Raw genomic sequence first — 144,179 nt, 5'->3', positions numbered from 1 at the left:
TGTGATCAAGGCTTCAGATCTAACAGCTCCAGTGGAGATGGGGTGCTCAGTCTGGAGAAGTACCTTCCTCGTGGTGCTATTTTGGAAGACATCTCTTTGTCTGAGCCACATGAAAATGGTTTCTGCCCTGAGCATCTACTTTCTGTTTTCAGTCACTGTGCGTCTAAAATGGTCAAATTAGGAGCCGTGCTGGCAGGTTTAGGACGAGCCACGCCATCAGTGGCATTCACGTTTGAGGGTTCGTGCTCTTTGTAGTAAAAATAGTCTGGGATTGGGTGCTTTGGTTTGGGTATAGAGAGAGAGAGAGATAGAGAGAGAGAGAGAGAGAGAGAGAGAGAGCTACAGTAGTAGACATGGGCAGCCCAGAGGCAAGAAAGCACTGCTCATTGGATTTAAAATGGGGGGGGGGGGGGGGCAGTGGGGCGGAATGGGGGAGGGGGGAGAAGAGCTTAGCAAAATACCAATATCTTCTTAGCTAATTTCTGCACTATTCGGTCAGTTAGAGTGGGGGGCTTACAGAAGCATTAAAGTGTACTGTGAGTCATTAAAAGTGTCACAACAAACTTAACTCAAGGTTTTGTGAAGGATGTTCCTTTCCTCTTGAGGCTGTAAGTGTGCCATATTGCATTGGTTATTACTACACAGAAAGAGTAGTATAAACATGGATTTTCTATTTATTCTTAATATGTGTATTTTCTCATGGATGTCATTTGTAGCATTCACTAAGAAACTATGCAGCCTATGAATACCCGCTGAGATCCTAATGATTCTTGTATGGAGGCTTCGGTAAATTCATGGAATGCACTATTTGTCTTTCATCAAAAACTGACTGGAGAAGTGATGTAGTTTAGTATAAAGGCATCATGGATCACCAGTTTCTGCTTCTCACAGGCAGTGTCCTTTCTCCCAGCAACACTAAAGGCATTATTTAACTTTATAAAGGGCCATGGATTAATTCCTCGAGCATTGTGCCCAGTGTACTATAAAATGTACTAAATGCTAAAAACTGAATGCTATCTGCACTTCTTTTAAAACATCTTTGCCTAGAGCATGTCTTGCATTATCTTGAAACAGAGAAATCTGGACGGAGTCTTACAAACTGTAGCATAGTGGCTAAGATTATATAAGAGATTTCTCTTTGTAAAACCTGTGTAAGAATATGACATCAGCCAGCCTTCCTTGCAAATAGACCTATGGTTGATGTGTTTGACAGTGAGAAGCTGTTGGTAAAACCTCGGGTTTGATGACGTTTATGCCATTCAGTAGAGAAAACACACCCCTGTCAGAATGATGTCTTCAGAAAGTTAGCTAAACAGGTAATCTGGGAACACAGGACCACACGTTTGTCTACATTCCACTTCAGCAATACTGTGGTGCATGTCTGACACAGCTGCACTCCCCATGTGTGTGTCTGCTGTGGGCATGAGGGGAGGAGGCGTGGCCTGAGGCCCAGCGGGTGGGGGGGCTGCCCCCCCCCTCACCTTACAGAGGTAATTATCTACAATCAGAGGGACTCAGAAAATCTATAGACCCTTAAAGAGCGGCTCAAATAGGGGAGCGAGCCTCCTCCGTTCAGACACAGTTTGTGACCCCCAATCGCTCAGTTATCACCTTGACCCCCCATCATGGCAACAATTGATGAGGCCAATGTTGCGGACCACTGCTGGGAACCAACGTCACACAGCAGTGAAAGAACTGCTGTGGAGCTGTCTGGATGGAGGAGCGATAGTATTAGTCTGAGCATGAACCAGCAACTCTAACACGTCTGCCATTGTGGTCTACTGAAGCATCACAGTCAGCTGCATCCCTAATAATGTATGTTATGGGACATGCTATTGGGGTACTTGTTTTTAATGTTGTCAGTCCTTCCTTTGTGTCTGTTTCTTGGGCCCTGGAGTATTACGTTTTTATACTGTAATACTGTGTGTCCTGTACTTGCATTATGCATTTTCTGTATGGCAGGCCACCATTTAAAAGGAGACCTTAGTCACATTAAGGCCTTCGTGCCAACAAATATTTTCTCAAGAGTGCAACATGACATAAAACACATATTTGTGAATACACAAACCTTTGATTCTGTCAAAAGGAAAAGGGAAAATGTAGCTTTATCTTAAATGCGCAAGAAACTACCAACATTCTAATGTGGAATACAAATATTTATGGGTTATAGAAAAAAACAGACAAATACTTTAAAATTAAGAACAAAATCAGTAATAAAGGATAGTTTGGAAGACATTTAGGAAGCATTATTCAGAGAGATGTTTGTCAATACAGCATCAGTGGAAACGTTGATCGTTATTTCTTCTCATGTATTCATAGGATATGTGTTTATAGCTCACTTGGGACATTGTAGCTTTATTCACCAATAGCTGATTGTTCTACAGAGCCATACATTCAGTCGATGGCAGACAGCTCTGTTAGGCGCAAGCACATGAAGGGACACCATAACTCATGCCACCATGCAGGCCTAATGGCAGCTGACCACCAGAATGGCTGTGCGTGACCTTTTCTCATGACCCATGATGATACAGATGATTGTGCTTCAACAAAATTACTTTATTTATGAGACATTGTTTACATTATCCTCCCTCCCCCCTCTCTTTTCTCCGAAGGTCCAGCCGACCCACACATGAGGGTTTTAGGAGACCTGACCTAACAGGGGTCACGGACTGTTTGATGTCTGTATTTGTTTTGTTTTGCTGATAATTTATGATTTTGTTGGACACTTTTGTTTCTTTGGACGTAAATTAAATGTCTTACTCTGCATGCAAAGGTACACAAGCACAAATGCTACTTTTGAAAGTTTGAAATGTGAAAGGACAGTTTCGATTTCTCTGTTTGAATTTCATGGAACATCTTGTAAATTACCTTATTGCCTAAAGCCCTATTCTCTGTGAGGCTGAGATAAATAGGAAGTTTTTAACTCCTGATGTGAGAACATATGGTTTCCTGCCCTGTAAAAGCTACATTTGTCAGTGCCACAGAGCTTTCTTCACCAGATAATTGTGCTCTATTGTCTAAGAAGACTGCCTGTAGATATCCTGGAATAGAGGCTTACTGCAAGGAAGGGTTTGTGAATGGAGATAGAAAAATGGCTTGTCTCTTGAAGAGTTTGTCAACCCCACTGTTTGTATGATTAATGATGTCATTAGAGGATATAATGTCTTCACATTATTTGGCTAACTCCCCCAGATAGGGTCTGTAGATGCTAAGACAGACTAGCTGCAACAAACATGCAACTTTGAGTTTCACGACCTGAAACACCAGAGTGAGCCCAGAAAGGTTTCTACTTCATTTCAGTGGTTCATGAGACGTGCAGTGGACTTTAGGATCTTTTCCAAGTGTCTTGGCTGCACATTTCAGTTACACACACGACTAAACTACTAAACTAAGACTGAGAAACATTCGTACACTACTAATCGTCTGTACAGAGCTTATCCTAAACGTTTAAACAGTGCATACACCATGAAATAGCTGCACTCACACCTACAGTGCTGAACCCTGTGTAAAGAGGCTGCATTCTCAGCAATCAGGTGCCCTGCTAATGGCTGTGAGACTAGGCCACTTCTTCAGCTTTGCCCAGGAGCTGAGCGTTCAGTCACCTGCTGGGCTGCACTCTTACCTTACCCAGAAAGAAAGAACTAATCAAGGTTAACAACACTTTGGGAAAGAAATAGTAACCTGCAACTTCAAGCGTGCAACCCTGATGGGTTCAATTCGTGGAAACTTTGCTGTGACATTTTGGCCAATCATGTTCAAAAGGCTTCACAAAAAAAAGCTACTGTAAGAACATCCACTGATTTTACACTGAAGTTGTGCTCTAACCAACCATATGCCCAACGGAAGACCATGTTTAAGGGTCAAGTGAATTTTGCTGAAATGTTCACATGCATTGTAGGACAGTCTGTTTTATTAGCAGCTGTTAGTGTTCAACATCAGTCACAAAGGGTATAAGTAGAATGTATTGAAGGTTTACATTATAGTAGATTGATTCCATCTAACCTTGTTTTGGGAGATCTAATATGCAACTAACTCATATTGAATGAATACAGTATATTGTGAGAATTGCCTCGATGATATTACATGAAAACGAGTTGAAATACACTCGTCAGTAAACCTTTCCTGTGTTCAATGTTCAAGAAACAAATATTTGTCATTTCAATTGGAGGGGAAAAGGAGGGGTAGTGCAGCCAATCTTTGTTGTCACATGTAGTTTTAAAAGACACCTTCCCAAGCCTTCCAGTCATTCAAATGGAGAAGCAACCAGACTTGATCTTAATTCATCCCCTTTAATTAACAGTCAGAACAGCTTTCACCCAACACTCAAGCATGAGTCACTGTTTTCTCTAATTTCCACTAAACAGACAGAGTTTACCATGAGAAAGGAGAGGCAAAGGACTGTTACTGGTTTGAATGCGGCACACTTGTTAAGATAAGCATGTGCCTCCTTTCGGTGGATGGGGTGATGACTGAACATAAATGTGCAAACTAGTAGACTGTTGTTCCAATGTGTCACCTCACTCCTGGGTCCTGCTGCATCCTCATTCACTGACATTTTATGTAATATTTTTTTCAATCAGTAGTCCATCTTCACCACAGAGGAGCCAAGGGGGGAAGTCGAAAGGGACCACACACCCTCAACAAAGGCATAGTAAAGCACATATACTGTATCTTTTGCATACATAAATCTTTGATTGTGTAAATGTGTTTTCCATGGTACACAGAGCATCCACAGAGATGGAGAAACAGTGTAGCACAGTAAGTAGGTCATAAGAATAATACCAGGGGTTAACTATTGTGAGCAAGCTTAAAGCTGAACCTTTTCAAAGCACATCATGGATGGAATTGCAAATCGCAATAAGTGTGTTGGATTATTCTAGAATAAAATTACATCAAGATAGCCGTGTTCTCTTGTCTTCAAGAGTAGCATTGCACGATGGGAAGACACTGGCCACAATATTTGTTCTTAAAAATGGATCATGTCCAGTCATCTTTAATAAATGATCTGCTTAATGTTGCCAGTGTGACTAATAGCACAGCAAATTGCTAAGCGATTGTCTCTTAATCAGCAATCACGTTTGTGTGCTGTCTGACAATTAGGAAAGCTGCCTTTGAACTAGCTTCAATTAGAAATCCAGCACTATCTATCATTATGCAATTGTTCTTCTCCAACAACTACAGTATGGGGGGCAAAATTCCCTTTCAGTATGAAATGCATGTCTGCTCCTGATGAACATCTGTCTTGGACTTGAGGTAACCGTAGGAGACAAACGCCCTCGTCTTGTCAGCGTTATACACCATGTTGAATACGAAACTGCCTCGCATGCCAGCAGTCTAATTACATCCGATTTATCTCAGCGTTCCCCCGCAGCTACGCTCAAATGGAAGCATGAAAGACAATTGCACATTCTGCTCTGGTAGTTTAGGTTAGGGGCAGAGACAGGGGGCTGGGCTCTCTGTTCGCTCTCGTGCAGGTATGGCTGCTGTTTCGAGCACAAGGACTGCTCAGCCCTATTTACTGTAGTTCATCTATGTTCAAACGGAAGCATGTATTTGTGCATTTACCAATGTATGTGGTTTCATCAGCATTGCTTGGCACAGTAGCACTGATAAGCTGTTTCCCATTTGACTGTATATGACACACTGAACTGCCAGATCTGAGAGATTTCAGCACAAAATTCCAATGTTCAGCCTTTAAAGATGTCTCAAATACAGGATCTTCACAAAAAAACGGATAAAATGGATGTGTTGTTGGGTAAATAGCCATTCATATTTTATTTGACAGGTTACAGAATGTGTCCTACAACATGCACTGTGTCCCCCTACAGCATTGTTGGCTATCTTCCTGGCTTATCAATTCAGTAATTAGGAAGGAGACTCTTTCCACCAGTGAACAGTGTGTGACAGCTCAGGGCAGACAGGCATGACATCATAGTCCTTCCTCGGGCACACACACATCACCTGCCTTCCTCTTTCAGCTGCGCCTGTCTGAGCTACCCATTTCCCGCTTGAAACACAGGATGTAGTTCATGTTCATACAGCTTCACACGTTCCCACTGCTGCCCCGAACTCCGACTTTCTTCTATTGTTTGAATGTTTCCAAATGTTATTTATTCGATGTTTGCTTCAAAATTCGTACCATTGCTCTGTCACTTCCGTGTATAACTAAGGTTTCTGGCTTTGTAGGCTCTGTCTCACACCTAATACCAGCTGTCTGACTGGCCTGTCACTGGCAGAATGCCAATCTCCTGTCTCATCAGGGCAGGCAGGTGTGACGCTCCCCAATCCCACAGTATCTCTGTCTCTATGGCCAGTAGCCAGGCTGTTGGGCCTGATAAAGGCTGGGGATTAGCTCTGATGGCCGCAAGCATCTTCAGCAATAAGCTGTGGGAACACAGGCAGCATAAATGGTTGTGGTGGGTCAAACTCATTGTTTGAACCCAGTTGTGATGTATCAGCCTTCAGAGAGATTTTGAGAGAAGTTTTTTTTGTATGGGTAAATTCATTAAATCCTCTGAGGTTTAGCAATGTGTTTCAGTCAGGTTGTCCTACATTTACATGTAGTCATTTAGCAGACGCTCTTATCCAGAGCGACTTACAGTAAGTACAGGGACATTCCCCCCGAGGCAAGTAGGGTGAAGTTCCTTGCTCAAGGAATCGAACCGGCAACCTTCTGATTAATAGCCCGATTCCCTAACCACTCAGCCATCTGACCCCTCAATGAGTACAATATTACTTAATGCCAACCCACCTAAAAAATACATTTAGATTTTAGGCATTTAGGCAGTACTGAGTGCTGTAGAAATATGTGCCATGCGCACACTTCTACTTTGGTGGCTGAATGTTTTACTGGGGAATTAACGGTGTGTAAAGTCACAGCAACTTAAAAATGGGAGTATTACAGTCGATTAATGCTGTTCTCTTTTGTCATGCCAAGAGCAGTTGTCTAACCTTTGGCTAGAGTAAACACTCGTGAATCACTTGTTATGTCATATCGTAACCGGCTCCTGCAATAATGCCTGTGGTGGGATGTGACATGCATATCACAGAAATGCACATGCATCTTCTTCCACTGTGAGTGTGATGTCCCTTCGAAGTTTTGTCACAAGATTATTGATTCAGTGAGAAACAGGTCAGTCCTCATCAAGCTGAGCTGTACATGTTTGAACCTTTGCTGCATGCCCTATTTGCCAAGCAAGTTTCACTAACTTAGCATGGGAATTGGAGTGTAGTAACTAACAGTAATTAAATTAGCATCATTAAGAGCTTGTCTCTTTAACACAGAAGGTCACCATTACCCCCTGGTCAAAAGCCTTGTTATTTATGTTCTTATAGCCAGTGGTGTAAATTAACAAAGTAGAAACACTTAATTTTTGTATTTTGGGGGGAACTGTACTTGAATATTTATATTGGTGCCTACTTTGCACTGTACTTCTTACACAATTATTTAACGAAAATCTATACTTTTAGTTCCTAACATATCCCCAAACTTCTTTATTTCTCATTAGGAAATTAACAAAATGTTTCATGTTGAGGGGGAAATGTGCAATGAGTGCTCTACCTTATGTTGTATAGTAGGTCTATAGGGCCTGTTTCAACACAAAATATTTGGATCTGAAGAGATCAACTGTAGCATTCCACATAATCACAAGGCAGACAGTGAGGGGTTGTGGGTTTGACAAATAAACTGGTTAATTAGTGTGAGGAATGGACAACCAGCTGCATACATACGTCAGTTGTCTTCTCTCCATAGTAAACATACACCTCATCCTTTCAGATGGGTCTAACGTCTGTAAACACTGACTAGATATGTACAATTCCTCTTCCTGTGATAATCACTTTGAAAGGAAGTGGCCTCATCCATAATGGCGATGGTGAAACAGAAGGATGGAATGGAAATTGTCACTGGTATTCTTTAGCCTGCTCTCCCTTCATGTGTCTCTGGTTCCGTATACACGAAGAAAAAAAGAAGAAACAAGCTGCTTTAGAGTATTGAGATGCCCCCTGCACTCCTGGTACATTTGGTGATAAATGTGGCATGGCAAAAGCCCTGGGAGTCTGGGAGCTGGCTGAATGGCTGGGATCCTGGCATGGCAATCACTCACTCGACCGTGTAGGGAGGCAGTCGAGGAGAGGACAGGAGAGGAGAAGCGAGGCGAGGCAAGGGCTGAGCGCTGCTTGGGGCTCCTTATTCTTCCTGCCATGAGAGAAAGGAGACACTTCCAGCTGGAAGTCACGGTCCCTGGCTGACATAGAAGGCTCCCTTGTCTTCATCTATCAAAGGGAAATAGGTTCCAGAGAAAACGCATGTTTCACACCACCCTACCAGACAAGTGGCTCTATATGTTTCATGGGTTAATCCCATTATTATACTTCATCACATTCTTATGACTGCTATTATCTTTGCCACAAATACCCAATGCCCTTTTGTCTTGAGGAAACGGTTGCACTTGAGCTCTGTGAAACTTGAATAACAAGGGTTCTTATTCGCATCAATTTTGCATCATTAGATTTGTGACTGGGAGAGAACATCCTCTCCTGTAATCACGTCTTGAAATATCTCAAACAAATAGTTCAGGACTGGTTCTTGCATCACTTCCACTTTCTAATCATCCACCTTAGCACTCATTAATGTATATCAGCCCAACTAACCTGAAAAAAGGGATGGGGTAGAGTAACACATTATTCCAGTCAATTTACCCTGATGCCTTTCCCCACTAGGTGACAGGAAAACAATGTACGTGAAAGACAACTTGCCACCAGGAACGCAGGAACACCGGCTATTCTGATTGGCTGTGAGCACTGGAATCATTATTGGGTCTTGAAGCAATTATCTGCCTACAGAGAAGCAACATATGTGTCATTAACCTATAGCTTTAATACTGAAACTGAAACACATGTCTGCCTGGTAGAATCCTCTGGTGCCCATCACTTTCAATTTTCCTAATGCATATTGAAATGAGTCATCTGGAGAAAAATACACAGGGGAACATTTACAGACACGAAACACTGGTTTCAAAACAAAACAACAATACTGGCAATGAGAGATATTAGGAAATACAGCTTGGGATAAATATTGTGTTCATCATACCTGTATTAACCTAATACATCCTTACATCGCAATCTCAGCTCTATGATCCTTGTGGTCCATTGAAGTTGTGACACTAACACAGTGGATGAACATACAATTCCTACCAAATGGCTGATTGTGGCAGCAGCAGTGTCTCTGTACCCGTGAAATATCCATTCTGTGTGTTTTGGCAGTGTCGGCAGTACAGGCAATTAAAACTGTTCATTACGAAGCTTTGTTAGACAACAAAACCTCTAATCCCGTCATGTCTGCCTTTGATAAGGGTATTTGCCTCTCTTTCAACCTGCCTGTTTGGGGAAAACTGATAGTGATCTCTCCCCTGGGCAGAGAACAGACTACCTCTGCTCTGACAAAACGGATGTGGATTTGACCTGCAAACAGCCATTATGCTCCGTTGAACAAACAGTCGATGAATATTCACCATGGGTCAGATGCATGCACAGCCAAACCGTGTTCAAATGTGCATTCACCAATCCAAACTAACAAGAGAGGCTGTGGGTAAGATAACAGTGAAGGTTCAACAAATCAATAAACACAGATAATCCAACTCATGCGCTTCGATCCTGGACTTGAAGAGGAGGTATATTATATATCTTAGGTATATTTTCCCTGCACATGTCCGAGTCTCCCTCCGAAAATTGTTATGCAGTAGGAGAACGTGCGTGCTACTGTTGGCCGCTCGGCCAAGCTAGCAGGGAAACAGATTTACAATTACACAGTGTGCGAGCCCCCGGAGCAGGCAGCTACCTCTGCTACACTGGAGATGTCACTGCCACTACACTGATGACTGCTGAGAGGGGCAGGGGGGGCTGCATCATCACCCCGGCTTTGCATGTCTCCTACCCCATCAGCGCATCGTTTCAAAGCTACCATCACGGGGGAAGGGGGGTGGGGTGGGGGATTTCTTAGCCATAACGTACGTTGATAAGTACCACTGCATAACTGACATTTGAGATGTGCGTTCTAGTGACTGGGAGCCATGCAACCTTTTCTGTGGCGTTTAGTTCATAAAAGCGTTGCCAATTTATCTCCTTTACCCTGGGAAGCCCCCTTTGAAGATTTACTATAATAGGCTTGAGCTCCTGCACAATAGGGTGGTGGTCAGTGGTAGACAGTTGAGAACATAAAAGGGATGGGCCTAAACAGAGAGGTTGAATCCTGGATGTTTCCAAGCAGCTATACCATGGCAAACTACTTTTTTCAATATTCGATTGAATAATCTACAGAACCTCCATGCAAAAATAGGGAGTCAGGTGGCTGAGCGTTGAGGGAATCGGGCTAGTCATCCAAAGGTTGCCAGTTCGATTCCCGGTCATGCCAACTGACGTTGTGTCCTTGGGCAAGGCACTTCACCCTGCTTGCCTCGGGGGAATGTCCCTGTATTTACTGTAAGTCGCTCTGGATAAGAGCGTCTGCTAAATGACTAAATGTAAATATCATTGATTGGTTCACTTTATTGTGTAGGCTGTGCACTAGGTCAGATTATTGTGTAGACTGTGCATTAGTTCACAGCACCGTAGGTGTGTGTCAACTTATGTATTTAAGTATGCATCGCGGTAACGTGTTGAAAAGAAAATGTTGCTTTCCATACACATAATATTTTCTAATTAAAAGGATTATTTGGCATCAATCCTCTTCATTGTGAAATACAATGAATTACACTTGTCTTAGACACTACAAAACAGCAGACATTATAATCTATAGTTCTTTATTTACTTTTGCAGATAACATATATGGCAATCATGCTTTTCATATAACACCATCTAAAGACATTTATTATATTTTTTACATAGAATATTTTACATTAGGCCCATGAAACAGTTAGAAATATACAAAACAATTTTCTTTAACTAGACAGTGAATCTATTATTGTATTATTACTCTATTATTGTTATTGTAAGTAGCATTTCACATTTCTGAAAGATATGTGCTTTAGTTTCTGAGATAATCATATTATTGCAGAAAACAGCAAATAATATCAGATTTATCAACATTAAGACAAAAACGTCAGGTCATACAGACATTCACAGTTACATTTATTACACAGTACAGTTTTACAACATCATTGAAGAGAGAAAACTGCAGTATGGTAACTTTATACAAAATTCATGGAACCGTTATTCATTGCACATTTTAGTCATATCTTTGCAGTGTAATAGAACTAATTTGACCAGTTCCCTGTCACATGTAGCTGCCATAGCAAACTAGCATTATCCTTAAAGAAATAGATCATTGGCCAATATTTATCAATCCATCTGTATACAGTACTACATACTTAATAATACTTTTCCTTTATCAAATAAAACAAAAACGAAGGAATACTGTCAGTGGCATTGACCCTTTCAGTGTAGAACAGATTTTTGGGTCTATTAAAAGTTTCTCTCTCATAGGCTGCCATTGGAACCTGCACATCATGAAAACACACTATGGCTTCTACTTAGAGGACTGATTATTGGTTGAAGGTCTTCACAGCTCTTATCTCAGTGTAGTTTCAGCAGAGAATTTGGTCACTTCCACCATAGTTCCTGAGGAGTGGGATGCTAATATAGGTCAACTGATTCAGCAGGTGTGTCACCATGGGGTGTCCATTGTCACTGCTCACATGTTGTTTTGAGGATGCAACTTGTACCCTATTTCTTGCAGTGACAACTGGGATGCGTCATTTCCAATAGTTTAAAATATAAGTGTTACGTGTTCTCCATTAATTCCTTTTACATGAGTATGATTTTGGTCCTTTTCACTCTTACATAGAAAACATCCTAAAAATGATTCTAAAAAAAGTTTCAGACACATACAAACTTGTTGTTCTTTAGAAAACAAAGATACAATTGTAACAGTCTCTCGCTATAGGTTAATCTGTTTTTGTAAAGTACTCAATGTCATGAAAGGGTTTGATGATTTGAAATTCATACTGGCTTTGTGCTTTCAAAGGTCGCCCCAGGGCTGTGGTAAACTTTAGTGGCAAACTGCAGGATCATGGAAATAGTGTGATAGTCTGGCTGAGGGATGTCATGTAGAAGGTGATTTGGCCCTTTGCACATTCCCATGTGGTCATTGCTTATAATTGGTCAATACTTCGTTCCCATTATGCAATTTTCTTATTGCATTTATTCGCCTACAACATTGCATTCACTTATTTGTATTTCTTAAAAATACAAACAAACTTAATTTAATCTATATTTTTCTTTGTACAATAATAGTATTTTAATGGATTAATTACTTGTAAATATCTGAAATTAGCACAATACTGTTGAATCACATTGGGCCTTCAAATTTTAAATTATATTTCAAATTACAGTAATTCTAGGTCACATTTTAGAAAGACTAACATTTTTGCATATGAAATACAAACTATCACAAGAACATTGCTGGGTAGTTTGTCTTTCCTCTTCCTCTTTTTTACAAACATAACTAAACAAAAAAATGTAATCAGGTTGGTCACATTTTTCCCCTGGAGGTAGGTGATTATATTTCAGACATGGAAGTCCTTGGTTGTGCTCAACCTTGATTACGTTTTCTGCGTGACAGTAGACCTTTGAGATGGGGTTTAGATATAAGCTTCCTCATTGGGTGGGTTAACGCTTTCTGTCTGCTGTTCAGGCCCATTCTCTTGGGCTTTGGGTACCAATACCACTGGTTTGATCATTGACCGCAGACGCTGCAATGAAAAACATCTGAGTCAGATAACTGACACAGGTAAGGACACATACAGTACATCAAGACTTAATAATGAGCACATGACAACCTTCAAAGTTAATGTTCATGGATAATATTAGTTCATCGTTTGCCTCTTCATTGAAAAAGAACTGCCAAAAGAACCTAGAAGCTAGCTGTGGTGCTACACATGGCTTCCATACTCGACATGGCTCGATAACTCTAATATACTTTTGTCTACTCTTTAACTAGTCTTGCATGTCGAACTCATGTCTGCACCCTAAGGTATCAAATACAAATATAATTTATTCTAATCACATCGACCCAAGGCAGTGGACCCTAGGCAGTCAGGCACCGGCTTGTTAAGTGTTTTGTAAGAGCGAAGCGCAGTATGGCTGGCACACACTAATCAAGTGACTGATTGCTACAATCAGGCGATCTGGATAAGCTGATGTTAAAAGGCTGACACCTGCTCATCGTCAGCGACAACCAACCGTGGCCTCCGTCAGCAATTACTGCTCATTTGACTGGAGACGGAGCGGCTCTAAACAGGCTTCCGCATCTGTCATGTCTCCAGCTCAGTCGACCGAAACCACAGTGAAACGCACACAATATGAAGTACACGGTGTACTGTCAAGAGTACAAAAGAGCGATGGACTTGAGCTAACCGCTGAACCCCTGTGTGTGAGGGAGAGTGGAGAGGTGTACCTCTTTGTATGTGCCCTTCAGAGAGAGGAACATGTAGACCATGTAGCCGGGTATGAGGAGCATTGAAGACAAGGCCATACACCAGCCCACACCCTGGCCCCACTTTGGGAACACATAGTTGTTCAACTTGAGAGGAACCATCTGGACAGCACTGAAGATGAACACTCCCTGGGAGACAAGGATGAAGAACACACAGTCGTACCACTAACGGACAACAACCAGCCTAGGAGTCAACACCAGACAGTTGGATATAGATGAACTAAGTCCCACCCGTGATGGATCTCCGACGAATACAAACAGTCCCGAAGCATGCAGCGACCGACGTGACGAGCTCATTTCGTGTGTGTTTCTGTATGTGTGTTTGTGTGTGCGTGTGTGTGTGCGCGCGCGCAATTTGTACGAGAGAAAAAGGACAACTTACAGCCACGATAAGAGGAGTGAACACAACCCAGCAGGCCTTCCACCACAGACAGGGTCTGTAGCCAATCATCTCCTGGATGTTGTCATAGAACTTGTCCACACCTATCACACAATGACACGTGTCGGTGACAGAGGTCGTCCATTGTCACGCCAAATATGGCGCGCCTCTTTGTTCTTCTTCTCGTAAAACTCACCATAGAACCAGGAAATGGAGACACACTCGAAGAACACCAGGAAGAGCAGACACATTCCACTGGCCGAGTAGTAGTCAAACAGTTTGAACACGTAGAGGCCACCCTGTAGGGGAGAGAGAGAGAAGACGAGCGATGAGGACGAGGAGTATCAAATCGTTCGCATGGAATAATCGGCGAGGCGAGCGCACCAGTGGTGAGGGTTGTTGACCTATACCCAGAAGGTGTGATGCAGCAGGGGACTCCTAGTGAGATGTGGAGAGCTAGATGCTCAGTGCTCAGCTGTAATGAGGCCCGCAATTTCACCTCGTCAGGGCTGACGACATGACATCCAGCCCTTCACGATGATGTTGAATCATCCAGAACCATGGAGCTACGTAAGCATGCAGTAGACTCTATAGAATCTTATGACAGTTTGAGACATTATGAACTGGTATGATAGCAGAATAGATGATCTGTCCAGTTCACTAGTGGGGGGGGAAGTGCCCTTTACGAGCCAAAGTTTAGGACTTTGGGGTTTTGAAGGCTGGCCTCATTTTAAGGTCGAGAGAGATGACAACAATCTTCCTATATACTGTATATGTCTGTTTCGGGAGTCATTCAGATGTGGCCAAAGTGATTTAAAGATTGTGGACTGGAATCCTGCATTTTCTTAGTCATCAACTTGATGTGTAATTATCTGCTAGAATGGCACACTGAATCCTAGGGGGTTCCTTGAAATCTGAACTGTGACTTGCTTAATTGTCGTTGTATTGTAGTTGAGGGATGGTGTGGCTGGCTGACATAATGATATAATAAAACATGTCAGCCAGGCTGTTCCTGTCAGGACAGCGATATCTCAGGGGAAAGAGGGAAGATTCCACCCGGGGCTTTCAAATAAGCAATTCTTCACAATCCACCAGTGTAGCATGCCCTTATCCTCACGTGAACCTGGCAGGTTCTTTTACAGAGCACTTTCCTAGCTAAGTCACTTTGCACTATCACAGAGATTAAGATACAATGTGGGGATTGAAAACACAACAGAGGCAGAAGCAAGAGTCTTTGTGCACCTGTGTGATGTTGGACAGGCCGATGATGTACGAGATGAAACAGACGCCAGCGATGAAGAGCTCTCGTCTTCCCCTGAGAACCCGTGGGAACTCGTCCACCAAGGCAGTAATGAAGCCCTCCACGGTGCAGAACTGGAAAAGCAAGAGCAACCATCACAGCTAAATCAGCACATGGGAGTTACCACAACCCACACCTCAAATTTGGAACAACACTATGACAGTCTCTGAAATGGCAGTATTCGTTCCATAGAGCCTTCCAACAGAGTGCTGGTTTTGGGATTGAGGGGTGGGTGTTTGATTTGTGGCAAATAACTATAATTCACATTTCTCTGACATATTTCACGTTTTTGATACAACAGGAAGCTTGGCAGGTGTTTTTCTCCCTCACCTGACTGTCAATTCCAAGCATGAGGAGCATGGAGAAGAACAAGATAGCCCACAGTGGGGAGATAGGAAGCTGAGTCACTGCCTCGGGATACGCCAAGAAGGCTAGTCCTGGACCTGAGGGGGGCACACCAGAACACTCAGGGACAAGACTGACGCACGCTGATTTGTGCCTATGTAGCGCCACATCATGTCCCTTCTTGGCTGATAATGTACATAATGTATGCATGAATGGAAGCGTTTTGTGTGCGAGAGTTACTGTCAGTCTTATCGAGATTGATACTGATTACAATTACCTGACGCAGCCACATCAGCAATAGGCCTCTTTGTCACGTTTGCCATGAAGCCGACAATAGAGAAAATGACTAAGCCGGCGAACATGCTGGTAAAGGAGTTGATGCAGCACACAATGACTGAATCCCTGTGGGGGAGAGACAAAGCAGGGGCCGTGTATTGTTACGGCCGTATCCATTCCTTATCAAGCCTTCCCACATTTTTTGGGGGGGAGGGAAGTCAATTTGCATTCTACTGCCACGCTACAATGCAATGCTTAAATACTGACCCATTCATTTCACCAAAAAGCACTGCCAGTTTCCGAATGAGAGAAAACAGAGATCTACTCCGATTGTTTTGGGCAGCTGACAGATGTGTTTACTATCTCTGTTTCACACAGGCGATATCCAGCCTACACCGTCAGCTGAGAGCGCTAGTACAGGGGTTTGCATAGAGTGGGATTGAGCTGCTGTAATTTCAACAAACCTGTAAACATTGTTATTGAATGGATTGTAACTTCCAAGTGCAATCAGTGACCCGAGGCCCAGTCCGTAGGAGAAGAAGATCTGAGTGGCGGCATCCAACCACACCTGACAAAACAGAATGAATGGGGTTCAAAAGAGCTGCAAATGAAAGCAAGCTGCACTCGTCTTCTAGTGCTGTACCCTTCTCCCCTGAGAGGGACGTGGGCACTCCCACATGCATGTGTAAACATAGCGGAGCTGGACTGTCAACGGGTGTTTCAGGGCAAGTGGGTGTTTCTCCTATACACATTGAAGCAGTGACATCATTCCTGCACGTCGCCTTGTTTACAAAAAATCCTGCAATACCTCCGATTCCTTCAGCTTGCTGAACTCAGGGGTGATGTAGAAGAGGATTCCATCTATGGCTCCAGGTAAAGTGATCCCGCGGCAGAAGAGTATGAAGAGCATGAAGTAGGGGTAGGTGGCAGAGAAGTACACCACCTGCGGGAGAGACAAGACGAGATAGAGGCGCTCTTCAATCCTTGGAGGAAGATACTCACTAAACGTCTGCATTCCAAATCAAATGGACCAATCGAAAACAAACGAAACTGGGGATAGAAGTGTTGACGGGGTTGCGGGTTGAGGAGGATCATTCTAATAATCTCTTTTGAGAACTGAAATGATTTGGAGTAGCTTTTAAATGTGTGTCGGAAAGGAAACATAAAATGGACGATTACCACTTGCAGGATCCTACTGCAACAAATTGAAAAAGAGATACATTCTTGGGACACAAACAGGGCCAGATTGTTACTTGAATGGCGTTGATAAATCCTTACCTTTCCAGTCCAGCCGACACCTTTCCAGATACAGAAGTAGACCAGGACCCAGGCTATGGCCAGCGTTATTGCAAGAGGTATTCTAATCTCACCTGGCTTGTCAAGCCCATCAGTCATCTGATGCATATTACGTCTACAAGGCAACAACAGGGTCTTGATTACCACACGTGTTCACCAGCAGTACTGATCACCAAATCACAGCCACGGAACGTTTGATTCACTCAAACAAATGAATGAACAGTGCATCGTCTTACTCCCAAAACTCCACCACTGCGCTAGTCAGGTTGGTGGCATCTGCGATGCTGTAGTTGGTGTAACACCGATCTGTATTCCATGAGTTGCCACAGGATTTCCATGGTAGCTCCTGAAATAACAAAGGCAGCTCTCCTCACTGTTGTCATGTTGCCAGACCCTCACCCTCCATCTCCCTAGCATCCTGCCACTCAACACAGATTCATTCAGGACACTTTGATTGATTTATTCTTAAAAATCTTGACAGATGCATGCAGGCTATGCTCTCATATGGACCCTCCATCCCCTCCCTCTATATTCCCCCACATGAACACACACACACACACACACACACATGGGGCTCAGTCTGTCTGGAACAGTGATAAAAAGCATACTCACAGTTGTAAAGGAGCTGTACAAATAGTAAATGGCCCAGGCAATGATTACAATGTAATAGATGTTTAGCCAGAAAGAAAGCACTGCAGCGGCCAGGCCCACACCTAAAGGGATAGCAGGAATACTATTTTACGAAGCTATTTATACATACAATAAAATAGGATGTTTAAACAATGTATAAAATGCATGTTAACAGAACAAGGAAATATAATGATTTTCTTTGCCTTTATGCAAGATCAATCTGCAGTGAAACTCAGGTTTTGACTGTGGGACTAATATATGAATTATTTACCTTTGAACATTGGGGCAAGTTTCCATACCCCAAGCCCTCCAATCGACGTGTACTGACCGAGGGCCGTTTCGAGCAGAAACAGGGGCATACCAGCAAATATGAGGGTCAAAAAGTATGGGATCAAGAAGGCGCCTAGATGAAAGATGAAAATCAAGGCAAAACATCTGTGAATATAAGTGTGCCATTGCATACATCATAACATTTCATATAATCCACGGCTAAAACATTTTAGTTTTTCATAATGCGCCCGATGCATCTCGGCAACGCGTGTGCGCACAATTACGCACAACGACACGGAAAAAATTACTTGACCATTTGAGATTACGTAATTGAACGCCCAGAACAAATTGGTTGACTGAGGAGTAGTGATTTTTGCCTCCGTGAAACTCGGACAAATGCCAACATTTCTTGATTACCTCCTCCGTTTTTCCCACAAAGATAAGGAAATCTCCAGACATTTCCAAGTCCAATTGCGTATCCAACACATGACAGAAGGAAGTCAAATTTCCCAGCCCATGTTTCTCTTTCGGGGAGTTCCTTTTTCGTCTTCTGGACTTTAACAACCAGGGTTTTGGGTTTGTCATTGGTAGTGGGCGCCTCATTCACCTCAGTCAGGACGTGTCCATCCGAGGCTTTAGTACCATTAGTCGCCATGTCTCTGCTTTTTACAAAGGTCCTGACAGGTGGACGGGAGATTTCAGCACCAGTCCACGTAGACAGCAGTTTCGCGGTTCGTTACCCAGTCCTTGGACCGTAGATTTGGTAGCAAATCAAGAGAAGTAGGGACAGCGTGCCAGTAGTGAATAGACAGCCTAAAAGGGAAAGAGGATTATGTTAATTGTAGTGGAAGACGAGAATACTTAATTTTACATGAGGTTGCCTACTTTATACGTTTTCTTCAATCATGGTTGGGAAATGTAATTTTGGAAATCAAATCACCCCCGAAAATAAACGAGTAGTTTAATGTGTTAAGTTTTGTCACTGACCCATTTACTGTGCATTTCATTTCGAAACCCGTAAATAACCCTTGAGCACCAAGGGGGAGGTAATTAAAGAATTTCAAAGACGGAGCCATTGTCCTATCCATCTAAACAGAAGGCATCTAAATAAAGCTAACTTACATTTACAGCCAAGAAAACCAACCCACATTATTTATTTAATCTAATTGAGAAAGGGAGAACAATTTATCGTTAATTAATAAATTACGTAAATTAATGTAGCACTAATAAACGGCATGGATTGCTCAAATTATGCAAACCTTTTCACATAAATTTTACATTGCGAATACAAGTTAAAAAACTGTGTCTGGAATTAAGCGCTCCAACTCATTGAAGATAATGTAACGTGCGTAATTCTGGTATGCACAGTTTGTCCTCCTTCTCATTTATAATGTTACAAGTTGTTCCATGAAAACAGAGCCACATTTTTGTCTACAGTCATGGAATGCAATATCGACTTTTGTTGAACTCCGTTGAGTAAGAGAAGACTCAAACAAAGGAATGTTGAGGCTGCCCAGATTTACGCGCGAAGCCTTTTTATGCATTTCTGCATAGGCTACTGACAAATGTAATGCTTTTCATTCACGGTGGAAGCACAACTTAAACATAACACTGTTTTTGTGGTGTAAATATTCAATTGTAATTTGACTGCTTCTGCAGCCTATTACGCGCAGCACACGTACAACCAAATTTAACTCCACAGTGGCGCAACTATCCAAAACAACTCCACACGGTTCTGTGCAGTGCCATCAAAAAGTCTCTTTTTTAAACACCAATTCAAGTAAAATACTTCACTTACAGAATAATTGTATTTTCAGCCAGTATTTTGTCGGTGGTAATATCCGTGCGTTGCTGGATTCCCAAAGTAGTTTTCTTGAAATTCTACAGGATCAAACCAAAGACAAACTTTTCCATTTGAAAAAATGAAATCAAAACTATTATCCTGAGAGGTAAACGTGAGCAAATTACGTCTAGTGAGGTGCTGTCCAAAAGAGTGGTGCTGAAGGAGAGGGGTAAAGAAGACAGAAAAGGGAGCAGCTTCGCCTTGCGCCACCGTCTAACTTCAGAGACCAGGGACGTTACATGGAGCACAGATCCCCGCTCTCATCTACATAGCGTCAATGTCATCTGAAAGTCGACCCTCCCCGTATCCAACATTTCCACCACTGAGATCGCAGCGGGTTTGAGGCTGGAGCATCCTCTTGTCTCAAGGTTTTATATGGTTTGTGTTTTTCATTACGCTATTTTTTCTTCTGACTGGGCAACGCCAGTCAGTTGATACGTAATACAATATGACCCAACGATTTGAGTGATGTGTGACCATTCCGATTATAATGAGTTACCCCACTAACCTAAGCTGAACAAACGTGGTCGACGTACTTGTCCAGTGATCACAGTTCTTGTCGAAATTGATAACTTCTGTCACAAAATGTTAGCGTGGCATAACAATAACAGTAGTTTGAATAGTAGCAATCGGGTGGGAGTAATGGTGTCGGTAGGCCTAACGTACCACTTTAGTCTTCATACTGTATAATGTCCATTTAATGTTTATACCCAGTATCATGCAAACGGTTACCCTATGTGACCTCCACTCATCCAAATTATTTAGAGGAATGTCGTGTCATGGTAGCACATCAGTGGTAAAATGTTATGGGAGATAGGCTAACCATTAAATAAGTTAGGCTGCTTAAATGAACGCCAAAACTCTATAGTGGCAGATACTGATGATGCCAATCTATCACTGGTGCCTGACTAAATGCGATAAAGAATTATGTCAATAGTCGTCGAGTCTAGCATGTGCGATAAATTGAAAACTGCGTTAATAATCCTTAGCACACTGTCTGCTGAAACGAAATGCTCATTGTGAAACAACCTAAATGAATACATTTAATGCAGAATTTAACTTGTACAGAGATAGTCATGGCATGCATCGAGACAGGAGATTATTATTCATGGGAATAGCAGTAGCCTAAATCAGAGTGTTGGCAAATAATGAGACATGACATGTCTCATGTTAACTCCTTGTCAGAATGATGTGTCCTTTCTCATTTCCAATTAAGTATGGTAAAACTAAATTGGATATAATAAAAGTATATTTGCTTTACGAGAATGTCAGGTCTGTCCAATGCCTACATTCATGATCCAAAATATGGAATAGGTGTTTGGAACATAGTGACTGGATACAAACACGAGCCTTGTAAAGCTGCTAACCGTACAATATTCAAAGGAACACAGCGACTGATTGTGAAAGCCATCCAACCACACACTCCTCAGTCAAGCCTACAATACAGTATAGATCCATGGGTATAGATCAGTGGCCCAGCATCTGATTACAGATCAAGAGGTTGCAGGTTCATATCCAACCCTTGTAATGAATGTCGCTAAACAAATACATTATTATTTCTCCTGACGTGAGAAAGACACAGCAGATGTAAGTCCCGTCGTGCACAAACACCGTTTTGTGCATCCATGGCAAATTCTAGCATAATACCATTATTATGACATAAGCCACAATGCAGAATATTTCATGTGCACTGTGCTCCTAAACAAAAAAAATTACAAAGTCGTTGGTCTAGACTGGAGGAGTCAGTCAGTTAGTCAGTTAGTTAGTTCAGAGACCAGGGACGTTACATAATAGCCAGTTGATCAACTAGTAATTCGGTCTGTCTGTCTGTCTGTGCGTGACCAACACACATTCTCTCTCCCTGTCCCTTTCCTTCTGCCATCTCACTTTACCTCTCTGACAATGGGAAATGTGTTCATCTGTATGATCTGCGACACCAGCAAAGGCAAGTTGAGAAACTCAAATGCCGGCAGATGGTGAGCCAATGAGGGGTGAGCTAACCTACTGATGATACAAAATGAAATTTAGCATTTCCAATGCCATCTGGTTGCTTTGCCTTGGGGGAATGTGGGAGATCAGGCGAGTCAAACGTTCTGACAACACACACGGAGAACTGTAACGCTTGGCAGTGGCTGGTGCCACACCTCACTGTAGGCCTGTGCAGTGACCCTCGTAATTGCAGAGGGTGTCGAGGCTGCAGCTTCCGCTGATTTTATTGTTACCGTTACAGCCTTTTGACAACTCAACACCAGCAAAGTTACTTATCACATGGTTGATACACATACCAAAGACGGTCTGCGATGTCAGTCAATGGGCACCGAGTCAGTAGAGCACTAAACCTCATGTTCACATTCACACACTTCCCAGAAATTAACTATGAACTAGGAATATAAAATCTCATTAGATAAAGCATACTCAATAAGATATATACTGTATGTATGGTATGTTTAGCTCATTTATTCCACCAAAATTGGGCTGTGACCTGACCTTAAGGCCAATTCTCTTCACCCCTCTGTTCCTAAAAAGCACTATATGTGACATTTGATGTGTGAGATGTAAAAAAACATGACAAGAGAAGCTGTTTTTTAAGCATCAGGGCAACAAACAGGCACCTCATTACTAGACTGCTCCACACCACACTTGAAGGTTTCTTTTTATTATAGCCATTTGGGTTTTACAATGGTTCCTTCAAAGAGCCATTTAACAATAAAATATTTACTGAGAGAGACAGTAAAAGCCAATTAAAAGCTACGCTCGGCCTATTTTACACCCTTTAAACAATGCTCCCCAGAAATTCCACACACATAATCATTTAAATGTATGTCCTTTCCTTTGAAACCTTGGTTTTCACAGTAGCTTGTTTACAGACACACTGTGAGAGAAGCAGCGATTCCAAAAAGCATCCATTAATTCTCCCATGGTAGAGCAAAGGAGGGATTGGTGTCAGAACTAGTTATGTGTGACACTAGGCCAGCATAGAATGTGGTTGGCTCTTCATTGGTAAGGCAGTCAGGTAGGCTGCAACGAGCCCTCCAGAAGAGGCTCAATGCTCTGTTTCCGTTCCCTGTGAATGGCTGGAGACAGACTGGCGTGTCTGTTGCCGGGCGATAAACCAAAAGAACTCAGGATCCACTTCTATAGAGGGGGGACACAGAGGAGCGGGGAAAACAAACAGGTGCCTCCCTCAAACTCTCAGCATTGGAGAATCTCACTGATAAGAGAAAACTCATTTCAACATAAATCAGACGATAACCTTTCAGACTCCAGATACTGTGCGCAAGATAAGCCACTGACTGTCTTTTGAGACATGGTAACATTAATATTCACCATACAATGTGAAACTGAATAAGAAACAATGGGTTAATGGGACAGTATAGTATTCTTGGTTTCAACTAACTGAATATAATAGCATATCAGAGATGCAAATAATATTTTGGTTATAGTAGCCTATAACCTTAACATTAATAACATCAAAACAACATCCAAAGATCTAACAAGTTATTAACTGGAAATGTTTGTCACAACGGTGCCATGCTTGTTTTTCTGTTGTTAATGTACGGACGCTGGTATGATTCATGGTGTGGTGTGTTTTTATTGGTTAATCATTGCCTTTGAACACTACAAAGCAGCTACCTGACTCAGATACAGACAGAAAGAAAGGCTTTGAATGAACCTAGTCCCTTCAATGCGTCTTTACTTACAATAATGAAAAACACAACAAAGACATAAATGAGCGATTAATATGCAAACGTCGAATGATTTACATAATGTATTCAAAGTATTATTTTTTCCAAAAGTAAAAAGTAGCTCATGCCAAATTGCACCTGGACTACATCCTGTGTGTTTTCTCTACTGCTTTCATCTACTATTACTACTTCTACAGTCCTGTCTCACAGTGTCCTCTAAAGAAATCTCAAGGGGGGGGGGGGTTCTCATTTAACAGGTGAAGGTGTCCTCATTCCTGCTAACCACAACTGACACAACTTACAGTACCTGAAAAAGGAACATGACAGCCACTGACATGTGTTCCTTCCTGTAACCGTGGGGGGGGGGGGGGGGGGGGGCCTCGGGCGGGGCGGGGCCCTTGCAGCACTTGAGCGTGGCATACCTGTTTAACATGTACCTTGTGACATCTTAGGTGCACAGTTGTTCCTGCATTTCAAAGGGGAACATGTCAACAGGTATGGATTGATTTGAGCTTCTAACATCAATGTCACATTTCCATCACAGCAGAAATAAATCTGTAAAAAAAAAAAGAAATTGGATGCAGGCTTATTTTAGACTTACAGAACACTGATATTACCTTAAACGATAATTCATTGCAGTAGAAAAGAATCAGATGTATAACTGTCCAACATCTATCTGCCTTCCTGTTCAGTGTCAGGGGGCTTGGGCTTGTGGTTGAGTGGACTTGATGGGCTGGGTTGTCCCTCTCTGGGTGAGCTCTGATTTCCCCGTTCACAGTAATGGAGGTAGACAGAATTGGAGCCACCAGTCAAGGCTAATATTCAAAGTTAATGGCTTTCTGTGGATCTGAATTCATGGCCACCTGCCCTCAATGCCGACTGAATAATCGAGAAATCGAAAAATGAAAGATCTTTTTCTTCTCTCTCTCTCTCTCTCTCTCTCTCTCTCTCTCTCTCTCTCTCTCTCTCTCTCTCTCTCTCTCTCTCTCTCTCTCTCTCTCTCTCTCTCTCTCTCTCTCTCTCTCTCTCTCAGACTCTGTCACACCATTTACTGTGCATTTTACCGACTGTGTCAAAGTGTGGCAGCAATCTGTTTTTGGTGATTACAGCCTTGGATGTCATGACCGACAACTCAATTAAATTGCATCATTTGCAAGAAACAACTGAGCCTTTCGCCTCACTAACCAAAGAGATGATCAAGAAAGTCTAAACTAAAACAAACAAAGAAGAAACTAGAGGCTCTCTCGTAGTTCATGGCCACCTCAAGGCAGATGTCTATACAAGACTCTGCTGTAGTAGCAATATTTGCAGATGTGTTGCTAGGCAACAGTGCAGTTGGCTTCGGTCGGTGCTCTCCTGTGGGTTGCCTCTGTGGCAGATGCTGGGAATAGGCTTCATTAAGTTTTATAGAATCTCCATTAAGTCTTCAGATTAGGGTTCTGGGGTTAATTTGAATTTGGTTAAGTATTTAAAATGCTTTACATTGTTTAGCATCAAAGCTGGTGTGGGCTACATGGCATGGGCAGGATGTTGTGTAAGAGTGCCACACTTTTTGTCACCGAGCTTTAGCTCAGATTTATCACATGGAGCATCAACTAATATCTGATTTCCAATCTGCACTGGCCTCCGTTCACGATTTGCACCTGCAGATCTTAACCACAGGTCTCTGTACTTGACCTCTTTATTGGTTACCTTAATGAGAACCACAGAGAAAGAATGTTTCTCTCAAAGAATGTTCTCTGAAGTACTGCTTTGTCGTGTCTTTCCCATTTGTCACTGTCTCATTACCTGAACAGGTGTTTCTGGTTCCTCTACTCTACCTTCACTCAGGATAATTGGGCGTAACGATCCAATCGGACCTCCTCCATACTGGGAGACCAGAGACACAGCTTGTGGCCAGGCTGTGGTTTGTCAAGTTGTGATTGGTCAAGCGGTGGTCGGCCAGGCTGTGGTTGGTCAGGCTGTGGTCAAGCTGTGATTGTGCTGTGATCTGGGCTGCTACATGGTTCTGCAGTCATTTCAACTATGGTGGAGTGTAGGTACAGATGGATGTAGTGTGGTCATGGACGATGTGTAGGTCTTCTGGGTATAGTTCCGATTCAATACACACACTTGCATACACCACACACTTGCTTGTGGATTTAATTGGCAGATTATTGTCTCTAAACATCTTAAAATTACAACCAGGGCTTGCTAAATGCATGATGTATGTGTATAAATGTAAAGATGTGCGTGTATGTCTTTGTGATAGATGTAATAATGTTTGTGCTTAGTGTGTGTATCTGGTGTGTACTGTTTATGTGCGTGTGTAGGGGGTTGCATGTGTGTGTGAGCAGGTGTCAGCAATCTCTGTCTGCAATGCTTCTCCATTTATCCCCTATTCACCCCATCCGTCACTATGGTAACGGGCCGGATGGCTTTCTACAGTAGGTGATTGGTGCCATTCCACCAGTAAGTGTCTTCATAATGGCTGCAAATTAACGTGAGAGAAAGAGCACAGAGTTTGATAATGACCGCGGAAAACGGTTTGATATTTATAGCACCACATGAGGATGAATAATTTCTAAAGTGTTCTCAAAATGTAAAGCAACTACAGTAGATTGACAGCAGCCAAAGTGACATTGCTGTTGTTGCACATCAAGTTGGGCAACAGGGTCTGCAAAGCATTTTTTGCTTTGTTGACATGTTGACGTTGGAACATTCTCTGGCAGAACACAGGATTGTTCACTCGATACATCTTCTTACAGCCAGTTAGAGATTCTTTTTTCTGTTTTATTAACTTAATTATCTCTGGTAAGGGTGAAGGTACACATTGAACTTTAACTGGTAGGGTTTCGTTTAGGATTGGTGTTACGTAATGTAGATAAACAAAACACTTGAGGTGATAGTGATAGTCTCCATTCCGATAGCGTCAATTTTCAACCTGGGTAGCTGGTTTAGATTGCTTATTCATTGACGACCTTCCCCACCCCACTGCACCACATTCATACATTACTCATCTGAAGGGTTTTTTCACAAATATAATGACTTGCATGATTTGTTTCATAGATATCACATATTTTACCAGATGTTTTGCATTTTAGGCGTTTATATGACCACAGGGACTGACCTGTTCAACACACTATTGTAGATTGAAACATTTGTGTTAGCGTTTGCCAGAAGATTGTCTGTGTTGCTGGGACTACAATGTAGTTGCCACCAGCAGCATTAACTTTTCCTTTATTTTGCACATTGTCTTGTTTTGTAACTCTATCCTTTTTAGAAATGGAAACACTTTGAGGCCCACGCTGTAGATGTCAACATAGTGTTCTACAGTCGGTTAAGTGGTTACATAATGCACCTCAGCTCTTTGCAAGTGCAAGGCAAGGGCATGCAGAGATTACCATGATCGACCACTTCTCCTTTCTAATTATAGTTGTCTAACACTTTGCCTGAGACAATTGCAGACCTCATCTTGACAATCTGTCCTTCAGGAGAAGAACCAGGAAGAGACTAGATGCACATCGTCCAAGCTAATGAGTGAGTTTGGTGACACAGGAACATACAATCATCATCATTCATCAACATTACTGTGTGTGTAACTGTACGCATCCCTAACACAACCTGCATGGCTGCTTGGACCAGAAGATAGGATGTGGTTGGCCATCTGGTCTTACTTTGTTGGTTGCACAAGGTCATGAACAGAGAGATCCTGATCTTGCTGTGTCTTCTGTCAAACCAGCGTAAAAGGAAGATATTTTACTAATGAGTATAATACTCATTCTGAAGGGAAATGGAGCTTCTCATTTGGAAAACTATTTTGCATGTGTTAAACACAGTATTGATTTTGGCCGAATCAATGTGTCTCTTGGTGTTTGTATAGTAGTGTGTGTAGTACATTAAAAGGCTTTTTTTATACAATGCAATGCGTGAATATGAATATGTGAATATACAGTGCTACACAGTTTGTTTTACCTATGTTGTGAGTGGAAAACACTTTATCTATGGGTCACTGTTGCAAAGCCAGCCATGTGCAGTATCTTCTGTTTTACGAATGTATTTTTTTCCAAGTTATTGGCCGAAGGTACGCTTGATACGACAGCAGATGCGGCACCCCCATCAGCTCAGGTGACAGGGGTTTGGGTTGAGTGGTTCGCTGTTCGTACGGGGTTAAAACGTGTACGTTTATGGTCCGGGTTGATGGGAGGCGTTAGTAAGACGATCCCTATCCATTGAAGTTCAGAGCTTCACAATTTGGGAAATACGTTTGTTCTGTGATTCATATCTAACTGTCAAGATTTAGGCTTAAACCCAGTGATAAAGTGAAATTTTAGCAAAAATGTGACAAGATGTTTTTATATTCAAAATCTTCAAAGTCTGTTTTGATGATGAATATAAAGTAAACTGCTTTTTTTGTGTGTAGTATATTATAGTTAAAATATGAGTTTGATCTAATCTTATCAGTGATTTAACGGTTGGCTTTCTTTGATCAAAGATGATCACGTGTAATAGGCAAGAGAGATCACAAAGATACAGAATCATTTCCATAGCTTTGGTCCTTTGAAATTTTAATTGTCCATACACTGATTGTAAAGTGCGTCTTTGGGAAATGGGGACGCGCAATTGCTACTACTGGTCACAAAATCTATGTAAAATAGCCTAGACATCAATCAGAGGGAATGGCAGTTAATTACACTTCTACCATTCTCCACCATGGTTTGAAAAGTGAATGTCGTCTCCTGCCTGTGATCTATACTGCTACAATTTTATGATCTTTCAGTGCACATTTGCACACAACCCTGAAAGTCATGTGTTGGAAGACTGGCCATGAGGCTCACAGTTTATCTATATTACCCACCGATCCAGAACCGGACATCCCACATCCGATTGCACCAAAGACTTAAGAGCTTTGACACTCAGCTATGATGGATGACACTGACATTCAGAAGTGTATTGGAAATGTCATAAAGCCCCACACTGTGGTCTGAGCTGGGGACACACACAGGGGAGTGGCCAGGTCCAGGATGACCTGGGTCTTGACCTCACATCGTCATTGCATGCCATAAATAAAGAACATGCATATGAATAATCAAGGAGGGCTTGATTACTGGAAATAGACCAAGCAAACCCAGAGACATCGAACCGCGATAAGCGACAATGGGGGCCGTTACGCATGGCTGGTGCTTCTGATACAATGCGCTTGCTTATTGGTCCTGCAGCAGTGCTCTGAGACAGACATTGATTATCAGATGTGCTCTGGTGTCGCTCTCGGGGGGACCTCGTCTGTCTCGCCGGGATGCAAAATGTCACTTCTAAGGGGAGTGTCTGTGTGTTTAGTACACCAAGCACCCGGAGCAGGTGCTGGTACACACAGGGGATCCATCTGAGCGCAGAGGGAACGAAAGTCTCTGAGACCTGGAGGCTGGCTGAGAGCTCTGACAGGCACAGAGTCCTCTGTTGGGTGGAGAATACTGGGGAAGTACAAGCACTCGTTATGTCACTGCTAACCGGGGACACATTGAATTGTTGTGAAACGGTTAATGATTTGTGAAACGGTCATTTAATGCGAAGTGCACATTGGAACTTGGCTCATGTTTAGTCAGGTCACATGCCGTTGATGGAGACGATAGACGAAAAGGATCCAGTGGGGTCGATTCAGCTAATCCTCATCGCTGCAAACATGTTCTGCCATCCACTTTTCATACTGTACCTTCCAGACAGCCAGAATATCTTTCTTCTTCTTGTGTGGGTGCGGGCCGTCTGAGGGACGAGTGTCATTCGAGAAGTTCCTGTTCCCAGGACGTGCTTCCTGTGCTCTCCCATATTCATGATTGGCCCACATGGTAACTTCCCTGACTCATTTCAATAATGTCGCTTTAATGAGCGTAGGGTATACTGGCACACTCTGTACAGGAGGGGGGATCACCCCCACCGCACTCCTTCTCTCCAGCTCTCAGGTCAATTTACAGGAGCGTGTAATCTGGAGAAGGCTCACTAGATGCCCAGCGAGGTGTCTCTCATACGCCAGAGAGCAGCGTGCCTCTAGCCAGCACCGAGGGAGAAATGGGGGGTGAAGATGCAGAGAGGGATGGAAGGAGGAATGAACCGAGGGATGTTGTGAGGAATGGGGAATTAAGGCGAGGAGTGGTGGAAGACGGGAGAAAATGAAGGGACAAGGGGGGGGGGGGGGAGGTTTGAAGGGACAGTAGAAGTAGAAGGGGAGGTGGTGGAGGAGGGATGGAGGGATGACAGAGAGGAGTGAGGAAGGAGGGATAGGAGAGGATGACAGAGAGGAGTGAGGAAGGAGGGATGGAGGGATGACAGAGAGGAGTGTGGAAGGAGGGATAGGAGAGGATGACAGAGAGGAGTGTGGAAGGAGGGATAGGAGAGGATGACAGAGAGGAGTGTGGAAGGAGGGATAGGAGAGGATGACAGAGAGGAGTGTGGAAGGAGGGATAGGAGAGGATGACAGAGAGGAGTGTGGAAGGAGGGATAGGAGAGGATGACAGAGAGGAGTGAGGAAGGAGGGATAGGAGAGGATGACAGAGAGGAGTGAGGAAGGAGGGATAGGAGAGGATGACAGAGAGGAGTGTGGAAGGAGGGATAGGAGAGGATGACAGAGAGGAGTGAGGAAGGAGGGATAGGAGAGGATGACAGAGAGGAGTGTGGAAGGAGGGATAGGAGGGATGACAGAGAGGAGTGAGGAAGGAGGGATAGGAGAGGATGACAGAGAGGAGTGTGGAAGGAGGGATAGGAGAGGATGACAGAGAGGAGTGTGGAAGGAGGGATAGGAGAGGATGACAGAGAGGAGTGTGGAAGGAGGGATAGGAGAGGATGACAGAGAGGAGTGTGGAAGGAGGGATAGGAGAGGATGACAGAGAGGAGTGAGGAAGGAGGGATAGGAGAGGATGACAGAGAGGAGTGTGGAAGGAGGGATAGGAGAGGATGACAGAGAGGAGTGTGGAAGGAGGGATAGGAGAGGATGACAGGGAGGCAGCGCTGCTGGCCTAGCCATGGCATGTCTACATCAGTGAAAGGTTACCATGACCAGTTCTGACAAGCCTGCCTGACGGCTGTGTGCATGCTTTACTCACAAACAGGGGGAGGAGGAGCTGGCGACGATAAGAGGGACGAGCAGAGCTATTCGTTTTAACAGCTGACTGCATCTGCAAAGTCATTAGTCGAAGTGTTCAGCACTCCATCATTTAGAAAAGGGAAAACTGGATGCAGAGTTGGAGGATGATAAAGCCTTTTTTGTCTAGTGTTTTATCTACCTTTTGCTGTACATATATTCCATGACTGGGATAGATTTTCTAATAGATCCCTCTGAAAGTTAATCAGTTTCTCAGTGCAATCATTTGTTTCAATCCGTCATGCTTGACAGTACAGCTTCTGGAGAACAATAAGGAATTGTTTTTCTGCAGTGAACTTTAAATTCATTATTTAACAATCAAAAATCTATTTGAATGTTGGCTTGGTGTGGGATTTATGCTTTATTGAAATACAAAATTACTTCATGTAACTTTTAACATGATACGGGAAAGACCTGACTATAGTACATAGCACCATTAACATCTCAGCATGGATTTGTGACCTTAACCAAAGTTACATTTTCAATGTAATTAATTCAGCAACATGGAAAGGTCTGTGTTTCTGATAATGAACCCAAGAATAATGTGCTAGAAGAACAATCTAAGCCAATGCTTTTATGGTTGTTGCTTAAGGTTTCTCATGATGCAGTGTTGTTGTCACTGATTGGCTTTGCCTGATTGTCTGATTGACTGATTGTCTATTGCACGTGGATTTACACCTGCAATAGACAGTATTCTGGTCTACATCTACAACTTACTAAAGTAAGTTGTCAAGTACTGTATGAAGGCCACACATTCATATTAGTATGTTTCCCAAACCGTCTTTTACCCCAACCCTCTCATCAAGCCAGCCAGTGTACAGCGCATTCCTTTTCTCCCTCTAGATACAAGATGTGGCAGTAAACACAAGGAGGATGTAAGTCTTTAAGCCACATGGAAGCAGCTGCCTGTCTGGATTTCTCTGTGATCAATGACAAAAGAGGCCTCATCTTTCATCTCTCTCAATGATGGCAGCATGAACAATACACTAGCTGAATGATCAATACAGCAAGGTTCAGTGACTCCCTATAATAGTGGCTAATGTGTGAGGGACTCATTATAGAAGCTCCTCCTAAGCCTGTCTGCTGGGGCAGACCACGGTGAACACAATAAAGGAAGGAGCTTTCTCGCTTGGACTTGAACTGTAATATTAACAGAAAGTTTCACTTTTGTACTGATTTGTCACGGGAGTCACAACATCCCATCGTGCTGCATTCATAAGGTCGGAAATAGATGTGTCCCTAAAGCTCACAGAGGAGAAAAGAACCCCATCAAACAAGCAAAGCAAAATGGACAAGATCGCCCGCGGCATTCAGCCAGGACCAAATTATCTAGCTCTATATTATCTAGATTTAGTTGCCCATGTCGTACTAAGCCAAATAATCCAATCATTATCGCTGGGCACATCGTTATGTTAATGGTCTATTGCTGTTGATACACTATTAAGCATAAGGAACTTGGGTAATGTATTTGCACAGTATGTAGATTCATAGATTTCAGTGATATATTAACCGTGCACAGCCACAGGGAGAGGCAGAAAGAGAGAGAGAGAGAGAAAAAAAAGAAAAATCCATAAAATGCAATAATAAAAGCCATCTTGAGGCCTCCGAGGATCAGCTAATAACCTTCATTATTTTGATTTGATGGTGATAGGTGACTTCTGACATGACATAACCACTGATGTAGCACAGACGCCCCACGAGTCCCTCACTCTGTGATTCACTGTTTTGGAGAGGAGAGGGACAAAGAGAGAGAGAGAGAGAGAGAGAGAGAGAGAGAGAGAGAGAGAGACGGAGGAGGAGGAAAAAGAGAGACAGGGAAACGGGAGAGGGGAAAAGATGGGAAATGAGGTGGAAAATGAATCATTGGGGGAAGTAACGTTCCTTTCTCTCCGCGCTGTCATCCTGTGTCCTCTCATCACGGATCTAAAAACACGGGCAGTCCAACACACTGAAGGCCAGGAGGCCTCCAGCCTGACCTGGAGGCCAGGTGTCGGCGGAAGACACAGATCCCTTTCAATAGGATTGCTGTCGCCATAATTAGATAACGTCAACAGGGTTGTCACATTTCATATCGGTCTTCAGAGTGAGCCGATTCTCTCCACCGAATTATAGGCTTTAGTTGTTTCACTGAGCTTACCGGCTCACGTGAAGTCAGGCTCCCGATCAGAGCAGCATCAGACACCACTGACTGTATAACGTTCTTAGGCATCAGAAGGATGCAGAACTTTAATGTCCTTATGTCTCCACGTTAGATAGCGGTGGGAGGCTCTTGAGAACGCCACCTCACACCAGACCAGATAACACAGGGATTACAGACAGTGTGGGTGGACAATAGAAGCTGCAAATTCAGGTTTAGATCATCTTCCATATCCCAAAAGACAAGATTAATATTCGGAAGGAAAAAAATCCCTTTAAAAGTTTATTGGGGGTATTGACGTAATGTAACTTCATAATCGCATTAAGTTTCCAAGCCCACCATCAGGAAAGGACGACTTTACATGTACACTACTACAATGTGTGGCACATTCTAAAGAACTAGTTGGTTGGTCTACAGTGTTATGTAAGGGGTTAGAGTGACCTACAGTAGTATGTGGCTAAAACGCTACTGGAAGGTCAAACAAAGGGTATGGTTCCTGTGATCAATACAGTTCAACTTCTATTTCCTAAAAATCTTCCATTTCATATAGTTGTTCATCTTCCCGCCTCTGGTACTGAAACTCTGAGATACTAATCTGATTTCACACGTGAAAAAGGGAATGTGATGGAGTTAATCACTCAGTGAGATTATGCACAGCAAGTGGTTTTCAATACTGTCTGCAGGACTTAGAAAACACATTTCCGCAGATAGATTTTGGGTGGACTTTTAAGATCTTCAAAAAAAATGGATCATGTCATGCCTGACACTTTCTTACTTTCGTTGTTGAAGATGGGCTTATGATGTTGTGATAAATTGTGAACATTCACAGAGGGTGCGGCTCTATAAACTTGTATGGAACGTTCTGGTCACAACCATAAAATCCAAATCTCTTTGAAAATCCTAGCAAGCAAAGGAACATTAAAATGCTGACGGTGCCTTCCTTTAGTAGTAAAAACTTACGATGTTGTTATGATATGTAAAACACAAAGGGCTTGGTGTACTATAACTGTACAGTAGGTTCCTGTCCAAACCATAAAATCAAAATTCCTTTAAAAATTCTACTGAGTGAGGACAATCTAACTTTAAATAGCAGACACTTGTGTGCTATTTGTAAAAAAAAAAAAGAACTTGTAAAAAAAGAACTGATTACATTGTGAAGATCTTTCGAACATGACGAAGCACTGTACATGCTCTACACCAGCTCTGTGCTCTTGTTCTGTAGGTTATGGTTTCATAAAAATCAATTCTAGATCCCTTTAAACCCTCCAAGAGCAGTAAAACATTAAAATGCTAATGGTTTTCTTGCTGTTGATTTGATTGTAACCTTTCATCGGTTCCCTGATACTACACTACTGTGACAAAACTGGAGGTGTGCTAGTTTGGGGAGTCTCTCATCAACATGCGTGTCCAATCCCAGGAGCGGGCTGGGGTGTTTAACGCCCAGGGCCACTAAGCTGATATTGGTCTCCAGGGGCCTGGAGACTTGATCATATTGTTCACGGCCTCCTGCCTTCCACTGCTGCAGCCCTTTGGCATTCAGCTCTTGTGGCTGAAATGTGTAATATGGACATAGCCTCATTATCTACAGTAGATATTTTGTTTGTGTGAGAGACAGAAATAGAAGAGGGAGAGAGAGAGAGAGAGAGGGAGGGAGGGAGGGAGGGAGGGAGGGAGGGAGGGAGGGAGGGAGGGAGGGAGGGAGGGAGGGAGGGAGGGAGGGAGGGAGGGAGGGAGGGAGGGAGAGAGAGAGAGAGAGAGGGAGGGAGGGAGGGAGGGAGGGAGGGAGGGAGGGAGGGAGGGAGGGAGGGAGAGAGAGAGAGAGAGAGAGAGAGAGAGAGAGAGAGAGAGAGAGAGAGAGAGAGAGAGAGAGAGAGAGAGAGAGAGAGAGAGAGAGATGTGTAGTCCTTTCGGTTTGTGAAGTTCCATTTCGTATATAATTTAAGCGAATCGTCACATTTACATGCCCCGTCAAACAGCAACCTTTTCAGAGCACAAGATAAGAATAGTAAAAAATACCATGGCAATTTTTACTTATCAAGAGGAAACACACTCAAAGGTCACGTTTGACTGTTAACCTCAATTACCCCTTTTTTACAAGGTGCCCAAGAGGTCGTTGGCATGATGAAAAATGCAGTTTTTACATAGCAGTGGACCCTCTGGTGGTCAGGCAACATGAGTCATTGCTACCACCCCCACCCCCCCCCCTCTGTCACTCTTTCTAATCCTCTCTTTTTTGCATCTCTCCCAGGAGATTTTTAGAAAAGTCTTTCCCAGTCCTGTCGCATTTTCACTGCTCTTTGCTCCTTCCCACCTGACCTGACAAGACTGATGTCTGCAAACAAAATAATCAATTCCTCTCTTCCTGGGTGGTTGATGTGTAAATAGCCCTGGAGCACAATAATGCCACGCAGGAACAACGAATGAGACAACTGCAGCCCATCAGCTCCCAGGCTTCCCTAAGTTCTCACAGCTCCCTCCACACGAAGCCAGGGGCTGGAGAGGTAGCATAAGGCACCTTTCAACCACAGATAAGCATCTGAGTGGCAGAGACAATCAATCATGTGGTGAAATATCATTAAAGGATGGGTTCTAGATATAAAGGCCCGGGATAGGGGAGAGTTACTGCAACATCATCGTATTCCTCTCCGTTGCGGTGGCTTTAGCCCTGGCACCTGAATGGGACCATAAAGTCCATTAGAGCGAAGAGAGGTGCGATATGAGATAAATACAGGGTTGTCAAACGCGTGAACGTATTGAGTGCTGTGCGTCTCAGTCACAAAGGGTGTCAATCTGTTTTTGTGAGAAACACAAAGGGAAAAAAAAATCGAGATAAAAAGCTAAAATAATGAAATTCTAGGAATCAGGCTAGTAAAGGAGGATGAATAGTGAACACATCATTTGACAGTGAAAGTGTGACCGTATGGTAAGCCTGTTTTTCACACTGGCTGTGTGGTCCATAGATTACAGAGCAAAGAGAGTTCTCCTGTCTTTCATTTCAAGTGCCTTTGAAATGCTTATTATCAACCCGTATCAAGAACTAAGAACTGGCTCAACTTGACAGTGAAGGCAGCAGTTCTAATGGAGCTTTGTGAAATGCCAGCCTAAAAATACATTAGGTAACAATGATTTCTCGTGGAAGTCTGTGCTGTCAGCCCCTCGCGTGTGTGAGTGTGTACGTGTGTGTGTGTACGTGTGTGTGTTATAGCTGCTCCTCTGGGTGTGGTCTTATGGGTTGTGACAGGCCGAGCCTAAGCGAGGCGCTCCATTATGATAAGGAGGTGGAGGGGTCTCGCCCATGGCGCTGACAGTGTTGTGGCCACCACCGTTACAGAGCCATCCTGGGTGAGGACCGGACTCCGGGTCACACCAGGGCCCAAGACTTTTTGCTATTTATCTGAAGAAAAGGGGGGGGGGGCACTTGAATAATCTGGTCAGACAGAGAGAAATGAAATGGACGGCTTAAAGATGTCGCCAGGAAGCAAATGGAGCGTGTCTTGGGTGTTTTCGATTCTCCCAGGATGATTTTGGGTGTCTACCACAGCGACGTCAGTGTGGGTGTAGGACAGCGAGGCACCTGCCCTTCTGAATAAGAGGCATCCAAGGTCAGCACTGAATCAACAGAAATTACACAGCTGCCAAAGCCCATTACTCCACCTCGACAGTAAACAACCGTGCCTATCACCGTCAGTCACACATTCACACACGCATACTCACACACACACACACACACACATTTATATACACACGGACACACATACAAACGCATACACACACACACCCACACAAAGTGCCAAGAAGAAAACTCCCAAAAAATCAAACACGTTTTATAAATAGTGGATTAAATCCTTGACATTGCTTATTACAGAGCTGCTATCTTCCAACCAGGCTGAGTGTATAACCCCAACAGGGCATCTATTTGATAATCTGGCCAATGGATTATTATTGTATGATTACCGTAGACACCATACATCTGGTAGAGGGCAGTTTTCTTCTCTATGTTACGTAAGAGCAGACCTTCTATAATGAAAAAGGGATAACCGTGTATTTTTCTGCATTGGCAGCACAGGTCTATGTCAAATTTCATCATACTTATTTTAGCCTTCTGAATTTGACAGGCTTATCGAAAATCACACACCCACGACCTCAGTGAGATCAACAACCTACTCCTGAAGCCAAAAACACACATTGTCACAGTCTCTACCAGAGTGAGAGGATTCGAGGGCTTCTATTTTTAGGAGACAAAACGACCTTCCTTAGAATACCGTTTCCCCACTGAAAAGAGAAGGAATGTCATCCCTTCTATGGAATCCGAAGGTCTCTGCCCTTTGGCCAATTCCACAGAGTGGTGGTGGTCTCTGGGGAGTATCGGAGGCACTCAAGAGTGGCTAATATTATTACAATCATGGTTGTGGTGTTGTTCAGCTCCATTAAGGTCAGGACACGGGACTGGAGAGAAGCCTCGTGTATCCGGTGTGACTGGCTGATCATTGGATGCCTTGGCGATCATTCACATGTCCATGATTTTACAAAAATAATAATAAAAATTGAGTTTCCATTGACATAAAGCAATGTCGTATCTCATTTCATAAACAGGGCCAGCACACATCCTTTCTTTCATAATGGTTCCTATTTGTCATGATAATGCACTGCAGTGGAGGGCATAGAGAAATCCTGAGGGCCTTTTGCCTCTCTGACCCATGAACTAAGTACTCTGAGAGGGTGGCCAAGTCCCCAACCTCCCCACACTCCCTACCCCCACACCAGAGAGGCAGCTGGTCACCACTGGTGTCTAATGGGCCAATACATTCAGTCTTCCTCATATGCCACAGTGCTGACACGAGGACCGAGGGTTCAGATGAATGCATAATAGCTTTCGTTAACTGAAAATGAAAGGCAAAATAAACAGGCGACCAGAGAATTGACACAAAAGGCAATGCTGTAGACATACTGTAATTCAGTGTATACAAGCAGATGTGGGGGGGGAAGTGCTGAATTATATTCAGTCGGATGTCTCTTTTTTTTCGGGAATGTTATTAGACAAGTACGGTGCAAACCACTTTTTGAAAAGAGGCTTTCCATCCATTTCCAGTCTCGCAGGAACAATGGCGGCCCTCTTGACCTTCATATTCCTCTCCAGGTGCTCTCTCGCTAGTTCTCGAAACTATTTTCTTTCTTTAACCTCTTTCCATTACACCGTAGATTGCCTCCTCTGTCCCCCCTCTCCGGCATTCTACTGTTACTATAGAAACCAGACCAAGGAGAACATATGATAAGCTCCAGGCCAGCAGGAACCACACTGGAATGAGACGACAGCTAATCCCAGCCGTGTTTCACAGCATCCAAACATACATGCTCCTTAGATAGAACAATCCTGTGCAAATCCTACATAGAAACCATCGCTGATACCTTGAAACTGAGAGCTTGAATGCTGAGATATAGAGTGATATTGTCTACTTCAACAGACACATTGGATATAGGAGAATGAGTCGGCCAGTCCCTTGTAGAAGGCTAGATTAGATCAATTCAGGACTGAAGTGTTTTCGAACCATTTACTACCTATAACAACAGAGAGTGGTTTCTATAGCAACCTTGTGGGCCAGGTTCCACATTTCGCATGGCGGTGTGCGGTGTCTCATATTAGCGGTGTGCTGTATGTCCAGACGCTCTTTCATGCCAAACAGAATACATACAGGGAGTGTCACATGGCAACAGCATGGAAATTGGATTCTTTGATGTTGCCTTTTCCAGGCTCCTTCAGCCTCTTGTGTGGAATCTCCTTATCTCCTCTTCCTGCAGAAATGGTCGTTTTGATTCTGCTGCCCTCTGCTGCTATATTCAATAACTTAGATGGCACATTGGCTACTTGCAAACATGTATTGTGATGACATGTATGTCTCCAATATACTACGTACATTCAGTGTGAGATGTGAAATATCAATAATCGTTTTTGCTGTAACGTGACAGAGTAGAAGACTGTCTGTCATGATAAGATTAGAGCTGAATAATGATGATGTTAAATAGTAATTCTTCTGAAACAAGAAGGACGCCGTTTTTTTATTTTTTTCACAGAGCAAAAAACACTTTCTTCATCTGTCGATCTGGCCTGCGCTGAGTAACTGGAACCTCTATCTCCAAAGGCACTATCTCTGCAAATCCTGGCTTCCAACTCACTACACCTCATCTTTTTCTTTATCTCTCTGTCTCTATCTGTCTGTGTCTGTCTCTATCTACTGTCTATCTCGTTCTTTCTCTATCTCTCGTTCTCCCTTCCCAGTCTCTTTACTCGGGCTGGAGGGCTATCACACAACTCGGAGCCACGTCGGCCTGTGTGCGAGTCCACGACAGCCAGCGAGCCCCTCCTCCCTGGCCCCGAGCTGCCTCAGGCTCTCCTTATCAGCTATGCTAGCTGTCATTTGCGTTCTATTAGAGTTCATCCTAGCTGTGCCATCTCGCCAGCCTGAGTGCCCTGGCCAGTGCCCGTGCCTTCTCATTCTGCTTGCAAATGCCCGCCTCGCCCGCAGAGACTGGAGGCATGCATACATACATACGTTCCGCACAGACACGCACACAGACACACGCACACTGTCAAAAAGAGAAAAAAAGACTGAAATATATTTCTTCTGAATTGAGTTTCATTGTGCTGTTGGCATGCTGTAGTACAGTGTACCTCTAAAGCCAAAATAGGACCAAACCTTACCAGGGACCACAAGTCTGCACCCGTTTGATAGTAACAAGCAATACCATGGCTTTCATTTACCTCTGCCAAACTGCCAACGAGCGAGCATCTCTCTGCCACCATCTATACAGTTACATGAAGTCATGCAATCTGTATATTCTGTTTCCCTTGTGGAAAAAAAAGATCAGGTTTCAAAATCTAGGTTGCAATGGTCTTTGGGCCAATCCGAGATTTGGGGTGGCCTCATGTTGTGTGTGTCTATATTAGTTCTGTCCTGAAGCGCAGCTCACTTGCATGTGATTCCCTAACTATGCTGTGCCTTCCTTTTTTTCTACCCCAGGGTAGAGGCTGCTTCGGCTGGAAATGTTGAGGGCAGCGGCAGCCAGCGGCGTTGATAATAGCTGATGCAACTACAAAGCAGATTTATTTTATGTCATCTATTGGATCAGCGCGAGATTCTGCCTCCGAGCCAAGAAACGAGCTTTTTTGGAGCGTGACAGAGAAAAGTGTTACACACTTTGTCCAAGTAATGTCCATGAAAAGTCAGAGGCTTCGCTTCTTCAATTTCCAATATTTTATTTTTAAAAATGAGTAAGCAGACGGTTCTTGTGCTCCGTGAATACCAACATCAGTGTAAAACAGTTCATAATAGTTCCACACTTTCCTAATACGTCTAGCACGATTGGATGAGCGGTATATCAAAATTCTTCAATGATACAAGAATCTTTAAAAAAAAGCATTTTTAACACTTTTGTTTTCATCTCATGAAATAGACCAAAAAAAATCTCTAAAAAGGGATGTCAAAATATACATCAATTTCGAAATGTTAAACAGGCTATTTAAATGCACAGATTTACTGGCACAAACTGGAGAGTGGCAGTGAGGAGATCGAGAGCTGGAGGGGACCGTGCGCGTGTGTGGTGACGGCTTCACTCTGTAAAAGACAGGGCCATGATGCCTGCTGATTGGATGAGCCGCTAGGGGTGGAGATAGTTAGGATGAGACCAGCTCACTCTGCCCAGACCACAGCCACCTGACTCCAAGCACCCAGCTCCTGGCATCCTCCTCACAGGCGACCCATCACTGGCCCCCCGCTACCCCGGGAGGGGCAGCATGGACCACAGGCCAGAAAACAAGCCTAATCAGAACTAGCATCCGGGAACGCTGGTCACAGCTGCACGAGCCCTTGGTTAGTGACAGAACGCTAGTGTATTCTGACAAGAAACCAGGACGGAGGAAGGAGAGACGGACCAGAAGTAAAGGCTGAGGAGGATAAGGGACACGGAGGATTCAGAGGCGCTCGTTGGGAGGTCCACCTCTCCTCACAGCTGAAGCAGATGAGAAAACGGACGTCGTCACATCTGTCACTCCGGATCAGACTCTGAGTCATTGCTGTGAAATGACGCAGATCCACATCTTCCAAGAGGACTCTGAGGAGGCAGGGTGAAGCTTTGAAACTCGGCCCGCAAGTTCAAGTTATTTGTAGGAGCACTGAGCCTGTGACCAGGCATGCAACAACACACTGCCCTCCAGCCTCCTCAAGGGTCCTCTCTCAGCACACAGTCCTACTCCAGGTCACCCCCAAACTGCTACAGATTAGATAGATATACAGTGCGTACCTAGTACCTAAAATGTAGAGTACAGCACATTGCCAAGCCAAGTACAGAATCGATGTTTACAGCACATGACACATTGGCATTGTTCTAGAGGTACAGCAAACACTAGCATAACACTTATCGACGTGATAACACAGCTTCTTCAGTCATCAGTATAGAGTTTTAAATATTAATGCAGAGAATGAACAGTTTTAGTCACAAGGTTAACATAAAAATGAAGGTGTTATCATAGTTTGTGCAAACCAAAGCAACACTACAATCAGGTGATAGCTTTTCCTTTTTTTTTTACAAGAAACACTGGAGTCATTTATCTTCCATTTTGTGGTGGTGGTTTGTAGACCGTGACGGCTCGCTCAGTGCCTGATTAAAAATGTGTCTCCTTTTCCGTGACGGTTGATATCTTCCCATCAGCCTTCAGTTTTGCGTCGTTGATGGCGTAGGGGCTGGTGACTCCTGCTAGCTTGCCTCGCATCTTCAGGTCAGGGCTGGGGGTGGTCAGCTTCTTTATCCTCTGTTGGGGCAGAGACAGGCGGTCGCAACAACATAACAACGCAACGTATGTTGTCCTTTCTACATGCACTATTCGCGTGTCATACTAATAATGACATGAAAGCATTTGCTGAATGAATACAGTACAATGTGTGATGTTTCGGCAACGAAGCAAAGCGTCTCCTGAGCTACAGAGCACGGGAGCAGTGCAGGTGGGCAGTGATGTCGTCTCCCTGGTCGTACCTCAGTGAAGGTGCCTTCGGTCTTCCAGACCTGCACGATGATGCCCAGTGGGATGCAGACCATGGATGACATGGCCATCATCCACCCGATACCGTAGCCCCAGTCTGGGTAGGTGTACACGTTGTTGTACTTCAGGGGCTTGTACTTGATCAGGAAGAAGAGGAAGGTCGCCTACAGACAAACAGGAAGGGTTAGGGTTACACTTGGGAAGGTCGCCTACAGACAAACAGGAAGGGTTAGGGTTACACTTGGGAAGGTCGCCTACAGACAAACAGGAAGGGTTAGGGTTACACTTGGGGGTTGGATTGCTGCATGGTAGTGTCGGGAGGACACTTCAGAGTAATACGATAAAAACAAAACATGATGACATTGAAACAACAGTTTGTATCAATGCATCTTTCTCTCATGCGGTCATCTGTGCTAGATGTTGTTCCCGTTGTGGTAGTTGTTATTCATGGTCCACTCACAGCACAGATGCCTGGGGTCAGAATCATCCAGCACCACTTAATGAAGAACACAGGCTTGTAGCCAATCATATCCTCAATGTTCATGTAGAACCTGTCACTTCCTGAAACGAAACATGCCAGGTGGTCAAACACATGATATCAGTGGGTTAGTCATTCCCACCCTTAAACATGAAAGCAAGGTAAATATCACAATGCCGCAGAAGCCCAAATGTACCATGTGACCGAGCGAATGATGACACCGTGTGCTAGCTACTCCAAGGCCTGCCTATGACACAGCAGTGTGTACTGTACCTACAGTGTGTACTGTACCTACAGTGTGTACTATACCTACAGTGTGTACTGTACCTACAGTGTGTACTATACCTACAGTGTGTACTGTACCTACAGTGTGGGACTGTAAGTGTGTGCTGGAGGTGCATCTCCAGCAGGGGGCACAGGTGTAATAATAATTTGTCAGGAGTTATTAGTAGACAGGGTAAGGTACTGCAAATCCATGGCTGATGCAGCTCCCACACTATAGTACAGGGGGATAGCAGTGGGAGAAGTGTAGGATTTTCTATGTGCTAACGCTAACGCTAATCACAATCAGTAGATCAACTATTGCCCTATCCTTTGTTCATGTATTCTATCTTGTTCACTCCTATATGCTGTACGTGTTCTTTTTGTAGCCTACAGTATATTGTATACTGATGACGGTCATGGGTCGGCCTGAGAATACTACTGAACATCTGTTGGCTGTCTGTTATCTTTGTTTTGCTCCAGGGACTGCGATTTCCATTTCCATCCCTCTGAGAGAGAAACGTCGCTACGACCTCCGAGTGTATTAACGGGTCATCGTTCTCGTCGAGGCGCGCGTCAAATCTCTCTCCAGTCAGCTGGTTGTTCAATACTTCCAACCCCATACCCTGAACCGACCGCCCCTTCGTCCCAGTGGAGATGGACGACCCTTCCTCCCACATAGCTCATTAGAACAACCCATTCTAAGATAACGAGCTGCTCGATAGATATTTACTTACCGTAGACCCAGCCAATACATATGCACTCAAAGATGGCCACAAACAGCAAGCACATCCCGCTGGCCGCGTAGGAGTCAAACAGCTGGAAGACATACATACCACCCTGGCAAGACATGAGAGGGGATCCTGGTTACTGTGACTAGACATCAGCCAACACATCCACATCAACCCCTTCATCCCCCCTCCATCATCCCCAGGGCTGGCTAACACAAAGCTCTACGAGGAGCCCCGCCTGGCCAGTTGACTGAAGGGTTTAATCACGGGTGAGACGTGTAATTAGGAAATCCAAGGTCAGCTAAATCGGTCTGTCTGCCCGGTTGCTGGGTTATAATACCTTCCTGGGAATGGTAGGACTTCCATAGGTGGACCAGCCTTAGTTACGGGCTGCTGAACCAAAGGAAGCCTCTGGAAGTCTCAAATCTGAACACTGGGATTCAGGAAGCGGTTTGCTCCATGACAACATTTCACCGTCAGCTCCGTGGGAGATTTATTCATGATGGACCATTCCGTGGAGAAATTCCACCGGAACAAGCTTTCAGAGGGTTCAGCAGGGAGACAGCCTTTTCGGCCGATGTGAAGCAGCATCCTGTCCTATTAATACACCTTCCTGATAGGACTTAAAAGCCCACTCTGCAAGAGCACCAAGCGGGGCACCGGTAGTCCTACTGTACTTCTACAGTGGCAAGTGTGGTTGTTTCAGGAAGTATGGAATAACCAGTCCATGTGTAAAGAACGAAGCATTAGACGTGCTTCATAGGGTCCAGGTTAGCCACTCCAATACCACTCAGTAGTGTTTACTACTAGCAGAGCAGTATGATGACCCCTTTCGCGTTCCTTTTAGGAAACTTTGGCATGGCTTTTTTACATTTACATTTACATTTAGTCATTTAGCAGACGCTCTTATCCAGAGCGACTTACAGTCAGTACAGGGACATTCCCCCGAGGCATGTAGGGTGAAGTGCCTTGCCCAAGGACACAACGTCAGTTGGCACGGCCGGGAATCGAACTGGCAACCTTCGGATTACTAGTCCGATTCCCTCACCGCTCAGCCACCTGACTTTTTATGACAGAGTGTCAATATTTGGCTCAAAAAACAGACTATGACTATGACTATGGACCCTAAGCAGATGTTGACCGATGCTACACGATAGGGTTAGTGTCAGATGGAGAGATACAGTCGATAGATGGTAAGGAATCCCGGAGGTACCTCTGTAAGCATGATGAGTCCGACGAAGAAGGAAGCGATAGACATGCCCAGGATGAGCAGCTCTCGGCGGTAGCCCCTCCTGAAGGTTTCGGGGTACATGTCCACGACCGCAGTCACCAGGCTCTCCACGCACACAAACTACAGCAACACACACACAGCTTGTTGAAAAATCGACAGAAATCACAATATCCTTTCCCATTATGTGCTGAGTTAGGTCAAGAAGTCGGAACAAACCATCTTGTTAACCCCTCAGTCTCAACCCCGTCTTATAACTTTGTATTAACTTAGCACATACTTTTATCCAATGAAGAGTACAGGAAAGGGATCTGAACCTGCAGCTTCCTGATCTGTGGTCAAATGCTCTACCACTGAGCCGATCCCATTCCATCCCTCCCTGAGTGGCGGGACTGTCCTTACCTGGCTGTCCAGGAGGGACTGTCCTTACCTGGCTGTCCAGGAGGGACTGTCCTTACCTGGCTGTCCAGGAGGGACTGTCCTTACCTGGCTGTCCAGGAGGGACTGTCCTTACCTGGCTGTCCAGGAGGGACTGTCCTTACCTGGCTGTCCAGGAGGGACTGTCCTTACCTGGCTGTCCAGGCCCAGGAAGATAAGCATCATGAAGAAGAGACAGGCCCACAGAGGAGACAACGGCATCATGGTCACAGCCTTAGGATAGGCTATGAAGGCCAGGCCTGGGCCTGTTGGACACACACAAAGCTTAACCTAGCGAAGGCTCTGTTTCACCAGCTTACATCACAGCAATCAACATTTGATATGTAGGGGGTGCTTGGTGTTGCTTAGACAAGGCTTCACGCAAAGACATATCGAGGGGGAAAGGTCGGAAACAGACACACTTCGACTCGACACAATCAGAATTCTCTTCAGCACAAAAACAGCAGGCTGAATATCAGCAGGCATATCCTGTCTGCAATGTCAGCAGGCATATCCTGTCTGCAATATCAGTAGGCGTGTCCTGTGTGAAACAAAGTATTCAACTCTTAACTCTGCCATGCATAGCCCTGCTACATTATGCATGTCCCAGGTGAATAAGTGATACGGTGGAGTTGTAGCCGGCTAAGAGCTTCAACGCGGGAAGTTACGTAACAGTCATTCTATTGGGTTCTCCCGTCTAATGGATGGAAGGGCTGCGATTCTCACCCGATTCTGCCACCGCCTCAATGGGCACCCCCTGTTCATAGGCCATGAAGCCCAGGACAGAGAAGATGGCAAAGCCGGCCACGAAGCTGGTCCCGCTGTTCAGACAGCACAGCATCAAACAGTCCCTGAGGGAGTAGAGAGAGGAGGCCGAGTTACCGGCTAAGGTCTGTCATTGATCGCTTCACCCCTGCTAGTTTGTACAGCTCATAATGATGATGATTTAGTGGACTCTTTTATCCAAAGGGATGTCCAGAGGGGGATTTGAACCTGAGACCTCTAGCTCTGTATTCAGATGCTCTACCACTGAGCTTAGTTACACAGCTTTTTTGTTTTTTTGTTTCTCCACTCAGAGAAAGAAAATGTGGGGTCACTGTGATGAAGTGTCATCGGCAGCTGGATATGGACTCTGGCGTCCAGCAGGATTAGCACAAGCCCAAACCCACAAGCTAGGCTACATGGGAGAGGTTCTGCAGCTCACCGGTAGCAGTTGTTGTTGTAGGCGTTGTAGCTCCCCAGGGCAGTCAGACAGCCCAGACAGATGGCATAGGAGAAGAAGATCTGGGTCCCGGCATCCACCCAGACCTGCAGGATACACCACAAACACACACACACACACACACATACACAGGCATACACACACACACACACACACACATACACACGCATCGATGAGACGAGTCACGTTCACACTGGGCCAAAGGACAAAGTTCTAGGTCTGAGATGCTTGAGATGTTCTTGGTTCAGCTTCTCCCTAGCAGCGTTTTTCCTGGTTTCAGCTCGACCATCGGACCCCATCCCAGATCTACTCATGCAGACAGCTAAATCATGCATGCCTTTACATCATCTTGACAGTAGAATGGCTTCCAATCTGTAAATTGTGCACAGAAGAATCAACTCTGCGTGACCCGGCTTCCCACGTGGTACTCAAGGGACTGTTCCAGACTATTTGGACTGCATATCAAATTGATTATACTGTATTACGCAAGTACAGTAACACATCCGGCAACGCTTTACATCAAGATTACATTTACTACCACATAAGTACATAGCAACACATATAGTAAAAACATATGGGGTACATCATATTATGGTTGTGGAGTGCTCTCTCCAAACAAACTTCGGGCTCAAAGCTCACCTCCTCTTCCCTCTCTCAGAGGATACACTATTCAATCTGTAGGTACACAGTAATTGCTATGTGATTGAAGTGTTGGCGGTATAGGTTATAACAACAGTGTAAGAAGTGTAAGTATGGGGGAGGGGTGGAAGGGGGATAAGCGTCATTTGTGAAACCCCCAAAATGTGCACACCCAACATCTCCCAAGTTACAATTGTGTAGTAATTTAAACTGCAAAAATGTATTGACGACGTATCCGTTCCTATGTAACTACAGTGTCGTTACAGTAGGTATTAATATGTGATTACACCGTAGTTAATGTAACCTTAATGTAAAGTGTTGCCACACAACTTACAGTAACTGTAGTGTTACATTTGAATCACTCTGGTAACACACTACATTCCCAAACTGTCAGCTGACAGGAGGGGATGCAGTACTGTCCAGCACACATTTTAATATCAGTGACAAAACATTTTATAACAAGTGCGAAGAAAGCCCTGGAGCAGGATCTAGCGAGCAGGCACAAAGGTGAATTTGTGTTTAATGCAGCGTACTTTTTAGAAAACACTCCCACATAACCATTGAGGCACTAATCTCATTTACTTGGGAAACAATCGACAACTCACGGTTTTCTCTCCCCTCAGAGAGTTTCCAGGGAAACTCCTGTGACCGCACAAACACAAACCCATCTCCCTCTCCAAGAACATCCTTTCTATGGCGATGTGCCTTAATGTTCCTTTCATTTCACACACGACTGCAGCCGATGCCTTTCGCTTGGCTCGGAGTGAACGTTAGCGAAGAAGAAGGCCCAGGTCCAGACATCGCCTGTTGATGTTGTGTCTAATTTGGATGGCCTGTTTGGTCATGTTGAGACAGCAGGATGCAACCTCAATCCAACTTCTTTCTTTGAAATATAAAACATGTATTCTTTCATTTAACTGTCTTCGGCCCCCACACAATCTACAAGGTCTCGCGTTTGTTCTTTTTTCTTCCTCCGTAGTCAGGCCCAGAGTACCAGGGATATACGTTCACACCCGCCAATAGAGGCCTACAGTAAGGTAGGGGAGGAGAGGTCTGAGGTGGAGAGTCCAGCCCCAGCAGTGGGGGAGGAGGGCAGGGTTGCGGGTCGGAGGGCACAGGGACCAGGAATGCACGAAGAGAAAGAAGGTGGCGGAGGAAGAGGACGGGGCGAGGAAGGGCGAGCAAGGAGCCAATAGTTTGTAAAGGAGGGAGGGATGGAGGGAGGGAATAGTGATGGAGGGAGAGCTGGATGGAGTGAGGGAGGGCGAGGGAAGCAGGCCAGAGGCAGTGGTGGATGAGGTTGGGAGGGGGGGGGGGGGGGTTGATGAAAGGAGGTAGAGTGAGAGAGGGTGGGTGGGTGACACACAACAGTCCACAGAAGCTGGGGAACAGACCCCTGATTGTCTCCCCAACAGCTTATTCCACATTGGTGTCAGAGCAATGTCTCCCTCTGCCTAACAGTCACTCTTTATCTCTCTCTCTCTTTTGTTCTCTTTCTCTCACTTTTCACTCTGTTTCCTCCTATCTGTCTCTCTCTCCGCTTTTCTTGGCACTGTTTTTGAAAACTTTCTCCATTACCTCTCCATTTATCCTCTCCTTCAGTCAAGCTTGGAGGTGCCTTTTTAAGCAGAATATTATGCCATTTTTTAAGAAAAGAAAAACACAGACTTCCACTAGCACGTAATCGATAATGAATCAAAAATTGTCAAGGTGTCAGCATGGAGCCTGGTTTGATTTGTCTACGACACACACAGTAATCCGTCCACTCGGCGCATCTCATTGCTTGGATATTTAATACCAGCTAAGCGTGCCAAACAGCCAGATTTTTGTACATCAGTAACAGACCGCCTGAACGTGTGACATCATCCTTTCCATGGCGGCATGACACCTCCAAATGCTGGCATCGGATCAACGGTGTTGCCTAGCGACCTCGGAGGTCTGCTGCCTCGGGATCAGTTGGATGACAGCGCACGCTCTTTCAAGACCAGGCCTGCTTGCTCATCTCTCACACGGGCGTCATCCCCGCCTCATCCCCACCTCATCCCCGCCTCAACCCCGCCTCATCCTCTGCACCCCCTGCCCTCCGCCAGCCAACCATCTGCTCCTTCTGTCAGCCAACGGGCTTCCTCACACCCATCTACAAACCTGGCCAGTCTGGTCACCATCCTCCTCCTCCCACTCTGAGGGTCTACTAGGACAGACAGGCAGGCCGAGCCAACGGGCCCCTCAAGGTCATCCCAGCGCTCCGCACGGCAGCTTACCTGGGGGTCGGAGAGGCGGGAGATGTCGGGGTAGAGGTAGAACTTGATCCCTTCAGACGCGCCTGGCAGCGTCACCCCTCGGATGAGCAGGATGAGCAGCATGGCGTAGGGGAAGGTAGCGGTCACGTACACCACCTGCACACAGGGAGAACACGTCACTGTACCTTTACCTGTACCTCTACCTGGATCGCTGCTCTGACAATTGTACTAACACACCACTATGTATTTGTATTTCAACTACCGATGGTCAAACTGTCGTATGAAATGTGAAAACTCCTCTTGGCATCTGGATCCAGGCTACAGTATGCATTTTTTGGACCGCAGCCATTTTCTTGGGCTTACATGTTGCTGGTTTGACCTACTGGAACTTGAGAGTGATGCTGACATGAATTTGCCAGGAAATGATTTTTATTAAGACACGTTTAGTAGTGGTGGCCTGGGGGCCTGTCTTTGTTCATAAGAAGCACGGAAGGGGTTACAGGAGTGATCAGTCTGAATCGCTGACAAGTGGCCAGGTTTCAGTTCTGAAAAGCCTAATTGAAAGCAGATTGAATCGTTTACTCTCTCGGGGAAGGAAGAAGTAGTGAGCTGTAAGCCAGAGGTTTGTCTGGAGAGAGCGCTCTTGCAGAACACAACCATGTCACCAAGAGAGAGGACTAAAATAGAATTGTGTGGCTGTTCCTGTGTCCAGGCTTGTCAGCATGATGTTCACTGTCTGGATCATCAGCAGTCCTCCACACACCAGTCTGCCAGACCAGAATCCTCTGGGATATGGGGGAAATGTTTCTCTCAAACACAGAATTAGTCAGAAGCCCAGACTAGCTGTCTGAATGCAGTAGTAAAACGCTTGCTCTTTAAATACTGTCAGAATGACTCCTTCACACAGTGGTATATGGCCCACTTCAGCTATCTCTCACAGCAGCTAAAACATTCTGATTGAGCTATGAAAGGTCCTCATAAATTAGCATTTTGAGGTCCTTTCAGTCCCAAGAACAAAACGTCTCTTGGGGGTAGTGGCTGTAAGTCCCTGTTGCATTGGCATCAAGTCAAGACCAATTGAGGACAAGACAGAGTCTGGATTGAACAGGCTTCAGGCCAGGGCTCCCCCAAGGCGGGCGGAGCCCAGTTGAGTGACGTTGGCAGTGTGGGAAAATGTGCAGCACACCACCATCCAATTACTAGGAGCCTCTCAGGTGACCCTTCTCATTCTACTGTACTTTCAACAGCAGCTCCATGAATGAAGTAAAAAAAAAAAAGAGGCCTGGCTTGTCGTACAACAAATACCTGGTGTCCGCTCAAGTACTTTCAAGATGGTGAAAGCTTGTTAATTGAACCACCCCAATACAATTGATACTAACGACTATGGTGAAGAACCTGTCAGGCTTTTTAAAAGGGTACTGTTGCCAAGGTAGTAAACAGTCCATTTTTGTCCACAGAATATTCTGTTTCATTTGACTCAGTTCACCGACCATAACAAGAAACCAACACAATCGACTTCCGGGAAAAAACTTTTTCAAGTCAACACTGACAAGAGTAACTGAAATTGAATAAACCCTAAACTAAGCTCCTTTAATCCTACCATGGCCTACAGTGTGAGAGTGGGAACCATTGCTTTCTCTTTGATTCAGATATCCCTCAATTAGTCTAATAAAACGATTACACATCCAAGGCTATGGTTATCCCTCTCGCACCCCAACAGCCCAGACTCCGGCTTTCCCCTCAGTTGCATGCACAAGGTTTCAGGACAAGGAAAAGGCCGACGATTCATCTCCCCATGCAACTCGCAACACTCGCAAACTCCCCTCCAGCTCACCACAGGACAAAGTTGAACCCTCCTGAATTTGACTGATCAAACTCCCCGACCATAAATCTCACGCCAGCTTATGAGAATCTCTTGCAAACAGGCCCACAAAAGCAAACAGCTTAGCAAATGGCCTGAATGCTCTGTGCTGTGTATAGGGGTGAGACGGAGAAGAAAAGCATCTGGCTAACAGCAGTAATTCCTCCTAGCGGGGTAGAGAGAGAGGCTGGAGTGGGAACTCTGCATGCTCCTCATGATCGCTCTGCTTTCCTCCAGTGAATGCAGAAATCAATCTTGGACTGGCTGCTAAAGCCTTGCCATGAAGGAGCATTCTTCCCTGTTGCTTCATGTCCGAACAAAAGCCACTTCAGGAGATATAGGCATCTCTGCCTAATTCTTTTCGCCCGGATCTGTACAATGTGAGCCCATTAATTTTTCTTCACACATCTCTCTTCCTTTCTCTCCCTGCTCATTCTGGCTCATTGAATCTGTAAGACGTTCTTAAAGACTGCTAAGCGAGAAGCATCCAGAGGGGAAGACTAGCGACAGAGCACTGGCTGCTGGCAGAGGGTCCGGGGACACTCGAAAGAGAAGGATTCTGGGTAGAAAGCAGATGGAGAGGATAACCAGGGGCCCCTTTTGTGTTCCTGAACACAGAAAGAACACACCGAGCTCGCTTTAAGGTTGTTTGGAGAATAAGAAGTGTTTGAACTGAAACACTGTCAATGTCGCGTTGGTTTTGTCCCCTACGCTACGCTTTGTCTTTACACATATACACACACACTTCCCCTCAGCATCGTACCCAACGTGGCTGTAAAACATATCAGAGCCACCTATGTTACCAGAGAGACACCTAGGTATGTAGATACAAAATTAGCTTTTTAACATTTCCTATACATTTTTGAGCCAGAAGAGTAGTACATATTTTTATAGAGCTAGCTTGGCAGTTGGCTTTAAAAAGTTTGCAAAAAAAAGGGATTATTGTGATGACTTTTATTGAACTGGATGAGTAATCAGGTGCATGTAATATCCAAATAAATTGTGTTATTACCTTTCCTGTTGATTTTGGGCCTTTCCATATGCAGAAGTAGCATATAAACCAGGCCAGAGCCAGGCATAGGGCAAGTTCCCAGCGCAACTTCCCAATGTGCTCAATCCCACTAGATATGTTGAGAACTCTGCGCCTGTTGGGCGAAACATGTCATATCAAAACACCATTACTTCCCCCATGACAACAGAGTCTTCACAGGGAAACGCTTGAACCTAATTAGCTTCCATGACTTCTCACTAATCGAAGGACCAGGCAACAGCATGAGACGAGACGAGAACCCAGAACAACTTGCCACAAAAGTCCCCCCAATGCTCCATACTCCATTGATAATTTATGACATGTTCTTGGGTGTGTTCCTCAGTCTGGGCAAGGCCAGCTATTCCTTTTACTAGTGGACAGCGTAGAGAGGAAGAGCTATTATCCAGGCCAGTGCTGCTGGGGCTCTGCCTTGAAGCAGCTGAGTCTGGGCCAGAACCACACATCCTCACAGAATATCAAGCACCGGTGTACGGCCCTAAGGGACGTTAATAATATTCCAGACTTGTTATTCCAGAACCTGTCAACTTGTCGTACCAGTGCGTACTTAGGTTAGGGTTGGCCTTGCAGTTTTGTACTACGCTAGGGAAATCTGAGAAGGTAGGGCAAATCGACATGAACGCTGGCTCAAGTAAACCGGGCCAGAGACACTGGTTGATGTGAAGGAACCCATATTTACTCTTCTGCAGTAGGGTGAATTTGGGTAATCTGGGACATTGGGTAATGTGGGACACCTAAACTCCAGAGCGTTTTCTTACCTGCTATGACAATGTCTAGTCCACAGAACTTTGACTCTAGGTTTAGCATGGATGTTATGTGACTGAAATCACAAAACGTGATTGGTGTGGTGACACAGAAAGGGTCAGGGCACTAGTTAATCAGGAAGCTCCGAATTCACCCTACATCAAGTCTACTGAAAGATCAAAACACTGCCATGTAAGCAATAGCTTGTTATTGTACAGTTTGTAAACTGTATTGATGGATACTACGATATAAAATGAATTCCGCCTTCGTTATCTAATTTGATAGCCTATTTATAGATACTGTACAGTAGTAGCATGAATAAGATACAGTACAGCAAATGAGTGTTTGGCATCAATTTTAGGACTGGTCAGTTATTGTTGCCAGAATCATGGTGATGCTCTAGTAGGCATTTCCTTCATGCCTGTCTTTGGCAGTGATACAGGATCTGCACAACATAACACGCTGACTTCACCACATTTGTGTCCACTACATCTCTGGCTGTGCAACTGCCCTTCTGCAGCATGTAGACACAGATCACTGAAAAGGGACGACAAATTGTCCGGGTTGGTTTATTAGCAGGGTTAAGGTTGGGCAAAGCGCTTTTCAGTAAGGTGGGCTGGTTTGACCACAAACTTTTGCCGAGCCAGTAAGACAACCGTACACCATAGATTTGCTCAGTCATAGAGACTTGTTCGGTCATACAGTAACTACAGTTTACAAGAAATATGCACTTACTCCCAGAACTCAATCACTGGTGATGTAGCATTGGGGTTGGTGAAGTTGGTGCTATTTGCTCCATGGAAATCAACACAGTTTTCTATGTAAACAAAGGTGGACAAACGTTATCAAGAGGATATACCGAAGAATAATTTGCCCATGGGACCATGTTCACTAACACTACCAGCTATTACCAAGATCAGATAGTGTCATTGAAGTGTGTTTCAAATGGTACAGTAAGACTGCACCTTTAAAGTGAAACCATGCCACTCACCTGTGTTCCACTCATGGCCACATGCTGCCCAAGGCAGCTCGGTTGTAAAGCAGTTGAAAAGGTAGAAGATAGCCCACGCCAATATGACCACATAATACACATTTAGATGTGCTTCAATGACTTGAGTTGCGTATCCAATACCTGAGAAAACGGATGTGAGATGGTGAAATGGGGGGTGATGCTTGGACAGCACCTCTAATCATGCACTCATTCAACAAGGAGAATCAAAGCGTGCGGCGTTACCCTCAAAAAGTGGACACACTTTCCTCCAGCATGTGATGCCTCCTTCGCTGGTGAACTGACCCAGCGCCGTCTCCAAGAAGAATACGGGAATGCCACAGCACACGAAGAAGATGACATAGGGCACGAAGAAAGCACCTGGCAAAGAGACAGAAACAACCAGTTGAATCCTCACTTCCCCGTCTGAGTCCCACTCAGTTGAGCATTCGTTCAGTCTAAGTTCCACTTATTAGAGTTCAGTCTCCTTAAATCTTTTTTTTTTTAATGGAGAATTCAAATTCATTCTGTGTGAGATCCTGCACTCCATTGGCATTCTCCTACTCTGCTACTTCTGTGATAGTACAAGGTTTGATAGTCTGGAGCTGTATTACAGGAGACAGGTAGAAAAGGTTGCAAGGTTGATAAAGCTACCGTCCAACCAGTGTTACTGTAGCCATGGTGCTGTGGTGGTAGTTGGTGGTGTTGGAGGTGGTTTTGGAGTGGCTGTGCTGTAGTACACAGTTACCAAGGAAGTGTTGGAAATACAGCAGGTGAGGTGTTGCTGCACCCCATGATATCAAAATCGAATTCTGTCAGAACATCTTACCTCCTCCATTTTTATAACACAGGTAGGGAAACCTCCACACATTTCCAAGTCCAATGATCTCTCCAGCGACAGACAGGAAAAACTCGATCTTGTTATTCCAGTGACCTCTCTCGTTCACCTCCGACTTGCTGCTCACCACGGCGGAAGCCTCTGGATCCAGGGCGTCCTCCGGTTTTCCATTTATAATGGGAATTGTCTTTTCGGCTGTCATGACGTTTTAACAGCCTGAAACAAATGGATCACACACCTCTGGTTAAGATTATAGCCAAAGCCAATACCATGCAGAATGCTCATTAGCATTTCTTGAATAGCAGGGTGTTTCATTCATCATTAAACCTCTAAAGATTGGAACTGAGAGACCATCTCAGGCAGTTGATTAAAGGAAATGCAAATGGTTGTATTGTTATTAGACAGTAAGAGAAAAAAAGAGTCCAGAGTAGACAGATTCTGTCAACAAACATGTTAGTGTTACTGCTTGTTAACTCAAGTCTACAGTAGATGTCATAGACACACACTATGGTAGACAAATGCACTTGTTGATCATGAAAGTGCTCACTTACAAAGTCAACTAGCAGAGCACCTCTAGAAACACCTGAGGTGCTAGACCTAAAACTAAACTATTCTGATGAAGAGAAACACAACATCTAGTAGAAATCTAGATTCTAGTCCAACACAGTGAAAATGTGATTAAGACCTACTCACCAATGTGGTTGTACTGTAAACCTGTTTGGCTCACGCGATGATTATCCGCACTTGGCTTTACAAGACAAGGGATGATTAAGCCTAACCCGGCGCGAGAGAAGAAAAAAAGACAATTCTATTCGCCGTTGAATGTGGTTGTTTTGTTTGTCTCTCGCTATATAAAGGAAGCTCCCAGAGGAGGTGATGCTATCTCGCACAAGGCAATAGATAACATGCAACTGACTGCCCTGCCACAGTCTCCGCAATCTGATCACAACCACCTCTCATTGGAAAACAGCCATGTGGTAGCCAACTACCTCGCATCTTGCAATGTCATTTACCATACGCTACACAGTACAGAAGACGGAGACGCAGAAAGAGTGAACGAGGTGGCCAATACTGTAGATCTGATAAAGCTCATATCAAAACTGCATCAAATATTTTAGACTCGCTAGATTCTGTGAGTCTTTTGCCACATTTATTAACCCAGGGTATAGTTTTACATCTGCCACACCCGCAATTAAAATAATATTGAAAACATGCCGAATAACAAATAATAAATAAAATAAAAAGACACATTTAAAATCTAAAGAACAACCCAGATATATAACTGCACGACATACTAGTCTATGATGTCGTAAGCAGCTGTATTTCTCACATAAAGAACAGTAAGTTAAAACTTAGGTTAGGCTACCATACTTTTCTAAAAATTTGCTGAAGTCTCGTAGCATAATGAAGACTGCAACTATACTCACCTGTAAATAAATGCTTTATGAATCAGATTTCCTTAACACATTTTGAAGTTGAAATAGTATTTGTGTTTTACCTTATGCCAGGGGTCTGTAGAAGGTCCGGCTTAATCTTCAAAGAACAGAACTGGACCGTTGATTTATGAATTGATGTCACTGGTCTCGTTTCTTTTGTGGTCTCTTTGTAGGCACTTGGGCTCTGGGGGTTCTGCATACAGCATACCAAAACAAACCTTTCATGCCTTTGAAAAGTCACACTACACTCATTGGAGTGACTGATATCTCAAACTCCTAACAACTTTTTTTCACAGAGATGATGTATGAGCAACTTAATCATAATGTCTAATAACTTCATGCTGTTGCTGTACAAAGGTGTGTTATGACTTAATGACTTTTTACAATTGTTCATAGAGTAGTTAATCATGCAGTTTCCTAACTGGGCAGACTGAATGCAATGGGAACTCCCAGGGGTGGTGAATGAGTGTCCTGCTCTGTAAACATCTCCTCACATAAGGGTCAGTAGTCATTAGAAGTTAAAGGAAGTGTTCTGCATGAGAAGTATGGCCACCAGAGTCGCTGGCAGGCACTCACTGAACCTCTGTCACTAACACAAGCCTCTATTATTTCTTATAGTAACATTTTACACTCCTACAAATCTTAACTATTTCCATCCTATAATACCGTAGTTTAGGGGTTAACATTTCTTTCTTTAATGCACCTTAAGTGTCATTGTGTCATTAAGGTGAAAATATATGATTTTGTATCATTTAAGTTCCTGCAATAAGTCAACTTTGTATTTTGTCAAAGACAAACCTGGATAAAATCGATGCAAATCTACCAATGGCAGGTACACGTTGTTGCTTTGTTGTCAAGCTGGTGTTTTGGGCTCATGACACATTCCAAGCAGACACGGGTGGTGTTCTGAGAATCTACAACACCTGTTAGCATGACAGTAAAGGTCTTCTTCCTCTTCCGCTGTGTTCCCATTGGCTGCTGGATGCCTGAGGGAGAGAGCCTCATCGCTGTCCAGTCAGGATGCTAGACTGAAGCGTTGCTAGGATACCTGTCATCACTCTTTTACGAGGTACTCGAGAAGGAGGTTTTGGGGCAGAGTGTGTTGTCTCTGCATGTCTTCACAGATTATCACTCATTTATAAATATTACAGCTCACAACATTTCTGTACCAGATTTGAAGTTAAACAGCATATCAGTGTTTGATGTATTACTGCATAAAAGGCATTCATCACTGATTTCTGTTAGTTATGGGATTGTAGGTTAAAACCATGTTTATAGTGCTTCACCTTTTTCAAGTTAAAGTTATCACATGACAATTACAATCCACTTGCAGTGAGAATTAAAACAATACCCCTTTTCGTATGAAACTCATGTTATCAATTATTATCAACATAGAGCCCAGGAAAGAAGAGGAAAGAGTTGTTGTAAACAGATTCAATAATTCTCACCCCGCATTCTCTTATGCATAGTGTATGAAACCAGCAGCTGAACTTGATGAAGATGTCAGTCAACTGGCTGACACGACTTTCAATTTGTCCCTCTAAATCAACGAGACATCTTCCAGAACAATCAAGCATCGGCCACTTCACAAAGATGCTTTAGGCCTGAATTAATTCAGAAATCTATGTAAAAAAGCAAATGTGGAGACAAAGAGAGAGAGGAAACGGGGGACAAAGACAGTGGCGATACAAGCCCAAACCCAGCTTCAACAAACAGCAGAGGCCAGCCTGGTGAACCGCCTCTCATGAAGTATTCACCAAGTGTCACACACGGACCCCACCTTCCCGTTTCCATCTGCAGAGGAGCCAATGGCATCCCTCTGCCAAAGAGAGTGTTGAGTGGATAGCAAACAGACCACCCACAAGTAAGTGCAGCCATGCCAAGTTAGGGTGGAAGATGCCAAGGGAACCGTGAACACTAGTGGGATAGGGCTGCATATTAAAATGGCCCCCTCTGCCCAGCCTCGGGGCAGAGACAGCCAAACACTCTCACCTCATTTAAAGGTGGATATCCTCACGTCACTGAACCACGGAATATCAGAATATGTCAGCTGTCAGAGAACCGGGCATTAGTGAAGATGGAAAAAGATTCCCAAAACGTTTTGGAAGTTTTTGGAGTTATTTTGTTCTTGTGTTATGTTGTCTGCGCTTTAGAAAATGTACTATTCTGACTTTCTATAGAATGAATTGAGGGGGTCAAACAAGTGAGACTGTGCCCCCCCCGACATATCTGTGTCTGAAGGAAAGTCAAACCGCACATACATCACCATAGACTGTGACACATAAAAGGTGGCCCCTTGCTAAGCATGCAAAGCAGCTTTTCGAAATGGTTGGAAAGATACAAAGTTGAAAACAAGGTTAAGCAATACAAACAGCAGGAGACTCTATGGTAATGTTAGTTCCAGGGAGGGGAATATAACTGGCCCTTGTGTAAGCTCATTCTTCACCGTTGTGTGGGAGAAGGAGAAAGAAGAAAGAGAGAGAGAGAGAGAGAGAGAGAGAGAGAGAAAGTGAGAGAGTGTTGGGGAGGAAAGAGAGAAATAAATGGAGTGTAAAGGGTGCAAAGGGAAAGCTCGATAGTAATGCGTGGATATATGATTTTGGGGGGGAATTGGGAAATATTGTAATTCAGAAATTATTTGCCACAGATATAACATGACAATAAGGTTCAACTTATAAATCAAGAATGATGCATATTTGTAGCAAAAACATTTGCCAACAAACAGTGTGACTTAGTGTACATGAGCATAAGTATGGTTAGGATAGGCTTTTTGAAGTGATTGGGATGTTGAGAGTACCTCGAAAGCCAGTAACAGATGATTGAGGAATATGCTTTGATGTTGGTGGTTAGCAGATCTCACAAGTCAATCATCAGTGGTCGGATGGGTTGGCCATGGTAGCCAAGTCCTTGTGATGAACTGTTGATGAAGTCTCATTAGCCAATATTATGTGAGGGCAACTTTTGAGGACATTAGAGTCTCCAAATATACCGGTAGTTACTAAGTGACTTACGAATGGTTTTCAATGGATTTATTGAAATCATGCCATTGCTGCCAGTATCATATTTCAATGATACTGGCAGCAAGGCATTCTGAGTGTTTTAATTAGAAATTCTGTCAGTATTCCACCTTGGGAATACTTCACAAGTGGGATAACTGATGTGCAATTATGCAGTTAAACATTCATAGATCTCAATCTCCGAGCTGAGCTGTCAAATGTATTTTGATGCATGAGCTATTAGTGGTTCCTGGAAGCGTTGGACAAGACTAATGAAGATAAACAGGAAGTGCTGCTTGGGTGGTTGGTGGTCTGCTGTCTCTGGACTGAGGGGCCTGTTGCAATCGATCAAATTTCCCCTTCTCATCTCTGCCTCTCTGTAGATTGGCACTTTATTAAGGCAGGAAATGTGGCCCTGTGTCTTCCTCTTCTGAGTCTGTCATTTCGTTTATGAGGTTGACACTTCCCAATTCACAAAGTGAAATGAGAGGGCTAAAAGCACACTCAGTGGTAAGAAAGCCATTACCATTGTGGTGGAAGGTGTGACAGCAATCAAAAACCTGTCTCCCTTACCGGTCATGTGGGGATAGCTTGTGTGTGTGCGTGGGTGTGTGTGTGTGTGTGTGTGTGCATGCATGCAGGAGTGTGTTTGTGCGTCCGTGTGTGGGGGTGGTTGCTGGCAAATGATTTTTCTGTGGCACCATTACCCACATTACCCAGTGTTATCTCTTTAGGACACATCTTGTTACCGGGGAAGGAACAAGACATTCACTTCTTTATTACCTGGGAGATGACCTCAAATACATGAAGGAGGATTTGCCAGGGCAGAGAAAGGAGAATGAAGTTTCTTATAAATGAATGAAGTGGCTTGGAAACACTGACTGCAATACAGTCAATTTCGCCTCAGTGACCAGTAACCCGTAATTCGTAGGGCCCTCAGTCCTCATACCAAAAAATGATGTAGGCCCGACCCTACTCTGTTAGGCAGCCATTCAGCAAACGACAAGATGTCCAGTTTCCAGTATCTCCTGCTGCCAACAGTGAGTAGTCATTGTTCGGCCGTAGCCAGAGGGAAGACAAGATGAACGTATTGGCCGTCGTCCAGTGTTGTCCGAGGGGACATGCTGAGACAAGCCCTGAGTGGGTAGCTCATTATAGAGTCAGGGAAGCAGCCTGTCCACTGGAGGAACGCCTGGACATCAGCTGTCTAGACCGTTCCATGCGAGGAATCTACTGACCTTCCCAAAAGCAGGTTCTGTCAACTGGCAACAGACAACAAGAGATGGTCCTTTATGTACTGCGGGACGGAATTTATGTACACTCAGATTATGTACATTTAATTAATAATTCAAATAAACCCATTAATATACTGCTCTTCTTCTGGTAATATTGGATAGACATGCAGCTTCAATAGGTGTCATAGAGATAATCTGTTATCATGGTGGTATTCATCGTGATGTAGGCAGTAGCTAACTGATTAATATGTTCCAGTGGTCTTTTCTATGTTTAAATGCATTTTTTTATGGCTGAAAGTTTGTCTGATAATGATGCATAATACTCTTTCTTCTCAAGCAATTCTTCATTGGTTTAAGGTTATTTTAGAATTACATTGTACCCTACAGTGCATTATGTGCCTGTCAAAAGAAATATGTTTTCACTGTGGGAACAGTGGTATGTCTTGGTTTATCAATAAAAAGTCTACCATGGCATGATGCTTGTTATTAGATATGGTTTGTATGACCCTTCCTGGCATGTACAAGGAAATAAAATCTAAGTATTACAAGTAATAGCATGTCAATAAATAGGGTTAGAGTCCATGTTTGAAAGGAGAAGACCACACCATTACTGTCACCTATCTTCTCTGGACAACACACCAGATCACCAGTCAGTCACATCCATGACACACCTGAGTCCCTCATTCATTCGATCTTCCGTTTATCCAGTCTCGTTATTCCTACAGGTGAAACTACTAACCGTATTCAGCTGGCATGGTTTCGTGAACGGATAGAAAATAATTCAATCTTTTCCTATTTCTCAGGAAAGTAATATTTCATGGTGCCCAAAGGACCAGAGGCTCATTGACTCATTAGTCATGTAGAGGAGCAGCTGAATGTTGTTTGTAGAGGCAGAAGAAAAGCAGGATTTATCATGGAGCTGCTGCCAATGGGAGCTTTTTGCGGCAACAGGAAGTGGAAAGCAAAAACAAATAGTATGGCATCCTTGTACAAATGAGCAGACACAGCTGTGAGTGAATAGTCAAGCCTAACCAGCTTCATTTGATCTCCCCCTCTTGCTGTCCTGTGCATGAGAGGAGAACTGCACATCTTTGATGTCTATAGTACAGAGGTATTGTAAGGGCGTGCAAGTGAACTTTGCATTATAAAGAAATATGTAGATTGACCCCTTGCCCTTTGATATTTTGACTCCAAACCAAGACTTCAATGTCAAGGTCTAAAAGTAACATGTAAATACTGTATTGGAATGCACAGAATGCTCTAGATTTTGTCGTCGTAAACTGATGTGATCGGCTTCAACAACCGTTTCAGAGACAGGCTGCCCAGCATAACACATCTGAACCCCACATCACATTTGTACATAGAACCGTACGAGTTTGAACTTAATCCCACTAACGGTGACAAATGGAAAGAGGTCATCTTACTCACCCTTCAGCGACACACTTTGTCACAGAATTAGATGACAAAAAGGTGTGTTTATGTTGCGGTGGCGTTCTGTGACCTCGGTATTCCACATTCAAAGCCCTCCCTATGTGTGGGTTTGACCTCTACAACAGTTAAGTGACAGTGTTAGTCAGAGAGTTTCACCCCGAGGCCCGCTACTGAGGTTATCCTCATACTAACATGGGAAGGGAAAACCACATGGGGGCCCTTTGACCACTTACCATAATCTATATCATTCATCAAATGTTTTTGAGTGAGTTAAAATGAGAACTCATGTGTGTGTCTGTGTGTGTGTGTGGTTTTCTCCCTAAGATTCCCATGTCATTCCCAAACCCATTCTCTCCCAACAGAAACCATAGGTACTCTGATCCCATTAGAACAATTACTAAAGACTGCTTTTCTTCTACCATCTTTAAGGACCCAGGGGCAAAGTAATTTCAAAATCAATCCTTAAAAAAATAAAAACTCCACCAGTGTTGGCTGTTTCTAAAGGACTGTCAATTACCTCCACCTCTATTCCCTGAAAGGAAAGCAGCATGATTCAACTGGGTCCCAATAGAGGGCCATTCTTTGGGGAAATCAGCCGGCGCATGGACCTGAATTCATTCTGGATTAATCTGAGCAGGGCTGTGGGAGCCCACTCAATATTCATCAGCCGTACCAGGCACATCACCGCATGCTAATGCCACATTCCTGACGTCGGCAAGCCTTTATCTGCCAATGCTCTCTGTGCCACTTCTTCAATTTCAATTCAACTGTCTCAAATTGTATTAGGTGTCAGTTAAACGTGAAAACACTTGTCTTGGTAACTCATCCTTCTTGTCCTTTTATTTTGTATGGATCGTCTGAAAGTCAGGGATGCTAGTTTGTTTGAGAGGACATTCTCAACTGCAACACCTTCCCCAGCCTTCCTCATGGTCCCTTTGTACAAAGACAACAGCTTTATTGACATACATTTGGTTGCGAGCTAATTTTCACCTCTCAAAGTCAACAAAACGTGTTGACACCCAGTAAATCCCTGGAGCAGAGAGAATCCACTTTCCCACAGAAACTAAAGAGCAAACTGTGAGCACAAGCAGAATCATCCCAATGAAACACTCTCACACCGTAGAGATGGACGTTGTTGAACATTTAGGGTTATTCTTATTATCCAGTCAGGTTCCTTCCAAATACACCTGTTTGGGACTGTGCTTTTCTCACAACTCGTTGTTTTGTCTGTCATTTATGACCAGGACACAGTGTTACTGAAGGTCGACGCTCGAAGCCAAGTCAGATACTATCATCAGCCCATCTGTTTGTTTGTCTATCTGCCTGCCTTTCTGTCTGCACATCTCATCCTGACTCTGCTGGAGGGGAAAACATGCTCAACCACCTCATTAGCTATCATGTGGCTTCATCTACTACTGCAATTTGAAAAACACACATTGGAACTGTTGATTGTTGTGAGACGATCATGCTGAAATCCACACTGAACTGGAAACATTATGACTCCTCTGCAGCTACATGATAGGACCAGTGGTCTAATCAAGGGCAGGTTTACATGGGAGGAGGTTACCTTCTCATACGTGTCTGACATTAGCTCTGACGGAACCAGTATCTGTGGAAAACGAAATCATAGCATCTCAGGGGCACTGTGGCCTAATAGTGTTTCATTTTCAGAGTACAGCTTTGAAAGAATTTGCTACAATAAAAATCTTTGTTGGCCTTTAACACCGTCATTGCCTATTTCACAAACCAGTGTACTGATGATCTGAACATTGCAAATGGCTCCAAATATCATCATATAGCTCCCCCTGGTGTCTGTTATAGAGAACTACTACAATGTAGATACTCCAAATCAACACCAAATCCCTTGTTAATCACTGCACATGGACAGGCTGGGGTTTAAATGTACAGGGCATAACCAAGCTGATAGCATGGATCCTTAAAAGGAAATGGGACTGACTGTGTGGTCACCAGAGGAAAGAACAGTAGCTGTGTGTTCTCCAGACATCTTTTCCTGAAAAGTAGGAACGAATGGATGGATATACGAGGCGAGGTGTATCCATCCATTGCCGTGGACCTCCCTCGCTTTGCAGTGATATTGTAGCACATGTGCATAGTGGTACAGTTAGCAGAGGACAGGTCTCTCTGCTCAGAGACTGGTGCTGAAGACCAAAGGAAACACAGACGCCACACGGGTCAATAGACACCATTCTGGGTCATGCTGCTCTGGGAAATTTATTTAGTGCTTTTTCATTTTTTGTTTATTATGTTTTTCACTTGCGCTCCTGTCTGGAGTTTGGGTAATGGGACAGTTAAGCAGCAAGAGTCACAGTTCATCATATAACGTTCGTCAAGCTAGAAAATAATTTACATCACATTGTTAACTGACTTTTGAGACCACAAACATTCCGGCAACACACTCTAGGAGGAATGGGTAACAATCAGAAAGCATGACTTTTTGCATAGTATTAAATGAACAAAGACATTGAGTTCTTTATTTACAATTATTGTATAGATAAAAAAATTCATAAAAACAAGATGGATGAACACATCATTTACCCATAGATGGCTCGAATGCCACATTTTCTGTTGGCATCTCTCATTTTCTTTGTTCCACAAAAAAATGCATGCTGCTAAGTACAGTACATAGAAGCAGGTGATATATTGCAAGAAGTATCATTATTAATATCGTCATCATCATCATTTTCATCATCATCGTTATTTATTTGTTTGTTTCCATTTTGTAGTCGTTTCGATGGAACAGCGATGCGAGTGCCCGAGACTGGACAGACAAGTGAGCTGGCAGTAAAACCTGTGGTGATGATGAGGCTGACATGACCACTGAACTATGACCTCCGGGATGAGAGCTTGGAGTCTAGAGGAGTCACGAGAGTTTCTGTTTCACACAGGACTTGCATGGAGGACTGTTCCTCTATTTACAAAGAATACTCTACTGGTTCACTGGTTATCGTCTTAAAGTTGAATGTTGTGTGAATGTGAAAATGCTATGAGAATGTTGGCTGAAGTCGTTTGGAAAAAAAGAAAACAATGCTTACAGAACACAACGCCAAGGTAAAACGTCAAGGGAAAAGAATCTAAGCAACGGCAGGATCCAGATCATTTCAGCATTAAATAAAGAGATACCTAAAATGGTCCATTAGCTTTTACACAGGCCTAAGCTAACTGCTGACGCTCGTGCACCCTCTCGTGATGAAAGATCTGCTCAATAAATGACACGAGAAAAAGAGAAAACAAATTTGAGATATAGGATTTAGAGTAGAAAACTGGATTGGTTTCACTTGCATATTGAGCATTTTACATCATGCTTTTCAAGGTTCCCAATTGGTTATAGAAATAACAATACTAGTACAGTAGGATTTCAGGGACATTGCTATCCATGTGTCTTTAGAGTGTGGACGTGCCTTCCATATCCGCTTCTCTGATAACCTCTCATTTTCAAAGCACAATAAATAGTTAACAACTAGTGAATACTGTTGAGATGCGTGAGTATATTGAGTGACAGCAGGAAGACAAGCTTGGTTAAAACACACAAAAGCACATCTAAAATTACACCACAGAGTTTTTCATTCATATCCGGATAGTGCAGAAAAGGATCATCTTTTTTATATAGAAAAAGAGTCAAAGCAACATTCCATTTTGTTGTTTTTTTTTTTTTTTAGTTGTTCAAAATGCCAACAGCTTTTGGGGCTGAAAGTTCTTTCTTTTAAGGAAAAACAAAATCAAGAAATAAAAAAATAATCAACACAATATATCACAAGATTTCAACACAACTTTTTGATTTCCATACAGATAAGCCAAATATAACTTAGTTTGCAATTTCTAATATAAATCCATCGCAGCCTTTGATGGTCACACATAATTTAAAACATTTTCCTTTAAACAAGCAGTTTTATATAGAAGACAGTTCATCATAGAAGTCCTGAACGGCCCTCTCAGTTTGGAGACTGACCTCAAGTCAATTTCAAGCATTGAATAAAAAAAAAGAGAAAGAGTAATTAAAGAAATAAAACCCCTTCTTCTTAAGATCTCTGTTTGGAAACAAAGGAAGCCGTTCAGAGTTGATCCCAACAATCGTATAATACTAAGATGCCACATTTATTATATATCCCATTATATTTTGGTTTCTTTTTGTTATCCTCTAAAAATATCTACAATATTTGACATGATAGCAGGCAAGTTCCAGCACACAGTCTGTAATAAAACACCGACGGGAGATGTTCCATCTACCCACATCTGCTGTGTGGTTTTGAACCCTACAAATAAACCAGGAAGAATCTACGGGATTTGTAAACAAATTACATTCTCTTTAGGACATAAATAAGTTAAAGTAGATAGAGCCATTGAAGCAGAAACAAGGCAACATGCCAACAAACAAAGATAAACTCTCTCTATACTGTATATATTTATATGTATTTATATATAATATATTTATTAAATTCTATAATTTATGGGTTCCTCTTTTCCAACAGGTGCAATCTACTGTGCAAGTTGAGCCCTACAACCTTGTTACACTTTTCATTTATTAATCAAACAAATCTTTACAGTTAATTACATGCCACACAGGACACTCACAAACCAGTGAATCGGATAAGCTTGTCTTAAAATAGCAGTCCACCGCATTTCTCCACCAAATCAAATCAAATAATTCCAATAAAAGTAAAACAATTTAAATAAAAACTTGGGTAATGTACATTCATGCAGGAGCAATAATAATAATAATAATAATAATAATAATGCTTTCAATTTAATTTAAACTATTATCAATATAGTCATTGTTATTCTGAAGAGAGGGGAGCAGAGGGGGTGGTGGTTTATGTACGTTGTCCTGTTTGCCAAGTCACTCATCAGAGATCTTCCTCCTCCTTCTCCTCCTCCACCTCCTCCACCTCTCGATTCTAAAGGTACAGTTCAGAACACGTTATGCCCAGTTGGCAGGACAAATACCACACACACGCACCACACACACACACGGTCATGTGCGTTGGCATTGTAGCGCTTTTTGATTGTATAGTTTTCATTATGTATTATTTTCTCCATCCAGGTGCCAGCTGGGGGGGGGGGGGGGGGGGGGGCTACTGTAGGGGTTGAGGGCTGGGGGCTCGAGGGAGACTTTCACTGTGCAGAGGACCTCCAGGTATCAGATGGGGAGGGGGGGGGCTACTATAGGGGCTAGAGGGCTGTGGCTAGAGGGAGGCTCCGGGTAAAAGATGAGGGGCGGGAGGGGGGGGTACTCTAGGGGCTAGAGGGAGGTCTCCAGACTGTGCAGGGGGCTTCCAGGACTGGAGGAGGCAGCGGATTTACTGGTGTCGGTGGTCAGGTTGATGCCACTATCGATGGCGTTGTTGTTCTTGTTGGGCGAGGACGGCTGGCTGGAGTTCTTCCGGCGCGCCGCGTCCTCCTCCATGTCCGTATCGTCGATGAGGGGGATGTGGGGCGTGGAGTCCTCTATCCTAAACTCAGGGTGCGTCATGAAGTTGTGAATGGAGGTTCTGGATTCAGGTTTTTCCAATCCTTCATAAAGGGAGCTGCGGAATGCATTCACGACACGGATCTGGGACAAGAAGACAAAATGGAGGACAAAGTAAGAGGCTCTGTCAGGCTGGTCGACGTCAGGGCGTGAGGGGCCCCTCTGAGTTGGAGAGAGAGAGAGAGAGAGAGAGAGAGAGAGAGAGAGAGAGAGAGAGAGAGAGAGAGAGAGAGAGAGAGAGAGAGAGAGAGAGAGGCAGAGGGATGGAGGGACACAGGAGTTTCAACCGCAGTCTGTGGTCTGCTTCACGAGACAAGTACAGTACACTACTCACTCAACTAGCGTGCATTGAAACATTGTGGGGAAACACAATTATACGCACGCACACACACACACAAAGGTCAACCAAAATGGTTCAAAAGCAACTCAAGAAAAAGGCAACGCTCGTTGTAAGTATACGGTAGGGTCCAATCTGCTGTATACCTAGAAACAAGCCACGTTAATAACCAAATGCACTCACACCAAAATAAGACATGCAGGTTGGAGAGGTCTCGTGGTAGATAGGTAGGTAGGTCAGTATAGGAGGAAGATATTATATCGGAGAACCAATGAGGGTGGATGGGGAGGACAGACAGACAGAGTCTGCTGTAGCAGACTGGACACCCACAGAGACTGTGTATGGGCACAGAGAGCACAGGGCGGGAGCTGGGATGGTCCAAACAGGACGATGGGGGAAAAGGGGTGTTTGGTGCTGCCACACGGCACAGTGTTTTCCACAACCCAATGGAGGCAGACCAAAAGCTTGACACAGCCAACCGGACAACGGTAACCACAACATGGAACATGCAACAAAGACAACACCATGTACGGAATGCTGCAGTGATGAGCACAGGCACACAGACAGCTAGACAACAGAACAAGATTTTTGGCAAAAGTCTGTTCCTTGGAGCAAGCTCAACTCCATGCACATCTAGGTAAACACTCAAGTATAGGCCTCCAAAGAGCTGTGACCCTTTATTGATTTGTTCATCAGTTCAAGGTATCAAAGGACTGTCAAATACACTGTACGGTTAAAAGCGGCCGGTTAAAAACAGGTTTAGATTAATTGATTCATATTGATTCAAATTAAATCCTGATGCTTTTTTTCCCAAGATGTTTTCCTCAACATTATTTATGTAATTTATGTTTGTTTTTTTTATTGTCGGTTGTTGATGCTTCCAGTACTATCCTCAAGGTGGATAGTACATTAATGTCTCAAACTTGAACCTATTCTAGTCTTTGTAATCTAATAAGGTAAGTTTCATGAAAGAGAAGGAGAATTTCATGTGCTGTTAAAATCTGCATCTCTTATCAGTGACAATATACTGTATAGTATAATGTGGAATCTGTATAAGTTTGTTATGAACCCAGTGATTATGTGACATGTCGATTACCAGTGGTCTAACTACCATCCGTACAGTAATCAGCTACTGTACATTCAGGAAAGTAAATATAATTTTTAACGCAATGTTTAAGGCCGGCAAATAAAGTATTTTATCTGAATATTACTGTAAAAAGTACAGAACACTAACACAATTTTTTTGGAATTCCTATCTTTGACCTGCTTATTTATCATTTCAGTAAGAATATCAGCACAGGGAAAAAAAACTAAAAAACATAGATAAAATAATGTTGGACTGGGCAGAATGACGAATGAGACAAGATGTCTGAACGAGTAACATCGATGGGGGGGGGCGGGGCAAGGCGGGGGTCAGGGGGCTGGCCGGGCAGCCACAGTCGGTCGCCACGACGCTGAGTCAGCGACTTCATTGCTATCGTGGCCGACAGCAAAGAGAGCCGGGACAGGACGGGTGGCCCCAGCACAGCCCCCCGGGGGCCCCGAATACACCTGACAGACAACAGATAACACACAGACTGATGAGGGAGAGCGAGGGGGGGACGACGTCTCTCCACTGCTTTCTTCACCGCTGAGCAGAGAGAGAATTCCCCCCGCCCCCCCCCCCCCCCCCCGCCCCCCCCCCCCGGAAGAGTTGCACTAGGTTTCTGTAGCCATGGGAGGCATCGGCGTGTAGCAGAGGCAGTACACACTCTGTGGTACAGTCAGAGATGCGAGTGATTGGCTTATACTTGAATGTTTACCCAGCCTGGTGAGTTGGTTGTATTAGTTCACATCAATGTTGTCAGACAAATGACAGAGGACTCACAACCTGAAATGTCACGCCGTGTGTTGCACCCTTTGTCCAGGGCTCTTAGCACTCTGAGAAAAACAAACACATTGAACAATGAGACAACGGTCCTCTCCCCGGAGCGGTGACCACAATGTGTAAACTGACACGTGTAAGAGGAAACTAATGAGGCGGAAAGCAAGAAAAAGAAACTTCAGAAATGCCACCCCCTGAACGTGGCCACGGCGCTCTGCAGAATCGACGGAGCTGGAATAAGGATGGTATCACAAGCATCACAAAGAGAACGAGACCCAAGCTTTGCTTGGTGGAACCCCTGTTGTATGTTATATATACCCCAGCATGTTTAAGTTTAGTGGCCCATATACATACTGTCTCTACTAAATTGAACACACTCGAATCGTAATTAGATGTATGTGTTTAAAGCGTTTTGAAACATGTGCACGTCCTTACTTGGGTGTTACTGTGTACAATGTGTGTGTGTGTGTGTGTGTGTGTGTGGGGGGGGGGGAGGCATCTCTGAAGGGAACTGACAGACGGACAGAGTAGACAGACAGAGATCTGACTCACGGCCAGTAGGAGCAGCAGTACTGGTAGGAGAAGAAAGGGCATTGGACAAGGACACGTGACTAGGACTAGAAACATTGGTTACATCCTGGTTCTGGCTGGTGGTGGACGACTGGCGCCTCAGAGCCCCCGCCCCCTGAAAGGAGGTGCCGCTCTTGAACGTGTTCACCACATCGATCTGCGGAGAGGAGGGAGAGAACAGGACAGGGGGGGAGGGGGGGGAGAGCTCAGAAAGACATCGGGCTGGTAGGGACACTCCACCAGGCTAGACGACAGTAAGGAGGACCCGCCTCTTCACGGTCCACCCGGCCCAGATACAGAGACATAGCCCCCCCCCCACCCCACCCTCACCCCCAATCCCAGTGCAGGGTGAACGGGCCCCTAGGTCAGCTTCTCTCAGGGTACCCGTCGAACAGCGGGAGCCCGCGGCCTGGTTCGCTGAGGGAGAACCTACAGGAAGTCTGTCACAGTGGTCACGGTCTGTGTGGAGGGGGGGGGGGGAACAGGCCGTGGGTCGACAGAGAAGGCCAGAGAAGAAGAACCATGTTGGGGTGCAGCCTGCCTCCCAGGGCCCCTGCAGAGCCCCTGGAGGTGGGGTGGAGTTGGGTCGCTGCTAGAGCCTCAGAGCACGTCTCCCTCTGGAGACAGGATGCGCAGGACAGCCTAGCCTGGAGCGCTCCTCCCCGCACCTTGTTGCACAGTCCTCAATGTCTACAAACCAGAGGGGCTGTGGAAGTCTGTACACATGCAATTACCACAACCCATTTTTCCACGATAATCCATTTCCTTCATTTTTTCTTTACCATTAGGAGGGGGAAACGATAATGACTGTTAAAGCGTTCAGTACATTCACATGCAAAATATGGACCGTATGAAAAGTCAGTCGGTCAGCCGGTTTTGTCAACGGTCAGTCTGTTAGCTGGCCCTGGAGGGGGTCTCTTTGCCTGTATGTCCCTCCCTGCTCCCTGTAGGAATCAGCCCGGGGGGATTCACCTGGGTCTGGATCCGGTTGAGGCCACGGAACCAGAGGATCTGTCCGCGACGCAGCTCTCTCTCCGCGTGGTCGATTTCCTCGTTGTCCTCGTTCACGTCCTCCTCGGGCATCTCGTCCTTACGGGTCAGACGGCCCGCCCCCCTCAGGAATCGCAGCTTGCTATTGGGTACACTGGCTATCACCTGACAAGCGGAAAGAGACAGGGGGGAAGGGATTTGGTATGTTTTCTTTGCCATTGTCTTCCTGTGTGTAGTTGATGTGTAAATGGATAGGACACACAGTGTCGTTACTGCTGTGTGTGGGGGGCCAGGTGTGATGAGGTTGTGTTACCTGTCCCCAGACAAGCTCTCCCAGGCCGAGGAACACACACCACAACCACTTCTCCGCGTTCAGGGGGGAGCAGCTGAACGGTTTTCCTCCAAACTGCACAATGACAATCTGGAAACGCGGTCGGGAGACAAACGGAGCAGTCAAGTCACTCGCTCACCTGTCCCAACGGCATCAGACCTTTCATTTTCGTCTCATTTTTGGTCTGTTTGTTTTCAAATCCCTGCTCGCTGAGCCGTTATCGTAAATAAGAAGGTCAGAAAAGTCGTAGACGCAGGGAGACCCGGAACACACATGACCAGAGAGAAAACACAAATCACGTTTGGTGACTGCCCGTCTAAACCGCTCGTGGCTCCGCGGACTCGCGTCCTCTTTTGCGGTCCTACCTGGATGGCGAACGTTCCGAACACGATGGAACAGAAGATGGGGTTCCGGAAGATGCCGTCGAAGACGTTCCTCTCGCCGTGGATCTTCCGGGCGTTGATCTCGTTGAACAGCTGCATCATGACAAAGGTGTTGAAGATGATGGTGTAGTGCTCCGACGGAGGGGAGTGGAGGGGGGCGTTCCTGCCGCTGTCGATGTCAAAGATCACCTCGCCTGCGGAGGTGGACGGCAACAGCAAGCCAATCAGTGTCTTTGTCCTGATGAATTCCCATCATCATAGGTTGGTCTAGTCCCATGTTTCTCAACACTGGTCCTCAGGGCCCACTAGTCCTGTATATGCAATTTCCCTGCTCCAATATACCTGATTCAAATGAACGGATTGTCATCCAGCTCTGTAGAAGTCTAAACATCTGAACCACCTAGCCCTGAGGACAGTAGGTTGGGAAACACTGGTCTAGTCCCTATGGACCAAAAAAATATTGATTTGAAAGTCCGGTAGCGGTGTGGTACTGTACTATACATACCCGCGAAGAGTAGGGTGAAGATGATAATGAGCTGGTAGATACCGTGGCCCAGAATGTTCTTGGTCATGGTGCTGGAGATGAGGGCCTTGTTGCGGCCGTAGGGCTTCCTCATTAGGAGGGACTCTGTGGGGGGCTCTGTGGCCAGGGCCAGAGAGGCGAAGGTATCCATGATCAGGTTCACCCACAACATCTGCACTGCCTTCAGAGGAGAGTCCTGCAGGCCCACACAACGTCGTACTGTTAGAGCGCCAGGAAACCCTTCCAATGGGTTCACTCACTGCCAGTTGTCTTCTTGAGCGCAACTCTGCCTATGGTTGTCAACTAAGTCTGCTGAGCTAGTGAATACAACATACTGCATTCAATCAATCGAACACACACCACGTACAAACACGCACGCACCCCATACAAACACCGCATTAAAACACACACACCACATACAAACACACACACACTAAATTCAAACACAGCCCCTTCTTTACCTGTGTGATGCAGGCCTCAGTGAAGGCTATACCTGTGTGATGAAGGCCCCAGTGAAGGCTATACCTGTGTGATGCAGGCCCCAGTGAAGGCTATACCTGTGTGATGCAGGCCCCAGTGAAGGCTATACCTGTGTGATGCAGGCCTCAGTGAAGGCTATACCTGTGTGATGCAGGCCTCAGTGAAGGCTATACCTGTGTGATGCAGGACTCAGTGAAGGCTATACCTGTGTGATGCAGGCCCCAGTGAAGGCTATACCTGTGTGATGCAGGCCCCAGTGAAGGCCACGATGACGGCCACCACGTTGACGGTGAGCTGGAACTGCAGGAACTTGGAGATGCTGTCGTACACGTTCCTCCCCCACATCACGGCCTTGACGATGCTGGAGAAGTTGTCGTCCGTCAGGATGATGTCTGAGGCCTCCTTGGCCACGTCTGTCCCAGCGATTCCCTATTGGTAGGAAGGTCAAACAGACCCTTGCTCAGTGGACAAAGCTAGGACCTATGTCTTCGGTGAGTGTTTGTGCAAGCCAATCCCCAGGGCTTCTCTATTAATAACAAAGACTCGCCTTTGAGATTTCATTCCCCTGCGGTATCGCTTGCTTGTCTGCCACTTGCCTGCTTGTCCACCTTTCTTACTGTTTTCCTGCCTGCCTGCCTGCCTGCCTGCCTGCTGCCTGCTTGCCTGCCTGGCTGGCTGCAAGCTTGTCAACATACCGCTCTGCTCACGAGAGGAGCTTCAGGCAAAGCAAGGTGTGTTTGAAGTGCAGAAAAAAACAGCTATCTTTAATGAAGGTTCAGTGCAGGCTTGTAAAAATAGAACATAGAAGAGTACTGTGTGAAGTGTCAGAATAAAGCTAAATCCAGACTTGTGACTAAGTATGTGTTAATGTATGCGTTAACACAACCAGTTTAATTCAAATGAATGAACAATTGCTATCTAGTGGAGCGGGGGAATCATAAAAGCGTCTGCTAAATGAATACAATGCAAATGTTACCCTTTCTATGCACTGATAAATGGGTTTTAGTTCATTTACGCTAACTCGCTGACTCAGTGTAAGAGATTTTGGAAACCATTTTTGAGCGTTAGGGGGCGACCTTGTTCCATTGAAGGTTGCCGTGGTGACTGAACAGCAGTCAAGTTGGACGGGTTAGTTACTGTCATACTACAGCACACCTATAGTGTTGTGTTACTGCAAAACATTTTTACAATCGACAATAACGGCAGCATGTTGCTAAACCGACATCACATGCAAGGAATGGCAACCCAAGCATTGCAGTGTTCAAGAAGTGTTTTTTCCCATTTCAACCTTATCCCTCCGACATTGAAGATGTGCCAGGTGATAGGCGAAGTGCCCATGTGGTCGTGAAGTTCCTACCATAGCGAAGCCCACGTCCGCTTTCTTCAGAGCGGGCCCGTCGTTGGTCCCATCTCCTGTCACAGCCACGACCTGCCTCTGGTCTCCCAGACAGCTGTCAATTATACCTGACACAAACACGCACACATCCCGACATTCAAGTTTGTGTGACATGAGAGAGAAGACTGGCTCTCAGTTCACTGTGTGGAACAGGTCATGTATGTGCTGTGTTTACCGTAGCACAAGCCTACAACACACCAAACATATCCATATATAGTAGTAAAAAAATCGGGAAACGGAACAGGGAGTAGATATACTGTAGTCCTGAGAGACTACTCTGTCCGGGCTCACCTTTGACCAGTGTGTGTTTGTCAGTAGGAGAGGACCGGGCCAGGACTCGCAGCTTGGGCCACACCTTGTCAATACGCTCCTGCTCAACCTGCAGAGGACGGTGAGAGAACGTTTTAATCCCGCCCGCCCGCCCGCGACCTTTCAACAGCCCGCGTCCGTTAGGTTTGAATGGAGTCCACGGGGACGGGCACGTCTCGCTCTCCGTCGGTTCCCCTACCTCTCCTTTCTCGTTGCGGATCCTCCTGTTGAACTCTTTCCCGTCGATGCACAGGAAGTCCTCTCCCGGGTGGATGATGCCACACTTGATGGCGATGGCGCGGGCCGTGTTGATGTTGTCGCCGGTCACCATGCGCACTGTGATCCCCGCGCGCTGGCACCTCTTGATGGCGTCGGGCACCTGCGGGGGGGGGCACACGAACGCCACACACACACACGCGTGCAAACACACACACACACGCATAGGACCATTGTTAACTTGAATGGCAGCGTTAAAACGCACCCGATGACTCCGTAGCAGTTTCCGAGAAGAAACTTTCTGAAAGCGTTTGAGGAACATGGATCTGGGACGGCCATTGTTTCTGCTGCAGCGTAGCGTCATGGCTCCAGATGGATCCATAGGAGAGACTGAGCAGGGCATTAATTCTGAGCACTGTGTCGCTCCTCTGAATGCGAAGGTCAACGTGGGCGAGCTTGCTCTCCAAACCCACGCACCCTGCTACTCGCCGGGCCGATCACAGGATCCACCGCTAAATGAGTACACCACCGCAATGCGTATGCATACATAACACATCCAACAGGCTAGATGTCCTACACGCACACACTCATTTACACGTTGAGAGACAGAACGAGGGGGCGGTTTACACAATGAGATCCATAAAGTTGAGGGTTGGGCGGGCTTCGACTACCTTAGCATGAAAACAAAGTTAATGAATCTACAAAGTAAACAATCATTTAGAGATGCCGTCGCCGGGGGGGAATCTGGAACCAGCCAAGCAACACGAGGAGAAGTCCACATTGAGAAGGCTTGACTCGGAACACGTTCAACAACAAGTGGAAGCAGGGAGCTGACTGACGTTTACCCCGCTTTCGGTGTAATAATATGTATAATTTATTCCATGGAGACCAGGAATGTGTTTCATGCAAATATCAGCTGAATCTCACTCCTGCACATTGGAGGTTTTGAAGTGAAAATTAAATGAGAAGGAGCTAGGGGAGGTGGAAGGAAATCTTTGGATAGTTCAGTAGACCGTCTCCCAGGCGGTATCGGAGATGTTTATCCACAAGATCAGAGATAGCCAAAGGGAGAAAAAAGTTTACTTCATGAAATACACAAGGAGGGAGAGGGAGAGTCTCCTTTTATGGTCAACTTTGGGGTTCGGGGCCAGAGGTTAAAGGTGAGTCAGTAACAGTATTTATCTCTCTCTCTCTCTCTCTCTCTCTCTCTCTCTCTCTCTCTCTCTCTCTCTCTCTCTCTCTCTCGCCTCCTCTCTCTCTCTCTCATCCCTCTATCTCCTCTCTCTCTCTTTATCTGTCCCTGCCAATCTGTATCTTTGTCAGTCGTCTTGGTATTTCCCTCTGCTTTAAAAAGTACTCTATCCAACTCCATCTATGCAAATGTGTTGTTGCAAAGTTAAATCAACTAGTGGTATTTGGTACAAGACTTTTAGAAACAGGATTACTTTGCCTGTGTAAAGGTCACCGATTGGTAAACATGATAGGTACTTTATTTTCTTGTATTTCATGCTCAGGAGATGTTTTCTGGATATGCCTTTCACAAACTGTCAGTTTTACAATGTTGCCCCAGAGAGAGAGAGAGAGAAAAACCGAGAGAGAGAGAAAGAGAGAGGGAGAGAGAAAGAGAGGTAAGGGAAATGGAAAAAGATAAAATGAGCTGGTTGAATTATGCAGGAGGTTGGGGTTTTTTCTGTCTTCCTTGCTGGGTGCAAAATAACTGCCAGTTAAGGACACCTCTTCCTGTATACACTATCTCCTGCACCAGAGACTTTTATGGATATGTAAAAAACACATTTTGAATCAATTTCCAAAATCTATTTATAACATTACCTACACTGCTGCTCTCTCTCTTTCATCACGTGACCGGACTGAAGCAGCTCAATTTAGCAAATTCCCACTGTCGCATCGTTTTTGACACGAAGCATCTAATTGAGCTCCGTGTCTGTCAAGGCGATGCCAATTCTCAGTCTCCCTCCCGAATTCGACGCGAAGGCCGTGCTGTAGTGCGTGACACCATTCTGCGTGGGGGTTGTGCTACCGGACTTTGTCTTACCTCTGGTCTGACCGGGTCCTCGATCCCCACGACGCACACGGCCGTCAGCTCGTTCAGGATGCCGTTCTCGTCGTCCCAGTTGGGCTCGGGCTCGGCGGGGAAGTCGCGGTAGCCGACGCAGATGGTCCTCAGGCCGTCGCACGCCATCGGCTCGATCACCTTCTTCACCATCTCGTCCTTGTCCCTGGGGCGGAACACGCGGGGCTCGCCGACCTCGTTCAGGATCCAGGTGCACCTGGAAAGGGGGGGGGGGGCAGAGGAGTGGAGGAGGGACTTAGTGACGTCTACCACGGGGGGGGGGAGGGTCACGGACGCAGGACGTGGACACACGCAGGGTCGACTCACTTCTTGAGGACGATCTCGGAGGCTCCCTTGCTGTACATGCGGAAGCTCCCGTTGGGCAGCTTGATGACGGTGCTCATGGACTTCCGGACGGAGTTGAAGGTGTAGACCTTGTAGAGCTTCTCCTCAGGGATCTGGTTCCTGATGGGCTGGTAGTCCCTCTTCAGGTCCATGATCAGGCCCAGCAGGCCGCACTCCGTCTTGTTGCCCACCTGCTTGGGGAGACCTCCCTCCTTGTCGGGAGGCTGTGGACACACAAGGGCGTTCGACAAGGTGTCAATGAATCGATATGGGCGAGGTTTGAGGAGCAGCGGGGAGAGTGGGGGCAAGTGGGAGGAGGAAGAGGAACTCTGAGCTGGAAAATGTGGTGTCTCCTTGAAGTAAAAAAGAAACGGTTGTGGTCATTTAATTCATTTCACTCATACGGTTCTTGCACTGTTCGGCGCGCCGTCATCGAAGCGGAACACAGCCATCTATCTCCAGTACGTCCACACGTTCAAACTGAGCGTCTGCCGGGACGGGGAGCCGATCAGGAGGCGGGGGCGGGGGGGGGGGGGGGGGGGGGCGAGGCTGGAGGTGGAGAATGTGACTCCAGTTTCTCCTGGGCTGTTCCACGAGGCCAGCCTGCGGAACGGCGCTCTGACTCCGCCGTTGCCGTGGAAACGCCGGGCCGACCGCAGAGTGACGTGGAGAAGAGAGGGGGCTCTCCAGTGAGAGAGGGTTTCTCTCTCTCTCTCCCGCTCTCTCTCTCACTCCTCTCGCCTTCTCTTTTTTTTATCTGTCCTCCCTCTGTCCTCTTTCTCTCATCTCTCTCTCTCTTGCCCCTTTATGCCACTCACCTATTCCACTGAATCTCTACTCCTCTATCACGTATACTCTTATAAGATATAAGATCGTCTCATAAGATACTCTTATATCTTTCTTATCCCATCATAATATTGCATGGTAGCATTGTAATACTGCAGAGCCATACTACCTTTCTATTATCGGGGGGGATATCATATTATGTAGACCATGCGACATTCTGTCATGAAAAATCGTTACAGGCATGTTCGATGCATTTGTACCGATGTAAGTGGTTTGCGGATATGGGATTCCTTATTCCTTCCCTTCCCATGTTTTTCTCCATACCATTCTACTGCAGACTCTCGACAAAATTGCCTGTGTCTTTCACCTGTGTTTAAAGCACAGCCTGTCAGCTCTGCGAGCCGTGTGGTTCTGACGTACTGCTAGCTAACAGGACAACCCCGCTGTTGTGGGCCTTAAAATAGATGTTCAGGGCTGTAGGACCCACGATCATGCTACCAGGCAAACCACAAACCTCAAAAGGAATCTGCGCAAACCAACCTCAGTCTGCACTACATGCTGCGGACGTAAAAAAAGATACATATTTTTGAATTGGCATGTTTCAAATAATCCTGTAAATGTTTGGTGGTTGACAGAAAGTGAGAAGTAAAGAGATCCCACTCTGAGCGGTTGGAACAGAGCTCATTGGGTGCTCACTGTACTTTCTCTAAGGCGCTCCAGCAAATATTGAGGTTTATTGGAGGAACTTCGAAAGACTATCTCATAAACATCTTCGTGGCTCTCTGGTTGCTGATAAACACGAGGGGGAACTCAATCACATGTACGCACTTACACAGGAACACACACACCACAGGTACTTCTGAGAAACAACAGCACCTAGCAACTGATTAGAAGAAGTATCACACGAACCCCAGAAATATCGACAGAAAGTTTGTACTCTGAACATCTGAGATTAGTTCATTTCCTTGATTTCAAAAGAGCATTTCCTCAGGAAGCAGCCACAGCCCGACTGGAATTGATATCAAATGAATAACAACAGCTTGGAGATCTCTAAGCCTACATGCAGGTCGCTGGTGTTAAAACAAGTTATTCTTCGAGGCTGCTGGGTCCGGCTCAAGAAGGTAGAGGAGTTGTTTAAAATGTCATTAATCATTCAAATCAAATCATCTGTGGACTGGTCTTATAATGAGACGTGTCTGGATAGTGTTAGAATGTACGTACGTAACAGACCGGCAGGATTACACATCCTTAACGACATGTTTGCGGCAGCAAATAGAATAAGCAGTCTTTTTCTTAATGAGCGCATTACATTAAGACATTACCTGTCTTTCCTTAATGAGAGTATCGTATTAATGGCCTCATCTGAACGCCTCCTAAATGGTTCCCAGTAGGCAGGATCTCCTAGCAACAGCCGGCGTTCAAAACATCCCCTTCCAGAGGACCTGCAAGACACTGTGGGTACGGACGAGGGCTCTACCTGACAGAGATGGAGAAATGCCCTCCAGTCTGAATCCTGGCATCAGTCCAATAATTAAACAAATGGAAACGCAGAGCCAATCCTGGGCCGCGACCAATGAGAAGTCAGAGGGTTATTTTTAGCCGAGGGATAATGCATAATCTAAGTCCAGGAAGCAGACTCTAAAAATATGTTTTTCTCCTGTCTGCTGTCATTACCCCTCCATTTCCAGATGTGATTTCTTGGACCATTGGGTCCATGGTTATTTCATTAGTGGGCCCGTATCGGTCCCTGAAGGGATGCATAGACAGATTAAAACGTGCCCTGGTGGCTTCACTGGCTGCAGTGTGCACTACCTGAATAATCAGGATTATTCTCAGGCTAAGGTCAAATACACAGCTATGTGTCATGTGTCCTCTTTGGCTGCTTTGGTATAAGTCTGTTACCAAAGAGTGTACACGGTAAGGTGATAAGGTGATAATGTTGTTAGTAGTAGGTCATGTAAACTACTGGTCCAAATGCTTTGTTTTCCTCACGGAAAAAGGTCTAACTGCAACTTTAATACCTTAGGGAAGCCTGACAAGTCCCCGTCATAATATTTTGACAGTGTTGGAAGTATTCAGGCTTACCCACACCACAGGGTGAGCTTAGCACTGGAAGGTTTACGTGGTGTTCTGTAGTTCAAGATCAAGTTCAAGTCCTCCGGAGGCCCCTCTGGTCGGAGTGTTGACGTGGACGTGGCGTACTAGCGGCAGAGCTGGCCCACTCTGGCGTGGGTGAGGCGGGGAAACAGCTGCCGTCTCCCTGGTCATTGGGCACTCCCACGGGCAGGGACATATGCCGAGGGGAGATCTGGCATCCGCACTTCCTCTTAAGCCTGGGGTCTCTCCCTCTCCCCCGCCTGCTCTCTCTCGGCAGGGTGACAAAGCGCTATCCTACACACCGCAAGACTGCGCTAGCCTGCTGATCTTAAGCCTGGCCATTGGCACACGGAGCCTCACTAAGTCTTCCGGTCTGAGACGGGCTAGGTGCGCACTGAGGAGCCTCTGTCCAGCCTCTCCTGCCTCCAGTCTCTCCTCCCTCCAGCCTCTCCTGCCTCCAGTCTCTCCTGCCTCCAGTCTCTCCTGCCTCCAGCCTCTCCTGCCTCTCCTCTCTCTCCTGCCTCCTGTCTCGCCTGCCTCTCCTGCCCCCTGTCTCTCCTGCGTCACCTGCCTCCCCGTCTCTTATCTCCCTGAGCTTGGAGGCAGGCACACTGAACCAAACCTGAGCCACCACTCAGGTAACAGCACAAAAACAAGCCTTCCCTACCAAAGTGCAGTGATCGTGTCAAACAGCACTAATGCAACGTGGCTCCTTGTTACCACATGCTCTCAGTGGCACTGGCCCTCCTGATGTCACGAGTCAGTCATAGGGTCCGGGGCAGCATGCCGCCGGTGTCAGAAGCAATGACCTTTCCGGCCTGTGACCACGGAGGTCAGTAGAGCAGGTGGCGGAGGCAACATGAGAGTGGCCCTGGAGGAAGAGAGAGCACAGATCTGGATAGCATCTCCTATGGTATCGGTGATGTCTGACAACACGACACGCGGTGGCTGGCTTAGCTACATCCACACCATCTCTCCGTCTCAGAACCGGGATCAGGTTCCAGTGTCGGGTTCGAGGTCACGAGTTATGTTAGACAGGAAATGGGCATTGAGATGAGAAAGAAAATGCTAGCGGCGCAGTCGGTTGAAAAGAAGACCAATTATGTGGGGGGGAAACGTAGGTGTATTTTTGGGAAGCGCAAGAAAGAAATGTTTGTGTCATTTCCATCATCCCAGTTAGCGTAGTCATGTACAGCTCATCGCGCAGGCCAGTCAGGAGACAGGTGAGGCTAACTGAGGTAGCACTACCTACCATGGGGCTCATGCAGAGCTGTGTGTGAGCAGAGGTTCACAGAGTAATTAGAGACAGACACGGAGAGAATGTGTGTGTGTGTGTGTATGTGTGGTTGGGGGGAGGGGTGTGGGATTGAAGACTGTGTGTGTGTGTGTGTGTGTGTGTGTGTGTGTGTGTGTGTGTGTGTGTGTGTGTGTGGTGGAGGGAGGGGTGTGGGATTGAAGACTGTGTGTGTGTGTGTGTGTGTGTGTGTGTGTGTGTGTGTGTGTGTGTGTGTGTGTGGTGGAGGGAGGGGTGTGGGATCGCATGTGGTGCAATCCCACACGTGGGGTTCACGTGCCCAGAAATGGTCCGGCTCCATTAACCATGAGAGGGAAACTGAAATTAGATAGATATCAAAGCCTTTCTTTGTTTGCTGGTTATCAAAGGCTTCTGTGGCGGTCCCAGGAGAACCAGCGGTGTTACGTAATCCCAGCCCAGCGATCCTGGGGGGATGGGAAGGGGGGGGGGGGGGGGGGGGGGGTGAGTGTTAAGGAGGCCACTGTTGACTTCTTAAGCCAAAACGGATCAATGCAGCGGGATGGAGAGAGGGGGAGATGGGAAGAGAGAGACAGACAAAGGGGGAGAGAGAGAGAGAAAGAGAGAGAGAGAGAGAGAGAGAGAGAGAGAGAGAGAGAGAGAGAGAGAGAGAGAGAGAGAGAGAGAGAGAGAGAGAGAGAGGAAGACAGAAGATGACAGAGGATGCGAAAGGGAGAGGAGGAGGAGAGAGAGTAATGGAGAAGGGGGGGGAGGACTCAGAGGGAGAGAGGGGGGAGAGGCAGAGAAATGGAGAGAGAGGGAGAGAGAGAGAGCCGGGGCTTGTAGAGTAGAGGACACCTTAAGGAGATTCTCCATTTCGTCTGTTCTCTGATGGATGATGCTCGAGTCTACACACGTACAACACAGCTAAGATGTGCGACACCAAAACAGTGAACAGATTCATTCTGCATGGAGAGGGTGGCGATTTCTCCCAGTTGGCTTCATCACTCCAAACAATCCAGTTAACACGCATACCAAGCATTTGAAGGTATTTTAAAGGCTCACATTCTTCCTTGTGGCAAACCTTATGTAGCGCATGCACAAGTTTCTATATGTTATAACCATGAGGTTGTGCCTTGCATACCTCTACTGTAGGACTGGCTAGACCACTCAGCTTCATGATGCAACATCTTTTTGTATGTACAGTATAAGGAGATTAAAATTACAAATCCTTTCATTAAACCCACTTGCATTTTTCCCTCTCTCGGACCTAAGCTGCTTTCTTTACTGCCACTCTGATCCTAGCCAATTGTTTCCATCCAGTTCAGCAGTTACAAGTCCCGTGTCATGATATAACAGACATTTCCTAGAATGTTTTTGTGACTTTACAACACTGAATATCTTGTTTTCCTTTTTAGAATTCCCCCAGAAACATAAATACGAGGTCGAGTAAAGTGAATCCATTTGATCTAGAAGAGTACACTCAATCGCTGGTGTCACTCTAAACCAATTTACAGTACGGAACGTGCAAGCAGGTACTGTTCACCCAGGTATGGTAGAGCAGGTAAGGTAGGGCAGGTGCCAGTTCGGCAGATGGTGTGTGTTTCATTTGGGTAGTGCCAGTAAGAGGATTATTCTGACTACGTGTGAACTGTGAGGGTCTTCATTCTGGCAAGCCAGTTCGCTGGTCAGCCTGGGCTTACCTGTCTGAGACCAGCTGGACAAGTCAGACTGAGGCTCCGCCAACCTGCAGGCCTCCACACACACCTTCTGTTGTCTTCTACCACAACACATTCCATTCTCTGTCAAGCTTCCCTTCGCTTGGGTTTAATCTCTGTCTATTTGAACTCATATTTAATTGAATGGATCATGACTGCAAAACACCTGTTCCCCACTGGGAGAAGATCAAGTAATTGCATCTGGCATAAGTGACGTTTCTATTCAAAAGCGTCAACATGAGCCTACAGCAAGTCTCAAGACATACATTCACACTAAGGTAACTGAATGAACGGCGGATGCATGTGTTTGAGCACTCATGGAACTCGCAGACTATTTAGGACGATGGGTTTTTAATGATTTCTGCCTCCCCAGTATATGACTTGACACTCTAAATTGGGAGGCAGATGGCGAGGAAACCATCACTCCAATTAGCACCATTTTGTGCCGGCTGCTAAATGTAGGCCAGCTTCCATTTTGTGGCTCGTTGCGGTGCATCGTGGCTAGCGCTAAACCTTCATCTACTGTCTGTTCTAACGTTCTAAAGCTCTGGGGACTAATCGCATTAGCATCTGCACATACATTTGACTTTCTAATGGGGTTTTGAGAGAGCCATGTTTAATTAAGGAGTGACTCTTATATTAAAACGAAGTGAAGGACTTGTGGTTGGTAGAAGTTGTGTGGTGGTACAGAGGCTCCGTCCATGCCCTACGGTAGTCAAACAAGGTTTATTTCATTAAGACGATGCTGGAGTGCCCCAGCTGGGACCCTGTTTAAGATATTCCTGCTCCTACCCCAGCTGAAACACACAGCACTACTAACCACATCAAGTGGATCTAGATCTTCTTCGTAGGATCTATATACACCTTAAAGATAAGGGCCCAGTTTCCCCAGACCTGGATTAAGCCTAGTCCTAGATTCCAAACCTTTTCAAAGGAGATCATTCACTGAAATGTGCTCTTACTTCAGGACCAGGTTTACATTTTACATTTACATTTAGTCATTTAGCAGACGCTCTTATCCAGAGCGACTTACAGTAAGTACAGGGACATCCCCCCGAGGCAAGTAGGGTGAAGTGCCTTGCCCAAGGACACAAAGTCAGTTGGCATGACCGGGAATCGAACTGGCAACCTTCGAATTACTAGCCCGATTCCCTCACCGCTCAGCCACCTGACTCCCCAATAATGGTTTATTGGGGAGTCAGGTGGCTTAAGGGAGTAAGGTTTAATCCATGTCTGAGAAACTGGGGCCGAGAAGTCAAAATCAGTCCAAATGGATCCACAGCACGCACAGTAATGAAGGGACCATTCAACTGACCAGTATCTTGGTGGTGTAGGCGCTGTTCAGGGCTATGGCGTTGATCAGAATCTCCAGTGTCTTGGGCGGCAGGCTGCTGGGGTCAGGGACCGCCTTGTGGTGGACGTCGCCTACGTACGCCTGGACTACCGTCATGCGGTTGGTGGTCAGGGTGCCCGTCTTGTCGGAGCAGATCGCCGTGGCGTTGCCCATCGTCTCGCAAGCGTCCAGATGGCGTACCAAGTTGTTATCCTTCATCATTTTCTGGGGATGAAATGAGAAGGACGGAAACACAAATTAATTTGAAGCGATGGCGTGAACGCGAAGGAGTTGGCCGTCCTGCCCTGCCTCCTTCGATTGCTGGAGGCAGGATGGCAAAAGGAGGCCGGCTGTGTGTATCGTAGGCGAAACCGGACAATAGACTTGTGAATGCATCAAATGTGATCCTTTGAGAAAGTTCAACGTCAAAAGTGAAGCCAGTTACTTGCCAGCTAATGCAAATAAAAATCGAAAAAGGCCAAAAAGGATTATCGGCGTAATTACGGTCACATGTGTATGCTGAAAGAGGCTAAAGGCGCTGCACCTTGACTGAGTAGGCCAGGGAGATGGTGACAGCCAGTGGCAGGCCTTCAGGTACAGCCACCACCAGCACGGTGACACCGATGATGAAGAACTTGACAAAGTACTGGATGTAGACCGGCGTGCACTCGGGCATCCACGGTCTCTTCTGGAGCACAAAGTTGTCGACGGCAAAGTACAGCACCAGGATGATGACCGTGATGGCTGACATCACCAGACCTGCCAGGACCAATCAGGGAGGGTTTAGCTTGTAGCTTAGAGGGAAAATGGTGCATATATGACCTCGGAAAAAAATTACGTCATACAGTCTCAGAAGAGCGTCATGAATGATGAACCCAAGTCCCATACTAGAAAGTTCTCTCTCTCTCTCTCTCTCTCAAAGACATGCGTAATAATTAGAACTCCATAACACCACCCTTTACCTGCTTTGCCGATCTGGACGGCCAGCTTGGTGAGCTTCCCCTGCAGGACCGACTTCTCTTTCTTGGAGACGTTGGCTTTCTTCTTCTCCTTCTCCTCCGTCTCTCCGCCCTCGGCGCTCTTCAGGGGCTGCATCTCCATGGCGGCGGCGCCGTCCTGCTTTTTGACTGCAACAAGGAGAAGACACACACCCTGGCTCTGTGAATGGCTCCGGAGTATCGTACCGGGGAGGACCGAGGGGGGTCGGGATCACAGGGAAAGAGGAAGAACCGGACATGTCATTGGATCCTGATTGGCTGATCCTGTCAGACATTAACATAACATCCCAACTTCCCAAAGCCTGTACCTTTTTTGGATACTTTATCAAAATGTTATTTCCGATTATCTCAAGGACATATAAAACAGTCTTAAGGGGCAGTAACACGCTACTATATACGTTTGTGCTTAGCGTTACAGTCTGGGAGAGGGATGGTATATTACAAGAGATGAGTCCTGTGCAGAAAAGTGGAAATCCATCAAACAGCTCTAGATCTCACAGTCCAGTGGTCAAGTTAACAGTCAATTTCAGCATTCAGCCAGAAAACAATTCCCCACAACTGTAATGAACTGTAATAAAGATATGTGCACCACATCTGACAGCTATAGATCTTCACATCACTGAGCCCTCTACTGAACATTACTATACATACTGGAGTCTGTTCTGGGATTGACAATTCTACAGGTTGTATTGCTAAACTCTTAACATTTTAATGACCCTGCTTCAATTGTCGTATCTAAATTTCGATGTTCGTTCAGTTACTTTCAGGGAGTTCACAAATGCACAACAGTCACAAATCATTTTGCCCTCGCTTACTCTTAAACAATACAAACCTACATCACTTTAACACTTTAGACACACAGTGCTTCATGACTGCAATCCATTATCAACAGTAATTCTCCCTGTTTTGGATCAACGCAATGAAGGTAGTGTCAGCCTTTTACTTTTTTTTTACCATTTCACCGATAAACACTTCCAACCCCACAACATAAATGGTTTCCACGCCAAGGCTGTGGTGTACTGCGTTACCACTGGAACACAAGTGAAGATCAGGGGAGATCAGGGGGGTGGGGGAGGGGCCTGAGAGGCAGCTAGCTGAGGGACTGAGACAAGCTAGCAGTGAACAGGACACAGCCACAACACAATAGTGACGACACTGTAGACAGACAGGCAGTCAGGCCGGATGGTGGGACTGTGGTCTGAGCTAGCCTACGGGCCGGACCAGAGAGGAGGAGGAAGAGGAGGAGGAGGAACCAGAGGGGGGAAGAGTGAAAGTGGGTTGGTTACCTTTGGTCTGGTTGTTCTCCATATTGCCATCCTGCATTTTACCTATGATGGAGACATACAAGACACATAACAAAAATAAACAAAGCAGACAAAAAAACATTCATGACAAGGACATTTACAGTCAAATCAAAAATAAAAAGGAAGACAGAAAAATGAGTTTTATTCAACATCTCTGTGACAGTCACATAACAGAGAAGCTGCACATACTGGTACTCTGTTTGTAGGAATGCAGTGTTATAATATGTGTAGGAGTACTCTGTACTTGTGGTTCTGACCACTAGAAAACGATAACAACTCACAAACTGAGTAAATATAGTCATGTGATTGGCAAATGTTTAGAGAAACATTAAACATAAGATTAGTGGAAGTCATATTTCCAATGTCATAGACTGTATACAGTTAGACTGCAGTGAGACATTGTGTTATGCCGGAATCTACTCTCTCCCTGTGTGTGTGTGTGTGTGTGTGTGTGTGTGTGTGTGTGTGTGTGTTCGTTTGTGTGCTTGTGTGTGCAGTTTTGTGCGTCAGAAGTCCTCTACAGTTATTGTAATAATGTACGGTTGTATTTGAATGTGTTCTACATGTGGGCGTGCTCTTTTGGAAAGGATGTCAGTGACATACTCACATGAATGGTTACAGGAAAATTCCACATATCAACAGTACACAAAAACCCACTGAAAATTGTCACGGGGGTATCAAGACACAGGTACAGCAGTATCACAAAGTCAACACACCAACAATGAGCGCTAGAGCCACGCAGACACACACGGTAACGACACGCAGCATGCAGAGGGACACGCACGTCAGAATGAGCATGCGAGGGACACACAGGGTTAGGGAGGAAGGCTGGAATGTAAACGTTGTCAGGGGGAAAGCCAGAGGGACGATAGTTGGATGGAACGCAGGGACCAGACAGGCCTGAGTTTCGAGGTGGGACGACTGGGATTCTGACTGAGCATGTGTCGACGCTCGTAACCAAGCTCGCGCAATGCGAGCGTTTTTTTTTCTTCTTCTTCATCCGCCCATTCACGTGGCCACGTTTAGCACATCACTGTCGCCAGCACATTGCCGGTAAACAGTCGGAACACAGCGCTAGGTGTTCTGAGCAAAACAACGACCCGTCACTGACCCTCTAAAGTGCTTTATAAGATTACTCCCTGGGCTTACAAAAGCCTGCTGAACAGGCCACAATGGGCGAGCGCAGCGGACGATTCCCCTTTAGTTATCAGTCACGAAACACTGTAATGGACCATGGATCTGCTGGATTAACCCCCGCTGACCCTACACTCACATGACCCCAGCGCCCAGCGCACTCCCACACACAGCACACAGGTGTCAGATCAACAGAGAGTCTCCGTAAGAGCAAGCCAATCCCCACTCACGGCGAGGTAAACTGTAACTTTATGGACACGTCCATAAACACTCCACATGTAGGGGAAAAGATCGCGTGTGAGCAAACGTACTACGTCACGGGAATGATAGCAAACCCTGGCTGTCACAAACACAATCTGTGGAGAACACGTTAGCCGCGTTTCGTGGAGCCCGATTTCACGAGAATGCGGTTTCAGGTCACCCGACGAGCATCGGTGGAGGCCTCATGAACAATGTGTACACACACGCTTCACAAAGCCTGTGACGCTGTACAACAGAGGATCAGTTCTGGTTCCCCACTACAACATCCCTCACTCGGTGATTCAGACTTAAGAAAAAGAAGGAAAATAAGACAGGGAACAGGACAGGAAACAGGAAGCGGATCGTTCACAACCTGAGGGAGTCATGCATTTAGGTGAGGTTTATAGAGTTGGCAGATAGGGAGGTCAAGACAGTCGGAGAGGGAAGTGGGTACCCATGGAGAAGGTGACAACGGAGCTCAGGTCGTCATGTCAACCTACCATTGACTAGGCTGGCATTACCAGGGGCATTTGCGCCTGCTGCACCATCAGTAGTTATAGTGGCGATGGGGTTGGTAGAGGGATGGGAGTCTAGCAAAGTCATAATGGGTAAAAAAAATCATAATATTCACAACAGTGAATAAATAACATGGTTATAACATGGTTCAGTGAGACCACAGTTAATGTTTTTGTAGCATCCTTCTTCCTGCTGTATGGGCATGAGGGATGCAAGGTACTGGATTATGTTGTAACATTCAATATGCAACAATAAAAAGGTTTATGATCAAAACGTTAACTAAAATCCCCATACCCCAAATAACACAATGATCAATAGGTCAGAAAGATAATGAATACCAATTTTCCCCCCCAAAAAAACTAAAACAGGAAATTTAGCTGGAGATTGATTAAAGTGAAAAGGTTTAAATTAAGACAACAACTCCATGTCATAATGGGAGTATATTTGACGCATTCAAAGTACTACCAAGAGATATCAACAAAGTACATCGATTAGGTTCGTTTATCTCAACCATGTTATTCATATCATGTCATTCAGCATTAGAAAATCATAACCGAGGTATTGTAATTCGAACAGAAATCAGCATTGTGGTTATCCGCTTGTTTAGTTGGCAATTAACATACGCATACACTTCACACAAGTTAGCTGTAAAGTGTACTTGATCGTCCTGTTTCATGGTTCCCAGATGAAGCCCACAGCTGACAAGCATCATCAGATCCTATACTTAAAGACCTGGTCTAGTCCTCGGCCTGATCTGTGTCCGTGAAACCAACCTAGTATGGTATGACAGGCCAAAAGAACCAGTGCGGTTCGAAAAAGCCTCAAACGACTGCATACACTGTTTAGACTGCTGTCGGGTCTGTTATCCATAATGCAGCACCCTGGAGGAGGCTGTCTGGTCTAGCAGCATCTTAAAAGTGCTGTTCAAAGAGCTTGAACTGGGATAGGCAGTACACAGATGCTCAGTTAAGGTGGGAATACACAATTCCGCGAGCTGTCTTCACATCGACTGCTATCCTTTGGGTAAACCCTACTCTTCTATGAAGATGGCGTAGCCTTTTCGGCAGTCTCAGCCCCACTCAGCATGTCTATGTAAGGGTCGGATATGGATAAAAAGATGTGTCATTCAATACTTAAAAAGATGCGTTGGTGCTCAAGCTCCTCTTTTTAAGTGAATCGGCGTTGCGGCCCGAGGGCCCTGGCAGAGCCTGGGGTGCAGGGTCAAGGAGGAGGGGTGTGGGGTGCAGGGTGCGGGGTGCGGCGGGGGAGGAGGAGGGATTTAGTAGGGTCAGTAGAGGGGTCACAGAGCCGTTCCCGGTGAAACGAGGAGCTGCTTCTGGAGGGACCGAGAGCGTCATACTCTACCTGCGTTCAGGTGGCCATCCTCCACTGTCTGACCTGCATAGTGATCGTCAGAATGAGGAGACAGTAAGGAGAAGAAGCCACCTGTCGGCCGCGTGGCCTCGTCCCCCACAGCCCCCACACCCCACAGCCCCCACACCCCACAGCCCCCACACCCCACAGCCCCCACACCCCACAGCCCCCACACCCCACAGCCCCCACACCCCACAGCCCCCACACCCCACAGCCCCCACACCCCACAGCCCCCACACCCCACAGCCCCCACACCCCACAGCCCCCACACCCCACAGCCCCCACAGCCCACAGCCCCCACACCCCACAGCCCCCACACCCCACAGCCCCCACACCCCACAGCCCCCACACCCCACAGCCCCCACACCCCACAGCCCCCACACCCCACAGTGGTACACTGGAGCAAAGGGAACGGGCTCAGGCGTGCGGTTCTCGCGATACGACGACGACCTTCTGGAAACACTATTCCGTGGCGAAGGTCGATGTCTATAATGACGGTTGGTGAATTTACACGTCATCTTTTCAGATTCATATAGGGTGGTATGGAGAAAATGCTATGGTTAAAATCTCCGTTAGAAATACAGCATTATAGATACGACACAGCACCCTTTGAGAAACACACTTTTAGAACCCACATAAGTAGTTTGTTGTGTCTTTCTGTGTGTGTGTGTGCGTGCGCGTGAGTGTGTGTGTTAGTGTACACGTTCCTGCTTGTGAAGACGTATGTGTGTGTGTGTGTGTGTACAGTCTTAACAGCAGGTCATGTTGGAGCACAGCACACACACACCTTTCTTCTCTTTCTTCTCCTCCTCCCCTATCTCTCCTGCGCCCAGCAGAGTGAAAATGATGCCGGTCTGAGAGTTGACCCCGACGGCTGTCACGACCATGCGGCCTGACCCCTCCATCACATGGGTACCTGGGCGGTGGGAAGAGGGGATGGGGGGGGGGGGGGGGCGGAGGGGGGGGGGGGGGGGGGGGGGAGGGGCAGATGGGAAGAGAAAACCGGTCAAAACACTGACACAAGTCTAATAGGATAAAACCACAGCATTTTCAGCCTGAATAATGCAAACCCAACAAACACTGAAGATACAATGAATTGGAAGGCTAAACGATGTAAGATTAAAAATAGAAAAAAAATTGCAATTAGAGCACATGGCAGATAGGAAAATTATCCCCCGGAATAAAATAACTGGTGACAGATGTCAAATAAAATTGCCCTGAATCCTACGGCATACATTAATTATCTGGCTGTATATGGGAAAGCGACAAAGCGAGAGAAAAAAATTAATAGAACACAGAAATTCAAGATGAATCATGTTTCTCTTTGCATTGATATTCAAATCAAAATTAAGAACCTTCTTTACCCTGAAAATGACAGGCTGGAATAATAGACTTCATCGAGCATTAGAAACACTGACTTCCCCTCTACTGACCTCCTTTCCTCATGCCTGTACTGTCCAGTGTGTCTCAAGAGAAAATCAAATCCCTTTCTTCTGCAGCCCAGAAGGGCAGGAACCTACCAGACAGCAGCATGGGGTCCTTGTCCGCAGCCTTCTTGACGTGGTCCGACTCTCCGGTCAGAGAGCTCTCGTCAATCTTCACATCGTTCCCTTGTATCAAGATCCCGTCAGCGGGGAGCAGGTCACCTGGGGAACAAGAGAGGAAGAGCTGCCCCTGACATGCCTGGCATCTGTTCAGGAACGCATGAAGGACATCCTCACATGAAAGTACAATTCTTCCGTTTCTAGAACATTCCACAGTTCTACTGCAGCATTAAACTGACTGAATCTTCCATTTGGGAATCATCCACCAGCCATTTGGAGCTCCCGGACACACGTACCATACTTGATCTGGGCGATGTCCCCGACCACTATGTCAGCTACGGGTAGCTGTATGATCTGCGCGCCGCGCACCACCTGGAACTTCTGCTCCTGCTCGATGCGGTTCTGTAAACCCCTGAACTGCTTCTCCTTGCTCCAGTCGTTGAAGGCCGTCACCAGCACCACGCACACGACCGACAGCAAGATGGCGGCGCCCTCGATCCAGCCGGCCTCCGCCTCGCCCTCGTCTTCCGCCCCGGCTTCGGCACTGCCGCAGACTGCGGGACGGAGAGGACACACGGGGGGGTCACACGCGTACAGGGGGACCCCTGGGAGAGGGCTGGGGTGCGGGTCTTTCGGTACACACAGAGACACGCGGGCACCCACAGTCTGCTCTGCATGGCTACGAGAGGAATGATTGAACGTGTATTTTCCCCCCAATGACATACTGCAAAACTGGTCCCAAACATTTTGACGTTGCCCGGCAGAGGAATGACCTTCAGGATTGTATTCTTCCCCTAACCCTTCCCAGTCCTTTGTGACAGATTGCAGTCTATTTCGTAATGGATAAACATTAATTACAGGCTAATATTGCTCCATCTATTTCTCTGGAAGGCGTTCTGCCTTCACACAGGCAGAACAGGCTCTACAGCCCTCAGTAGAGACATTACGTCTCAGTAGAAAAGCACTAACTCCAATGGAACGCCGCTGCAATCAGCCAGATCGACCACGTGTCGGTCCCTGCAGGCCTGTTCTGGAGGGTCTAGCAGGCCTCAGCAGGGCGGGGAACCACTGAGGGGAAGGAGAGGCTCGTTAGGATCCAGGCCTGGTGTTGGTTGAGCAGGGGGAACCCCTGGGTTTAACCGGTCCTGGTTCTCTATGCTGGCTGCTGGCTGCAGGGACATGGTGGATTGCTGCATGTTGTAAATGTAATTGTCTTGAGATGGAGCTGGTGGCCAAACCATTTACCGATCCACTGAGCAGTGAGGCTGGTGTGCTGCCGGTCCTAGAGTGGAGTGGATGCACACTGTGACTTTCAGTAAAGCAGCAACTCTCTGAGGAGAGAGGAGGGAGCTGTTATTCTGCCAAAGTCGATACACAAACTATGCCACCTGATGTACATCGATTGAGCAAATCTTCCTGAGATATACTTCAAACGGCTTGATTCTCGGTTGAATCGAATTCAAATGGATGCGGTTTTCGGTTTCGTCACCTGCGGCACATGGGCAGTGTGTAACGCCATGCAGATGATTTGAAGCTGTCCGTGGTCCTGAACTGCCAACGCTAACCGCTTCGATGTTTTATAGCAGCGCACTCAAGCAACTGAAACGCACTAAATACTGCTGCTCATTTGGATGAAATACAGCTTGTCACACAGAGGCAGGCGTTCGCTCTATAAAACAGAACAAGCCAGAGCAACTGACGCTGTATATCTGAAGTAAGTAACAAAATGTATTAGGCTGGCAGCCATTTGGCTCACTGAAATGCAAATATGACAGGGGAGACTTGTTTTAGCTTTCATCAACATCACAGTTATTCGGCTATTTGGCTGTGCAGGGTTTCATCCCTGCGTTGTTTGATATGAAAACAGTTAAAAACGCTCTCCTTCACCACTGCCAGTCCTTTCATGTGCAAATTGGAATCAATCCGACCCCGCCCCTCCATCCTCCTCTCGCTCACTCTCATAGGCTTTTGACCTATAAATACAATTTGAAAGCGTGCGGTTGGAGGCTGCCCCACACGTCGCCCCTCCCCCGCTGGCCTCGTGCGGAGAGAGCGTTCAGCTGGGGTTCCTGGTGATGGTGCAGGGGTGCTGGGCTCGCTTATCTGGCCCGCCGGGGAGGCAGGCTTGGAGGCCTGGAGACCTGGAGGGCTCTAATTCAATCTCGACAACATTGGGGTTGTCTGGAAACACAGACAGACACTGTCATTAATCTGTCTCTGGAGACACAGACAATGCCACTCGTAGCGAGGGCCTCAGACACCCTGCGTCAGCACTGGCAGCGACCACAATGCGACAACAAAAACGCTGGTACGCCCTGTCGCGTTTCTAGATGGTTTGGACGTTTACTGTGCCCAAGGCTCGCAAGTTCCAAGAACTGTTCACGTTGACGATAAAACGTGATGTATTCCAAATGTGATGTTCACGCCTGTGGCGCCGGAAGAACTCAACTCTTGTTCATCATTGGACGATTCGAACGTGTTCCCGTTTGTGAGTGAAGCCTTGAGAAAATCTCCGGCGTTAAAATATGGGGGATTTCGATTCCGACGTGAGGAGTACGGACTCGGCGCGTTAGTCTCGCTTCACTAAAATGGAACTGTGATTATCTATCCGCAGATGGACGCAGCGATTTGCATAATAACGATTCCATTGGCATTTGGCTCTTTTATTTAGGTGGCCCGTGGAGCTAATTCATGCCATTCGCTGCAGGATTCAGCTGTGCTGGAGAGACACGCAGAGTGAGAGGGGAGAGCCGGAGGAGAAGACTCTCCCCCGAGCTTGGGGGCCAACCTGAAAGTGCTCCCCTCTAAATATGTTGAGATCTAAAGATCATTTTCCATCGGATGTGTAATTGAATTCCCGACGCTTATGATGATGGATACGACTTACTCAGAATCTTCTCTACCACCATGCTTAATGGCTGTGTCTTCATTTCACGTTTTACAGCCGAGCAGCTTGATGTATGGCCTTCCCCTAAAGGTTATTCCTCTGTGGCACACTTCATTAAACCCCCCCCCTCGGAAACCACTCCCTTCGCTGGGTACCCCCGCTGCCCCGCCTCGTTTGAGGCGGCTCAGACTGCACCGTCATTCTTGTTAACAAGACCCTAAGTGAGGCTGTTTAGCTCCTACGAGGCGGATGTCTACACGCACGCACTCATTATGGCCACAGCTGAATAAGTCACGTCTTCAAAGAGGCAGCGGTGGGATGGCGAGGGATGTGACTCGTCACCTCTGCCGTTTGAAGGACTCGATTTTGCCTGGTCAATTCTCCGTCTGGGATGACCAAGGCAAAAAAAAATAAGATCATTGTACAGGCCCTCTATGATATGGTATAGGCCAATGGCATCTTATTGAAGATCGATAACATGTTAGCATATTTACCAGCATTTACCGTGTTGGAACCATGACAGGAAGTGGAGGGGCTGGGTAAAAGGAAGTGATGTCAGTGGTACTCACACTCGCTGCCCTCTCCAGGAGGCTGGTAGAAGGACAGCCCCAGGGAGATCATGGCTGCAATCTCCAGGATGATGAGGGTCACATCTTGTAGGGCTTCCCATACTAACTGTAAGAATGTTTTTGGCTTCTTTGGAGGTATAAGGTTTTGCCCGTAGAGTTCTATTCTTTTTTCTAAGTCGGCCGGATCTCCTGCCAAACCTGCGGAAAACAATGACAGAAGAGACAATTGTCATTCACTTGTTCAATCCTTCGTTCACGAGGGAGCGGGGGGGGGGGGGGGATTTTAACCATAAAAAGGAAAAGATGAACTGAAAATGGCATCCTCTATTCCCGGTAAACAGGCCTCGCACGTTCTAGCGTTCTACGTTCTACTGCGGGAGAAGAGGCGGAGAAAGGAGCGTCACCACAACAGAACGACCCGGAACATCTCTCTCGGAGACTCAGACCCCCCCCCCCCTCCCCCCCCCCCCCTCCCCCACGGCCTCCAATGACTCTGCCCGAGTCACCGACAGCCTTTTCTTCCAACTTACGTAAGGCAGTTTGAGAGAGAAGCGGGCCTCGGGCCTCCACTCCTCCTCACGCACCACGCACCACACACCGTGCAAATGATTCTGACATGAGCTCTCCCGCTCCGGCAGCAGACTGCAGCCACAGCTCCTGTGCCGGGGCTGCCGCACAGACGCATCGCACCGACGCGGCCCTCGCTGCCAGCCACAGATCCAGCTGGCTACTCCACTGATGACGTGCCAATGCGATGGCAGAGTAATCCCTCAAAGACAGAGGCAGAGCCTCCGAAGGGAGGCGTTATATATTTAGGCTGACCTTTTGCATCAAAAAAACACTCCTACGTCAAATAAATGGCCTTGTCGATGGGATCAAAATGGCCGAGAAATGTCAGAATATAAACGGTTGCGTGCGAACAAAGTGTTTTTTTGGTTGTTGCTTCTTCTCATATCGTGTGGGCCTTCTACAAAGACAGTTTGCCTGTATATTCATAGGTTGATATTCCTTTTTTCCACACTTCCCCCATCTCCAGCCGATTTAGATGTAGATAGCTCGAGTTTATCATCCAAACATCAACAAATGGACAAAGCCAGCTGAGGCGGTAGAACTTCAAAGCACACAGATGACAGTCAGCTGCAGGCATCGTTATAGCGCCAGTGACACACATTGTGCCTGACTGGCAATCTAATTAAAATACTGGAAATCTTCACACGCTGATTTGACAGCATAGGTGACAAGCATCACCTCGGCACGCTGTCTGCTGCTGCGTTCTCGCCTTCAGATGGTCAGAACCAACTCTGTTCTTGTTGTACGACCGTTCTGCGTTTGTTTCTGCCTCCCACTGTGGTTGCGTTACGGTCTATCTTCCAGGGGGGATGATGGCTATTACGCAAATGTTGTTTCATCTTAAAAAGGCATCGAAAATTAAAGCGTCCGTCAATATTGAGACATTTATCCGAACGTAAGATCGGCTCTGTTTGCCGCGGGACCACACAGCGTGGCATAAATCATTGTCTTGTTTCCGGCATGCTTTGCATTCCACACTTTGCTTTTTCAAATATTTGTTTAGCAATAAACCAGGATTACTCCTCCTGGAAGGAAGATGAATGAGCCGACGTAAACAAGCAGCAACATGGTGAGTGTCTTCCTGACGCATGGAAGAAAACATCCGTTCATTAGCTTTAACCGTAACATCTAGAAGGTTCTGTATTGTACTCTTACCCTGGGACTTCATCACTGCCAGTTTCCTTACAGAACATAACAGAACCCAGGGAGCAATGTTCCTTTTAGGAACACTGCAGCAATGCTACAGTAAGATGCTGTCCTGACAGCAAGTACGATTAAACTGACTAATTTACTACTGAACAGTACAGCATTTACAGTACAGCCAGCAGCATAAGCAAATGTTCTCACTTTCACGAGCAGCACCCGTGGAGGAGAGACACTCACAAATCTGGGAATTGTCTATAATAACTTGTTAAAATTTTTATATTTCTATGTGTGAATGTCATTTCCTGTAATTGGAGACCAGGGTGCACATTGTTGTCCACACAAATGTAATACAATGATGCCAGTGGTTTGCCACTTGTTGATGAAAACAGCAGTGACACGGCCCAGTAGCCTCCCATATTGGGACAGATCTCAAGATCTGCTGCCAGACCTTTATACGAGCCACCTGCTGGGTAAACAGGATTGGCAGGATTTCTAAATATTGTGTGCGTGTGTGTTTGCGTGTATGTGTGTGTGCACTTTGTACAGTACCAGTCAAAAGTTTGGACACATGGCCAAACTTTTGACTGGTACTGTACATGTATTTGCACCCGTGTGTGTGCAGGCATGTGCAATATGTATGTATGGGTGTCTACCGTGTGTACATGGGTTTGGGAGTGTGTGTTCTGTTTGGGTGGTTTCATCCTATCAGCTACTGATCTGGGGCCAGATCCTGGATGCCAGAGGCAGGAAGCAGGCCCAGTTCAGATCCATGTCAGCTGCTAACTTCCACACAGCTCAGGGATCAGGGGTGTTAGTTTGGTAACGTTTGTGTTTACTGCATACCATCAGACATAAGAGAGACAGACACGCTCTCGTCCCTGGCCAATTTGTCACTCGAAAAAAAAAAGACGCAAGTTCAGCAGTACTTCAACATTAGAGGGGAAAGCACGACAACAATTGTCATCGACGGTACATCCATGATAACATTTGTTCGTGTCTAAGAAATGAATTATCATAATCATGAAAACCTTTTTTTCAGATCTCAGATTACAGCCTTTTCCTTAACTGGTATGTCACTATATTCTGCATGGCGAGTCACTGGAAGGATTTTCCCCCTGATTTGCTTCCTAAACTGATGATAAGAAGGAATGCTGCGGGTGTGTTACTGTGGTGACAGATAATGCTTAACATTATGACAGCAGACACACAGCTAGCCCAGCGGGAAGTGAGATGGCTACAGATGGGGGGAAGAGAGAGATAGAGACAGAGAAAGAAGAGAGAGAGAGAGAGAGAGAGAGAGAGAGACAGAGGGAGAAGACAGAGAGAGAGAGAGAGAGAGAGAGAGAGAGAGAGAGAGAGAGAGAGAGAGAGAGAGAGTGCAAGATAGAGAAGGAGAGAGAGAGAGATGGGGCAGATAGAGAGAGGGGAGGAGAGATACACTGTAGAGAGGAAAACAGAGATAGATAGAGAAGAGAGAGAGCGGGGAAAAAAGAGAAAGAGAGCGAGCTAGGGAGAAGCACACTGGTGCTGGGGAGTAGGAGGACAGAGGGGGCCACAGAGAAACCGTCCCCGCGTGTCGTATGAGAATGCCCCGGGTTGCAAATAAAAACAGACGGGCTATAAATAGACTCATTAAAAATTCCCTTTTAATTGTCTCTGTGTGAGGATCGAGCCGGCTCTCCCATTGATCTCCTCAGCACAGCGTCAGATCCCGCGTAGCGTGTCTCCCCGGCCCTCGCCTCGGGGAACCGTCCTCTCTCGCCATTGGTGGAGGCTGAGCGCAGCATCGCAGGATGCTGCCCCGCTTGTGTAATCAGGCTTGTGCTTGGCCAGCCGAGCAGCGAGCTAGCTAGCAGCCCTCGACGTCAGGTCCCCACCAGCATCACTCACCAGCTAACACAGCTAGCAGCCCTCGACGTCAGGTCCCCACCAGCATCACTCACCAGCTAACACAGGCACAGGTCACAAGCAGGGGCTTCCTACCCCCTTTTGGCATTAGCATTCATTTCTTCATTGTTTTTCCTCTTTCCAAAACGACGCTTACTATAGACAGTGGCGGTAAACATGAAGATGTTCCAAACCAATTTCTATTCAAATCTGCCCATTGATGCCTGCAGAATGTTAGTTTTAGAATGCAAATTACCCTGTGCAAGAATAAACATTTCATATTGCGAACAACATGTTGTTTTTCCCAGCCTTCCTCTTCGTATGAAAAAGCATATGGGAGAGTGTTTATCGCAGGTCCTTTAACCTATGAAATATATTGTGCTTTTTAATAGCTTCGGGATATATATTCTGCTCTCATCAATCCTCAAAATCATTGCATATTACATTCATTACTTACTGCACTGTATGGCTATGCCACAGTGGAATTAAACAAGACACTCTTCAAACAATGTCATGTACCAAGCATTATAGCATGCAATATAATTTGGAAAGCACAATAATTTACAAGGAATGCATTGCAGTATACCACATGAGCTACAACACTAAGAATTAGTCTTCTTACGACACATCAAGAACATGAGATTTCAAGGACTGCAAACTGTGTTGTGTATAAGCTGGAGCCAACTCCTTGGACTGGCTGTTGTCCCACATCCCATAACCACAACAGAGCAGTTGGCTCAAGTACACAGAGATGGGTTGGAGGACCAACAGAACAAACACTGTACTATAAAAGGACGGGACGTTTTCTGCATTCCAGTTCATGTCCCTCTTCAGCCCAGCCAATCCCCTCAGCCCTCTCCAGTCAGCAGAAGAGGAGAGCGAACAGGGAAGTGAGGATTGGTAGGCCAGAGTGCTGGTTTGCGCCTCACTCTCAAATGAACAGGGAAGGAATTGAGCAGACCTCATTACTGAGCGGGAGAGCGTGTGGGTCTTTAGACTTGAGGGAGTGAAACTACAACAGAATCCCCTCATTGATCTGGCTGTAATAATACCAGGACACTCATCCGCTGGTAATGAGAGAAGTCGTCACACAGATGTAGAGAGAACTGGGGAACTGGGTGGCAGTATTTAGGAAGGATCAAAGACCCGACATCTCTGACCATTTGAAGCAATTTGAATATTTAAAACCAAACCGGAATCCAATAACTTTTTTGCTCGATTATATCTATGTGCAATAATACTGTATGCAAATCGGTCACGTAACTGTCACAGACACTCCAGCAAAAATGCTAACGAACAGTGTACTTAAAACCCCGCAGTTGTCTTTCTTGACAGCTGCGGAGAGATTCTATTCAATGTGAGAGTGAACAATGTTGCATATTTTAGCGGTTGTGCTTTTTTTTCTGGGCTAAAAATGGATTGCTATGGAAACCCTATATATCCTGCTGGCTGGATTGAAAGACTTGTCAGTTGCCGTGAACCTGACAACGTGAGGGGCAGCTTAGCTCAGAGAGACAGCTATACGAGCTTCTGACTACTGGGGGGGAACGAGCCTGGAATTTGTTAGGGAACGCGAAGGGGAGAGAGAGAGGTGACCTTCAGATGTCCTTTGTCAAAACACAATAAAACCATCTGGAACTGCGATGTAACTGTACAGTAGACAATGGCGTCAAATGACCACAGGTATTCCTGTGACACAGGGTTTTCATGTTAGAACAGGTATGGTGGTGGGGTTAACCTAGTCCTGGGGGATGCTGGGAGGAAACGGAGGGTGCATTGAGTAAGGGTCTCTTCCTCTCTACTGGCAGTGCTCTTGAATATTTAACTCGATGATGGCGTAAACCGTAGCTCCTTCACTGTACAGTGGACGAGTCACAAACACAGCATTGATGACACCACAGTGGGCTGTCTCCGGAACAAAATGTCAGATTTACAGATTCACATTTTTCACTATGCGGCGCCATGTCCAAAACTAGTTTCCATGGAAACAGGGAAGTGATGATACAAAATATTGACGTTGTTTTTTCCGAATCAATACTTGCACTGTGAAGCCCACGTCGTTTCGGAAAAGAGCACAGGATAGGTAGAACATGGAATCCTCCTCGCAACTCAAGAAATACTAATCTCACACTTGATAGGTCACTAATTACAGGAGTTTCTATAATGGCTCTCTGAGGCTGCCGAGAAATGTCTGACTGTCTCCTTGAGAATGTCCTTTGGAAACCATTTCTATTCCTCCACCATCTCGGGGTAGCGAGGTGGGGGGAGCTGTCTGCTTGCTGGGGATGATTATTTAGGACAGCCCTTGACAGCTTGAGGTACACTAGTCATTGTGATGCACTAAATTACCCACAATGCATCTTCGGCTAATTCAGTGTGCGGCCATGATCTGTCTCATGGAGCCAGATGTGGAAATCTCCTCCTCGTTCTGCTCACACTGTCAAGAGAAGCCTGGAAGTGGGAGGGCTAGGGCACAATTACCCCTTCAACCAGCCAGCCAGTCAGCTCGAGAGGAGTGATGTGGCCGTCGGCCCACGCCAGTCCCGAGCGCTGCGCCACATCGCGCCGACCCCGCGCCCCCCCTGGCTCATCGTTCTCCTCCGAGTGAGGAGGGCCACGGTGTAATTGATCCCTCAGGCGGGCAGGGCAGTGCGGGCGGAGACATCCACCACCCCACCCCCCCCACCCCCACCCCCACCCCCCCCAAGGGCCCCAGCACCGTCCTGGAGGCAATGGGCTGGAAAGTGACACTAAGCGATTTCCGGTGCGATCACAGGGGAAGAGCCTCGCACGTGCTCACCAGAGCCCGCGGTGCCGGGACTGGGTCAGTGGTCGCCGTGGTTACAAACAAATGACAGTTGACACAAATTAATATGGCAGCTTTGCTTTGCCCGCACTCGAGCAGATGATGATGATGATGATGACATGGTCCTCCAGCTCCATTGAGCGAGTGGAGGTGATTGGCACGAAGGTCTCCCATCAGGAGGTGTCGGCGGCGGCAGCGGAGAGATGAGCAGCGAAACGTCCAGGAGATGTTGGAGGGAGGAAGCGGCCCAAGAAAGAGCAAGCAGAGCCACCCGTGCACGAGCTTGGGGAAGGAGAGAGAGAGAGAGAGAGAGAGAGAGAGAGAGAGAGAGAGAGAGAGAGAGAGAGAGAGAGAGAGAGAGAGAGAGGAGTGAGCAAAAGATACAGTGAGAGAGAAAGAGAGAGAGCAAAAGGTACAGTGAGAGAGAAAGAGAGAGAGCAAAAGATACAGTGAGAGAGAAAGAGAGAGCAAAAGATACAGTGATAGAGAAAGAGAGAGAGCAAAAGATACAGTGATAGAGAAAGAGAGAAAGCAAAAGAGAGAAAGCAAGAGAGAGGTGGGAGAGCGAGAGAGAGAGAGAGAGAGAGAGAGAGAGAGAGAGAGAGAGAGAGAGAGAGAGAGAGAGAGAGAGAGAGGCTGTGTGGGGGTTGATGGATGAGTGGGTGAGCTGCAGTGTTTGCTTTAGGTGCTGTAGAGTCTGAATCATGTGAGAAATATCTCAGTAAAGGTGAGAGAAACGTTGCTCAGAGCGTAGGCTAATGAGCTATTATTCAATAGCTCTACCGTCAAGAGTTGAGGAGTTGAAAGTTCAGGTTGAGATATTCAGATATATATTTACTGAGACATATACTGTGTTCTGCATATATATACGTATATATATACTGGATATAAGGTTAAAGAAATGACAATATCGTTATGTTACTCAGATGTTAAATATGTATACCATGTAGGATTTGTAAGTTATTCTGTACTGTTCTGTATGAGGCCCTCATTTCTTTTCTTGCCAGAATGTCGTTCCTCTTAACAAAAACAAAGGTCAGTGAGGAGAACAGAGTTTTAATGACTCGTTAGACATCCTACATCTGTTTCATTCCTGATGCTTGAAACCCAGTAGTGCTGTTGATGTCCACACTGCAGCTTAATGAGACATCTGTCGTCAGTGTGTTAGTGTTGAGTACGTGTGTGTGTGTGTGTGTGTGTGTGTGTGTGTGTGTGTGTGTGTGTAAGTGTGTGTGTGTGTGTGTGTAGACATGGTTGTCGAGCTGTCAAGTTGAAGTATCCTCGGTAACTTCAGCCGGTAACCTCAGCCTGGTCCACCCCTCAGTCAGTCACGCAATCAATCCATCACGTTTTGCAATGACCAATGAACAAATAATCATTTGTCCTGAAAGTGCTCGCCGTTTTCCTAACTAACCTGTCATCAGGTCCACTCATGTGAATCCTGGTGGGGCCCCGCCACTGCGACATAGAGGAAGGCCGTTGTGGACTGAAACTGTGTCTCGCGCCGGCCCCCCACCAACCCACACTCCAGGGACTGGGAGGAAAGCCAGCGGGCTGAAAGGGAGAGTGACTGTGGCCCTGTGCTGTCGTCCCATATGGGTGTCACGATCATGTTTCCCCGCACACAATGGAGATGGGCATTTCAATGCAAACTACCTGAGAGGCTCATGAAAAAATCATGACAGGTAAGGGAAATATACATGCAGGGTAATGGTCTCCATTGTTTGGCTGCCCGCGTCTGAGTGCAGGCCACGAGGTCGTATTTTCGCCAGCTTTGAAAGACGCAAGTGCTGGCCTGAAGGGGGCGGGACTTGTTGCGTTAGACAGGGGTCGTTTCGGTGGACAGGGGTAGTCAGCCTGATCCACAGTATTGCCAGAGGTCAATCAGACTACTGCTGAGAGGAGGAAACGGAATTTTGCATATCAGCTAAAATGCCAACGCAAGTTGTCAGGTCAACATAGCCCCTCTCATTTAACGGTCACCTTCAATTCATCATCGTCGGAAAGACATCCCTAGAATAAACGTTTTATCTTATCTTTCGACGCACTAGAGTAATGTCTAGAGTCTGGGCATTACGCTTTCTGTATAAGCATATGAATATATACAGTGAGGCCAGGCATTGCACTTGTATTTGATGTACTGGGATCATCCATGGAGAAAGCGGTTTACATGACATTAACACTGACCAGATAAGTGAGTGGGTGGTCACCTGGACACACTGCAGCCACAGGTATGGTACGGGGACAGGCTGCTAATGCTAATGATGTGTTCTTTCCTGTCTCTACTCACTAACAGGAAGTAACCTGTTGGTCAACCGCAATGCTGATCCAACAACAACAGGATTAGCAACCCTCTATATACTGCCCCAGTCCCACTTCTGCTAGTTCTGACCGGCAGCAGCAGGTACCATGGTGGATTCAGCCATGCAGTGCAGGGAGAATCAGCTGTCATTCCTCACAGGGACTGTGCATGCTTCTGTCCAGACTGCTTCCCGGAGCCCCACCAGAGCCTCCATCTCTGGGGAGCGTGGCCGGTTCCCACCCCTGGGGAGAGACCCCTCCACCATGACTAAAAGGGATCCAGCCAGGACGACTGGGGAGAGATGACTGATGGGAACATGAACAGGAAGTGCGGCACAGTTCATCAGCAGTATTGAGGTCGCCCATTAAGTTGATTAGGTGCCGCTGACTAACAAATTGCTAAACGCCTTTATTTTCGCAATCGTTTTAATAATAATGACTCTATAATTGAAGAGTGGGACAATAACTCGATAACATGAGGTTCGCTCGCTTTAATGGGTGTGTGTAACCATGAAATCGGAACGATATTGTTTTCTGAGTATTGTTCACTGGGCTGAACTCAACACTTCAATTACAATGACTGTACTCGCATCCAAGGAACATGTATCCACCCATCTCTCCAGCTAGGCTGTGGACACGCGCGCGCCTCATGTTTTCGCTTTTCATCGGATCAACCCTTGACCTTGTCCAGCGTTTCCCAAATCCGCCGTATGACACAGCAGTGTGTCTGCTCCTATCCACGAGCGCCGACGCCCAGGTCGCAGGGCGCTCTGTGTCAGGGAAGGAACACGGTACCCCCCCCGCCCCCCGAAACCCTCAAGGTCATCTCTGCATGAGAGCGTCATCTCTCTCCGTCGAAAATTGGCCCCATATCCTTTGTAATCTGTCCTCCGAGAGCCACCCCCACCCCCACTGCTCCCTCCCCGCTCTCCTTTTTAAGAATCGCTGGCGGAACGAGGACAGCGTAAGTTGCGAGCGGGAGAAATTGTCCTTATTAAAAGAGATTGTGCTCCACCCGAGCAATTCCTCGTGGGGCTGGGATGAAATAGGATGTGTCAGGGGGGAACGAGAGATGCACGGGCTGAGGACTAGATTAGTATGAGAGTGGGGTGGGGGGGGGGGGGAGTGGAGAGCCAATAAGAGTGAGGGATGAGTCTTTAAGAGGACAATGTTCCAACGACACGCGGTGGGCCTCGCAACAGGAAATGGAGTCAACCGGTGTGCGGAGCTGTAGCCACACGTCCCTCGCTCTTTTGTAGCCACACATCGGTTTTCTACCCCTCTCTTCCTCCTCCTCCTCCTCCTCCACCTTCTTTCAACTGCCCCCCTTCTCTTCAGAATCAGAATTCGGTTTATTCGCCATGTATGTTATACAAACACGGAATTTACTTTGGTAGGGAGGTGCAAAACACTAAACATATACGAATCTTATATTAAGTAAAAGTACAAAAGTTTAACTATTACTAAGAACTAAACTATCTAAGAATACAACAATTTAAATATAAAATACAATTGTTGTATTCTTAGATAGATGTTGTATTCGTAGCTCCTCCTGTTCCATGCACCGAGGAGAGCCGAAGAGAAACGCTGTCGTTGACAACAATGTCAAAAAGGATCAAAACAGTTTGTGACGAAAATGGATCCAAGCATCAAAATCACCGGTTCCGGACCACATACTGGATTTAGAAGAAATCCTTTATGCGTCACGTGATTTGACGTCATGCTGAGAGCGGCGACACACACACACACACACACTCGAATGTCCACCGATGACATTTTTCCTGTGCATCCTCCAGTCCTTACTCCGAGGGCAGTAATCAACCATATCGATTTGAGGCCAAGTCCAAGTGCCCACTCATGCTGGGCCAGGGACATGGGCACGACAGTTATCTGTTCTGCATGTTTTGGGAAATTGAGGTTATTTGTGGAGGAAACCCTTGTGAGCACTGGGAGAACTACTACTACAGAAAAACGGTCTGATGTGGATCGTTGTGGTTGACTCATTGAAGCACAGTATTTTGGATTGTTCTCCGTGGCAATCAAACCGATAACCTTGTTCCAGACGCTGAATGCAACCGGTATCTCAGACTGTTCCCGGTCGAAAAGAAAAGTGTGCACCGCGAGAATGAAGGTTATACATGTAGAGCAGGTCCATTTAGGCTAGGCCGTGTGCTCCACTGAGACATAATGGGTCATCAAACGGAAATAGAAATGGGAGCAGAGGGTGTCTGGGAGGGGGAGGGGCAAGCCGAGGAGAGGAGAGGGGATGTAGGAGAGGGGAGGTAGGAGAGGGGAGGAGAGGAGAGGAGAGGAGAGGGGAGGAGAGGAGAGAGGAGGAAAGGGGATGCAGGAGAGGGGAGAAGAGGAGAGGGGAGGAGAGGGGAGGAGAGGACAGGGGATGCAGGAGAGGGGAGGACAGGACAGGGGAGGAGAGGAGAGGGGATGCAGGAGAGGGGAGGAGAGGGGAGGAGAGGAGAGGGGAGGAAAGGAGAAGAGAGGAGAGGAGAGGGTATGTAGGACAGGGGAGGAGAGGAGAGGGGAGAAGAGGAGAGGGGATGCAGGAGAGGGGAGGGCAGGGGATGCAGGAGAGGGGAGGACAGGACAGGGGAGGAGAGGGGAGGAGAAAGGGATGTAGGAGAGGAGAGGGGAGGAGAGGGGAGGAGAGGGGAGGAGAGGGGATGTAGGAGAGGAGAGGGGAGGAGAGGGTGTCAGACAGGTTTGGAGGGTGGAGAGGTGTGAGGAAGGAGGAAGCAGGAGGAGGGGAGGGGAGCATGACACGAGAGAAATTCAGGAAGATGAGTGGGGGGGGGGGGATGGGAGGGGGGATGACAGGGGAGCATAACAAGAGAACACAGGGTGACGGGCAGAGTATTGGAAAAGGGTTAGGTGGAGCTCTGCCTTTGTTCTATATGACTCATGTTGAAAAAGGTGCAGGTTATTTTAGTGTTGCGTGTGCAGATGGGAAAAGAATAAAAAGATTGTGTTCCCCCCCCCCCCGCCAGCATTGGAATATGTCCAACCTCCCTCCATGTGGACTGTGTCCTGCCCAAGGCTCCTAGCTACCCCCAGAATGACTCCTGGTGCCTCTGGGAAACATAAGCTGTTTCACCCTGCAGTCACCTACAGAACAGGAGAGAGGTAACTACATCCGTACATGACCCCGAGGCATACTTTACACACAGGGATGCAAACATACATGTGTGGCGGGGTATTCATAGGTTCTGGATATTTCAAAGGACCAAACTCTTGGTTTACAACACAGGTCCCTTGAAAACTTCTGTTTTCAGTTCATTGAGAATGTGGTTTAGGAATTCAGTCCCAAATGAGGAATTTTACATAATATAAATCATATATTATATTTAATATAATATGCATATATATCTTTTTATGTTTTAATTCAACAAATAAATAGGGTGTCTTCCGCAGGCAAGGCAGAGCCTGTGAAAAGCAGTCACCATACAGCAGGTGAGAGAAAAGGGAGAAAGTGGAGGAAAGTCAAAGGGAGAATGATTGGATAGAAATAAACTGAGAACATGGTGAAGGGGAAGAGAGGGGTGGGGGGGTTGAGAAACAGAGAGATAATGAGTGAGAGAGAGAGAGAGAGAGACAAAGAGAGAGACAAAGAGAGAGACAAAGAGAGAGACAAAGAGAGAGAGGGAGAGAGCACGTAGATCCAACCACCCAGCGTATTAACACCACTAGATGTGCCCGTTTGTCTTCATTAAGGCCTAGCACTTCTTGTGTCATCCCCCACACTTCACCCTCACCACACAGCTAGGCCGTCTAAACCGCCCTATTACCATGGCCGGGCCTAAACCCTGGTCATCTCAGGGCCTGGTCTAACCCTAATGTGTTACTGCCATGGGGCTAGGAGCTAGGAGAGAGAGTTAATTGGACTTACTGTTAAAGGGCTTTCACTTGAGAGGCAGGGCCCATGGGGCTTATTCACATCATACAGACCCGGTGTGTTGACAAGCTCTGCGAATGTCAGCGATCGTATTTCGGTGGTCACATATGTTGTATGGAGTGACTGAGCCAGTCGCAGACCTTCTGACTGTAGCAATAAACCAAAGAGACCACTCATGCTAATATGCCCACGACATCCAATTTCTCTACAGACACAAAAATGAAGCGCATAAACCGTCACAATGCAAAAAAAGGATTCAATAATATCTCTCTTAGTCGCCTTCCAGTGCAGAGAGTCTCTGTGGGACAGATAAGGATATGCAGGAGGTGATAAAAGGAAAGGATTGAGGTTTATTTCAGTTTCATGCCGTGTTTGTCTTATAATGGAGTGTATATTCAGTTTTATGTGTCATACTTTATACTATTTGACTTCTCTACTGTGTGTGGTACAGTCTCACTAAGAAACATAGCAGCTGTGTCAGCTGGAGTGGCGTATAGACTGGGAGGAGCAGGATATACAATCGTCAGTCGCTGTTGTCCTATCACATTACAGAAAACCAAGAGGGCAGTGACAGGGAGCAAGCCCATAAATACTGAAAAGGGATTCAAATGTCCAGAAGGGCACAGGAAATAGATCCATCTTGAACATTTTTAAAGGGAAATGTGTCACAGAGAGCATTTGGGAAGTATTTAAACATTAATTCCTGGCAAGACTCTTTTCTTGAAAATCTGTCCTCAAACATTCATTGTATACTCGCTCCGTTGCCTCACAGCTCTTTAGTGACAAAGTAGAGCATGTACTGTCGCACCTGCATACATGCTCTCTCTACTAACGCCACCGCTGGTCATAAATATATTCTATTTTCAAGTTGTTTTTTTATACGAGAAAAAAAAACACCTGATGTGTGCTTTCCATGCTACCTCTGGGTTCAGTAAACCATACCCCCCCCACACATTTACATTTACATTTAGTCATTTAGCAGACGCTCTTATCCAGAGCGACTTACAGTAAGTACAGGGACATTCCCCCGAGGCAAGTAGGGTGAAGTGCCTTGCCCAAGGACACAGCGTCAGTAAGCATGACCGGGAATCGAACTGGCAACCTTCGGATTACTAGCCCGATTCCCTCACCGCTCAGCCACCTGACTCCCCACACACACACACACACACACACACACAAATGAACAGGAGGAGGAGGTGAAGAGGGGGGTGAAGAGGGGACATGGACTCACCTTCCGTGGGAGAGGTCTTCAGCCTGGCGCAGAGCCCCTCCGTGTCCCCGTAGTCCTCCTGGATCTTGACCACCCCCTCTGGGCCCCGGAGCTCCATGAGGGCGCGCAGCTCCAGGACGGAGCACCCGAAGCCTGCCGCATGGTTGCCCTCGTTTCTTTGGTTCTTGGCGTAAAAATCACTGTTTGTCATTTCCCCCATGGCGAACGGCGGGTGGGTCGTATTGCTCAGAGCGTCGATCGAAAGCCGGGTCGAAGATTCGTTCTTTCTCGGGGTGGAAAATGCAAAATCGAGAGGGGAAAAACAGACAAGGGTGCCACTGTGGTGGCCGGTGAGGGAAACACAGACGGAAAAAGACTAATCTCTGGGTCCGAGGAGTGCTCCTCCAGTCCAGGATGTGGCGAAATCGATGCGCAGATCAGTCGGGGAGGACAGGAGAAGAGAGACCATCCAGGTCACGGTTAGGACAGCCCCGCGGAAAAGGTCCCGGCAAGTAGGATCCCCGTTCTCACGGCTGCAGTACAGAGCCGCTCCATGTGGAGTTTCCCATTCTGCGTTCCTTAGTCCTCGCTGCCGCTCTCTACATGGTGGTTCTCCCCGTTACTCCTTCAGAGACAGAGAAGAGAGAGAGGGAGAGAGAGAGAGAGGGATGAGAGAGAAGGGGGGGAGGAGAGAGAGAGATAAGGATGAGAATGCGGACTCAGAGACGGAGAAGCAGAGGAGAGGGACCTGATAGAGGACAGCCCGGGCTGCCTGCTGCTGCTTCTGCTGCTGTGGCCAGCCTCATTGTGAGGCGAGGACGAGGAGGAGGAGGAGGAGGATGCGTCTGTCTGTCTGCAGGGGAGCTGAGCCTGAGCTGAGGGGGGCGAGGACGCGCTAACGGCCAGGCAGGCAGCTCTCCGGGGCTCTGACGCCAGCGACAGCAGCGCAGCGTAGCACCGGGAGGATTTCTCTCTTCCTTCCTCTCTCCCTTTTCTCTCTCTTCCTCTTTCTTTCTGCTCTCTTTCCGCTCTCTCGCTCTCTCTCTCTCGAGCACTCTCTCTCCCTTTCTCTCTCTGACGCTCTTTCTCGCTATCTCTCGGTTGTGTCACATGTGCACAGTCACAAGTGCCAGTGTCACAGTGCTGAAGCAAGGACCATAGTCACAGTCGGAATACAGGCGCTAGAATTGACAGAGGCTCAAGAAATGGAGAGAACCAAGGGGCTGAGGTTAGGGACAGGGTAAGATATAGAGATTGTTTTGGAGATGGGGTTAGGAATGGGGATGTGGTTGGAAATCGATTTGGGGGCCTCATCTTCAGCACCAGCCTCAGCCCCAGCCTCAGCACCAGCCTCAACACCAGCCTCAGCACCAGCCTCAGCACCAGCCTCAGCCTCATCTTCAGCACCAGCCTCAGCACCAGCCTCAACCTCATCCTCAGCCTCATCTTCAGCACTAACCCCAGCCTCATCCCCTGCCCCAGCATGCCACACTTTGATCACTCCCAGAAGCCTGGGCTATATACAGCTCCTCATGAATATTAAAGGGCAGAGCAAGCTCTCCTGGCTGTCAGCTGTAAGCTGTGCTGGCTGGGCCTCCTCACTGTGGGTGTGTTCAGGATGCACAGCCCCCACGCACTCTATCCCAGTCTGCCCAACCTCCAAATGGGCTAAATCCCTCACATCAAACATGGGAGGTTATGCAGCAGAGCAACAGTAGTACAGTCATCATGGCAACCACATCAATACAGTATTGATTAGTTGCTGCTTTTAACCAGCAAGAAAACGGCGAAGCTCCACATGTTCAACACGCAAGTCCGACACGCCATTCGTTCCCCAGACTGTCGTTTCCTGTCCAGGAGTTGACAGAGCAGCGCTGGACAGGCTCGGACGACAGGTGGTGGGTGGGAAGGGGGGGCGATCTCCTACAGTCTCAGTACGTGGGCCATCAGGACGAATCAATGTCTGCCCCGCTCCCTGAACCCCAGCAGCTGTCACACGGTAGCCGACGCACGGCCCCCGTTGGGACAGAGAGGGGCGAGGAGAGGGGCGAGGAGAGGGGCGGGGAGGGACAGAGAGGGGCGAGGAGAGGGGCGGGACAGGGAGGGGCGAGGAGTGGGGCGGGGAGAGAAACGGGCCTCACACGGGTCATTCGTCGGACAACGCCTCGCCGACGACACGCGAAAGCTCAACCGATTTGATCGTCGAATGGCCGATAGGCTGATGATGAAGTGGACCTGCACAGGGCCAGGTGTTTGACACGTCTTTGCGCTCGGTCCAAGAGCAGGGCTACTCAGGTTTCTAGGACGCTTTTGATGCATCCTAGTGTGTTTATGGTACATAGAATCTAATATGGAGGCCATCTACAGCCACGGCGCTCTGTGAGGGTGGGAGAATCAAGGTGAGGGAGAGATGGAGGGGAGAGAGGAGAGGAGGAGGGGTGTGGGGACAGACTGGGGAGGAGATGGGGGAGAGGTAGAGGGGGGGGGGAGAGAGGGGGAGAAAGGGGGAGAAAGGGGAGGTGGGATTGAGAAAAGAGGGAGAGTGGGACAGAGACAGGAATGGGTGAGTCAGTGGGTTTTGAGAAATATCCTCACTGTTCTTTTGTTCAACCTGCGACAAATGGCTGCTGCTGTCACGGATGTTACGCAATCACAGAGGCTCATCCAGCACAAGAGGCTGAGTCCTCTACCAAGAGCCATGTGTTTTTTCCCATCTTTCCCATAATGCACCACAAGCGTATCAAGTGCAGATTGGTCTGCACTAGTTCAGCTTTAATGGTGATGGAGAGCTCTGGAAAGAAACAGAGAGCGAGAGAGAGACCATGAGAGGTTGTGTGTGAGAGAGAGAGAGAGAACAGAGGGGGAGAGAGAGAGGAGGAGAGGGGAGAGAGACTACACGGGAGAAACTACACGATGAACCTACCTGCCTTTTCCGAAAACAGTTCAAACTACTACTACGTCTAACTACAGCGGTCATTATAGAGCTCATGGCACCCAAAAATCTCCCAGACACAACAGTAAACGGAGAATAACTTCAGAATAAGCCAAACTCCGAGCAGAGATGTGCCATCGCTCTGGCCCACCCATCTGTCCCTCCCGTGGTCCTGGCCAGCGCTGCACATGAGCAAGGGAATAGTCGTCAGCGTATGGCCCCACAATTAGCACATTAAGTAAATCATTAACTCCAAAGGCAAGCTGGTAAACACGCCGTGTTAAATAATGCGGTAGGTTACGTGAGCGAGCGATCCGAGTTTGAATTATGAAAGAAGGGCTTTGAATCTTTTAAAAAGGGGGCACTTTAATGGATTTAATGAGCGCCAAACGTAAACAAACGAAGCCGCGCACGTTGGAATCGTGTTAATGACAAACGGAGCCGTTACGATGCCAGGCCTCCTTGCCGTTCTTTCTGATCCTCACACACCGTGGGCGAGGTCCGGCTCGTGAGCGGAGCCACGGCCAGGGGCGCCAGGGGGCCAGGGGGACCAGGGGGCCAGGGGGCCCAGGGGGCCTTCTGCTGCTTCTTTTGACGCTCCGCTCGAAGGTTCAAAGCCAGTTTTAACACAATTCAAAGAGAGCCCAAGTCAATAGATGAGTCACTGCAGAACCATTTAGAGTGGGCTTCTGCTCTCTCTCTCTCTCTCTCTCTGTGTGCATGTGTGCAAGTGTGCGCATGTGTGTGTGTGTGTGTGTCCGTCCAACGGAGAGCGAAAAAAAAAACGGGTGGATATACAGTGACAGGGCGCGGGGAACATCTTAATGTGACACCCTGGAGAGACCCAGTTAGGAGGGGTAGCACTCCAGGAAGTGGCCTGGCTCTTCAGACGGCAGCGGGGCACAGAAACCTTCATCATCCATCCCGTTCCAAAATAATTGCTACTTGCTCCGAGATTAAGGCAGCCTGATCTCAAGCGGTCTGGCAGATGTGGGGGGTCCGTGGTGTCCGTGGCGGGGGCAAAATCGGGGTTCTCTCCTCTCTCTGTCGCTCTCTTTCTTCCGGTCTCTCCTGTTGAGCCTACTCACCGCGTCCGTGAGAGCACCGTGCCCACTGCGCCGAGCACTGCTAGCCAGCGCCTCCTAGCAGACATAAACGGAACTGCAGAGCCATCGAACGGTATGAAGTCACACGTGTCGGTAGACTTACTAAGTGTCCCGTACCCCACGGAGAGCCCAGGCTTTGGGTCGCCGCGTCCACAAACGGGCAACAGGATTACTGTGAACACATGATGCGATTAACGACGTCAATTGACGTTTTGACAGGTCGCCCTCTCTCACTCGTCTCTAATACGATTCATGGGCACGGTGACCGAGAGGACGGGTTTGAAGTAACAAGATGAAGAACTGAGAAAACTTCAGGCAGTCCAAACAAAATGGCTGCTTGACTGCTAAGGCAGATGGGATGGAGGCGGGAGGACATTGGGAATTCCCCCCGTACTCCACGGACCCCAGCTGCTTCGAACGGCACGGTCTTTGAAGGAGCCGGGTGTTAAGTGGATAGAATGGCCTCGCAGAGCTCATTTCCTAATAGATAGAAAACGCCAGAGGTCCGGGAGGCGCAAAGGCTTCAGGATGAAAACCAAAGAGCTCCGCCGCAGCAACCGGAGGAAGGAACGTGAAAAGATACAAAGACGAGGAGGCCCCCGAACGCCTCGCCGGGGGTCGATGAGAGACGCGCCAACGTTCGGACGGAGAGGGTTGAAAGGTTTCACGGCGTTCTTGATTTCCTGAAAAAACGCTTGTGTCCTGACGTAAAATGTCTGGCTTTAGCATAAGTCTCGAACTCACAGACGAGATGCTTCCATCCGACAGTGAAAATAAGTACACGAACGGGCATGGGGTTTCCCCCCGGGCTTTACAGGGGTCTCCATCTCACGGATACAGTAGGCTTGGAACCAGGTCCGGGGTGAGGTCTTGCGTAAGTCGGCTGAGAGCTTCTTCGGTGACGAGCCGTCGTTTTTTTTTCTAATTGCGATGAAAGCGGCTGTCAAGCTCGGGCACAAATGCACGACGTCAAACCCCCGACAAAAGGCGTCTATTTTGGAAACAAGCACCGGAGGACGGAGGAGTAGAGCTCGCGGTCAGTTCGGCGTTCGGTGGCTGAAGAGAAGAGCGTGCGGCGCCTCCCTGCAGAAAAGCCTTTTGTTTGCACGGGAGATAGCGGGGCTTTCGAAGAAAGGCGAGCGAGAATTGCTCCAGGGTTGCCGGGCCTTTACAGAGAGTGCTGCAGATTACACGCCACGTCTCTCTCACATCGCTGACCGGGGGACCAGGACTTGAGTGATCTGCCTTTGTTACAGAGAGGGAACCTTTAATGGATCTTGTCTTTCGGTGACAACGCCTATGAAAGAGCCCCTCCATGTAGAAGGAAGGAGAGCCTAAACAACATGTCAGGGTGGCTGACCTAACACGGCTCTGCCTGAATGCTGATGCCACCTTATCTCTCTCTCGCTCTCTCTCTCTCTGTCTCTCTGTGTCTCTCTTTCTCCCTCTATCGTGGTATCCCCTTGTTGAGAGACCTACTGTACTATGGATATGAATACAATATCGTCCAAGTATCTTTTGTCAGGTGGAATTGTTTTGGCTACCTCAGGCCAACAGAAACAAGCAGGGTCAAGACAAAAGGCATTGGCGGACACGTGCCGAGCTCTGGGGTGCTGTACTTTGCTGTGCGGCGTTGTGTGGTGCTGTGTGCTGTGGTGCTGTACTTTGCTGTGCTGTGTCGTGTGGTGTTGTGTGGCGCTGTGTGCTGTGGTGTGGTGCTGTACTTTGCTGTGCTGTGTGGTGTTGCGTGTTGTGTTGTGCTGGCCCATGTGCTGGATGCTGTGCTCCATTTCTAAATGAGGAGTCTCTCAGTCCCCTACAACCCTGGGAAAGGACGTCGCTGCTCTGCCTAAGGAGGGACAGGAACTCGGGGCTAATCATTAGACGCATCATCACAGACATGCTACTGATGTCCATGCAGCTACTCTTGACAAATGGCGTTGTTAAAGATTCCATGACCCAAGTGTTCTGTGTCGTGAGGCTTGGAGCCGTGATGCAAGAGCCCAGCAGGAAGCTCTTCTTCCTGACCCGGATGTGTGACCTCCTGAAGGGGGTCAGCAGGTCATGACACGTAAACAGCCTGAAGCAAAGCCAGGTGGTCTCCCTTTGCAACTCACCAACTAAGCAGGTGCATTTAAAGGGAGCTGGTGTGTGTGTGTGTGTTTACAAAGGTCCCAAGTAAATAGGATGGCTTAAATAGAGGTTAAGGATACGAGGGAAAGTATTAGGCATAAGGGGATCAGACAGGAAACGATTTCGTTCATTAGGTCCATTGTTTGCGATCCATTGACCCGGGAATAGAACATACCAGAAGATAAAGATAGAAACAAATATCAGATAATCACACAGGTTGAGCTGAACGGGTGATCCAGCAATTCGATGAGATAATACGTCGGGCTGGCTTGGCGCTCATGACATCACGCTGGCGCGTGTTGGGAGGAGGGAGGGGGGTGGGGCTATTTGTTAACAATCTGTCACCCCCCCCCCCCCCCGCCCCCCCATCACTTTTCCTCGGAGGCCCAACATCTGTCATATAACAATGCCGAGCCCAGCATCTGGCTCCCCTAATACCCCCCCCCCACCCCCCCTCCTGCTCCGGGCCTGGGAGGGCTGAGGCTAGTCACAGATGCTGGTACGCTGACGGGCAGGGCTGGGTACGAACACGTACCAACGTCCCTGTTTGATTTGACTATCTGGCAAGGAGATAGACATCAAATTACCGCAAGACGACGACATAAGGGGGCCTCTTCGGTCGTCTGATTTCAATATTTCACCATCGCCCATGAAACTGAATTATGCCGTGGCTGGAATTGTTCTCGTTTTCACAACGCGGCCAGATGGTTATATGCTGGTTCGTGAATAGGACAAGAATAATTGTTTTCATTTGAAAGAAGACTTTGTAAACAATGTATTAAATGTGTCTTCTTATGAAGTAGGACCGACCGACTTAACATGTAACAAACGCACACAGGACGCACAGACAATCCTACACTAACAACATTAAGTATGTAGCGGTCTGTGTGCGCGTGCACACAGACCGCTCCAGTGGCTAACATCCGCAAGGTCATTAGAAGACAGAGAAGAGTGTGTGCCCTCTTCTTGTTACAGATCAGTGAGTAAAACTCATTGGGGAGCGATTGTTCTAATTAAATTCAGCACACAGTCTAAGTATGATAGAGAAGTAATGGAGATAAATCTAGAGCGGCTGTTGCGCTGATGCAGCCAGACAGACAGCCAGTCAGTCACCCAGACAGCCAGTCGGTCAGTCAGCCAGACAGCCAGTCAGTCAGACAGCCACCTTAGTCTCCCTACAAGAGGAGGAAGAGATTAACCCTGGGATGGGAAATCATCATGCCGGACTAATAACATAAGCTAAGGAAATCATTGTGTTGTCAAATCCATTGGTTTCAGCCAATGGGAATTCCATGGCATCATCTCTGAATGGGAGCACAATTTGCAGAGACAGAGTGCGCTAAAGCCTCTATCCCTGTTATGAATACCATAGTATTTCTGCTGTAGAGGCTATGTGACAACAAGCACTCCCAGGGGTGTAACATGCCATGGTAGATAGCACTTTCCCTGTTCCTGGAGTTCCTATATCAGATGCTGAGCATTACTGTCCACTACTGTACACTGTGCTGTACACAACATTTAAGTATTTAGCACCAACACCGGAACCAGCAACAGAACCAGAACCTGTACCAGAACCAGTTCTACAACCAGTACCAGAATCACTGACTCCTGTGGTGTCAGTCAGGTGAAACAGCTGCACGAGTCAGCCAGTCTGCCTTCCACCAAGGGGCCGCTCACACTTGGTTGAAAGTGACAATGTGGGTGTGGTCTCGAAGTGACTCGGTCTTCCACTTCCACATCTATCACTCTATATTTACAGACTTCACTTTGGGATTATTAGTATTGTCAGTGACGTTATTGCCATGAGCAGATACAGATGGAGGCCCTGGCAACATTCCTGCCAACATCCTGACCTGTGCTGACATGATGATGAGTCATACTGGAATGGGATGAAGATAACAATGATGATGATGAAGATAAAGCACCGAGGATTGACTTAACTCGTAGGCCCGACAGTCCAAGTCTGGTTTTTGGCTTGTCTTGGTGGTACAGACAATGTTCAGTTTAGTTCTGACAAAGGTCAAAGTCCCCCCCCCCCCCCCCCCCAAAAAAAAAAGCACAAAGTATTTGTGGTACAAACCGCACTGCTCAACTCAACTCAAAAACTCAACAGAGACATCCGGAAGGTGAGTGTAGAGGGCAGACACACACACACACTACAAGCCGTGTATCAGTGTACGCTAATTCTTCAAGGAGTTTCTCCCCCCCAGACTTGCTGCCCCGTTGTGTTGGCCAGACACTAGCTAGCTGTAGGCACTTTAGGGAGCTAATGAATGGCAACATGTAGACAGCTAGGAGCTGGACTGCATGGCCGGTAGTGATTAAGCGTCTCTGATGGGTACTGCTCACTGAGGAAGCACTGCAGTCACCCAGTTCCACCTCAGTTAGAGTCCACTGCGCTGAGTGTCTTCTCAACAGCTCCTGCTTTAATATGGAAATATATGCACCAGTAGCAGCTACCGGGCAGAGGCAAACAGGCAGACTTGCAACTGATTCATTTGAGCAACTGATTCACGGGAGTCAGGTGGCTGAGTGGTGAGGGAATCGGGCTAGTAATCCAAAGGTTGCCAGTTCGATTCCCAGTCAAGCCAACTGACATTGTGTCCTTGGGCAAGGCACTTCACCCTACTTGCCTCGGGGGAATGTCCCTGTACTTACTGTAAGTCGCTCTGGATAAGAGCGTCTGCTAAATGACTAAATGTAAATGTAAATTTGTTGTTGTTGATATGGCTTCAAAGTAAAGACACGCTGCAGAATGCACCAAACGATTTAGCTGTGGTGTTCCATATGAGGGGGTCAGTCATAAAGCTTCTACTGTAAAGTACAGTCTGATGTCAGGGCTTGTTATCAGACATAAACATGCCCAGCTGCTACTAGAAGTACTTCACCAAGATAATTGGTGGGCTTCCTGCTGACGGGAGGAATAGGGGGGTTGTATGGCCACACAATGGAGGATAGAGGATGTGTTGCGTGGAGTTATGGATGCTCGATAAGAACACTGGAGGGAAGACACGTCCATAACACAGGGTACAGTATACTTGCTGGACAGACAGAGTGAACCCGGGGGACAGTATACTTGCTGGACAGACAGAGTGAACCCGGGGGACAGTATACTTGCTGGACAGACAGAGTGAACCCGGGGGACAGTATACTTGCTGGACAGACAGAGTGAAGTAAAAACAATGCCTAATGACTGTCAAGGTTTTGGAAATGAATCAATGCGCTGTTGCTGCTGTGTCGTTTTTAAGAGGGAGCCACTATTACATAAGAGCAAACATTTCCCAGGGCTTAGAGCACATTGTAAGACACATAAATTGCAGGGCCTATAAATCTTGTCAACGCCACACTGCAAACTCAGGTCTTCTGGAGACGGCTATTTAAAGAAGGGGCCGCTTACTTGCAGCGACTCTCCGATTACGAGCACAAAGTCTAACGTGGAAAAAGCTCCTGAGTGAAAAACAAATGTCATAAAATGTTTGTTTGAGGTCTGACATGTCATAGCGACTTGGATTCGCAAACTCTGTTATTTCTTGTTTGAAGCGGTTGGACTTGCAGATAGCCCACATTCATATTATGGGATGTCTGGGATAAACTGTAGTTTAATACGCTGGGTGGCAACTAGTGTGGGTGTAAACAGATGCGAATTCAAATATCCCAAATTCCCCATCATTCAATATCACTGAGTCCCAAGCCTAATCTGCACAGTAATAAACAAAGTGAAAACAACTGAAAACTCTGATCTGTTTATCTAGAGCGCGAGGCCTTATGTCTCCATGTCACTTCAGGTGAAGAGAGTCAAAAAACAGAACATCTGTTGCCAGGCAGAGAGTGGAGGAGTTACATGACAGCTTACAGGGCACAACTTGCTCAGGATCAAGTCTGATAAATCCAGTAGTGAAGACCTTCCTGCGTGAGGACAAATAAACAAATATAGAATCCTCAGCTTGTCTATTGTCGTCTGCATCTCTCCAACTTTACCCAATTCTAAGCCAGCCTTCAATCTGGAATGTTTAGCACGGCTTTGTTACGGTACTTTACACAAAACAATGGCCCCTTTGTCTTCATCAATCCATCACCGCTGTCTAAGATAAAGAGGGCCTATCTGTTCCTCTCCAACAATTATGTGTAAGAAAACATTTAAGCGCCAAATCCAATTTCATGTATGGGAGCCTGCATGCAGTGAGTATGACACAGCAAAGTGTGCTGCAGGATGTGACAAGAATGGAACCCCTGAACTCTGTCTGACTGAGGTCTATCCACCGAGACCAGCAAGGATTAGGATGTTTATTGATGTTTCCAACCTTTCAACATCCTCCATGTCCATATTCTCGGCATTTAAATATTTGTATGTCATTTGTACTCAAATGTGTATTCTTTAACAGGACACCATGCTCCAAGGTAATGTATTTTCCACTACCTATTTTGAACGCAAAGTGACCTTATTGGGGGGGGAAAAAGCAGCGACTGAAACAGTGACAAGTGCTCTCCGCTACGCCCCAGATGAATGGAGAGAAGGTCAAGCTGCAGCTCGGCTGCATTGTGACACCGCCAGCTCCATGTCTTCTCCTTGTCTGCCTCCCGTACACCATTCATGGTTCAAAACGCCAATGCTGAGGTGTAAGTGCAAGCGACGGCCCTGGAGAAGTGGCTCTCAGAAACACCTGCTGTCCAACCCTGCCCACCGGCCTGACGGAAAGGGGACTGCGCCTGTTACGCGGAGACCTTGTTCTTTCCGTTCCTACTGTAACGCTCTGTGGGCGCTTCTCCCTACCCGTCCCACGCCACGGGAACCGCGACGCAAACCGGCGTCGGGGTCGGCTTGGACGGTACCCGCGTTCGGTCGGGCGCGACGGCGGACCGGGATGAAGAGCGAGGCCGGTGCGTTCCGTCTCCGGCCGCTCGGCGAGAAGCGGAGCGGCGTCGCGTGCAGACGAGCGAGCGTCGGCGCCGCTCCCGATCCTCTCCCGCCACTGGGATCAGAACGCATGGAGGTGCGGAGAGAGGATGACTCAGACTTAGGTGGCTCCTGCAGCCCCCTGATCCGTGTCTGACGGCCAGCCGCCGTGACCACGGAGATGCCACTAACCTCTCACCCATGACACGCCAGGTCCACTCCCGGCCCCGAAAACCTGGCAACCGCCAGCGGACTGAAGGGAATCCGACACGTACGGGGTTTTTAACAGCGGAACATCAGACCTGAGTCATTCTTTCCCAGCTGCGTCCTTCACCCGGGGAAACGGCATACTGAGATAAGACCAGTACGGTCCAACCAGGAGCACTGGCATTCGGACGTTCTAAGGAGCGAGCAATTCCAACACAACACTCCCGCTGCTAATTTCCCTTTCCCTTACAACCTCCTCCTCCTCCTCCTCCTGCTTGTCAGCTGTTGCTGCCTCACAGCTCTCTTGACGCAGTGAAGCTCCCCACTCTAGAGGTCACCGCCATCCATCCCCCCCCCCCCCCCCCCTTCGGGGAGGAGAATCAATCTGCCACGGGGGAAGAAAAGACCCGTACTCCCCGGGGAAAACTCACGCCGGGAACCCGACCCCCACCCACCCACACGAGCACACAAGCACAGTACGGTACACACCTCCAGACCCCGAGGCCGCCGCCACATAGAAAGCAACAGTCAGACGGAGAGGTTTAGGCTCCCCACACCCCCCCCCTCCCACGGCTATTTTGGAATCTGCACCACTCAGAGGGGGTAACTGAGAGAGAGAGAGAGGCCGTTTCTTAATAAAGGTGTTGCCGCAGCCCTCTGTAATGTGAGCGGCCGTCAGAGAGCCGAGGTAGCCCTGATCCCCTGTGCTGGCGGGTGAGCCGGCGCACCGCTCCTGCGCGTCCTCCGACCGCAGGAGAATTATTTTTAGAGTGGCAGAGAGAGAGAGAGAGAGAGAGAGAGAGAGAGAGAGAGAGAGAGAGAGAGACGGCAACGGCACAGGGCTGGGGAGCTGAAACCTAACGCACCTCCCCGACCGGCGAAAGCAACAAGCCGCCACAACAGAACACATTCCTCACCGGATTTCTCTGGCCCCCACCACCACCGGCAACACGCCATGCTCCTCGCCAGCGTACCGGCAAACAGCGGCTTATGGCACACCGCGCACAGCACAGGCTCTACAGTCCCCCCCCCATCTCCCAGCCCTCTGCAAAGCCCGTAAAGAATAGCAGTCAAACAATATTTGGGTTGGATAGGAAATCCCATGCAAGGAGATAACGCAAAGCGGTTACTTACTTGGCGGCACTGAGACAGTATCACCTGGACAAAAAATCCTCCCAAATATGATTTCTATTACAGAGCTGGGATGTAATCACTCCAGTGTATCTGTGGAGCCTTGATAAGCCACGCTACAGGATCTGCTGCACAGCCTGTACCATGTCAGGAGGCAGCGGGGGGTGTGTGTGTGTGAGAGGAGAGAGAGAGAGCGCGCGCGTGTGTGTATGTGTGTGTGTGTGTGAGAGAGAGAGCAGTGCTGCAGAGCAGAGAAAGGCTGCTCACCAACTAGACAGACGGAGCTTGAGATGGAGGGATGAAGCAGGAGGAGGAGGAGGGGGCTACGGCTGCCTGCTACCACGAGAGAGGGATCACATAGGTGATCTCTCTCTCTCTCTCTCTCTCTCTCTCTCTCTCTCTCTCTCTCTTGCTCCCTGTTGCTCGCTCGCTTCCTTCCTCTCTCCCTTGCCTTCTCTCTCTCTCTCTGTTGCTTCCTCGCTGTTGCTTGCTCTTTTGCTTCCTCCGTCTCTCTCTTCCACCCCTCTTTCCCTCTCTCTCTCTCTCTCTCACTCTCTCTCTCTCTCTCTCTCTCTCTCTCTCTCTCTCTCTCTCTCTCTCTCTCTCTCTCTCTCTCTCTCTCTCTCTCTCTCTCTCTCTCTCTCTCTCTCTCTCTCTCTCTCTCTCTCTCTCTCTCTCTCTCTCTGTGTGACAACCCTTCCCGAGGGTGCAGGTTGCCAGAGCAGGAGCACCGGCAAGAACATGCCACCTTATTTGAGAGGGAGGGAGAGAATGGGAGGGAAGGACAGAAAGGAAAAGAGGGAGGGGGAGGAAGAAGGAGGGAGGGAGGGACTGAGGGAAGGACGCAGAGGAGATACGGGGGTTTTCAAGGACACGCACATCGTCAGGATAGATTCAACCTGTCTTCTACGAACGTGCTTACTAACTTCCTAACATGCACACACGCATGTATACGCCACGTACCGTAGACAACGTTCAACGCAAAAGACACACCGTATATGTGTCTGTGTGTGTGTGTGTGTGTGTGCGTGCGTATCACATGGCTGCTTGTCTCCTCCGGACCCATATCTGACGAGCCACGACAACATTCTCTGTGGAGTGATATGTCATTTCTCAGTCAGAACAACGAAATGGTGTCAAACAGGACTGCCTGGGTGAAAGCTAGTGAAGCAGGACTACAAACATCCACACAGCTTCATCAAAACAACTGAGATGGCCAGACGCATTGCCGATCCCTCACCTACACACACACACACACACACACACACACAGGTACAGATACAGATACTGCACACACACACACACATACGCGCGCGCAGAGTGGCAGATTGTTACTCCAAGGTCGCCTTAGGGTCGTTTCTCTACTGGTCTGAAAGTAGGTGTTTGTTGTGTACAGCCTAGATGAGTCAGAGGGGTTTGTGGCACTGTAAAGGCTGTGCCACAGGACGCGCGAGGGAGGAGACGAGATGGATGGAAAGAAGTGAAGGCAAAGATGAGGCGATACAGAAAGGGGAGAGAGGAAGAGAGAGGAGGAGATAAGAAGAGGGAGAGAGGAAGAGAGAGAGAGAGAGAGAGAGAGAGAGAGAGAGAGAGAGAGAGAGAGAGAGAGAGAGAGAGAGAGATCTTAAGCAGTGATGGGGTTCTGAGGCAGTCTCTGAATAACAATGCATCCACGGGGCTCAGGGCTGCAGTGCACCAAAATAAGGTACTAACTCCTGACTAACTTTTACAACCATTAGCAACACCAAGCATCACACAGCCATCATATGCACCAAATCGATATGTAAGGTTTTTCAAAGCGGTGTGCTCTTATGGCTCTTCACTGCTTGAATCCACAGCCATTGTGTCTCTAGAGGTGCGTCAACAAGCTGACCACACGTCAGTAACGGGGGTTGGGTGGAGCGGGGTTTGACGAGGGGAGGGGAGAGAGGAGGAGAGGGGAGGAGAGGGGAGGGGAGGGGAAGAGAGCGTAGGAGAGGGGAGGAGAGGGGAGGACAGGAGAGCAGAGGGGAGGAGAGGGGACGGGAAGAGAGGAGAGGAGAGGACAAGAGAGGAGAGGAGAGGAGAGAGGAGAGGAGAGGGGAGGAGAGGGGAGGAGGGTGTTAGTGGCTCTAACAGCTCCCTGCTGACTGGCAGTGAGAGGGACAGGAGAGGACTGCAGCAGGACACACACACATACACACACATGCACACACGCACATACATCCAGACACACACACCACATCAATCCCGGAGGCAGTAACTCCCACCGGCAGCTCTATCTGCCGGATGACGACGTCTCCACCTTCGGCCCTTCCTCTTCTTCTGTGTCCCCGCCACATTCATCAGCACCCACCACACAACCCCACCCTCCCCTCTCCCCATCCATCCGTACCTCCTCCTTCTTACGGCCCCTCACCCCCACCCCTCACCCAGCCAACCTCTCTATTCACTGATATATGACTCATCCCCAGAGTCAACTGCTTGACAGAGTCCGCTGACAAGCTCATCTCCAGGCGTGACCACATGCCATCACGCCCCCCCCCCCCCCCACCCCGCCCCCCCTTCCCCCAGAGGATAGCCCAACACACAAAACATATGCGCACGCACACCAAAACACTGGATCTGAACATCAAAATGATACTGTCAGACAGGGGGTAGCGCAACTTATTTGAGTGAGTGTGAAAACACATGCAGCACCCATTCCTGGGTGTGTTGTGTGTGGGGGGCTTACAACTAAGCTCTTCATTAAGACAGACAAACTAGATTTGTGTCACTAGCCAATGCTTTATTGCTTCCTGTCTTCTCTGTTTGTGTGTGTGTGTGTGTGTGTGTGTGTGTGTGTGTGTGTGTGTGTGTGTGTGTGTGTGTGTGTGTGTGTGTGTGTGTGTGTGTGTGTGTGTGCGTGTGAGTGAGTGTGTGTGCATACTTGTGTTTATCCATGCCTGTGTGCCTGTGTGTATGTGTGTATGTGTGTGCCCGTGTGAGTGTTTGTGAGCGCATGCTCACCTCCCAGAAAGTATTTGATTTATACCACCCTTGCTAATTAAATGACATTCAGTCATGAAAGCCATTAGCAGCATTAGCATGATGCTCAGGGGAAGTTCTCGCAGCGCAGAATGTCCTTCTGCCGCCTCTGATTAAAACCAGTGATGGCTGGGTTAGCATAAAATATCAATTTCACTCATTGGGAATGGTATAACACACAGCACAGCCCCGCATTTATAGGTCGGGGATAACCGACCAATCGTGCCCAGTGTCACAGCATGGTCACTACCTCTGAGCCAATAACCATTAACATTATTAATTGAGGAAACCTGAAACACATTCCCAGAGTGCATTGTGTAATAAAAAGAAACTGGTCCTGTTTTAGTTAATTGGATGGATTCCCAGAGGTCTGCAGCCTTTCTCTCTGAGGGTCACTTCCTGTCATCACTTTGGCTGCATTAAGCATTTGTCATCATAATTCACCACAGCTCCCTTTAGCTGACACAGATCACGACATCAGCTGAACTGAATCACACTCTTGACGGATACCCCCGCCTGGGAAAATAACCAATAATCCAAATAACTCATGGGATACGAAACAAAAATGCATCCTCACATGCAGTCTGTTTGGACCAAATTCTAGACCTTTCCGGTATTGAAACCCCTTCGGTACGTGCCGATGGTCCTCGGAGCTGGGCGCGTGACTCGTTTGACGACGGATGGATGTGACGGCGATTTCAATCCCGAGTCGTGTTCTCAGCGGGTCCTTGACACTTGGCTTGTGTCCCCGGGAGTGAGGGCGGCGTCCGCTCTGGGAGGCTGCCGCTACGTCGCGTCAAACCCAAGGACGTTCCCCCTGAGTGACGTACGGCCACGCCCACCCGCCCAAGGACGGCCATAAACCACCACAGTCTTAATGGGCGTCTCCCCGGCCCGCGCTCAGTTCGCACAACCCACTCCGACTGTCCCTCTGCGGGGCCGTGTGGGGCCGTGTGGAGGGGGGACGTTATACGGTACGTGTACTGGGAGCCTTGGATGCTCTGATTAGAGAGTTTTGTTTATGGAAAGGCCCGCGTAACGACTCGCTGCGTTGATGTGAATGTGTGGGACATTAGCTCCTGTATCGGGAGGACGTGGGGTCATCGGTCGAACGGAAACGTTTTCGCAGGTTATAAGATTGGAACATTCGTTTCCGAAGAATGATCCTGCCCCGTGGTTAAACGCTGAGACCGAGTTAAAAGCTGACTCTCCTGGAAAGACCAGATAGGAAATTATTGATTATAGGTGATTTAGAAAGAAGAGATGGAAAATGATCCTCACGGCCTGCCAATGAGTGTCACGCTAGTTTGACTGACTAACACGAGTGTGTTTTCTTCAACCAGTGCTCCACACAATTGTACGTGTCTTATTGCTAGATGTGGAAATACAGAAAGTCTGACTGTCTGAAGACAGTGTTATCAATCGGTTTGATTGGTAAAGGCTAAAACAGGAAGATGTTTGTGTAAAAAAAAATGATATATAAAAAAAAAAAAAGTAGATATGACTGTAAAGGACTGATTACATAATGATATGTCAGCATCTGGCATCAAAGGACATTGTTGTTTTCCCAGTTCAGTCCTACTAATTGCCTAGCTCCTGGGATGTGTGCTAATTCTTTGAGTTGCCACACAGTATTGATACTCCCACGTAGAAGCCTGTAAAACCTTATCAGCCTGCGCCATTCAATGAGTTGCAGCAGAGGCTGTCTCAAACCATTACTCTCCATTCCTCTCCTTTCCTAGATACTCGTGGATTAGCCTTCTTTCTACACACCAGGCAAATTCATTCGCTGCTACCCCAGGTGAGGACTTTGTTGTGCCAGAAGCATTATTCTCATTCTGGGGCAAAGTGCAGCAAGAAACCTGTCAACTCCAGGCTTTTTTGGGCTTCAACGAGTAAAAACCTTCTCTTGTTCAGCCTTATGAATCTGACTTGAGAGACCTGCAGCCATGGTTGGATGTATTTACACTTCACATTGCACTTCCCTCGGTCTCTTACACAAATGAACAAAAGCAGTCTAATTCCTAGGGGGTTATTCAAGTCACGGAATCGACAAAGAAAGTGGAATCATTTATACAGTCCTCGTTTATCTTGCCCCAAAAAAGTAAACTTCAGAGGCACCCTGACAGACAATAACCTTGGTTGGAAGGTTAGCAACTGTGCTTCTAAAGCAGGGAGCATGAATCTCCCGAGGCCGCTCCCCTCGACAGGTCACCCCTCCACCTCGTCGTCGCGGTATTCATCAAACGCATCTTTCCTGTCGTGAAGCAGGGCATCTGAAGCTTGCACATCCTGTTGCCCTCACACAGGACCTCCCTACTGTATGTTCGACTCTCATTGAAACACGCATCAGATAATACTGGCGTAAATAGTCAAAGGTTGAAATGGTTTCGTGCACATTAAGCTTATCACGTTCGGCGCATGCTGTACGTAAAGCAAACGCACATTACATAAAGTGCAAATAATCGGCAAATGAACATCTGTAGACTGCCGTGATGTAATTATGGAACCATTATATGCATTAGCGCATGCACTAACATTGGAGGAGAGACAGTAAAGAACTTACTTGCTATTATTCCTGTGGTCAGTCTGTGTGTCCTCGTTTCTGCTCTGGGAGAGCCGACTGCGGCTAGCCTGTCAGCTCCATTATCTAGCCTGCCAATAATCCATAACCAGTCATTCCATCACTCTGAAGTAACTCCCACATGTCCTCCATGGCCTTCCGTATTGTCAATGGTTAATGTACTCAATCACAGGGAAAATTCCATTTGGAATGACATACTCTGAGGAAATGGCTGAGTTTATAAGTTAACATGGATCATGCCCCAATATCTTTTGAATAAACAGGATGTTTTAACAAATTCAAAACTACGACATGGTTGCTGCTTCACTTTTCTCTGAATTAGTTGACTGGGCACTCAGGCACTGCAAGAGAATATTTTTTTTATACACTTCTACTGCTAGGCAAGAATCTGACGATTGTTGCATTTTTCACACAGAAATAACATTGCTCCACAAAGATCATTAAAGGTTTATGAAGAGAACGGAGCTCTTTCGGTGGACTCTAGGTTTTCTTAATAACTTCTTCACAAACAATCCTTCTGCGACAAGGGGGCTTTATTAAGATTCAACCAGGGGCAAGTAAATCATAGAAAGGACAGTATTGGCTTTTTTGTCCCACAGAATTAGGTAACTGACTGTGCTCTATGGACACTAATCCCCACTTTTGCTGACCAGTGAAAAACACAAACCTTACAGCAACAATATAAACAAGTCAACCAAATGAAAATGTACAGGCAATGCCATTTTTCAACCAATTATCTTATTCGCACGGTGTATTTTATATATCGAGGCACGATAGAGTATTGAACTGAAAACATCACACAACATTGCAGGTTGTACAACTCCTCAAGAGTGCGAGAGGGGAGGAGAGGAGAGGGGAGAGGAGGGGAGGGGGGAGGACGGGAGGGGAGAGGAGAGGAGGGGAGAGGGGAGAGGAGGGGAGGGGGGAGGACGGGAGGGGAGAGGAGAGGAGGGGAGAGGAAGGGAGGGGAGGAGGGGAGGGGAGGGGAGGGGAGGGGATGGGATAGGATAGGATAGGAGAGGAGAGGAGGAGAGGAGAGGAGAGGGGAGGAGAGGAGGGGAGAGGAAGGGAGGGGAGGAGGGGAGAGGGGAGGAGAGGAGAGGAGAGGAGAGGAGAGGAGAGGAGAGGGGAGGAGAGGAGGGGAGAGGAAGGGAGGGGAGGAGGGGAGAGGGGAGGAGAGGAGAGGAGAGGAGGGGAGAGGAAGGGAGGGGAGGAGGGGAGAGGAGGGGAGAACAAGGGAGGGGAGGAGGGGATAGGAAGGGAGGGGAGGGGAGGGGAGAGGGTACAAGAACTCTCCCTGCAAAAGCCCGATGACCTTGCGGGCATCTGCAGGCTCACGCCACAGAGGAAACCAACTCTGCCACTTCATCAGCTTCCCCACTGGGAACTGTCAGACGAGTTTGAAAACCAACTCTGTTTGGGAAGGACTAGGACTTGTCTGTGACCCCCTGTCTGCTGGCCACAACAATGACAGTCCTACAATGAGGGCCCTAGTAAGAAAAGTGGGGATTAGCTACCGGTTGGCATGTCCACCTGAGAACAGAGAGATACTGTACTTAGCATGGTCCGAGAGACATGCCACAGTGTATGGAAATTGAGGCCCAGACAAATATATATATATATATATATATATATATATTTAATTTCCTTCAGCGTATGTCAGGAGACAATCGAGTTCCCTGGCCGAGCGGGGGACAGCATGCATGTCACAGAGACAGAGACACGTGAACACAACATGGGTTTTGGAATCTCTAACAATCGCACCTGCTTGCTCTCACACCCTTCGGATAACGTCTGCAACTTACGCGAAGGAAACGCGACGTGATTACATATCGAGATGTTCGATCGAGTTCCACATTGTTCACCGGTTTTGTCGGAACCGGCGTCACCAGAGCATCGACATGCACTGGCCTCCCGTCGAACACATTTCTTTCAGTCCGATCCTTGAAGGCTCCAGCAGAAAGTTGTTGCTAAAAAATGGCGGTGCTCGTGCATTCCCTTCCAAAGAATGACACGTGTCAACATATTTTCCGCAGCGTTCCACTGGCCCTCTTTAACGCCTACGAGCCCATATTCCTAATCTCCATTCTGGGTCCGTCTTTGTCTACATAGTCAAATACAAGCACAGACACATATTGATCACTGATTTTAAGAGTACGGAGTTTGGGGACGGTACAGATAGGAAGGGTACAGATACCCAACCTGACCTCTCAGCTAGTGGCTCTCACAGGATGTCATTATGGCTCTATAACACTCGACATAAATACGTCCTTACCGCTGTTCTGAAAACTAAGATGCGGTTTCAAAGACACAGAACACAGTTTAGGAGTGCAGAGGTAATATATACAAAACCACAGAATGACACTTTTATATAAGAATGTCTCGGCATTGGAAGAAGAATGTATGACATGACAGAAAGTAAAGAAGGTCGAAGACGTGTCTAAAGTTCTGAGAGTCCTGTCCTAAGCTCTGGCCATTTGAGGCTAGGTCAACCTGCATTAACCTACCCCAGATTCGTGTAGAACTTTCTGTATGTTATAGACAAGTATGGTGTGCAAAAATACAACAGGTCTACATACTGTACTGTACAGTAGCTAAACAAACTTGCCATGGACCACATATGTCCTAAGACAACATGTCTGAAAGGGCTGTTTTGTTCCACTTGAACTGAGGCAACCTGTTGTAACCCTGCGTCGGAGCGACTGCTTTGTCACGCTGTACTTTCCCAGCTCTCCATAGCTCCTTGGTGCTACAGTGAGTTTCCCTCGTGAACCAAAGGCTGTAATTTGCAACGATCAAAATGCAGCCACCAGTTGAGCTGCTTTACCAGAACAGCTTGGCAGCCAAAAGCACTGACGTTCCACACTGGAACATTAGGAACCCTAATCATGTCACAGTTCAAGTCGGGTCAGAAAAAAGTCACACGGAGAAAACTAACTTGAACACATTGCACTCCCGAACACACACAGAGGTAAACCAGAGTACAACTCTGGTCCACTTCCTAACAGCTCCACTGTGCTGTAAATTGTATGGGCCTCGTTAAATGTATTACCATCAAAAACACTTAGATTTATCAGCCATGTAGAACACAGTGTATCATCGGCTGTAAAAAGGACAGGTTGTTTTTTAATGATCCACAGATGTTTCTCCAGTGCTGTTTGCAACAGCAGCACCTTCTCTCTGGAGACCAAGAAGGCACCGTATCCATGGTGGTGGTGACGGGGATTTCACACGCCTGCTTTCGGAGAATCTCTAAAACAACTGTCACACGGAACTGACAATGTACCGCCTGTTCTAGTGCCCTGTGCTTAGGGAGGCTCACCACTGGGGTTTCACGATACAGCGAAATACCCCCCCCACCCCCCACCCCACACACACACACACGCACACACACAGCCCAGCCTCTCTTTCCAGAAGCCCTATAGCATGGTGCCTTCGGTGCTAATATACACCTCTATTTTGAGGCTCCGGCTGCACGCACGGCCCAACAGGAAGTGAGGACGATGCGACAGCTCCCAGGCTGAGGCTCCTGGTATTCCATCTAAACGTGTTAAAAACCTCATTATTATTCCCCCAAAACAATGCCAAAAGTAACATTCAGCACTTTGACAGCGAAGCAGGGAGATAAACAGGTGGCTTTTCAGAGGTAGCGGTAGGCAGACCCAGGCGGCTCAGAAGCACAGGTTTGGGTTACCAGGCGGAATCCAGCATCAGAGGTTTGACATGGGGACGTCATTTCCAAGCGGTTAGCGCTCTATAACTGTTTTACAGTGTTCACCTCTGAAAGGTTGCGCGATACTATTTCCATTCCGGATTAGACATGTACTCGGTTCTGTTACACCACTAACTAATACACGGGATCTATCAGGTAAACCTAAGAAAACAAAAGCAGAGATGACGAATGAGAAACCAGAGGTTTTAGTAAGAAGCGTTCCGTGACGTCCGGTGTGCCACTTCCTTGGTAACTGACTGACTAGGGAAACAGCGGGAGGGCAAAGGTCTGGGTAACCACAGCACTGGAGGGAACCGTGTTCCTCCCAGGGAACAGAGCGGGGAACGCAGATGAGCCGCTTATAATAACACAACGCACCGTCCCTCCGTGCGGTTCAATGAACTACCAGGAGGATCGTTAAAACCTAACAAAGTTAACATGGCAGTGGAGAAAACATCACGAACAGGGGGGCTGTGAGAGTTGAAGTCGAGTTTCCCGTGTTGACGGAGAGCGGCCGTCCCACAGACAGGAAGTGGGGAGGGGTTAGGGTGGAAACACCCTAACAGGAGGAGGCAGGAAGGAGCAGTTCTGGACCGGTCTGGCTGCAGTGTCACACACCTGCAGAGGGCACGGAGATAACTTGATTATATCATCTGGCCTCTGTAGAAGACACTGCTGAATCAACACCACGGAGGTCATTAGCATGTCTCCCCTCACCCCAGACGCCCCCGCGGTGATAAACAATGCGGGGGTGTTTATTGCTACGCAACACGTCGCTGCAACAAAATGAGCGGACAAAATGACCGACGGCATGAAATGAGGTATGTTTTCAATCTAACACCTCATATCTTGTCATGCTGAGAGAACCAAATCTATATCCTGGATCATCTGAACAGGGTTGATCTACTGTCCCACTACAGAAGCTCAGTTCAGGGCATTTTCATCCCTGCTAGAGACTGGGTTTGACACATTCCTCTGGTGAAAGATTTCCTCCTCTCAAAAAGTTCCAGTTGCTATGCAACAGATCCGCAAGGCAGTATGAATGATGATTGTAGCTAGCAAGGCAAAGCCACACTGCTGCTAGGTCACATTCACACTGCTCTTAACCTACATAATGCAGTTGTGTCCATAAGCCCAGCATTAACATTCCTGAATCGGCATTACTCATTTCTAAACAAGTCATTCCCATTGTTTTGCTCAGTTTCTGATTTCCCTTTTATTTGATGTTTGAAGTCATGTCACCAGTAATATACTGGATTGAAACCTGCTGCATCGCTGGATTAAGCCTACAGTCATTGTTATTTGGGGAGTCTGCTCCGCAACGGCAAGTGTCTTACCGTACACGCTGTCAAAACAACAGCTTTTCTTCCCAAACATCTTAATGTCTATAAACCCCTTATATTATTCGCCATGATGGTTGACTATTTTACCCACATATTGGCAACACGTACAGTGTCTAATTAGCAGCAATCACTGGGGGTAGCCAACCCTGGAGTCTAATATTAGCCCAGCTAAGCTGTGCAGGAATGCAGGCCTTCAAGGACCCGATCAAGGTCAAGGACACAGTCTTTGAGGAACCAGACGAGAGGACCAATCCATTAAACCAATCCAATTTTCCTGGCATAATATCTATCTCCAAATGGACAGAGGAAGAGTATGTCCTGCATATTTGTAAGCTTTGCTTGGCAGAGTGACAGGTCACAACGAAACCGTATAAAACTTAGGCGATCTTAAATGAAACCCATGTATCTAAACAACAGCATCTTAGTCACATACCAGTTAGTCCTTAGCAATGGTAACTGAGGTGGGGGGGGGTTCTTTTACCAGGGAGGATTATGGAGATGTGAAAGTGACAGAGTTTCATCCTCCGTCATGATAGGGCAGGGTGGAGCAGAGTGTTGCTCCTCCTGTACCCTGCCAGGGGGTCTCTGCTCCTTCTACTGCCACTGTGGAGGCTACTCCCCTGGGTCCCGGCCCCACCAGGGAGACGGGATCAGGAGCCAAGGGGAGGAAAAGAGGCGCTGAGAGGCAAGGAGAGAAGGGGGAAAAGGGGATGGGAGAGGGGTAGCGGGAGAAGGATCGAAAACAAAGGTGCAACAAAAGGGGAAAGAGAGTGAAGAGTGATGAGCTGGTGGGAGGAGGAGAGGAGGTGGAGAGGAGGAGGGGGGAAAAGGGGAGGCGAGCAGGGGTGGAGGCAGGGCCCGCTGAGGTGACAACGAAGCATGTGATTAGAGGGAGCCGGGTGGCCCCGGGCGTCTCTGGTCGGCTCTTCCTGACTGACTGGACTGCATGCTAACCAGGGACGGTTGAGCTTCACTGCGCAATCAACACCGGCCGGCGCTGACACACACACACGCGCGGGCACGGAGGCAGCGCAGGCAGGCAGGCCGCTAGCTAGCTAGCTGGGAGCTGCAGAGCCCGAGTCTCCGTCTGAGCCCGCCTGCCTCCCTTCAAGGTCACTCGAACGCCATCCACTCCCACGGTGCAGGGCTGCCTATGCGAGGCAGCAGGGGCCTCTAGCGTCGGGATGTGTTTAAGGAGGTGAGACTCCACCGAGGACTGGGTCAACGCTGGCCGGCTCTTTTCCTTTTTTTTGGTTCTTCTTCAAGGTGGGAGGAGAGGAAAGACTGTTGCTTGGTGATCATTGGAACAGTTCACAGCTGGCTTGTGCTGATGCAGTGCAGCAGCGTATCCGTCGAAGGAATACGGATTGGATCGGAGAGTGAAAATGGTCTGATGATGCAACAGCACGCAGCTTGTGCAATGCAGTCATTAGCATATGATAAATCGATGATGATAAAATTAGAGTGATGCTAACAATAAACATTAGCCGGAATACAACACAGTAATAAACAGGAGATTTTGCAGGGAATTGCTAGGCAATGACTGCATTGTTTTACATTTATGTTAACTGTAAAATGCTCTTAAATCAACTAAATAACACTTTATAATAACATTAAAGGTATATTCAATGAGTTTTTTTTATTGACTTTGTTTAACCATCCGATTTAATCTATCTTCCCGGAAAGATTTCCCATTTCCAGTAACCCTGTGGTTGCTCTGTGCCTTCTTTTGATATGACTTTGTTTGACCTACATTAGCAGAGAAACCGAGCGCTAACTTGTACGGTGATGGAATTATGCAGTAAGAAGGGTCCAGTGTCCCTGACCCAGTTAAATACCTACTGGAGAATTGGCTAGTGAGGATGTGAGTCATTAAAAATGAAAACGAATGCTCTTTAATCCGAATTCCTTGGCATAAAAGGATGTTCAACATAACATGATGACTAAGTATGTCTTTCAGAACACGATAAGAAACGCTATATCTCATTGCTTCAGAAAATACGAAATGATTGGACTCGTCTAGTTCTATGCGTAAGGTGCTTGCCGAGGCGAACTGAAATATTTAAAGGTGCTGTGCCCTCATCGCGTGGCGTCTTTTACATCACCAATTTGGTGCAGCTAAATATACTTTTATTCCCTTTCATGACAGAATTCTAAAATGTTCACAGGGGCTATATATAAGCCAAATTATGTGCATTTAAGACCGGGTTAACGGTAACGCATCCTTTGTGAGTCATATGAGAACATGACACAGTATATACAGTAGGAATACTGCACTTTATGCTACATCTATGACACAAATTATGTGCATTTAAGACCGGGTTAACGGTAACGCATCCTTTGTGAGTCATATGAGAACATGACACAGTATATACAGTAGGAATACTGCACTTTATGCTGTCAACTCCTTCTGCTCATAATTAACAGTCATAGAGCCAATTGTTCCAAAATGGTTGGCAAGGAAGGTCTTTATACAGTACAAGTTTCTAAGGAGCTGGGGAAGCACGTTTTTCATGCGTATGTATGTTAACTAATAAACCTTTGATGTAGAAAGTACATTATTCTCAGCGCAGGCATATAACAACTTTGGATTGGTTGCCTTTCGAAATTTCCACATCAAACAGCGGCATCACTAAACCCCACGGCCTCTTGTGTCTCTCCAGCAAACACCTCGTGTCTGAGGGAGTGTGGACTCCTCGGTTCTCCAAACGGAGCGCGGTGGACGACCAGAAACAGTCAAAGTGCTGCCTCAGTATTGTTCTCTGTTGCGGGCGGCGTTGATGGCAGATTGGATAAGTAAGTAATAGCCCCCCATCCCACCAGGGTTGAACAAACAGCTCATAAAAAAGCTGGGCTGCGATCCATATCCACAACTGCGCCGAGCAAAAAGTGATATATCTCCCCCCCCCTCCCATGACCAAGGCTTTCCCCTATCTCAGTGTCCCTGTAGACCTTACCATCATTTATACACATTGATATCAAAGACCAATTTAAGGTAAATCTTACCTCTCTGTTGTACTCAATGATTCAAGGTCTGGAGAGAGAGAGGTCCTTTAACTCATCCTGCAAAGTCCCTGAAAGAAACAAGGGAGAACTAGGCATTCGAACGTAAAGATAAGGTACATCACCTTTTTTTTTGAAGGATCATTTAAGTCAGGAGTACTGTGCACAAATTGAACAGTTTTTGGTTTCGTTTTTATATTTTGAGGGCCTTTCTGCTTTATTTGGATAAAGCCGGTGTAAAGTAACAGGAAATGTAGGGAAGAGATAAGAGTGGAGGACATGCAGGAAACGGCCCGGGCTGGAATCAAATCCGGAGCCCTGCAGAAAGGCCTACAGTACGTATGTGGTACCAGCTCTTAATCAGTGAGCCCCCAAGGTGCCCCAAACAAACTCATCGTTGAGAAATGATGTATCTACAGTATAAGTTGTTTGCATGTTTGCACAGTGTTGAGTCATCCAGTCTGGAGACTTGGACACAACAGTTTGGTCCTCCAGCTATTATCAGAAGGACACTTGACTCATTCTTCTTCAGCTGTCTAAAAAAACAACCGTACTCTGACTGTGTATGTCAACAAGATGTCATGTTTCAGATGAACTGTAAAAGTACCACTATAAAAAGGCAACTGTCTTATATCAGAGGGTATCAATGGTAGCTAGCTTGTCGGTTTTCTTGTGAGCACCTGTCTGCAATAACTCACAAGAAAAGCAAAGGTGCCAAACGATACTAGACAACAATTCATAAGAATTGGGAGTCAGGTGGCTGAGCGGAGTCAGGTGGCTGAGCGGTGAGGGAATCGGGCTAGTAATCCGAAGGTTGCCAGTTCGATTCCCGGTCATGCAAACTGACGTTGTGTCCTTGGGCAAGGCACTTCACCCTGCTTGCCTCGGGGGAATGTCCCTGTAGTCACTGTAAGTCGCTCTGGATAAGAGCGTTTGCTAAATGACTAAATGTAAATGTAAGAATAACTGCAGTCAAGTACCGCAATACTATTTGAAGACACACAAAACCACCTACAAGAAGGTAGATCGGTCAAACTCGCTTTGACCAAATTCCTCTCGTAGAGCAAACTGAGAAATGTCAAAGGAAAACGACTGTCCTTTAGCCGGCATTTGAAACGGCATGAATAAACTGTGAACGCCGAATGCCAAAAAACAAAAAAAGGACACCCGGTGGCTCCCATGGGAACTCTGAAGCTATTTCATGCTCAGTATTGAGCCATTTCCCCTGGGCACCTCTTTCCTCCTCGTCGTAATCATTATAAAGAGCCAATTAACTATGCTGTCTAATTGAACTGAGTAACCCCGCTTAGTGGGCCACTGCTACTGTCTATTTTGGGAAGCAGAGCCTCTGTTAAGGCTACAGCACAGGTAGCTCCTCGGTGGGCCTGTTCTGTCTGCATGGTTTCATTGATAATATCTAGCAAGGCACTTTAATGGCTCTCTGAGCTGTTCGTTGAGTCTGCCATTTGCATTATCAAGTTATTTATTCTCAGGGGCTATTTCCACTTGGCCAGCCAGTATTTTCCATTGCTTTAAGTGTAAGAAACACCTAGATGGGATTTTCCATGATTTTCAACACTGTTGGGGTGATGCGAGATTTAAGACAGTGGCTGCATGAAAACATAACGTATGGGGAAATGTAACACTTTGGCCGCCCCAACTACAGTGCTGTGTACCAAAACCTTGGATCAATTCTCCTCATTCAAATAAAGGCCACCCAGACGTCCTATAAATAGTACAGAGGCTTTTACTAGCGTTTACATATTTCTTTAAAGATTTGACGAAAGATTTGTGTTTTAGTGATGTTCACATGAACCCTACAGCAGCCAGCGCAGGGCCAGTTGGACTCGTTAGCCACCGAGGTGCAGGCGTTTTACTGGCCCATTGAGTTTATCTATACTGAATGCATGCAAGGCCAAAGGCAGTTGAATGCAGATGAATGCAATTTGAAGCATGCCTCAGGCCATGAAGGCAAACTAGGCTGGAGCACACAGTCAGCGCTCACATAACTGGACAGTTGTCCTGCACTCCCATGTTACACTGACACATTTTACATGGTCAGCTGTATTTCTGTATTTCAACTGTACAACTTCAGCTGTAACTGACCCCTTCAATAAACAGGACAATTGTCAAGAAATGTAAATAATAAATCAAATGTGAGCGGTCACTGTATATGACGCATGCCACACTTACTTCCCTGTTTACAGTCGAGAATGTAAAACAAACTGATCACAAAGACAAAGGATCCACACCTACATGCACACATCCACCATCCAGGCCCTGGGGTGCCTTCAGGAACACTGACAACTGAAATCTTCCACCTGGCCACCTCTGAGCCCGAGGTGAAGGTGCTTTGTTAAGCTCCTTTTCGCCAAGCCGTGAAGAATGAGAGCTTGAATCTCTGAAGCAGCTTCTTCTTCGGGATAATTGGTGTCATGGAGGCTACACTGTCGGGTCACCGGTGGGTATGGGACTGGCTCACCCAAGACCCATCACTCTCCAGCTCCAGTATGGGCTCCTACACTCCTACACTCATCCCTCACGGCCTTCAGTGTGTGTGTGTGTGTGTGCGCGCGTGTGTGTGTGAGAGAGAGATAAAGAGATAAAGAGATAAACAGAGAGAGATAGAGAGGGAGAGAAAGCAATAGAGACAGAGACAGACAGAGGTGAGTAGATCACATTCCAATACTGATTCAGGTATAAAAGTTATGCTATACAGACTGCAGTAACCCAAAAATCTAATTTGACTATGACAATTCAAGGAGACCTGTAACCCAAAGCACTGTGCTTATGTCCATATTGAGTAAAGGAAGTCCTAGGTACACAGTAGCTTTATTTAGCCTTGTGATTCAACTTTCCCCAGGAGAGTTTTGAGACCCTTCATGTTTCTGGGTTTGGCAGTGTGTTTGTTCCTCCAGATGTTCTCACCATCACAGTATTCCAGTTAGCACATCTACTTTCCATGTTTAGGGATGAGCTTACTTTGAAAGTTTCCATGTGCTTCAGTCCCCCTGTCAAATAAGGGAAACACTACCATCCTTATTGCTCTTTATGCTACTACTGAACAAATCATGTTTGGGAACACGGGGAATTACATTTTTAGAATGGTGTGTTACTTTTAGGTATAATAATAATAGATTACACGTTCTTAGATTTCACAGTGACTACTACTGTTTACAGAAGTTAACTGGCATCCCTGGGACTAGAGAATGAGCCATTCTATCTTTATCGGGTCAAATCCCTTTGAAACAACTAAAAACATGTATTATCCGAAATAAACCTCGCAGAGCAACATGCCAGACAAACATTTACAGCACCACAGATTCAACATGTTTTAAACCAAGCAGCATGTCAACAGCACTGCTCTGGGTAGAACCCGAAAAGTAACTACAACACCTTGTAGTTCTTACCAACAAAAAAACAAACAAACACGGATGCTGATGGAGTTACTTACTATGAAGCCTTTGAGATTCCCAGCCACCAAAAACGTATCCAAATATCCCTGCGGTGGTCGGTAGCGGTGGTGGCCCCAGCTAAAAATAGTCAGCAGCAACCAGGCCAGGTCTGGCAGCTTTTCCACACAGACAATAATGCGTTTGTCATGAGAATGTTCATTCTGAGGGCTGAAAGAGCAGCAGCAGCAGCGGCGGCCGTGCGGTTGGGGCCCGGGGCTCTGTGAGGGGATGGGAGGACCAGGGGCTGGGCTAGCTGAGCCACATACCTACAGCACGCGGAGCAGGCGGGCAGGAGGGGCCGTGAGATCGCACAAGGTCAGAGGGGAACAGCTGTGGAGCGTGGGCTCCAATCCTCATCCCCGGCGCTGTCGTCAAGGTGACCGCAGCAGGAAGAGACGGACCCTGGGGCCTGACGCTGACGGGTCGGCACTTCCTGGTTTTTACCGACTAAAAGTAACAAGATGTGGCAAAACGTTGAGGATAGAATTATGGTCTGTCTGTGTGGGTGAACTCCATCTCTATAGTAACCAATGGTAATAGGGTATGTATTAGTAAATGTGCCTGTAGGGGCCAGTATTCCCAGGTGCATTCAGTCGAGGCAAATCCCTTTATCCCCACACATTTCAGAATAATCTGTGCTCAAAAGCCATTACACCACCCAAGCAGATTGTATACAAGACAATGTTGAGGCTTGAGCCTAAAAAGATAGCAGACGAACGTGACAAAAAGTGATAACCCCTACCAACAATATTAAGCAAAGCGCTTTTAGAGTTGGATTCATATTCTCTCAAATTATTACAGCATGAAAGGACAATGCTTTGTGGCAAAGAAAAGTGTGTTTGTGGTAAAGGTTGTCGAATGAGAACACAGACACTGGTTCATGTCTTAGCGGGGAAGATATGTGAAGCCAACTGTAGCGAAGGACTTCCCATGCCCTCATGCCCTTTGAGTTGGAGTTGGACATCTTCCACAGGAGGCGACTTTAAATAGACAGCACCCTCAAACACTTCTATTCATAGCTGCCACCATATGCTGGTTAGCCCATCCGACGTGTTTCGATGGGGCACATTTACCACATATTCAGCCACATTTGTAGTTGTCTGTTGATGTAATAGATGACGTTTTATTATTGTGGCATGTAAGACATGCATACTTACAGTATAGTAGGAAAGAATGTGAAAGAACCGAGGTACAGTACCGTGACTACATAACTTGCTTCTGGTTGACAAAGCACAGTCATAATGAGGCCCAAATACAGCAAACATTGGTCAGCCTGGGCCACATCCTTAATAGTTACATGTCCAAACATATATCTGTAATAGCCCGTAAAATGCCAGGAGGGTCTTTCACAAGCACACCACCGAGCACAAACAATGTTTTATGGTGCAATTTGTCAACCTAGAGCAGCTCAGAGCTGTGTACAGTGAGTTCATGGCTGTATTCAGATATAGCGTTCCAGGGGGCTGGTAATTGGTCCCCAAAGCCGCATCGCTGCGGCATCAGCGCACACACGCTAATTCGCCGTGACATCACGTGAGCAAGGAGAACCCCGGGAGAGGGTGCCCGTCTCCTTGATCTGTCCACTACAGCCCACAAGGATCTCTCCTAAGTTCCACACACTCTCTCTTTTTCTCTGGAAAAACCAACAGAGGGAAGGGAGAGACGCGCGAGCCTTGGATGACCGCAGGGCGCCCGTACAGAACCGCCAGGTAGTGAGGAGCTTCCGGGAGAGGCGCGAGATGTTTGCAGCCTCGCTCGACGGTTTGAGCGTCAGTGGCCTGGCGTTATCACCCGCTATCACACGTGTTAAGCGAGAGAATGTCAGCACTTTTCGTCGACAGGCGTAGCATTGATGGGATGTACCCATTAACAAACGACCGATCCGATATTGTGACCCCTCTTAATGAGAAGAGGGCAGGGAAGTGAACCGTGCTGTAAATGATCAGCCACTATTTTTAGCCATCACATTGATTCAGTGTGAGCTGCTCCTCTGCTCCTACGCTCCACAAACATTAGCATGTGTGAGACGAAAATCCAGTCTATACATCGGGATGAACAGCATCCTAAATTGACCATGTTTGTGATTGGTCGGTTCAGGTTATCATGCGTGTACAAATAAACTATGTCCAGGGTGACACACGATGCTTAGCTTTTGTTTTTTTACTTCAACATGGCCAAAGTATCCTTTACCAAATCCCCCGACATATATACCCAATAATGGATAGACCGATTTGGATTCAGATGAAATCCAAAAACGTCCTGACCAATGATGAAAACCAAGCAACTGGACAGGAGAGGTAAACAGGACACCAACCTTGGTAGTGCCAGGGCAAGCTGGGGCTGCAGCCTTGGCTGCCCAGCCTGATGACAGCCAACACTGGGCTGCAGGAGAACACTGCCCCCTACTGAAATCCCTGAGGACCATAGCACCTTCTACCAACAACCCATCTCCACCACCACCCCCCCCCCCCCCCCACTCCCCTTTGAGTTTCGACAAGAGAGGGGGAAAAGTCTGCTTGATGGGGTATTCGCACTGCCCCACCCCTTTTTACATTCATATTTAAAGCCCTGTGTGTAGGCTTGTGGAAGCTGATTAAAGTGGACAATAAACATATTGATGGCATACAGTGTGTATGTATCGACCTATGTAAAACCTTCTGGAAAGGTCCCTAACCTTTGACTGTCTACTATACAGTCTACTATACTTACTACTATAGATTAATCAAGGAGATATGTTTGATAGGCTTATCCTTATCCTTATGTCTTAGTAAAAAATAAAAAATAAACTAAATACAAACAAACGGAAATAAGCATATTTGCTATATGTCTTTACATTGATCATTTCGAAGTTTGTACTGAACTTGTATAAGAAGGTGCCTGTGGAAACTGAAATTAGCAGAGAACCAGAACAGTCTCCAGAACAATTTATAAAAAAGTGGCGACTGCGGTCTGTGGTCTGTGACAGAGCAGTTCACTACCTCTCAGGGACGTGCTGCTGACGATAAGATTGGTCAGCACCAAGGTCATGACATCAGAGGCGATGCCTTGAAGATGACACTTCCCATTTCCTGCAACTGACATTCATCTCAAGCTGGAAAGACCTGTGATGGACAGCTGTCTTACATAACCCAGAATGCAACAGCTGTACCCTAGCTGATAAATGATGACTTCTCCCTGATCACCTATCCATCACGTGTTGTCCATATGCTTGATCCTTTCAATGAAATAACCGTTGAGTCTTGCCATCCCACTCACAAAGGTCTTTCTCCCTGAGAAGAAACATGTTTGTTCTCTATTTTGGGGCATGGTTTGTGGATTTCTTTTGTTGATAAACAGATTAATCTACCGACTGGAGACCTGGCTGTCTACTTTCCTCTTAGAAGGAGTGATGCGGTACGCACAGAAGACACAAACTCAAGAAAATGTAAACGAAGACAACGAAGAGTGGATTGACGATAGGGTCCAGAGGTCAGAATATGACAAAGAATAACTGAACCCTCACCGCAAGCGTATGCTATTATCTCTGTGAGACATGCTGACCAGTATATCTCCCCAGCCCCTGCCTCAGGTGTGCTCACCTGAACACCTCCACTGTTGTCGAGGAACATAAGGAGCTGTCATTCTGGTTCCAACCATGTCATTTGCCTGACATTGATGGGATTAAATATAGAATCTCACGCTGAGACAATCATATATGTGCAGATCTAATGAAGTGAGGGTCGGCAGTATGCAATCTATTCAGAAGGGGGAATCCATTTCATGTGACAAATCTTCTTGTTTCAGAACAGGTAATTAGGTTTACTTCACTAACCACAGTGTGTAGGACAGTAATTATTCTCGACTCTATAGGATGTCAAATTTACATGATTGCTCTTCCCTTATAGATACTGTTCCTTTGACGCAATGAAACTACAGCTCCTCTACTCAGTAGATTGAAAGCGACTATATCGTTTTAGACAGAAGAAAGATCATTTGACTGCACTGACGTAATTATGAGAAACGTGAATCTTTTCATCTTTCTCCAAACTGAAAGAAAATCAATTCTTTACACGTCAGACAATAAAGCCCTGCTAGCTGTGAGAATTCACGGAGCCAATAACCAAATGTGGCCGATGATGGCATAAGGTGAGGGAAAAATGCAAAAAAAAAACTAATTCTATTCAAATGTATGAACATGATTCACTATTTAACATCAAATAGTTTACTTCACTAAAGTGAACGCAAAAAAGGCATCTCATCCTGCCTCTGCTGCAGAAGACACATTTGGCTTCTGTCTCATCAATCAAGAACACTTAATGAAACTCAGCATAGAGTGTGAGAAGAAATATGTCACCTTGGTGGCACTGGAGGCAGTGGAAAAGTGTGCCACAAACAATGCCCATGTCTAGAGGTTCCAGCTGCTACACAAAAGCCTGCCAACTAATAGTATAATAGTATCAACCTAATACTGAATATACAATCCGATGTCAGAGCTCGTGCCAAAAATGAAGTTAATCCTGGTATTTTAGACTCATCCAAAATGATACTGTGTTTACAAACCACAGTTCCTAGAGCCACATGCCTACATTATTGATTTGGACCCAGCAGTTCATGCATATTGATAAAGAGCCTTGGAAACAGGCGACAGCGACAAAATAATACCTGAACACGATGAGACTAGGACATCCAAGATACTGTTTCAGGTCACACTTACTTTCCTGGAATCTGACTGTACCTCTAAGAATCTGTACGAGGCATCTTGTGTCAAGGTCACTCACAGGACAGGTTCAAAGTTATTTTTTAGTTGAATCAAGATTGAGTTAAGACCCCTACACAACTCAAATTAGGAATGGACCACTGTTTCCTGAGCTATCCAGCTCAAAGTTAGACAAGTGAATGCATGACCTACTCTAATATTATGAAAGATCATTTTGAATGATAATAATTCCAATGCATCAAGACAACAATCTATTCACAAAACTGGCATAGAGGAACTTCTATCGAAGCAGTTAACAGAAGGCAACTAACAAATTGGTTAGCCGATTAAATTATGGCTTCAGGAAGAATTAGGTCGAATAAGAACCAAGTTGCTGTGGTGACCAAGCCGCTCGCCCAACTGAGTGCTATTGTTTAAAAGCCACTGAAAAAGCGAGGTGACGGAGGGTGGTTGGGGAGAGGTCTTGGTTAAACCTTTTTGTTGATTTCAAAGCATCACAACGCATATCCTTAAAAAAAAAAAAAAAAGGAATGTTCAACAAACAGTTCTCTCTCAGAGGCATATCAGCTGTCATCATACACTGTAGAAGTCATGTGCAAAACTCAAGTGTACTGGTCCCACTTCAACACAAGATTAAACGTCCAATAGCCTGTCCTTGTTTACAATAGATATCAACTTCATTCTTTTATACTAGACGAACCAATAGAAAAACTAAGTGACTCATTTGGACCTTACAAACCTCTCAACACCTCTCCACTGGCCCATAGCTAATTACAGTAAGCTATTACTTCATGTGTGAATTACATAACTGTTAGAAACTTATGGGTTTTTGAGTTCTAATACACCCCAAGTGATCCAGTCTGGTTGTGTTTCTCAAGCAAGATTTCAGAACTAAATGCCTACAGTATAAACTGGTCTATAGTATAGGCATACCAAACAGGACTCACATGAACATATACAACACATGTAAATAATGACTTGTTTACTATCACCAATCCATGTTTACTTACCTAATTAAATGAGGACTTACCAACCTTTGATTTTCTGCAGCTTTTGCATAACATGTCGAGACTCACCCTAACACACAAGCAAGCCAAATCAAGTAGCCTAACAGCGAAGTTCATTAAGGGTTTCCAATCATTCTACTGATAATGACTCCATAGAGAGTAGCCAATTCGAAAGCTAAGGATCTGATGGGTTTGATAAATTCCCAGATCTAATGTCCATATAGCCTACATTAATTTGGATGAAGCATCTCTTCAGTTTTCTTAAGGGCACAGTTAGCTGTTGCGCATCGTCTACATGTTGCTGGGCTCGAGGCGTGCACATATAACATTTTCGTCAGAGAAAAGATATACCATGCAAAAATGACTAATGGGAACAGTATTGCTATAGTACGGCTATGTTAAAAATGACATTCTGAAATCTCGTCGTTTAGTACAGTGAATTGCCATATTGGCGACCTCAAAACGTTTTTACGTTATCTGGCATATGACAGCGATTAAAAAC

At 46.6% G+C, this 144,179-nt stretch overlaps 3 protein-coding genes across 8 annotated transcripts; all 3 read right to left on the bottom strand.

The window, feature by feature from the left end:
* Positions 1-12,638: 12,638 nt before the first annotated feature.
* Positions 12,639-18,643, bottom strand: slc6a1b (solute carrier family 6 member 1b). The gene is made up of 14 exons (XM_067235115.1): positions 18,406-18,643; positions 17,990-18,121; positions 17,701-17,801; positions 17,325-17,434; positions 17,071-17,203; positions 16,601-16,735; positions 16,257-16,360; positions 15,794-15,918; positions 15,502-15,614; positions 15,114-15,245; positions 14,068-14,170; positions 13,875-13,975; positions 13,454-13,621; positions 12,639-12,749 (listed from the first exon to the last, which is right to left on the bottom strand). The coding sequence occupies exons 1-14, from the start codon at positions 18,641-18,643 to the stop codon at positions 12,639-12,641; spliced, it is 1,806 nt and encodes a 601-aa protein (XP_067091216.1).
* A 21,395-nt stretch (positions 18,644-40,038) lies between these two features.
* On the bottom strand, positions 40,039-54,707 carry slc6a11b (solute carrier family 6 member 11b). The gene is made up of 14 exons (XM_067235104.1): positions 54,483-54,707; positions 53,900-54,034; positions 53,657-53,797; positions 53,401-53,482; positions 51,886-52,018; positions 49,034-49,168; positions 46,116-46,219; positions 45,638-45,762; positions 45,065-45,177; positions 44,480-44,617; positions 43,273-43,375; positions 42,257-42,357; positions 41,790-41,960; positions 40,039-41,568 (listed from the first exon to the last, which is right to left on the bottom strand). The coding sequence occupies exons 1-14, from the start codon at positions 54,691-54,693 to the stop codon at positions 41,422-41,424; spliced, it is 1,839 nt and encodes a 612-aa protein (XP_067091205.1). The 5' UTR covers positions 54,694-54,707; the 3' UTR covers positions 40,039-41,421.
* Positions 54,708-64,067: 9,360 nt separating this feature from the next.
* On the bottom strand, positions 64,068-134,556 carry atp2b2 (ATPase plasma membrane Ca2+ transporting 2). Of its 6 annotated transcripts, none has more exons than XM_067246865.1 (24): positions 120,875-120,940; positions 108,490-109,093; positions 94,642-94,839; positions 91,482-91,739; positions 91,162-91,287; positions 90,429-90,557; positions 89,633-89,665; positions 86,360-86,401; positions 85,038-85,202; positions 84,620-84,834; positions 84,058-84,300; positions 76,872-77,113; positions 76,527-76,761; positions 74,457-74,636; positions 74,240-74,327; positions 73,910-74,016; positions 72,790-72,981; positions 72,055-72,268; positions 71,532-71,743; positions 71,149-71,256; positions 70,818-71,000; positions 69,910-70,002; positions 69,279-69,331; positions 67,097-67,158 (listed from the first exon to the last, which is right to left on the bottom strand). In XM_067246865.1, exons 2-23 carry the CDS (start codon positions 108,686-108,688, stop codon positions 69,290-69,292), a joined length of 3,504 nt encoding a protein of 1,167 aa, XP_067102966.1. In that variant the 5' UTR covers positions 108,689-109,093; positions 120,875-120,940; the 3' UTR covers positions 67,097-67,158; positions 69,279-69,289. The 6 variants fall into 6 exon arrangements, with proteins under 6 accessions (XP_067102973.1, XP_067102966.1, XP_067102958.1 ...); XM_067246857.1 differs by having other exon boundaries at positions 67,099-67,158; positions 69,282-69,331; XM_067246840.1 differs by lacking the exon at positions 120,875-120,940 and adding an exon at positions 134,523-134,556 and having other exon boundaries at positions 67,144-67,158; positions 69,282-69,331; positions 69,828-70,002.
* Positions 134,557-144,179: the final 9,623 nt, after the last annotated feature.

The sequence above is a fragment of the Osmerus mordax genome, chromosome 1 (assembly GCF_038355195.1).
Source record: "Osmerus mordax isolate fOsmMor3 chromosome 1, fOsmMor3.pri, whole genome shotgun sequence".
In the NCBI taxonomy this organism is placed as follows: Eukaryota; Metazoa; Chordata; class Actinopteri; order Osmeriformes; family Osmeridae; genus Osmerus; species Osmerus mordax.
The sequence above is the reverse complement of the archived record's forward strand: the minus strand, read 5'-3'. Positions and strand labels throughout refer to the sequence as shown.

Coding starts and splice junctions, on each gene's coding strand:
- slc6a11b (XM_067235104.1), bottom strand. CDS start 54,693: ATGACAGCCGAAAAGACAATTCCCATTATAAATGGAAAACCGGAGGAC. Junction 53,798..53,899: donor AGTGTGTCCACTTTTTGAGG/GTAACGCCGCAC, acceptor CCGTTTTCTCAG/GTATTGGATACGCAACTCAA. Junction 53,483..53,656: donor TGGCCATGAGTGGAACACAG/GTGAGTGGCATG, acceptor TTGTTTACATAG/AAAACTGTGTTGATTTCCAT.
- atp2b2 (XM_067246872.1), bottom strand. CDS start 108,688: ATGGGGGAAATGACAAACAGTGATTTTTACGCCAAGAACCAAAGAAAC. Junction 85,203..86,359: donor GGAGAACAACCAGACCAAAG/GTAACCAACCCA, acceptor TCCTTGTTGCAG/TCAAAAAGCAGGACGGCGCC. Junction 72,982..73,909: donor CGGACGTGGGCTTCGCTATG/GTAGGAACTTCA, acceptor TCCTACCAATAG/GGAATCGCTGGGACAGACGT.
- slc6a1b (XM_067235115.1), bottom strand. CDS start 18,643: ATGGCGACTAATGGTACTAAAGCCTCGGATGGACACGTCCTGACTGAG. Junction 15,919..16,256: donor TTCAATAACAATGTTTACAG/GTTTGTTGAAAT, acceptor TCTCCCCCACAG/GGATTCAGTCATTGTGTGCT. Junction 14,171..15,113: donor GCCTGTCCAACATCACACAG/GTGCACAAAGAC, acceptor TCTCCCCTACAG/GGTGGCCTCTACGTGTTCAA.